Source organism: Oryza brachyantha, chromosome 2 (genome assembly GCF_000231095.2).
Source record: "Oryza brachyantha chromosome 2, ObraRS2, whole genome shotgun sequence".
In the NCBI taxonomy this organism is placed as follows: Eukaryota; Viridiplantae; Streptophyta; class Magnoliopsida; order Poales; family Poaceae; genus Oryza; species Oryza brachyantha.
The window spans coordinates 7,486,500-7,627,840 of record NC_023164.2 but is presented as its reverse complement, the minus strand read 5'-3'; the positions used below and the strand labels follow the sequence as shown (position 1 = coordinate 7,627,840).

At 40.1% G+C, this 141,341-nt stretch overlaps 11 protein-coding genes and 3 non-coding genes across 19 annotated transcripts in view; 4 read left to right on the top strand and 10 right to left on the bottom strand.

Moving 5' to 3' along the window:
• Positions 1–4,843, bottom strand: part of LOC102701416 (protein phosphatase 2C and cyclic nucleotide-binding/kinase domain-containing protein) — an 8,487-nt gene extending 3,644 nt beyond the window's left edge. The window contains exons 1-7 of the mRNA XM_006647100.3: positions 4,608–4,843; positions 2,449–2,513; positions 1,244–2,329; positions 822–953; positions 511–735; positions 291–416; positions 135–197 (exon numbers count right to left, since the gene is read on the bottom strand). Of these exons, the coding sequence (XP_006647163.1) occupies positions 135–197; positions 291–416; positions 511–735; positions 822–953; positions 1,244–2,314 (1,617 nt within the window). The 5' untranslated portion in view covers positions 2,315–2,329; positions 2,449–2,513; positions 4,608–4,843. The remainder of the gene's footprint in view (positions 1–134; positions 198–290; positions 417–510; positions 736–821; positions 954–1,243; positions 2,330–2,448; positions 2,514–4,607) is intronic.
• An 11,786-nt stretch (positions 4,844–16,629) lies between these two features.
• On the top strand, positions 16,630–19,051 carry LOC102713447 (probable lactoylglutathione lyase, chloroplastic). The gene is made up of 9 exons (XM_040520942.1): positions 16,630–16,861; positions 16,972–17,173; positions 17,296–17,420; positions 17,620–17,684; positions 17,767–17,979; positions 18,202–18,249; positions 18,338–18,445; positions 18,594–18,734; positions 18,837–19,051. The coding sequence occupies exons 1-9, from the start codon at positions 16,747–16,749 to the stop codon at positions 18,876–18,878; spliced, it is 1,059 nt and encodes a 352-aa protein (XP_040376876.1). The 5' UTR covers positions 16,630–16,746; the 3' UTR covers positions 18,879–19,051.
• Positions 19,052–19,669: 618 nt separating this feature from the next.
• Positions 19,670–28,342, bottom strand: LOC102701054 (casein kinase 1-like protein 3). 3 transcript variants are annotated; one of them, XM_040520685.1, is made up of 17 exons: positions 27,824–28,342; positions 27,672–27,712; positions 25,560–25,629; positions 25,321–25,469; positions 24,750–24,845; positions 24,603–24,673; positions 24,418–24,479; positions 24,172–24,235; positions 23,841–23,925; positions 23,617–23,743; positions 23,452–23,525; positions 23,174–23,228; positions 22,950–23,074; positions 22,529–22,733; positions 20,683–20,805; positions 20,328–20,489; positions 19,670–20,241 (listed from the first exon to the last, which is right to left on the bottom strand). In XM_040520685.1, the coding sequence occupies exons 1-14, from the start codon at positions 27,897–27,899 to the stop codon at positions 22,578–22,580; spliced, it is 1,251 nt and encodes a 416-aa protein (XP_040376619.1). In that variant the 5' UTR covers positions 27,900–28,342; the 3' UTR covers positions 19,670–20,241; positions 20,328–20,489; positions 20,683–20,805; positions 22,529–22,577. The 3 variants fall into 3 exon arrangements, with proteins under 3 accessions (XP_040376619.1, XP_040376620.1, XP_040376618.1); XM_040520686.1 differs by having other exon boundaries at positions 20,328–20,805; positions 22,480–22,733; XM_040520684.1 differs by having other exon boundaries at positions 20,328–20,805.
• Positions 28,343–36,762: 8,420 nt separating this feature from the next.
• On the bottom strand, positions 36,763–38,787 carry LOC102713168. Its single transcript, XM_015833069.2, has 2 exons — positions 38,476–38,787; positions 36,763–38,199 (listed from the first exon to the last, which is right to left on the bottom strand). Exons 1-2 carry the CDS (start codon positions 38,785–38,787, stop codon positions 36,763–36,765), a joined length of 1,749 nt encoding a protein of 582 aa, XP_015688555.2.
• Positions 38,788–49,809: 11,022 nt separating this feature from the next.
• LOC102700772 (probable xyloglucan endotransglucosylase/hydrolase protein 26) lies at positions 49,810–51,389 on the bottom strand. The gene is made up of 4 exons (XM_006647098.2): positions 51,218–51,389; positions 50,933–51,033; positions 50,420–50,613; positions 49,810–50,339 (listed from the first exon to the last, which is right to left on the bottom strand). The coding sequence occupies exons 1-4, from the start codon at positions 51,387–51,389 to the stop codon at positions 49,937–49,939; spliced, it is 870 nt and encodes a 289-aa protein (XP_006647161.2). The 3' UTR covers positions 49,810–49,936.
• Positions 51,390–55,000: 3,611 nt separating this feature from the next.
• Positions 55,001–56,239, bottom strand: LOC102700494 (probable xyloglucan endotransglucosylase/hydrolase protein 26). The gene is made up of 3 exons (XM_006647097.1): positions 55,979–56,239; positions 55,660–55,853; positions 55,001–55,403 (listed from the first exon to the last, which is right to left on the bottom strand). Exons 1-3 carry the CDS (start codon positions 56,237–56,239, stop codon positions 55,001–55,003), a joined length of 858 nt encoding a protein of 285 aa, XP_006647160.1.
• Positions 56,240–62,040: 5,801 nt separating this feature from the next.
• LOC102700117 (microfibrillar-associated protein 1-like) lies at positions 62,041–70,201 on the top strand. 4 transcript variants are annotated; one of them, XR_001549692.2, is made up of 4 exons: positions 62,041–62,165; positions 62,419–63,641; positions 64,038–64,218; positions 70,115–70,201. XR_001549692.2 is itself a non-coding variant. In XM_006647096.3 (3 exons), exons 2-3 carry the CDS (start codon positions 62,461–62,463, stop codon positions 64,159–64,161), a joined length of 1,305 nt encoding a protein of 434 aa, XP_006647159.1. In that variant the 5' UTR covers positions 62,041–62,165; positions 62,419–62,460; the 3' UTR covers positions 64,162–64,410. The 4 variants fall into 4 exon arrangements, 1 of the variants encoding a protein (XP_006647159.1); XR_001549691.2 differs by lacking the exon at positions 70,115–70,201 and adding an exon at positions 68,619–68,865; XR_001549690.2 differs by lacking the exon at positions 70,115–70,201 and adding an exon at positions 64,338–64,608.
• Positions 70,202–70,711: 510 nt separating this feature from the next.
• LOC121053474 (uncharacterized PE-PGRS family protein PE_PGRS54-like) lies at positions 70,712–75,099 on the bottom strand. Its single transcript, XM_040520415.1, has 3 exons — positions 74,796–75,099; positions 70,820–74,699; positions 70,712–70,715 (listed from the first exon to the last, which is right to left on the bottom strand). Exons 1-3 carry the CDS (start codon positions 75,097–75,099, stop codon positions 70,712–70,714), a joined length of 4,188 nt encoding a protein of 1,395 aa, XP_040376349.1.
• A 9-nt stretch (positions 75,100–75,108) lies between these two features.
• On the bottom strand, positions 75,109–75,852 carry LOC121053473 (acanthoscurrin-1-like). Its single transcript, XM_040520414.1, has 3 exons — positions 75,795–75,852; positions 75,549–75,686; positions 75,109–75,464 (listed from the first exon to the last, which is right to left on the bottom strand). The coding sequence occupies exons 1-3, from the start codon at positions 75,850–75,852 to the stop codon at positions 75,109–75,111; spliced, it is 552 nt and encodes a 183-aa protein (XP_040376348.1).
• An 18,665-nt stretch (positions 75,853–94,517) lies between these two features.
• Positions 94,518–94,609, bottom strand: LOC121053669. Its single transcript, XR_005811214.1, has one exon. It is a non-coding gene; the product is annotated as a small nucleolar RNA snoR14 (small nucleolar RNA).
• A 137-nt stretch (positions 94,610–94,746) lies between these two features.
• Positions 94,747–94,828, bottom strand: LOC121053667. The gene has a single exon (XR_005811212.1). It is a non-coding gene; the product is annotated as a small nucleolar RNA U61 (small nucleolar RNA).
• A 1,561-nt stretch (positions 94,829–96,389) lies between these two features.
• LOC102712613 (tobamovirus multiplication protein 2B-like) lies at positions 96,390–98,042 on the bottom strand. Its single transcript, XM_006648478.3, has 4 exons — positions 97,864–98,042; positions 97,703–97,768; positions 97,560–97,624; positions 96,390–97,401 (listed from the first exon to the last, which is right to left on the bottom strand). The coding sequence occupies exons 1-4, from the start codon at positions 97,972–97,974 to the stop codon at positions 97,272–97,274; spliced, it is 372 nt and encodes a 123-aa protein (XP_006648541.1). The 5' UTR covers positions 97,975–98,042; the 3' UTR covers positions 96,390–97,271.
• Positions 98,043–126,471: 28,429 nt separating this feature from the next.
• On the top strand, positions 126,472–134,612 carry LOC102712336 (ent-copalyl diphosphate synthase 1, chloroplastic). The gene is made up of 15 exons (XM_015833068.2): positions 126,472–126,665; positions 126,913–127,044; positions 129,413–129,504; positions 129,610–129,910; positions 130,383–130,566; positions 130,787–131,001; positions 131,120–131,240; positions 131,350–131,462; positions 131,568–131,794; positions 131,925–132,040; positions 132,158–132,256; positions 132,363–132,605; positions 133,365–133,491; positions 133,575–133,823; positions 134,138–134,612. The coding sequence occupies exons 1-15, from the start codon at positions 126,593–126,595 to the stop codon at positions 134,363–134,365; spliced, it is 2,520 nt and encodes an 839-aa protein (XP_015688554.2). The 5' UTR covers positions 126,472–126,592; the 3' UTR covers positions 134,366–134,612.
• A 4,473-nt stretch (positions 134,613–139,085) lies between these two features.
• On the top strand, positions 139,086–139,167 carry TRNAS-CGA. The gene has a single exon. It is a non-coding gene; the product is annotated as a tRNA-Ser (tRNA).
• The last annotated feature ends 2,174 nt before the right edge of the window (positions 139,168–141,341 follow it).

The following is a 141,341-nucleotide window of genomic DNA, read 5'->3' as shown; positions in this document are numbered from 1 at the left end:
AATGTTTATTGACTATTTTCAAACTAAGAAAAATGATGACAAGTACAGGAAATGGAGAGTAAGTTTTAGCACCCTATGCAAAAGCCAGCTTAATAGAACTTTAGCATTAAATACATGTAACTAAAACAGGATACCTGGACGGCTAGGACTTCGAACTCACCACTCCCAACTACATAAAAGCACTCGCCTTCTCCACCCTGCATCACACAGTCCATCATTAAATACTCTTAGAAGCCCAAAAAATTCATAAGAGTAGTGGTAAAATAAAATAAACATAGAAAGATACCAACCTTCTGCACAACTATATCCCCAGCTTTCACCTCGACTCTTTGCATACAATCAAGTAAAACATGGCACTGAGAGTCAGTGAGCTTTCTGAACAGGAAATGGTCATGCAGTATACGCTCAATATGTGCCTTCATATAATTTTTTCGAACACGTCAGCAATGGGACATCAAGAACACCTGAACTAATACAAAATTCGACAGTGATGAAATTGGTAGATCTTACTTGCTCTTCCCATGTCTTGCGATGAGATGGGGATGGAGGGACCCATAATTGACCATTTTCCAGGGAACTTTCAAGTGCTCTCAGCCGTGCACGCGACAGATCATGCCTGGAACGCTGGTTCTTGGGATTCAGACTTATTGTCGATGGTGATTCTGAGCCTACCAATTCTACTACTTGTTGGGAAGGTTGTAAAGATACTTTCATTACAGTTTGAGAAGATTCCACCTGGTGAAAAGAATAAGGATCATTCTGGGAACCAAATGAAACCAGTGTGGTCAAAACAACATAAGTAAAAGATGAAAAATCCATACATCAGTTAACCCGTTAATATGAACAACTATGATTGTAATGTCATCTGTACGAGTTTCATACTGTAGCCAGAGGCGATAGGATTCAGCAACAATGGCAGCGCATGCATCACGAGGATCCTTGTATTTAGCAATCTGCAAATTCAATACATAAAGTTGAATATAGTTACAAGATCAACACTACAATAATGTAAAAAGTAAATTAAACAAATTCTTTTAAGAGATCAAAAATCATCTGAAAATTAGTATCAACAAAACTATTTGACCTCTTTAATAGAGAAGTTGACTCATTTTTATAAACATCGTGGGGAAGTCTTATCCAACAAATTATTACAAGGGAAAAGGGAAATCAATGAATTAAAATGCATATAATATAAAGAGAAAGATGTGAATTGCATCTTAAGCAAAAGGTAGATGTAACATACCATGTCGACAACAGTTTGACTGGAAAGAAACTCAAAAACTCCATCACTAGCAAGAACAAAGAATGGATGGTTGGCATTTAGCTCCAGGGTAAATATCTCTGGATTAGCGACAACACCAATAGATTCAGCGACAGAATCTCCAATGCTACGAGTAAAAGCAGTTCCTGGATACATGCCATTTTGCACCCACAACCTTGGAGGATCACCATCATCACTTTCCTCAGTACCCCAACACTGTACATTTGGGTTCTTTAGTCCCTCTATTTGATCCAACGTCAGAACCCTAGCACCACACTCCTTGACTCTTTCAAGCTCGTCAGTCCTATAGGGAGTTTGATCAATGGACAGGTCAACAGCAACAATATCTTCACCTCTTTTTTCAGCAATAACAGCACGTGAATCACCCGTATTTGCAATGTAAATAGTTTTGCCCCTCACTAATACAGTGACTGCAGTAGTACCACTCATAGAATCATCCAAGCTATCTTCATGCAGCTGTGAATTTGTTGCCACAAAAGCAGAGTGAAGAGCCTGAACAGCATCAGTACGTAAACAGTTATCTCTGAGAAGGTTTTCGCATACTTTTCGCTTCACAAATTGTGAACACTGAGCTCCATATTCTCCATGGCCATCAAATACACCAAAGAAATGGTCGTCAGGATTTGTTCCAAATGGAGTATGTATACAAAAACTGTCTTGGTTTGGCTTGTCCAATGATTCTGGGTAGTAGCCTCTTTGAGACAAGTAGGAGTATCTCATATCATAGTTTCCTATTGGGACTCGAACTTTACGTGAACCTTCTGGCGGAAGAAACTGTGAAGATACCCTTGAGAGTCGATTGATACCAACATTTGAGTCCCTTGTAATGTTCATTTGATGCAATCCATCATCATCTTCATCTAGGTCATCAGAAGAAGCATCCGAAGCACTAGAATCTGTCTTTCCCCTATGCCGGCTGGATTTTCCCCTTGACTCTCTTGGGGAGTCAGGTGTTTGTCCAAAGCATCCACAGAAGCACAAACAGCCCTTATAATGTGGACATGAGCACACCTTAGAAGGTGAGCAGCCCATCAGATGTTAAACCAGCTGGGTAAGAGCAAACAGGCAAAGAGAACATGAAACTAAGAAATCTCCACCCTAGTTATGAACTATGCAGAATCTGAAGATCTTTAAGAGCAGCCACAACTTTTATTGATGACTCTTACTTCTTTATAAAGCATAAAGCCTCTTTCGCAATCCAACAAATGAAATGGAGGAACCTGCAAACCATCTTTAAAAAAAAAAGAAGAAGTCAGTTACAGATAGATGATAATTTACAACTGAACAACTGTCAGATGGAAGTTTTTTTAACCCACTCAAAAACTTCTTACAAGCAAAACTTTGAAGAGAAGCCAGGTGCAGTTACGACATTATGGATACAGTAAATAAAGGAGGCAAGGAGTGATTCCTTCATCCAATAGTCCTTTGACAACAGTAACAGCAACTTGCCTCTTTTTTTTGTGTGTGTGCATGACATAAGGCATAGAGGTGACACAGTATGTACCTGCTAGACTAGAGAATTTCAAAAGGACTGAAAGTGGCATGGTAAAAATGAATGCAATTATACTCTCAACTGAATGGAGGAAAAATTAATCAAAATTTAACAGAAAAGATAACTATTGAAGTTCTGAAACACGAAATTTTGAGTCCAAATATGCATCGCCATGAGATTTGATAAACTAAACACTGACCTACTCATTATTGACAGAAACTTAAATATGCCCAAGTTATAGAAATATTGTGCAAGTCTAGCTTTCATCCAAGACAAGATAACGCACAAAAGGAAAAGTACTAATGTCAGAAACAGGTCTAAATCACTGGCCACTAGAAGGACATGTGCACCACAAAACTACTGGACAAGTTCAAAACGACATACAGAAGAATTCTGACAGTGACAGCCCCAACCCAGGAACATCATTTACAATGTTATCACAAAACTCCTTAGAAGATGAAAGAATTAAATATTTAAAGGAACATAAAGAAGGGAATAATCACAGTTATGTGTGAAAGACAGACAAAAACATTTTTTACGAACGGAATCTTTATATTTGTGGAAATTAAAAAATGAAGAGAATCACCACACTACAAACTGTTAAATAAGAGATGAAGAGAATCATCACACTAAAAAATAGGACGAAAATTGTAATATACTATCTCCGTTCCATAATAACCTCATTTTTCGTTTTCCCGTGTCCAAAGTTTGACCATTCATGTTTACTTAATGACCTTATTTGAAAATTTTGTTAAAAACTTAAAAAAATTAGTCACACATATTATTCATGTTTTATCATCCAGTAAAAATAAAAATATTAATCGCAAAAAAATTAAAATTCAAATAAGACGAAAAGTCAAAATATTATATCAAAAAACTAAAAAATGATCTTATTTCAGGACTCGGGACGGGACGGAGGTAGTTAATCTTATGCTGTGAGATATGTGAGATAGATTTCTAGGAGAAAAATTTTCCAAAAAAAAATTATACATATTGTGAGCGTTTCTCCTTCTTGATGGCGATTTTCTTACTCCAATTAATCTACAAGCTAAAAAAAGAATGCTCTAGCTTCTAAATGGATAAAGTTGCATGTGTTTGCCCAGTTGAACCAGTCAGTCAGTTCCACAGCGAGGAAAAAGTTGGGGGCGAACTTTATCGTGAGGCAGTCGAATGGCCAGAAAAATGTGAGTGACGTGACAAAGCCTCAATCGACCATTTTCTTGAAACCCTAAATCCACGTAAGTATATATATATAAATAAAACCAATGCTGCTATTGACAAAATGCTACACAAAAGAAAACAAAATGGGGTTTTCAGGACACAAGAACCAGATGATCCGCCGTCCTCGGAGAGCCCTAACCTCTGCAAAGAGAATGGAAGAACCGTTCTTCTCCCAACCTCTGCACCTTGAGATGCAACTGGGGTACCCTACAGGCTACAGTTCATGGAAAGGGAGGAGCTTTACAGTCACGGGTGTGGGAGAAAGAACAAAAAAAAAAAAACAGTCTGAGAAAGATGAAATTCAGGTAACAGAGTTCCATGGTCTGAAGTATCAGGGCAGCTGCATGTAAACAAAAATCGTCGAGGAAGCAGTACTAAAAAAGAGCAGTACAATTTCGTTAATCAGAAAAAGAAAAAAAAAAGGAAGAAGAAAAGAATCAGGCAAAGTGAAGCCGCAAGAAACCAAGAACCTGACAGACACGCGCAGATTAGATAGAAGTAGAACACTACACTCCATTCCGCAGGCGGTTGATGAGCAACCAGAGTGGAGTGAAGAGGCCAGGGAGAAAAAAGGGAACAAATTAAGGGGAATAATTCCTGCAAAGAACTTACAGCACGCAGAGATCGCCAAGAACAGGGAAGAGGAGAAGCGGCGAGCTGCCTGCCACGCGGCCGGGCGGTGCGGTGCGGTGGATGGTGGCGGTAGTAGGGCAAGGAAGGAATCGGTGACGGGGAAGACGAAGGAGGAGGAGGAGGTGGTGGTGGTGGGAATCCCACGAGTCGCTGCTGCCTGCGGGGAATGGCGATGGGGGGCAGAGGAGGCGTCACCCGGCGACAACGCAACCGCACCCTCCCCTCCTCCTCCTCCCTCTAACAGTTAAATGAAGTATTTTTTTAATAAATATTTTTTATAAAATAATTTTAAAGTCACACATTTATTTTTTAAGATTTAAAGGTAATGGTTAATTAATTATTAGCTAATGCATCGTTTTGTTTTATATGTAGGGGAAGATGTTTCCAACCCCTCTCGCCGAATGCTAGGCTAGCGGTTGAAACAACCTTGTTCCGCTTCTAGGCTCCTAGCCTCCTAGGATGTAGATTTGATTTTCCTTTTTCGAGAGATTTGAAAGAAACAATTAGGTCATAAACTTTTAAGTTTATGTTTCAAATATAGGTATATATTGTTCTGTAAACACTCCATTAATATCACTGACTTTTGGACACATATGTGACCATTTATCTTATTTAAAAATATTATATAATTATTATTTATTTTATTATGATTTATTTTTATCATTAGAAGTACTTCAAGCTTGACTTATATTTGTACATATTTACATAAAATTTTTAAATAAGATGAATAGTCAAACATATATTAGAAATCCAATGGTGTCGAACGTTAAAATTCAAAAGGGAGAACTAAAGATAGATGAAAAAGATTTATTTTCCGCCATTTTAGCAATAAATTTAAATTTTCAATTACTTAGATTCCTTTTTCAAGTACCTCATTGGCTTAGCAATCATTCAAATGATTGAAATTGTGGGAACCAGCGCGAGAATGCTCTTTGTCATGGTATAAATTTTTAATTATATAAATACTTATATTTTTATGACTTATTCAACGTGAAATAATTTTAACCCATAGGAACAGAAAAGATAGAATAATAGGAATATGCACCATCATCAATCATAGAATTTCTTTCAAAATATTCGAGTGGTTAGAATTTTTTTATGTCTTCCGTGCAACTTGTAGGATAGGAGAGCTTCTTTTGGTTTTTATATACTTTATTCATACAAACTCAATGGCTTTATAGGAATTAAACATTAGAAATCCAAATCAACAGCATTGCCTCCGAACCGAATAGGTCTAAATTCAAATCAACAGCATTGCCTCCGAACCGAAAAGGCCCAAGCGGAGATATTATTACTCCCTCTATTTCATAATGTAAAATATTTGACACTTTTAATTATAACTTTTGATCATTCGTCTTATTCAAGAAATTATGAAAATATCATTTATTTTTCTTGTGACTTACTTTATTATCAAAAGAACTTTAAGCATGACTTATTATTTTTTTTATATTTGTACTAAATTTTTAAATAAGACGAATGGTCAATTGTAACTAAAAAGTCAAACATCTTTCATTAAGAAAGGGAGGTACGGAGGTAGTACTTTTGAGGTAATTTGTCCAATTACCTGACCATACTCGATAAACAGTTGTTTTAGAGACACACATCCTATACATGTGGTAAGTGTCATTGATATATGAGGCTCATTTTCTTCATGCCTAAATGTTAGTGATACCTACTAGCAAGTTCAATAGTATAGCCAACTACTAGCTCTAATTTATCTATAGTCAATCTAATCGTCAATTCATATAATAGTTACCTACAAAATATTAATATATGGTTCCACATGTCATACACATATTTTGTCTTGTAGCCTGGGTATAGCTGACTACAAATTAGTAGCCCACCTCTCTTCTCTCTTCCCTCTTATCTTTTTAAAATATGCTTATAGTTAGCTTATAACATGCTATTGTACCTGCTCTAAACGTGTATTACAGGTAGCGGAGGATCTTTTGGGTTCCTGCCCTAGGTGGGGTTGTATTTTTCTATGTGAAAAGTTGAATTGTATTTTTCTATGCTCACATCATATACTCTTGAAAATCTCGAGTGTGATTTTCGTGATAGTTGAATTAGTTGTGTAAACTTTAGAACTTCAAGAAATTTATGCTTCAACAAAATAATTTGTTGAGAGAAAATTCTAGTTTGAGCTTTCAAATGATACTTTCTATGTATTGAGTTTCTTCACGAGAAAAAATAACTAGTGTACTGTTGCATAGTTTTTATACTATAAAGGTTTTTACAAAACCACCTCTATGTTCAAATTTCATCGTGTTTTCGTCATCTTTATTTGCGGTGATTGATTGGGTTTTTTTGAAAAAAGTCAAACGATATATTTACAAATAAAAAATAATTTGTAAATAAACTTCTATATACGTACGTATTCTTTATGATTTAAAAGTCAATGCTGGAAAATAAACTTTGGTGAAAAACTCTCAAAATCAAGTCCAAATTTAAGGTTAAAAATTTAAATTTTGATATATAAGCACGAGTAAAAGCGAAAAGATGACCAAAACAGAAATAATAAAGTTAAGTTCCTTTGAACGTATTTCGTATAGATTTTATGGCATAAAAACATGTGGCACATATATGTGTCCAATATGTCGTGTAAATGTTGAAAATTAGAACTTTTTATGGCTACTGTATTTTACTCTTGTGGAGAATTAGAACTTTTTGTTGATTGGTACGTGCAACTAGCTCTGCCTTTCACAAATAACATGAGGTTACTGTGTAGCTTATGTTCCCTTTTTTTTGCAACATGCTCTTGTTGTCTGAGTGGTTCACTTATCAACTGCGACTAAAATTTGAAAGTTCATTTTGGTTCTTTCACATAGTGTGTGTATATATATATATGTTTCTCCATAAATTATTTTTTAACGTCAAGATTATCAGCCGTAGCTTAATTGATTAGAGCCTTGATCTTTACAAAGTTTGATCATCACAGTTGCAGAGTTGCTTACGGTTTCATGACCCCAAACTAATGAAAAATTAAAATCCCACTACTTTAAGAAATATATGTATATCCCTCCGTTAAGAAAATTTTTCGGATAGTCCGATTAAAGTTGGTTTCTTTTAGGACAAAGAGTACATACTTTTGTTGGCCTTACCTACATTGTGGATTCTCCATAAATCAATTAACTGGATATTCATTAATCATTATGTTGATTATTTAATTGGATGCTTGGGGGGTTTGAGCTTCCAAACATTGCAATATATACCTGTTACGTTTGCTAATCCTATCATCCAAATTTAGTTAAATGGCCACAGAGCAAGGAAAATTACAAACATAAAAATCCAAAAAGTGTAGAGGCTAGCCTAAAGCAGAAAGGCAGCTGCCATTGGCATGGCCCATAGGTGAAAAATCTGACAAGAAATACCTTGTCGGCACCTCCTACAAAGACCTCTCTCTCTCCTACTAGTTGGTGACCCGTTCACTCAATCCACAGTAACACAACACAGTGCTCTTCAAGGCAAAACCAAAATGTCACCGACCTATTGCACAGCTACGACTAGGATATATGCTTGCTACTAGGGCCGAGTTTGCTTATCCCTCGTTTTTCACGCGCACGTATCCCGAATTATTAAGCTGTGTATTTTTTAAAAGTTTTCTATAAGAAAGTTGTTTTAAAAATTATATTAATTTATTTTATACTTTTTTAATAATTAATTAATTATGTATTAATCTATTACTACGTTTTTCGTGCCAGGATAAGTTAACTTACTCCCACACAAACGAACGTGGCCTATGTCTAGAAAAACTTTTTTATTATATGTCCGACGTTTGATCGTCTATTTTATTTGAAAAATTATAAAGGATTAGACAAACTAGTAATCCACAAAGTATTATTTATATTTTATCATCTAATAACAATAAAAAAATTAATCGTAAAAAAATTTAAATAAGACAAAGAGTTATATAAGAAACTAAAAAGTACATTTATTTTGAAACCAAGGAGGGAGTATTAATTTTCTCAGTGGCTAACTGTTTAGGTATATAAATATAATCTTAATTCCACTACCAATATTCCTTAGCTAGCTGTTTGGTTCAGCTATCCTAACTGTAGCTCGTTGCAGTTTTCTTAATATAGATAGGCCGTGTTCGGTAAGGAAGTGGGATTTAACTTATTCGGTGTGGAAAACATAGTAATAGATTAGTATATGATTAATTAATTATTAAAAAATATAAAATAGATTAATATGATTTTTAAAATAATTTTCATATAGAAATTTTTATAAAAAGTACACCATTTAATAGTTCGGAAAGCGTGTACGTATAAAACAAGGAGTCTAAGTTAACTTATCGCCACGGGCGAACGCGGCCATAATATACCACATACTTATAACACAATTGGTCTGAGTTGTGATAGTTTTCTTCTACCAATATTATCTTCAGTAAAATTGATTTATGAGTTATATTAACAGTAGAAAATATTATTCCACCATATTAGTATAAATGTATTAGTACAAATATATACGATTCCTTGATTAGAAAAGAAGAACAATTATATGGGTACACCGTCCAAGCAGTTTGGAATTTTTGAAATATTTGATTATTCTTTAAATAACAATTTCTGAGTTACCCACTGTTCAGTAGACACCAATGTGAGAAAATCCTCGAGCAACAACCCTGATTGTATGCTATGATGTGATTTTTAAACAATGATTGATCATCATATAACTTAGTAACCATGTGATTAATTAATCAGAAAAAATCAGTGATTTCGAACTGAAATATATATAGCCCCCCCCCCAAAAAAAAACTACTTTGCCCAATTTCAAACAAAATAGTCCTTAAAATAAAATAACTTTCATGGCTCTATTTATTAGTCATTTTGGTGATAGAAAGATATGCCAACCTTACTCTCCATACTGATGTAATGATGTATGCTCCTATATATTTACTCATGTGTCTTTCCTTCCAAATCATAAAGCAGTCATTTATTTCACCAAATTAATCACATATATTAGTATGGATATATGGAGCCATGGAGTATATATTAATTTGAGCTCTTTAGTATCTAAAAGGAGTTAACCTTCATAGCTAAAACAGGTAGAGTCTCTCGGTCCGAAACTGAAAATCCTAAGGAGTGCTACAATAAGTGGTGAAATAGATCAGCCCCAAATTAAAAGAAATAGAATTGAGAAACCATGTACTTCCACTTGTCATGCATAAATATTTAACGTTTAGAACAAATAGTCAAACGTTTAATACTCTTACTATCAAGAAATTTTATATCAGAATGAGTTTATGAAGTATCATATTTTATGATATTTTCAAGGTAAATCTATATCTTATCTTTCTTTTAACAAAGCATTGAAGAATACTGATGGTTCAAGCTTCACGAAGTTGACTATATCTTATCTTAGACATCAAATATGTATGATGAAGAAAGCATGCATTAGTTTCTTAGGATATATACCTTCTATATATAGTTGAAACCACTAGCTATAAGACGACACGTCATCACAGCTATTATATTATTATATTTAAAGCTTATACAACATGCTATATCCTCTATAATTTATTATATTTTAAAAATTAATATGCCTTTCACAATAGTTATTATCCATGTATCCCACAATAAAGCGTGGAACATCATTTAGTTTTATACTCACTATTTACTAGAATCAAAGCATGGTATAAGGGTTGGGCATAAGTACTTAAAAAAATAGGTGAGGATGATTAAAGAAAATGTTACGATTGGTTGAGAATAGAATATATATAAGAAAATTAAAAGCAGTATGGTTGTGATTGGTTAGAGGTAAGTGAAGAAATAACTTTATTTTAAAATAAAGGATGAAAATAAAAATGACATTATTTTAGAACAGAGGAATAAGTGTAGTTTACCATGTGGGACCGACGTATTATTATTCCTATTATCCAGATCCGGATAATCTAATTAAGGCTCTCTCTCTATCTCTCTCTAATGATAGAAGGGTTGGCACGTACTGTAGCTAACTAGGTGGTCTCCTGACATGGTATATAGCCTTCTCATGGAATCATGGCTTAGCTGCCTGTTCATGCCCTGCCTGAAATGGCATGAGCCCAGCCCATGGTATGAGGAACACATAATTAAAACCACCGGAGGAAGAATGATCAGCTGCCATAGCAGATGCAGACTGTCCGAAAACATGCACATTAATAAAAACCCATTAATAAAAGTTTAGAGTTAATTTTATGATTTTTTCATCATAATTTATTTTTTAGCCTTATTTTTTATATTGCTAAAAACACATTAATAAAAGTTTGATTTATAAATATATTGTCTGAGTTTTTCTATGAAAGAGTTAAATCATCGCCCAGACACCAAGCCGGATTGCTGCAGTGTTGAGCGATGGGATAACGAAATAGAAGGAAGGGGCAGCCATACGTGTGTGTGCTGTTGCGCTAGGTAAATTAAACATAGAAAAATCTACCAATAAATTAAACATATCATAGTATTAAGATATATCTAATATAATTTTTTTCTACGCTAAAATAACATGTACGGAGTATCTTTCTAGTTTTGGGTGACAAGAAAGTACTCCCTCTGTCTAAAAAACCAACCTATTGGTTTTTTGTCAAGCGTTGACCATCCATCTTATTTGAAAAAAAATTGAAATTTTTAAAAAAATAGTCACATATAAAATACTATTCATGTTTTATCATCTAATAAAAATAAAATTATTAATCGTAAAAAAATTTTAATAAGACGAATAGTTAAACATTATATAAAAACTGATTTGTTTTGGGACGGAGGAGCATTAGTTTTTAATTAATATTTTGAGATGGCAGCAACAGCCGTCCGTGTATTGGCATTGGATGGACGTGTACGTATGGCCGGACTAGTTGTACGGTGACCTTTTCCTGTAGAAGAGATGAACCTAACTGGGCTGCCGCTAGCTGCCATCCCGTACCATTCTTCCATTTTTCGCCTCATCTGTTCGGTCCTGGAAAAGGGTAGTGTTCGGTTGCGAGAACTGGTAGCGTGTTTGAAACGTATTATTTGGATAATTCTCAAGAATTATGTCCATGTTTAGTTCCTAAAAATTTTACTCAAAACATCGCATCAAATCTTTAGACATCTAAATAGAGCATTAAACATAGATGAGACGAAAAACTAATTACACAGTTATGAGAGAAATCGTGAAATGAATCTTTTGAGTCTAATTAGTCCATGATTAGCTATAAGTGCTATAGTAACCCACATGCACTAATGGCAGATTAATTAGACTCAAAAGATTCGTCTCACGATTTCTAGGCGAGCCGTGAAATTTGTTTTTTCATTTGTGCCCGGAAACCCCTTCCGATATGCGTTCAAACGTCTGATGTGACACTAAAAATTTTCATTTCCCTAATTAAACACCCCCATATCTTACGAAGAATATTCAAATATTTAAAAAGCTGACTTAACCAATACTCCCTTTAGTTTTTTTTGACGCCGTTGACCTTTTGATTTACGTTTGACCCTTCGTCTTATTCAAAAATTCTATCAAAAAATACAAAACTATAAATCATAGGTAAAGTTAATTTAGTAATAAATCAAATCATAATAAAACAGTCAATAATTATATAATTTTTTTAATATGACGAAGGGTACGATCGGACAGAGTACCTATATGTAATTCTCACGGATGTGGTAAAAGAAAATTATAAAAAAAAACGATATTTTTAAAACTGTCGGAGTAATAATTTGTAGAAATAATCGGCTATATAAGCTTAAAAAAATTGATGCAAGATAGGGCCACTGGATCAATGATCCCTATACACAAAGGGGTTTAATTTTGCCTGTGTTTTTAGATAATTGCTTTTTGTTCCTGGAACCATGGAATGTAATATGGAAAACAAAAAGGAAATATGGGGAAAATCTCTTGGTTGGATATATGAGGAAGAGGTGGAAAAGCGACATGTCTAATCAGTTATCTGTAATCGGGATGTGTTTGATCAGTGTTATTTTCTGAAAAATTAGTACAGGGCCGGCAGCACTGATGCTATTTGTAAAATGGGTGCAATTAATTTATAGCTTGACAGACACTTCACTATCTTCTTGATGTGTGTACAAATAATGCATTTTGTCTGGGCGTAAGCCATAAGGATGATTGCTTAATTATTTTATCCAGATTATATATTTTGGGCGGCCAGAACTAGCTCGAAAGATAGCACATGGTGTGGCTGCGTTGATCGAAGAAAAACGCATAAGATTATTAAAATCAACGACAAGTACAGAATAAAGATTCGACAACATGGGAGAAAGATTGGGTGACATCCATATCTTGGAGGCTTTCACTGTATATAATTAATGCTCTGAAATTCTGCAAATGTACTTTTGGGAATATAGAACAGATTCAATAATCAATTTTGGACCAACAGGAGCTGAAGGAATATCCAGATCTAAGTATCTAACTTGTGCATGCGTTGGACTGAACTAGCCGAAGAAGGTAGCATTGAACCTTTTTTGGTGTTCAGTTTTATAAAATCTTATTTTTTATTCTAGGCATAAGTAACACAAATATCATGTTTTAGGGTTTGTTTCGATTAATACCCCTAGGTTTGAAGACATTTGACTCTACAAAATCATAAATTTGTTATCCTCCCATTGAATTCCCTTTATTTCTTTTTACTCAAGCTTAAGCTTGGTAAGAACATGTACCATGGCAGGCTATAAACATATTTTAAGGAGATAAAAGAGGAGAAAGAAGAGTAATAGGCTACTAATTTATAGCCAGCTGCAGCACAGACTCCAAGACACGATGTGTGTATGATAGGTGAGACATGGTAGTATATGTTTTGTATTTAGCTATTGTATGAATTGACTATTAGATTGGCTATAGATGAATTGTAGTCAGTAGTTGGCTATTGAACTTGCTCTCTAACAATGCCACTTTACTCAAGACCATGATGGTGCGTGCATTAATGGCTCTAGGGGACAATAATCCCTAACCACCGCACCACCACCAGGGAGAGAAGGACAAAGCCCAAAAGGCTTGTCTAAGACCACTTAGTGCTGGCTATATTGGGACATTAGGGCTATATGGATGACTTAATAATGATAAGTAAACCTATGGCTTAGCAAAGAGCTTAGAGATCAGCACCACAGTGGCTTCCTTAGTAGCAATGGTGGAGTTTAGATATTGCTGCAAACAACTCTGTTGTTGATCGAAGGGCTCGAGTTGTATAGACTAGTGTTGGCACACTAAATATTTTGTTTAACTTCTAGTTTCTTATGTCAATAACAATAAAAATGTGAGTGTTGGTGAAACCAGAGCCTAATTGAAGTCTTAAATGCTTTGCAAGAGAACTTATAGGTAAGGGCTAGTAAGGGGAGGAAGGAAGAGTTGAAAATGAAGTGTCATCATACAACTAGCTTGATATAACAGAGTTAATGAAGTAGTTGTCATTTTGTGCTGATTGTGTCCAAAAATCCTAGAAATTTTTTGAGACAAGTCCCTAATTATAGATTTTATATTAATCATACAACAGATCTGGTGTTATATGCAAGCACGTCTTCGTGGATTTCTGGCAAGAGCAACCACACAGGGCCCTCAATTTCTAGGAGCCTATAGGCTCAAGTATATATGTAGACATAGGTATATCATTGGACCAATAAGAAAATAGTATAGTACTACAAACTTTAGATGAGAGGGTGTGGGTATGAAGGCGTTGATTTGTTTACTTTTGCTACCTTGATTTTCCGTCCGTTGTTCCATCTACCCTAATCAAGGCACCTATGTTTTATATCTCGCTCTAGCTCTATGACTCTCTACTCGGCCAGTCGGTCTTAGTACCTCAACTGCGCTAAAAGATCAAGTCTCATATCTAAGTCTTGTAGGAAGTTTTGTTTATTAATGATAACATGTGTTGGACTAACTATTTGTATGAGATGGAGCGATAGGTTGAGTTCTGTCATCAAGATAAGGATATCGATGGATATCTTGACGAAAATGAGAAGTTATTGAATATGTAGAGAATGAAGTGGCTTCATATGGCAAGATGATGAAGGGCAAGCAATGCTCGCATGCGATGGACCATGCAGTAGAGTGAAGGGCAAGCAAAGGGCTTGGCATTAACGAAGCAATTCAGTGGTGAAGAACAAGTAGAGGCTTCACATCAATGAATCATGCAAGGCCATGTGAGGTCATGGATCATATGCATAAATCATTTGAAGAGTGCAAGATGGGCTATCAAAGATCAAGAAGATGTAAGGCATTGATCAAGCCAAAGGTATGTTTGATTGCGACTAATGTGTCTAATGAGTCGTAGTTGAATAGTTCCAGTGGTGAAATAACCTTGCTGTTAGCAACCACGAAAGAAGATGGCATAAGATATTTCTAGTAGTTTAGTCTTTTTATTTGCATTTGAGTATAGAAATGTCGTACTACTAAATGGGGTGCAACGGTGATGTGTTTGTTTATGTCTCGGTGCTCAAAGTGGTTTTAGTCATTGTTTTTTTGCTGGGTTAGGTAGTACTCTAGAGCGAGGAATTATGACCGTTTTTCTAGAGTGATATAAGGGAGTAGCCAATATTCCGGTGTTTGGTGTCGAATAGTTAGATCCGACCTTTCTAGTCTAACAGAAGAACTCCACTGGAGACTTCGATGCAATTTCTATGTTTGGCAGAGATAGCTAACTTGAGTCCCTAGTGTTTCTGACCGGATTCTCTTGTATTCGAATATGTGAGTAATAGCTAGTTTTTGACAGCTCGAGTATTTGAGCCCCTCCACCCTCTCCTTCCTTAATTGTTGAGTTAGGGCATGATTTGACCTATCCATAACCAAACTCCCAAATCTCCTACCTTAGTGGCACATCTTTGTGAGATTTATTTGTGGAGTGAAATGGGTGGATTAAAAGATTAAGAGGTTGGGAGCAGTGAACTTCATTCCATCCTTTGAGCACTTCATTTCATACCAAAAAAATCTTCGATTTTGTTACTGTAAAATAAATCCAAAAGGTTGTCAGTTTTTTTTTTCAAAAAAAATATTGTAAAACATGTCCATCAGTCCACAAAAAAATTCCAAATGGATACATGGCTTTTGTAGGGAGAAGTTAAGTAAATAAAACTTTGCAGAATACGTTGTTGTTTAGATCAAAATTGGATTTCATTTTTCGAGGAGATGATAAATTATATCCATACCTTTTCGTAACTTTTGGTGGACCGTGTGCTCTGTGGGTGGTGCTCCAAGAGCATACTCGCTCTGTCAAAAACACAATACCAATGTGGTATTAATGGAGAGGATAAAAATCAATAAAAGCGATATTGTTTAGTGGGTAGTTGAGAGATATTACAGGAATACAATTTATTGATTTATGGGTAGATGGAAAGGAATACAATTTTTTGATTTATGGGTAGATGGAAGGTAATATTATAGAAGATGTATTTCAAATACCTTACAAATAACAATATAGAAAATATACTTCATTACCTACTACTTTATAAATATCAATATATTTGTCTCCCACTCTCCATCACTTTATCTAGTTCCAATGCATTTATTTACTCTCTGACTCTACTACTTTTACATACTACAATACAAGATTATTTAAAGCTGATCTTATTTTGGGATAAACTATATGAACCATAGATGGTAATATATTTGGATAGGGAGTATATTATTTTAAGATTTCATTATTACTAATATAAAAGCCTCTAGTGGTGGTGGTGGCAGATTCTCTGTCACCACCACCTACTCCCATCGTATTTTTATAATTTACCCCTTAACTTCGTAATATTAAAATTCAATCAAATCTAGGTGAATAACCATATAAAATCAAATTGCTAGGGATATTTCATATATAAAAAAGATGGTCACATATTTCATAAAAAATATTTTTTTAATTTATTTTAAAAATAATATATTATGTTTTTATCTTTTACAAGACATGCACGGCTAGTAAAAGTTAAATTTATTTTAGAAGGGAAAGAAAGTGCCCGAGGATGTTCTTGGTGGGATTGCCACCTGGCTCAACGGTTACTTTTGGAGGCCAACTGCCAAAACGCCCATCGCGCGCGCCAAAAAGGAAAGGGAGAGGGGAAAAAAAATCTGGCGCGAATGGGAGTAGCAAGCAGCCAGGAATTAAGGATAGCACGACGAGCAGCAACACGAACCAACCGCCAACCAAACCGCGGGCGCCTGCACGGGCACGACGATGATGATGATGAGGGCTCTCCCCACCGCCGCCGGCCGCGGCTCCGCCGTCGCCGTCGCCTGCGCCTCGCCGGCCGTCCCCCGGCGGTCGCTGCTACTCTCCACCGCCGCCGCGGGTGAGTCGCTCCTTTCCAGCAATCCAGTTGAGTTGAATTGATCGCGCGCGGCCGTCGTCGGTTCGCTCGCGACCGCGCTGAACCTGTTTTTTGGATGGATGGATGGACAGCGCTGCAGGCAGAGCCGGTGAGGCTGAGCCGGAGCGCGGCCGGCGCCTCCGCGAAGCTCCGGGCCTCGCCGCCGGACGCCGCGCAGGCGGCGACGGCGGCGGCGTTCGCCAGCACGGAGGAGGCGTTCGCCTGGGCCAAGAACGACAACCGGCGTCTCCTCCACGTCGTCTACCGCGTCGGCGACCTCGACAGAACAATCAAGTATTCCATATACAGCAACACCACCATCCTCTGCCAGAGCTCTCCCTGAAAGAAAAAAAAAGGAAATCAAATCAACACGCAAATCTGAATCTGAATCTGAACCGATCCGCGCGCTGCTGCAGGTTCTACACGGAGTGCCTTGGGATGAAGCTGCTGCGGAAGCGCGACATCCCGGAGGAGAAGTACACCAACGCCTTCCTCGGCTACGGCCCGGAGGACTCCCACTTCGTCGTCGAGCTCACCTACAGTAAGCAAACGGGGCAGAAATATTTTCTAAGTCAGAGTTTATATATTTTCACCATACATGCAGCTCGAGCACCCGTAGCAAGCCTGAACTCAGCGACGCCCCTCTATGCTTCGTTCTATCGCACCGCACATGATGCCAAATTGTGCCATTGTTGCAAGCTCAGCACTGACACACGATGCTTGGCCTCGCAAACGCGCAGACTATGGAGTCGACAAGTACGACATTGGGGCTGGCTTCGGCCACTTCGGCATCGCCGTCGACGACGTAACTCCGGCCTCCTGACACCGGCGATAGATCACCTCCTTGGTCTGATGATTGATCTGACAAAGTGTGTTGGCCATGGCAGGTGGCGAAGACGGTGGAGCTGATAAGGGCGAAGGGAGGGAAGGTGACCAGGGAGCCTGGCCCCGTGAAGGGCGGCAAGACGGTGATCGCCTTCGTGGAGGACCCAGACGGCTACAAGTTTGAGATCCTCGAGAGGCCGGGGACTCCGGAGCCCCTGTGCCAGGTCATGCTCCGCGTCGGCGATCTCGACCGTGCCATAAGCTTCTACGAGAAGGTTTGAATGCGAAAAATGAAGAAACGTACTCGTCTTTTCGCTTCGCTCGTGAGCCAAAATTTAAATTTTAAACTTTAACTTTAAAGTTAATTTTGTGGTTTTAATTTATTTTTCAGTCTTTGTTTTAGATCGCTAAATACACTTGTATAAAAGATTTGTTCACAAATTATTCAGAGTTTACCGTGCTCTGAGTGTGATGGCAATGGATGATGATGCTTGCAGGCCTATGGCATGGAGCTGCTACGGAAGAGGGACAACCCTGAATACAAGGTGACCAAATCTTCTTCAAGAAGGGCTCAAATCCGGTGTCCATCCAGTCCAGTGTGGTGAGTGCTGACAGGCAAAAGTGTTTGTGCAGTACACGGTGGCGATGATGGGGTACGGCCCTGAGGACAAGAACGCCGTGCTGGAGCTGACATACAACTACGGCGTCGCTGAATATGACAAGGGAAATGCATACGCGCAGGTGCATGCATCCGCCCTCCCTCGCCATGGATTCCCTTTCTTCCATTTTCACCATTTCTGGATCTGAAGAAACTGAACATGCAAATTTTCGTTCTGGATCTGAACAACTGAACATGCAAATTTTCGTTGCGTCGTGTTGATGCACGCAGATAGCGATCGGAACCGACGATGTGTACAAGACGGCGGAGGTGGTGAAGCTGTCGGGAGGGCAGGTGGTGCGCGAGCCGGGGCCGCTGCCGGGGATCAGCACCAAGATCACGTCCATCCTGGACCCTGACGGCTGGAAATCGGTATCTAGAATAAAAAAATGCTTCAAATCAGTCAAAATCAAGTGCATTTTTTTTTCTGATGATCAGTTTAAAGATGGGGCTCATTTTGATCTTACCGTGCAGGTGTTTGTCGACAACATTGACTTTACCAGGGAACTGGAGTAAACATGTGCAGAAGCTGGGTTCCGCTTGTGTTTGTTCAATGACTCATGACCAGATAAATGATGAGTCTTTCTTTGTTACAATGACTGTACATGAGTCCAGACTCTAGAATTTTATGTCTGAAAAAAATAATAATAAACAGAGGCGGCATGAGGTTTTGACAAACAGAGCAAAAACTAGCTACTTCTCCGTTCCAAATGGGTGATTGCTTCGGCGTTTCGCATAAAGTATATTTACAAATAAAAAATTATTTATGAATAAAATTTTTATATACATATTATTAGTTATCTAAAAGTCAAAGTTAGAAAATAAACTCCAGTGAAAAAGCTTCAAAATCAACTCCAAATTTAAAATTGAAAATTCAAATTTTGGCTTATAAGCATAGGCAAAAGCAAATATCACATACAAGTTTGAAGCTTCATGTGAAATGACTACTGTTCAAAGCAATGAACAAATTGATGCATTCCAAATCCAAGAATTCAACAGAGCCTCCTACACTTACCAAGAGATTATCTCAATTTCAGCTCCCAGTTGGAACGAGCATAGCATCAAATTACTTGAACACACTTCAAGTGCTACGACTGCACACCATGGAGTAATAATGCCCAAGCAACTGAAGCCATCAAACGTGAAAACAGGACAAACAACGAATTAGTTATCGTAATGTGCACGTACATCCACACCACGGGGATCATTCGGATGAACCTGTTGCGTTAGCAACAAATAGTAAAGAACAAAACTTCAGACGCAGACAGTAGAGTAGCCAAAGGTCTGATTACTTCTAAATGGTAGTATAAGCAATCGATTCCATTCCATTTAGCTAAATGTGGAGCTCCAGGGGGAAACCTGCTCTTATTTGGATTTATATTCTTACAATAAAATATTGATTCTATACAAATTATGACATGAGACCTCTTCCATTACACATCACAAAGAAAGTAAAATTCAACTAGCACAACACACGCCAGCCAGGCTAAGTTGCCCCACCCCCCAAGTGCCAACAGTATAACATGGCACAACTGATAGCCAATTTACCTGTGTGAACAAAAACTTCCAGGCTTCTTGCCCCTATGGATTGAGTGGGCGTTCTGTATCATAATCACAGTAGAATTGCACTTCATAGTCTAAATGGGCATGATTTTGCTCTGCCATTTTTCACACGAAGCAGCCATTTCCTTACATATATTGCTATAACAACTCTAGTTAACATGAAGTGTGCCATGTTAACCAAATCATATCCTTCCAAAAGCTCCTCATGATCTTTCATAGGTGGGATATGACGCCAAACTCATTAGAGGCTAGAGCCCATCCAAGTTGAATAATATCTCATTTTTTGGTTGGCAGATTGTGAGCAGCAAACTGGCATCTGGGGAGGGAGAAAATATCAGTGAGATTCTATTGCAGTTATAGTACAATAGAACAAATACCAACTCCAGTCTCCAGTCAACTTACTACTGATGAGTCAGATGGAGATCCCACAATTAGATAATGAGTCGAAGATCCATATCGCGTCTGCGCTGATCCCTAATTAAGGCTAAAGCTGTCCCAATTAGCCTCCAAGATCTCTTTAAGCAATCAATATAGCATCGTTAAAATTTTAATTGGCAAAGAACCCTGAATCAATGAGCCCAGGCAAAACGTTACAATGCATTCACACATGTAGAACACAAAGGAGGGTACTGACATTCCTAAGCTTCCATATATTATCCACATAATATGGAAAAGCAAACTTCTTGACAACTGCACGCTAAAAGATGCTGAACAGTAACAGCACACCTAACCATTGTTTCTGTTAGGTAGTAATCACCTCAATCAATACAGAGGGCCCCTTAAAAGCCTGAGCACAATTTTCAGCAACGGCTTCATGCACCAAAACATTGAGGGCATACAGCTTTGCTCCAGATTCTCTCCCAATGTCATATACAGTGACCTACAAGTACAGCAGCAAATAGGTCACTTGGTTGCAAAGACACTGAAAATTAAAACTGCTAAATATGATACATACCAATGGGTATCTCTTGAAAAAGTAGCCACTTACATTTTTAAAGAAAAAACCATGTAGATATAACAATAACATAGGAGACAATATGAACTGCTCAAATGTCTAATGCCCCATGGCAGATCCACAAACAAACCAACCTAGACAGCTAGGCTATCTACTAAGCAGCACAACCATGGCACTGCACACCCATCATTAAAATCATCGGTTCATTGTATGTCATACCAAACCTAGAAACATTACTAGATATTTTTTCACAAAATACTGCAACCCAAGTGCAGCTGCTTTCATCCTTTTGTCTATAACTAGTTCAACACAGCAAAAGGTTAAAAGCAAACAATTCTCTGTTGACAAACTATCAGAAAATTCATTGTTCTTCAAGTACTCATTTATAAATGCAAACATAAAATTGAGTTCGACGGCAACAGATGCAACCCAACCAAGGGTGTTGTCATTGCCTGGCTGTCACACAACTAGATTTTCTTAAGTTAATAATCCATCAAGCTAAAAGCCATGCAAATTGTAGACCAAAGTCATCAAACCATGTCAATATATTACCTCAGAAAGATTTAATTCCAAATAGGAAATTTTCCAATAATACATACTCACAAATATAGATTTTTAGTATTATTAGGATTACAAATAAATAAGGGCTAAAAGGCAAGAATTGTTACAAACTAATAAAGCCTCATTAAACTCAAGATGTTACATTTGGGACTGTCCAAGTTTAGACATAATATGGGGTATATATTGGTTATCTTTACTCTAAGTTGACACTCACAAAATCAGTTATCTTTATTAAGTTGACAAAATTAGGGACAACACAACCCCTTAGGGGCTTACTGTAACACCTGAACTATTATTGCCAAATTAGGAACATGCTACAGCTGATATGCAACTAGGTATCATATATGTATTTTCTGTATTTGTTTTCACCTATTTTTTTCTTCCCAAAAACTTTGTTTGACACCACAATCAAGAAAGTGTGTAAAAGTAGAATTTGTCACAGAACCACATTATCCTGTAAATCACACTTGAAAACTTGCTCATAACTCATAAGAGCGTCTAGCAATGACAGCGACAAAATGGTGGGTTCCAACTCTGATAATGCAGCCATCCATGAGATCATTCATAGACCAATCACATGCTAGTATTTTTCAACCCTCACCACACGACCTTATGCATGCCCATCAATCAAAAAGGTCAATGTTCTTGTGCCCTATAAATTTTTAGTAATCTTCTCTTCCCACTTGGCTCCCTAGTTAATCCCTATAAATTTGGAAAAGGATGGGTTGCCAATTTGGGCTGTTAGGTTCTCAATCCCATGCAACCAAGGGCAGAATTTGGTTTTGGTATCATCCATGCAACTTGGACAGTTTGTGAGTAGCAACTAATGTTTGACATGACCACAAAATTTGGCAATCAACATACATTAATTGTCTGAAGAACATAAACTGCAAGTGTCGACAGTCTAGCAAACAAAATTTTAAAAGTTGAACTGATGAATAGCAACACAATATTCTGTTACCAGGACATCTACCCAGTAGGAAGGAGTATTTCCTTGGTAAAGCAACAATTTCTCAAGGTCAAACAGATGAAAATTACCCAATCCACACGATTGCCCATAACATCTACACGGAAGGTGCGGGCTCACCAATGGTGGTCTGCATGGACAAGTATGCTCTCAAGAACTGATCCAGATGCTAAAGGTGATTAGAAGGCCCTGGATTGTTAGCCCTGTGAGCAGTGGAATCAACGAGCCCCTGAGTTTTTGAGACTGTTATATTCTTCCTTGGAGCATCAGCATGGCCAAATGATGTGGATTGCAGCAAGACATTATCAGTGCTAGTACCAACTATCTGCAGGGAAATACAATAAGATTATAACCAAACAATGGACACCTAAAGATCCGTGTGTAAAGTTATATTCCTAGTATGTTAAAATAATGGACGCATGAAAGAGCTTATGATGACACTCTGAAATTCCAATTGTATTCAAATTAATATACAGCAAATTAAGTCTAATGTCATTTCAACTAGGAACATTCTCTCAGAAAAAAAGAAAGAAAAGCTTACCAATTTATCAGTATGCCGATTACTTGATCGATTGTTCTCAGCAGTAGATCTGAATTGCAATCTAATTGCTGGGCGTTGCTCTGCTTCAAGCTGACCAGAAGCTTCTGTTGGGCGTGAAACACTAACTGAAAGTAATAAGGTGACAACAATGACTAAGTTGCCAAAGCCACAGCATTAAAAGAATACTTTGCATGTGATACTAAGAATTGCATGCAAGCTGCTACCTTGGTGCTTCTCGATATTCATTGGAACTGCACGGCTACTTACACCTGGATCTTGCTGTCATTGGAAAGAGAGAGAGATCAGCAAAGGTGCTAAGATAGAGATCACAGATAGGAATTGATTAAAAGTGAAACATCAATCTGGGAGAAAGCACAGACATTCCGTTAAGTATAATTTTCTGACAATTGTTCAAATTCAAAAGTAAATTAAAAATATGAAATATCACAATTATGTGGCAAGAAGAAAAACCACAATCAATAAAAATTACTACAAAACATACTTGTTGAGTCTTTGCTTTTTGGGATTGTTTGCACTTCAACAATGTCCAGTCAAAAACATGGTCATACTGATAACCTGCACGTAGCCAAATTATCGAAAAAGTTATTAAGTGCATGTAACAGAAGACACAATGGGAGATGTACCACTAGTGTTTCTGATGCTATACCTTCACGGTCAGACAAATCTCTAAAGAGCCTTCTCAAAAAACCATAATCCGGCCGTTGATCAAATGTCAATGAATGGCAATAATTAAAATAAGAAGCAAATTCGACAGGATGGGATTTACATAAAAGCTGCAAAAAAAAAAAAAACTCCATAAGCAGTCATCATCAATGGAACAGAAAGGTGTGAATGCATCAAAACAAACTAAGACATGCAAACTGAAACAACCTCAATGGGTGTTGCAAGCTTTTTTTCACTTATTTTATCATATTTCTGCTTCTTTGTGGCAGCTTTTAAACCCTGCCAAGGAAGACTGGAAAAAGAAGATAAAAGTTAGAGAGAGAGAAAGAAAAGATCATTGAAGAAATATAAGCACGTGTCAGATTCAAGACTAGGTCAATCTTGTTTATTGATGTTAAGGGGATATAAGCATATAGCTACAGTTTTTTAATAATGATCATGCTGCACTTGCAGATTTATCTTACAATCATAAATGGTTCTGCCACAGTTAGAAGGAAATATATCGTTTGGATAGCTTATTAACACTGTAGAATTGTACCTTCCCCTGAGAAAATACAGAAGAACATATCCAATGGATTCCAAATCATCTCTTCGGCTTTGCTCTGGCATGCGATAGCAAAGATAAGTTTAGTGTGATTGATGTAAAAGGAAAGTAATAAAATAATATGTTCACTTTATTTAAGCAGGATTCCAGGGCAAATAATCAAACAGTACAGTTATCATGATGCACGATTCCAACATCAAAAGTTTGACATCACGTAAATAGAATTGTTATATTTCTCACCAATGCCAAGATGAGTGTTGCAACTTGCATATCGAGCTGTGCCAGTTAAGTTTTTATTTTCCCTGTAAAAACAGCAAGTGGGTTAACAACACTCACACAACACGTGACACCACAAAGTAGAGGGCTAAATAAATGTATAGTGAAAAATAACAAATGAAATCAGACGTGTAGAACTATTTGCTCACCTATAAGGTATATGGCGATTCGTAGTGGCATCACGGTACCTCTTTGCAAGGCCAAAGTCAATAATATAAACCTGAGTTTGATGGCAAAACAGTTACAACAAATAATTCACAGCAACATACATGTACAGACAGCCACTTGTTACATACCTGGTTAGCTTTACGACCAAGGCCCATGAGAAAGTTATCAGGCTTGATATCCCTGTGCAAATACCCCTTGGAATGCATGAACTCTACTCTTGTTATCTGCACAATTAAATGAGAAATCAGAACAGCCAATATTGTGGGTCCAAACAGCACAAGGTATCAATTAATGGATCATTAAAAAAGGGTTCTGCAGGTTGTACAGGTAAGTCCATAGAAATCAGTGTATACTTTCAGGCAAATTTTTTAAGGTGCTGATAAGAGTGCAAGAAATAGCACAAAACATGAAAGGAAAACTACCAGGTAATCAAATGTACATTACAAGCAAGATGGAATCCTGGTAAAGGTACATTGTATACCTGAAGCTACATTATTAACAGTACAATAAGAAATTGTTCTAAAACCCATCTGCCACCTTATGCTATAGTTTCTAAATTATGGATGTTCATTGTGTTAAGTAAAAGCAGTATCAACAAGCAATAGCCAGAATTTAACAGAAGGGAAACTAGCAGCATCCATAGTTACATCTCCAGATGCAAACACAACAACAAAAGATTGAAGCCAGTTCTCTCATTACCATCTGATCCGCCAACATCAAGACCGTCTTTAGTGAGAATCTTCTACCACAGTAAACAAATAGATCCTCAAGGCTTGGCCCCAGTAAATCAATAACAAGCACGTTGTCCTCACCATCAATGCCACACCATTTTATGTTTGCAATGCCAGCTACATGAATTCACGTGTATGAAGGATTACCACAGTTAGCTTTGGTACAAAAATTGATAAAATGAAACCATTTACAGATGAAGCACATACTTCCTCCCTGAAGAGCATTATACAGCTTGGCCTCATAAAGCAACTGGGGATGATTTGTTTTGCTGCTTTCCTGAATATAACCAGTTGCATCATAAATCAGCAGAATAGAAGAGATAAAAAGTCTGAATGCCGTAAGTCGAGGTTGTTGCAATGAAAATGGCAATAAAGCTATTTCAAATAGTGAAGATATATCAGAGGTCATACAAGATAAATATGTGAATCTCCATCTAATTTGATACAGTGTAAATAGTACATGAAATTAAGAAAGAGAAGAACCTAAAGCAAAAGAAAAAACTACACGACTAAAGTATAATAAACATTTTTTACAAGACCTCTGTGACAAGTTAAATCTAAAACAAAACAAAATGACATTTTTAAATTTTATTTGACTTATTACTAAAACAGAAATAAATCGGAATTCTCAAATACTTGAAAGTAGAACTAAACATCTTAAAAGAAATTTCCAATAAACTGAATGCTGAACATAGAATTGTCTAGCATCTTAAACTAGGACAGAATTATATATACGTTCAGAAGAGAAAGTAAAACATTTTTCCAATTTAAAAATAAAATATTTGGTGAAGTAAATATTGAACATTCGCATTTCAATTGAATTCCAATTTTAGAATATGAATTATGTATTTTTATTAATTCTCTGTGACAAATCAAATACACAATTAAGACACTAAATAGGTGTTCTCAAGTCTGTTTAAGCACCAAATGAGGCATCACAACTTCCCACAAGATTCTTGCAATAGATAGACCAACCTTATAAGAAGCACAATCAACAAGTAAAGGGGGTTGTAACCAACTCAAGCTATCAAAAGTTGCAGAAATCATGCAGTTCAATAGTCTATATAGTTGCTTAAGGAGTGCTACCTAGACATGACAGATATATGGACATGCTGTTGTTGATTTTATATTGTTTATAGTTGCATTCAAAACTGTATAGTTCATTGTTTGTTTATTTTGCCTTTCATTCTTGTGTTGTTTGCTCGGTCGCACATGGCAATTGCACTACACTTACAAAAGAATCAATATGATTCGTTCCTGCAATAGATGATGACAACACCTACTTGTAACACTAAACTTTCCTCCTCTGCACTTGCATACTTCAAAGCAGCACACCAAACACCTAGCTACTCACAATTTAGAAATGAACCCCCACAAATGAACGTGGATAGTAGGTGCAAAAGATAAATCAAGACCTTTTAGTACGCATTCTTTCAGCTTTTCCTCAATGAGCCCAAAATGGACACATAGCACAGTTATGTGATTGTGAGAAACCATACTTGGATCCATGATATCCACTTAAAATTTGGTATGAGCGGGCAGGGGCAGAGCTAGAGGGGTGAAGAAGTCCAGTTCCCCTCAAGACAATTTCTTTTCTTTCGGACCTAGTGCCTAATTATGTGATTAATTTAAAGCTACGCATATGGTTTATTGCCCTCCCCCCCCCCCTCCCTGGTTTGAAGCTATAGTGGACCATAATGACCAGAGAAAAAGGATAAATACAACACTATCTATCACCCAAACATGAGATCATTAGTTGAAAGTTAGCTTTAGCATCTCTCATCCAAACAAAGCATTATAGCATTCCGCATTGGGAGATACATTCACTACCTCGTGTTGGGGAGGGGGGCAAATTTATAGTTGCGGAGGCATGTCCACCATTACACCATTATATAATGCATTTACTGCTTCGCGGGAAATGCCGTTCACAGTCAGAGCGGGTCACCCTCTAGCTTCTAGCTAGCATTCTAAGTTTTATTATCGTTGTTGTTTGGCCCCAGCCCGTCCTAATCCTGACTACACCACTGACTACAGGACACACTATTTCGCTCCTCACTCAAAATGTATATCATTTCGTATAAACCAGTCATTACCAAACAGAAAGGACTAGTACACAATTCTAAGTCACCAACATAAACAAATTAAGTTTTTAACCTAACAGTTAGTCGGGCCTTTATAACACGCATATGCACAGCACACTGCAAGCTACACTATCAAAAAGGTACAACCTTGCAAAGCACAAAACCAAATTCCCCCAACAAACAAATTGAAGCAATCTAGCATAACATGACGAATGAGGAGGAGGAGGAGAAAGCTCACGATCTTGACGGCGACTATCTCGTACGTGTCGACGTGCGTGGCTGCAAACGAGGAGAGAAAAGAAAACCACATCAGATCCGAGAAACCGAATGAACGAAGAGGGAAAAAAATTCGCGCAAAAGCATGATGTAATAATCGATAAGAGATCGAACCGAGGTAGATCTCCCCGAAGGAGCCGCTCCCGATCTTGCGGCCCAGCTTGTACTTGCCGCCGACGATCCGATCCATGCCCTCCTCCTTGCCGGCTCTCCCCCCACCTTCACCCTCTCCCGCTGAGCCGCCGACGTCGGCGAGAGGAAAGCTAGGGTTTCTGGACCGACGAGACGGGGGAGGGAGGGAGATCGAAGGGAGGCAAGAGGGGGGACGGGTGCTGCAGCGAAGCCGGCTAGAGACTGTGGACGACGTCGCCCGTCGCGGAGCCCAGCTTCCGGACCGGCGGCGCGGCCATCACAGTAGCGCCAGGAGGGCGGCCGCGGCGGCGGAGGAGGAGGCGGGATCTGGGGAGCCGGACGAGGTTGTGGGGATGTGGGGGGGAGTCGAGAGGAGGGCGGCCGCGGCGGCGGAGGAGGAGGGAGACGGCGGGCGGCGGCAGGGGAGTGGATTAGATTGGTTTTGCTGCTTGCTTTGCTGGTGCTACCTTTTCCACTCTCACAGTCACAGCGTTGCGACAGTGGTTTTCCTCCTGAATTTATATATATTTTTTCCTTTTTGTTGCTCTGTTCTTCTTCAATGTTCCAACGTGTTTCTTTCCTAAAACATCCACGCCTACGGGGCCATATGAGCCCACCCCGTTTCTACCCATTTTAAGACATAAACATTCTTTTTATCTGGAATGCTAGAGAATTACTGGACAAAGTCATCCGCGTTTTCTAATACTCTCTTCGTTTCACGCTATAAGATTTTCTAGCCTTGTCTAGATTCTTATAGATGTTAATAAATTTAGACATATATAAATTATATACATATTTATTAATTGATGAATTTAGTTAAGGCTAAAAACTCTTACAAAATGAAATGGTGAAGTAATAAAGAATGGATAACTGCACTAGAAACACAAGTTTTATATTAAAACTAGACAGATGTAGAAATGGAACATAATTGAAGGTTGTTGTTTAGCTATGATTTGGGTATAGGTTTTATTGGACTCGGGAAGGGATATCCAAGAAGTTGGTCATTGAATCTGAGGAGATTGAGCTCCGTACAAATGACAAACCCTACATGGATACTACTGCTAGGAAGCAAAGAGAGGGATGGTACCCAAATCTAAACACCCCTAATCAAAGAAGAACTAGAATGACAGTGAAATGACTAATATCTTCATGGGTCGATTGCATGAGGTTGAGGAGGAGGAAACCAAAAGCAAATGAACAATCGTGGGTGCCATGAGCCACCAAACCCGTGTTAAGGAGATTGACTCTAACCACAATAGGTAGCGTTGACCACCACTACCGCCGCCACTAAAACCTCCAACGTGAAGGCTCTCCCGGGCTGCCAGTGGGGGAGGGGAGTAGCCGGTGCTACCATGGAACACCAAACACCATAACCTAGGATATAGACTTACCGGAGCAATCAAAGAGAGGAGGAGTTGATGATGCCATGCAGGGACACCAAGACTACACCATGGAAAGCCACGACCTCCTAGGCCATCCAATAGGTGAAGCCATTAAACGAAAGGTGGAGAAAGCCATAGCTACCTCAAAGAGACACCTTTACCACCTAATCCTACTACAAGTTTTTGGCTCCCACAACTCCACCTCACCAACCACTTTTTCCATCTACTTCGGCATCCATGGAGACTTACCGACAAAAAAACAACTTAGGAAGAACCCAACCTATAGGAAGGACCTGGCAACTAAAGGAACCAAACTTAGCTATGACAAACAAAAGAGAAGGTGGTTGGACCCTCCTCCAACCCTCGCTAGAGGTAAACTACGAAATCGGAAAGGGGAAGAAGGGTTAGGAGGTGAAGGGATTAGAGTTTACTATAGCAGGTTGGGAAGAGAAAGGTGCACACACTCGACAGGTCATGCCCCTAGCCTTTAGTAGTGTTAAACCAACCGTTCAATTTTTTTCTCCTATAGGAACTTTACGGGACATGGGTAAAGGGGGAGAGAATGGATGAGTGCACTTTTAGTAAAAAAAAATACTTCTACTTCTATAGCATTAAGTTGAATCAAACCTAATTAGGCAATTGGTGTTATTTTAGTTTTGTTTTTAGGAAAAGTAACATAGTGCTTATATGTTTTATCGTTTAGATTTTTTATTGATGTTTTACATCAAATGCCCGATCCATTGGGCAAAATTAGACATGTTTCACTTCCTCATTCTTACTATATTGTTTGTCTCTACAACTAAATATAAATGCAACATTGGCATCACTACAACGACATAAAATTACACATGTCGCACACAAACTATAGGGATGGCAGTTGGACCCGCGGGTGTGGGTACCCACGGGTCTCGTACCCGATGGGTATAGACATGGGTAAGAAATCTCACCCGCGGGTACACGCGGGTCGGGTATCGCAAATATGCAGGTCGAGTGCGGGTATAAGTCTTTACTTGTGGGTACCCGATCAATCCTACAGAAATATAAATATCCTACCTTCATGCAACATGTAAAGTAGTCCATTCCATAGAAAATCCTAAAGCATATGTTGAATCTATGTGCGTTGTTCATCTTCAGTATGAACTATGAATAATAATAATAGTGTTGTGGCTTGTGAATTCCAAACTTCTGACAATATGCATGTGCATGGCGCAAAAAAACATGGTGGACAATAATATGCATGTGAGATGTGACACTGTTATTTGATTTAATTAGTTGATATACATCATTGCTAGTTGATATGGTAGAAATATATACTAGATTTGAATTATTCTTGCCATTGTGATCACTATGATGTAATATTTATCAAAACCCGATGAGTACCCGAAACCTGGTGGGTATGAAACTATACCCGTGGGTATACTCGCGGGTGGGTAAAAGTCAGGGTCGTGGGTATGCACGTGGGCGGGTAAACCCTTTACCCGCACCTTACCCGACTCGCTGCCATCCCTAACAAACTCCATGAGGTGCATGAAGTGGATCCCCATAGCCAAGACTAGGAGGCCATCCTCCATGTTTGTTGCGATAGTATCCATCACATGGATGAGTACTCTCTAGAAGAGTGGAGTATCTAGTCGTGGCCTTGAGTGCTACCATGGTAGCTTGGTCGATGCTCCAAACTTGAGCTTTCATCTTGTCATGGAGAAGAGTAAGCAACTCCTGCACTTGGTTGACATAGACGCAAAGACCACCATGCATAGCTCCTTATCATACGTTTGGGACCTCTCGATCGAGCCAAGCAGCAATAGGTAGATCCAATGATATGGCCTCATGCGGAGCGATCAAATGCAAATTGGGGACCAACAGCCTCAAGCAGAGCAATGCGAGCAAAATTCAGTGGCTATTGTTGTTGCCACAGACATCATGGCAATTAGTAACAGTGAAGGTTGTTGATTGGAAGGTGGGGAATAAGGAGGCACTAGAAGGTAGCGGTGGTGACAAGGTCAAGGAATAGCAAGGCGACAAGTTCAAAGAAGAATGTCAGTTTTGCAGGGAAAGAATGCAAGATTTTTTGCATTCTTGTATGTCTCGAAAGTTGAACCATGATATTTCATTTGCGAGAAGAGAAATATTTCAAGGGGTATTTGATTGTGTTGCACATTTTAAGTGTTTGGTTTATGAATCTTTTTGATGTTTTAGTTGTTTAAACTCAATATTATGAACATGTCTCAATATTTGACTGTATTTCATTTTTTATTTATTTTCCAATGTTGCACTTTACTTCTCAAAATGGTTCATCCTTATTTGTAAGGTGGCTTTGTTTCCCACTAGCTTCTCATATATGTCCCCGACCATTTAAATTACTAAACATTTTGTTTCATAATTTTTTACACCAAATTTGGCTTATCTTTGGCAGTCAAGAATGTCTGGTGTATTATCGATGGTCAATTAAAATATTTTAACTATTCGATTTTTGGTCCTTGATCAAGCGCTTGACGCCTAGTCACATCATGTTATAGCATCTCTTTTCCTATTTAAGAAGCTAGCTTCTATCACACTCGATAACTATTAATCTAAAAGTAAGGTATTAGTTACTTGCACTGACTGCAGCACCATTTTACTTAACCACTCACTATTCTATAAAATATGTTACTTGCTTACTACATTAATACGGAGTTTCAACTATTAGTTGCATGTAATTTGTACATGAGTATTAAGTAGTAGCATCATAAATAAAAGAGGTGTCGACGTTTGATGTCGGCAATGAACTTATAGAGTGGCTACCAAGCTCGGAATTCGATGGTTAAGATGAAGAGAGAGACAATTTAACCAGGTTTAGGCTCTCGACGTGGCGAGATAATACCTTACTCTTGCTTGGCAATTGTATTTCTCAGATGGATTTCCGTTGCCCTCAAGGGGGCACCCCGTACCTCTTATATAGTGGGGGAAGGGTTACAGATATGATATAATCCTAATCTAGTAAGTTTAAGACCTATCCTAATTTGGTTACGGTCCGGGTCCGAAGTACATGGTATGCAATCCGGTACATACCGGACTCCTAGCCGACATCGTACAGATATATTCTCCTTCCTATTCGGTACCCCGTTGACCATACGTATTTGTATAGTCTCCGGATACCCCCGGTATAGGTATCCCACAGCAGCCCCCGGAGTCGTCCATAGCAGCGTAGGTCATCCGTGCAGATCATTGACCATTAAGTGTATCCTCGCGCTATATGCTTGACACTATCCGAGTGCTTTTCAGGCGCTCCTCGAGTGCTTCCCGAGTGATCCCAAGTACTCTGTGATGATTGTAGAGGCTGTGGATGGCTCCAAATAGAAGAAAGGAATGGGGATGCACCTATTAGGTGTAGCCCTCGACTCTATGCTTAAATGCGTAACAATTAAACATAGAGTCTTCTCGAGACTGTATAAAAAAGGCTTAGGTGCATCGGAGATGCACCTAATAGGTGTAGCCCCCGACTCTATGCTTAAATGCATAATAATTATACATAGAGTCTTCTATGGACTGTTACCCAATAGATGTTTCTCGGAGTTTCGAGTTTTCCGACTCGAGCAACACTGTTCTGAGTGCTTCCGGACCCGAGTGGTTTGGAAATGAGTTTGTGCCGTGTTTCCCCCAGACATGCAACGCTTAGCTATGTTCTGCCCATGGGATAGGTTGCGCCAACTGGCTCAACCGTTACAGCCGAGTAGTTAATACCGAGTTAATTCAGGTTTACTCAAAGTTTAGGCACAGGCTAAAGAGCGCAATTAAGTGCCATGGGCGATATCGACTGACGCCTGCCCGAGTACGGCCATGAGCCCATAACATAGGCGTTCCATCGATTCCCAATTTGAAAGAAATTACGAATTTCATATTACTGTTATAAAACTTGTAACATTCCTTAAAATGCAGCATGGTATCCGTTACGCCAGCACCGAAAATTTCGGTCCGCTCTGTCCGCGAAGGAACATAACAATACTTAGCCTGGTAACGGAATTTTATAGCCGTTAGGCCCAGCAACAGCCTATTTAAGCTTCCCGTTACTCTGCCCGTTCATCTTCTTCTTCGCCGCGCTCACCACTCTAGCCCCAATTTGCTCCAGCGATCTCGCGCTTACCGAAACCCTAGCCTCCGCGCTTAGAGCTCTAGCCTCTTCTCCGCCCACCGCACCCACGCTTCCCCTCCGTCCCACCGAAGAGAACCCTAAATGGCTTCCCCGACGGACTCAGGGAAGATGTTGCCGCTGCACACATGGCAGTCCTCCATCATCTCAGACCAGAGCCTTTCCGACCTCTCCGGAGCAGGCTTGATTCAGAGCAAGGAGGTGGTAGGGTACCGCAGTGCTTACGGTGAGGAATTTCCCACCCCGACTCGCGGGAAGTAGTTGTATTCGAGCATTTTTTGAGCGGGGTTTTGGGCTTCCAGTGTCTTCGTTCTTCTGGGGTCTATTGGACTTTTATGGAATCGAGCTTCACCATCTAAATCCCAACTCCATTCTTCAGATCGCAGTCTTTGTATACACTTGCGAAACCTTCCTTGGAATCCCCCTCACTTCAACTTGTTTCGCTATTTGTTCACTGTTAAGCCCCAACCGAACCGGAATCATCCTTCAGTGGTGGGTGGCGCCGGCATTCAGCTCCGTGAGGAGAGCAAGAGCTTGGCTGTCTCTGCCTATGAAAACCTCCCTGAAGGGCTGGCACGCGATGTGGTTTTATTGTTCTAACCTCGCTGACTCCCTTCCCTCTTTCGTTGGCCATGCTCCTGTTGCTCGAGAAGCTTGGTCGTCGCTCCCGACAACCGAAGAAATGCCACAGGTGAACTCGTTGCTTAACCTAGTGGAGAACTTGAAGTCTACTGGCTTAACCGGGGTCTGGGTAACCCGACACTTCATTCGGCGTCGGATCCAGCCTTTGAAGGACCGGGTCCTGTTTGCCTTTGATTATACCGGGAGTGAGGACCCGACTCGGGAGTCGGCGAAAGTGCTACGGTGGGAAACCATCCAATCCAGGACTCGACGGATGTTTGCACCAAACACCAACATTCCCACTGTTCCTATCGACTTTCCTTCGCTATTCCATGCTAGGAACGCTCCTCCCCCGGTGAGTTCTTCGTCTCTTTGGGGTGTTTTGCTCTTTTCCTCAATCCGTCATGATTCGGCTTATGTCCCTTTTGCAGGACCGTCACCAATTTTTGTCCTACCCCCCGAGCCAGGGCATGCCCGAGCTCAAAAGGGGAGCAGTAGCCTCGGCAGATGAGTTAGTCACCAAACATTTGGCTTTTGATCCCGACGCGGAGGCTACCGGGGCACTAGAAGCCAAAGACGTCGTGGCCTCAACACGCTCATCGAGCCCGCCTCCCTTGAGGCGCCTAAGGAGACCCGCCTTCAAGACAGGATCGAGGTAATATAGCTCAGCTTTCATGTTTTGATTCACTTGGACTCGTATGCTCGCTGAACTCGTATCGCCCGACCTCTTCAGGAAGTCGAGCGACGTCGACCCGGTCGCGCCACCTGGACCCAAGGACGCTCAGCCCCCGGGTCCATCGGCGGCCATGGTTCCTACGGCCCCAAGCCCGGCTCCTCCTTCGGCAGCTGACCTCACGACAAGGCCGTCTGCCGAAACGGTCCTGGCGATCATCCCGGCCACCGCTACGGTGCCGATTATGGAGTCGGATGCACCCGTGGTGCTTCCGCCCATAGGTACCGCGGAGCCAAGTGCCAGGACGATCGTTCCTCTAGTCATGGCCACATCCGCGGCAACGCTTCCACTGAAGGCCCAAGAGAGCCGCACCGAGCGGGCCAAGATTGACCCTTCGGACGACTCTAAGGACATCGCCAAGATCGAGCGATATATCGAGAAGTCGGTGAAGCTCATGAAGGTACACTCTTTCACCGCCTCCTTGCATGCGCGACCCCTTTCACTCCTATCGTGTCATATAGGGAATCGAAGCACGCTCGAAGGTGAAGTCGGAGGCCCTTCGATCGTTGGATCCCCAGTCAGGAATCATGGACGCCTTGCGGCAGGATCGTGATGAAATCCTGGAGCGGGCGAAGGCCATGGAGAGCCGCCTGCAAGGTGAGATAGCTGACCTTCGCGTGGAGCTGGTGTCGAGTACCGCTCGGGTCAAAGGTGCGACGATCGATCTTTGGTCATTGTTTCTTCTTCGTGGCTGAAGGTGGTCTTCTTTTGCCAGATCAAGACGCTGCATTGGGGGAGTTCAGGAAGGCGAACACCGGGCTACAAGCCGAATGCGCCAAGCTACTGGCAGCGAAGGCCGAGCTACAAGCCGAGCGCTCCCAGCTGTCGGCTTCAAAGGTCGTGCTGGAAGCCGAATGCGCTCGGCTCAAGAAGGCCAAGGACGCTGCCATCGCCGAGCTCGTAGGTAAGGTTTGCCTTACCCTGTCCCTCGTTATCCCTTCCGGGCATTTCCTGACTTGTGTGCTTACTAGTAGAGGCACAATCCCGGGCAAAGTCCGTGGTGGAGGCCGCTGAGGCTAGGACTCAGGAAGCTGAGCTGGCTCGGGATCGGCTCGTCACGGTCGCCCTTAATGCGCTCGGGGCGACGGCACTGTTGGTGCAGGGCTCCTCGTCGGTCAGTGTAGATGGGGTGGTCCAGCAGCTGGAGAAGATGCCCGCGGCCCACAACGCCGAGTTACGGGAGACGGCGAAGCTGGCGGCTAGCCATGCTCTTGCCATCGTAAAGTCGTTGTATCCCCGGGTGGAGGTTGATGCCATCTGCGATGGACTTGCTGCCGATTGCGACGAGGAGACGGCTATGAAGTACATCAACGAGTCGGAGAAGGCTGCTGAGTCGGTCGCGGATGACCTTGGCCTGTAAAGTAGGGGAACTTGTAGTAGTCAACCATATTCTAGGTGAACTATTGTGATGTGATTTTAATTAATCTATTTGCTTTAGAGTCTTCTACTGTGGTGTATTTCGTTGTCACGTGACGAGTTATCCTTTTGGCATGCGCCTGTCCCAACAGCCCCCGAGTGGACTTAGCCAGCGCGGAGCTTAGCGTAGTGTTACTTGGTTTGGTGAGGAGCGAGGTGTGGCTGAGCGGATGTGCTACTGCATCCGGACTTTGCTTGACCGACAGTTAAAGGGCTCATTGGCATTTTATTAAAACAGAACCCGAAGGTAGAGTACATTGCAACCCCCGACTGGTCTTTTGAGTGGTAGGCACTCGGCGAGGGCAGTCAAAGGGTAAAAAGAAAAATACAAGAGATTGACTATGTGTGAAAGGGACGTAGCTGTTCGATGTTCCATGGAATCTCTAGCAGCCTTCCGTCTTCCATCCTTAGTCAGTACGAGCCGGGCCGAGTGACCTCAGCTATGACGTAGGGCCCTTCCCAGATTGGAGAGAGCTTGTGTCGATCTTTTGTAGTCTGTACTTTGCGTAAGACCAGGTCGCCGACTAGAAACGCCCTACCGCGAACATTCCTGTTGTGGAATCGGTGGAGTCCCTGCAGATAGCGCGCCGACTGGATAGTTGCGATATCCCTGGCTTCTTCCAGCCTGTTGAGGTCGTCTTCCCTAGCCGTGTCTGCCGTGGACTCGTTGTAGTTCCGTATGCGAAATGATTCGTGGTCGATTTCGGTGGGCAGGACTGCCTCTACTCCGTACACAAGGAAGAAGGGCGATTGTCCCCGTACTCCGACTGACGGAGGTGTGGAGTGCCCAAAGTGCTAGCGGCAGCATTTGCACCCATCGTCCGGCGTAGGGATGTAGTCGGTCGAAGACCCTGGTTTTGATTCCTTGAAGGATCATGCCGTTAGCTCTTTTGACCTGCCCGTTGCTCTTCGGGTGTGCTACGGAGGTGTAGCAGATCTTGATCCCACGCTCCTCGCAAAAATCATGGAAAACTCCAGAGATGAATTGCCTACCGTTGTCCGTAATGATACGGTTCGGAATGCCGAAGTGGTAGATAATGTTCTGTATGAAGTCTTTCGCATGCGCTGAGTCGATTGTGGCGACCGGTTTTGCTTCTATCCACTTAGTGAATTTGTCGATGGCGACGAACAGGTGGGTGAACCCTCCTGGTGCCCGCTTGAAGCGCCCGACAATGTCGAGTCCCCAGACGGCGAACGGCCAGGAGATCGGGATAGTTTGCAGTTCCTGTGCCGGCACGTGTGTCTGTCTTGCGAAGAATTGACACCTTTCGCACTTTCTAACCAACTCTTGCACGTCTGTTACGACGGTTGGCCAGAAGAACCCTTGTCTGTAGGCCTTTCCAACTATCATCTTGGCCGAGGCGTGGTTGCCACAGAGGCCCGAGTGGACCGACTGGAGTATTCGTTTGCCCTCGTCAGGGAGCACGCAGCGCATGAGGATGCCCGATGCGCTTCGCCGAAGGAGCTCTCCGTCTGACACGATATAGCAGTAGCTTCGTCGGCTGACACGTTTGGCTTCTGCCTTATCAGTCGGGAGGACTTCCTCCGTGAGGAAATTGATGAACGGAGTTCTCCAGTCGTCAGTGATGACTGCAACCGTGCGATCGTCGGAGTTTGGTGGTTGGCCATTGTCTCCTGCGTCTCCTGCTTCACTTGGGGTTGGTTTGGGTTTGTCTTTTTTCTCGACTGTGGGCTTTGTGAGGTGTTTGACGAATATGTCGGTTGGCACCTGTAGCCATTTTGAGCCGAGATTGGCTAATTCGTCGGCGGCTTCGTTTTTGTGCCGCAAGATGTGAACCAGCTCAAGTCCCTCGAACTTGTATTCAAGTTTGCGCACCTCCTGTCGGTAGGCTTGCATGTTTTCGTCAGCGCAGGTCCACTCGTTCATGACCTGGTTGACGACTAGCTGGGAATCTCCTCGAACAAGTAGCTGCCTAATTCCAAGGGATATAGCCAACCGTAGCCCGTGAAGGAGTGCTTCGTACTCGGCGACGTTGTGCGATGCCGGGAAGTGGATATAGAGCACGTATTTGAATTTTTCGTCGTTGGGCGATATAAGTACTACTCCGGCCCTGTCCCCCTACATGCGTAAAGAACCGTCGAAGTACATTGTCTAGTGGGGCAGCTCTTTTGGCGTGGTTTCCAGTTGCACATCGGTCCACTCGGCCACGAAGTCGGCGAGTGCCTATGACTTTATCGTGGTGCGTGGCTTGAAGGTGATGTCGTATGACATCATCTCCAGTGCCCACTTCGCGATGCGGTCTTGCACTTCCTTGTTGTGTATAATATCGTCGAGTGGGTAGGATGTGATGACTGAAACCTGATGGGCTTGGAAGTAATGAACGAGCTTCCTTACCGTTATCAGGACGCCGTAGAGAAGTTTCTGGACCTGGGGGTACTTTAACTTGGATTCTCCAAGTACTTCGCTGACGAAGTAGACCGATCGCTGCACCAGCTGAGCGTGTCCGTTTTCTTCCCGCTCGACCACGAGGACTGTGCTGACGACCTGTTCTGTGGCCGAGACGTAGAGCAGGAGCGGCTCGTTTGGGCTAGGTGAATCCAGCACGGGAGGAGAGGTCAAGTATTTCTTGAAGTCCTCAAAAGCTTCTTGCGCTTCCGGGGTCCATGTGAAGTGGTCGGTCTTCTTCAGTAGCTTGAAGAAGGGCATCCCTCGGAGGCCGAGTCATGATACGAATTGGTTGAGGGCCGCCATGCATCCGACCAATTTCTGGACATGTCGGAGCTCGCTGGGAGGTTTCATGTTGAGTATGGCTTGGACTTTTTCCGGGTTTGGCTCGATGCCTCGTCGGGACACGACGAAACCAAACACACACTTTTCAGGATTTACTTTCATCCTGTAGCGTCGGAGGTTGTTGAAGGTTTCCTCTAGGTCATCTAGTAGGTCATTCTTTTTCCTCGACTTTACAACAATGTCGTCGACATATGCTTCCACGTTTCGCCCGATCTGGTCGTGGAGGCAACCTTGGATGGTCCGCTGGTAGGTTGCTCTTGCGTTTTTTAGACCGAACGACATTGTGATATAGCAGTACGCGCCGAATAGTGTGATGAAGGAGGTCTTCATCTGATTGGCCTGTCTTAGGCTGATCTGATGGTAGCCCGAGTAGCAATCGAGGAAGCTGAGCAATGCGCAGCCAGCCGTCGAGTCTACGACTTGGTCGATGCGCGGTAGACCAAACGGATCCTTAGGGCATGCCTTGTTAAGGTTCGTGTAATCCACACACATTCACCATTTGTTGTTCTTCTTTTTGACCAAGACGGGGTTGGCCAACCAGTCGGGGTATTTGACTTCTTTAATGACGCCAGCCGCGAGCAGTTTGGTCAACTCCTCCTTAATCACGTCTTTCATTTCTTGTGCGAAGCGGCGAAGGCGCTGCTTAACTGGCCTAGCGTCATCTTTTACATTCAAGGAGTGCTCAATCACTTCCCTAGGGACTCCTGGCATATCAGACGGTTTCCAAGCAAAAATATCTTTATTATTTTGGAGGAAAGTGACGAGCGCGAGTTCCTATTTGGAATCTAATTGAGTTCCGGTGAAAGTAAATTTAGACGGGTCGGCGGGGTCGAAGGCGATCTGCTTCTTCTCGTTGGAGGTGATCTTTGCCGCCTTTTTAGATGGTAGATCATCATCCTTCGTCTTGCGAGTTGAGGCTTCGCGTATCTGCCCCCGACCGGCTTGTTCTTTAGCCTGTTGCGCAATTTCGCAGCTCTCCGCCTCGCAGCTTAAGGCCTGCGTGATGTCGCTGCGCAGGGTGATGACGCCATGTGGTCCGGGCATCTTAACCATGAGGTAGGTGTAGTGCGGGACCGCCATGAACTTCGCTAGCGCGGGCCTGCCGATGATGGCATGATACGCCGTCTCGAAGTCAGCGACTTCAAAGCAGATGTTCTCGGTCCGGTAGTTGTCCTTTGTCCCAAAGGTGACCGGAAGAGTGATCTGCCCGAGTGGCGTTGCCGATAGCCCGGGAATGACCCCCATGAAAGGGTGCACTGCTTGGGCGTAGCTCTGTCCTCGGGATCTTCATGTCGTCGAGCATCTTGGCAAAGAGGATGTTGAGGGCGCTCCCTCCGTCGGTGAGGACACGCTTTAGCTTGACGCCTTTGACGACAGGGGCTAACACCAGTGGGTACCGCCCCGGGTGAGCCACTCGGTCAGGATGATCCGAGCGGTCAAAAGTGATCGGAACCTCTGACCACCGTAGGTATTGGGGGACATCCACCGTTGTGGTGTTGATCTCCCTTGATGCGAGCTTCTGCTTCCTCTTGGACTCGTATGCGAGCGGTCCACCAAAGATGTGGTTTAGCTCGGCTTGCGGATCTTGGAAGTCGGCGTCGTCTTTCTTATCAGTGGCCTTCGTCTTGCTTGGCCCGGCGGCCCCCGACTGGCCTTTGGCTAACTATTCTGTGTAGTGACGCTTCACAAAGCAATCTTTGGCCAGGTGAGAGGACTTCAAATGGTAGGGGCACTTGCTGTTCATGACTTTGTCATAATCAGACATCTTTAGGCGCTGGATCGGTTGTCTGTCTGCGACAGCGACCAGCTCCTTGGGCTTGCGCTTCCGCGAGTCCGAGTCCTTCTTATGCTCCTTCTCCTTTCCTTTGCCCGACGGCTGTCCTTTCTCTTCGTGATTATCTCCCCATGATGCGGACACCGCATCGGCGGCAGCTGCGTAAGAGTTAGCCATGTCGAAATGATCTTTGATGGTGGTCGGCTCCTTCCTGGTAAATTTTGCGATGAATGGTTCGTCGCGCACCCCTTTTCGGAATGCGGCGATGACCACGTCATCTTTTATGTCGGGGATGGAATTGCGGACCTCTGAGAATCGTTTGATGTAGGCCCGCAGGGATTCGCCTCTCCTTTGTTGGACTTGATACAAGTCATACTTTGTCCTCGGCCTTTCGTACGTGCCCTAGAAATTCGTGATGAACCGGTCGCAAAGCTCTGCCCATGAGTCGATGGACCGTTTGGGGAGCCCCGACAGCCAATGTCCAGCTGAATCGTCCAAGGCTACCGGTAGGTAGTTGGCCATGGCTTTGGTATCACCTCCTGCTGTCCGAATGGCCATGGTGTATACCGTGAGCCATGCTTTCGGGTCGGTGGAGCTGTCGTGTTTCTTGATGCCAGTGGGCTTGAAACCAGTCGGCCCAAGTTAACTGACTTAAGTTCTTGGTGAAGACCGGGACACCATCTATCATATCGGTATCTGAGCTCTCGGGTGACTGATGCTTAGAAACCTAGCTATGACTTCGGTTGTCTTGGTCATATCGATGGTCCTCCCGGCGGGTGTGGCGTTGATGTTCGAGCTTGCGGCGGAGGTCAGCAGAGTCTTCCTGATTAAGGCGCCGTTTCTCAGCCCTGAGCTCCTGGCGTTGCCGGTCTAGTCGGCGAATCTCGTCGTCGATACGGCATTGCCTCTCGACGGAGTCTCTCCTCCGCGCTGAGTCAGGGGAGTGTCGGCGCGCTTTGCTTTCGCTATGTAGCCTGGAACCAGTCGGCTGCCGGGAGACGTTCGCCCGAGACCTAGGAGATCTGGACGACTGGGCCTCCGGACGGGCGACTAGGGTACCTGACGTGTGCTGGAGGGAGTGCTGGATTGCAGCAATTGTCACCATGCCTTTGACCTTGTTTATGGTTTCCACCACAGGAAGGTCTGGCTGTGGGAGCTGCTGGATGATATCGCCAAGTAGGTCAGCGGCCGCGCGGACGTTCTGCTGGGGCGTCTTGAAGACGTCGTGTCCATCGACCTGGGTCTAGAGGAGATTCCGTTGCATCTTGCGGGATTGGATCCGTAGCGCGACGTGAGAGTGCGTCGCTTGTCGTTTCTTTTCTTCCCGCTCCTGGCGTTCCTTCTCTTCCTTGAGTCAGTGCTCTTCTGCTAGTCGGGCCGCCTCCTCCTCTTGCCGCCTGGCTGCAGAAGAAGGCGACGCCGGCTTGCTAGCGGCAAAGATCTCCCGGGGCAGCACGAAGCTCCCGGTGCTTCTCCAAGACTCGGATGTGTTGACCAGAGGAGTCGGCACGGCCTCGGGATTGATTTCCACCTCCATCGGAGTTGCGCCCTGACTTGCTTGTTGGTCCGAGCTAGGGGAAAGCATCTCGGTGTTGTGCGACCCAGGTTGGATCTGAGTCTGACTTGATGCCTCTTTGTCAGGCTCGAACCTGCAGACTTCCTCGTTGGAGTCGGAGGAGCTCGAGTCGGTGTATGACAACGCACCGAACTGGTCGGTCTGAAGCTTGATGCCGCCGAACTTGAAGGTCAAGCCCGGCGGGAACTTCCTCTTCATGATGTTCGAGTTGAAGTTCATCGAACTTCGCTGAAAAAAGCTTTAGATCGAAAAAAGAAAGATAGTTCATTGCCAACATCAAACGTCGATAGTTGGCATGCTTCTGTGCTCTACAAAAACAACGAAGCATGAATCACAAAGCACTCCTATTAATTATTTTGTTGAAGGTATTAATTAATAGATGCGGGGCTAAGAGTGCAAGCGGGGCAACCTTTAATGCTAATTAACCCGTTCAGTTGTCTCATCTCCACTAAGCCACCAACATATTTATCCCAATCCACCATAGTTACACATAGTAATGGCCTGCTTGTCACCTTTGCTCCGGTAGTGCCACATCCCTTCTTGCATTGCTTCGAACTCCGGAGAATGAGCAGGCGTTAGAAGTTAGCTGCTCATGATTGCTTGATCCACCTCTTGCTACTAGGATATTCTATTACCTAGGTGAAGACTTGTCACGCCTAGAAATTTACACCAATTTTTGAACAATAGCATGTATTAAATCTTGGCCCAGGAATCAACCCGAGTACACACTATGACAAATTAATACACAGTTCCATGACTTAAAAACAAATAAAAACAATTATCTATCAAAATGCAGCGAAAAAAGGAAATAAGACTAGAACTATCTAATCTTCAGCTTGGCGATGGCAGCTCCACACCACAGGCATTCTTGACGGTGGACTGAACCTCACTTCAACCTTCGAAACTACCTCCTTCTGACAAAGGCTCTGGCTCTTGCTCTGGTAGGGAAAAATTAAGCAAGGCTGAGTACAAACCACGGTACTCAACAAGTAACACCCAAAAGAGGAAGAATAATGAATGCAATTGGATATCAAGGGTAGGTTTAAGGTTAATTTGTACAAAGCAGCATTTATTTAGCAAAGCAGTAAATAGACTGAATAAGAAGTGAATAAAAAGTAAAGTAAAGTACTTGAAAATAACCATTCACTATTCAACGTTACACCACGTTGCAACAGGCCCAAACCGCTGTCGAACGTTACACCACGTAGTGACAGGGTCAACCCTCTGCCCAACGTTACATCACGTTGCGGCAAACCCAAACCGCTGCCTAATGTTACACCACGTTGCGCAGGGTCAAACCAGTTCCAAGTTCATTAATTTATTAAAGGTTTGACTAATCCCACTGAATCTGTCAGTTCACCCCATAGCCGTGGGCACAGCTATTCGAATAGTTTTACTCTGATCAGAGGTGTAGAACTTTACCCACAAGATATAGTTCCACTACACTTGAACGTGCGCCGGTGTATCACCACGATACCACGGAAAGAAATCTGGGATAGGACCCGTCACATAACCCTCTCTATTCAATCGCACTGCACTTCAGGTTTCACCCCCTTCTTTACATCAAGTCAGTCAGTCCCCTCTTATGCCTTGGTGAAACCTGAAGTGCGGTGTGATAGGGAGGGTTATGTGACGGGTCCTATCATAGTCTCCTTTTCGGTATGCCATGGTGGCATGTCGACGCACGTTCAAGTGCAGTGGAGCTGTGTCTTGTGGGTACAGTAGTACACCTCTGATCAGATTTACTGTGATTAGATGAACCTTAATAACTTGGGTAAACTGGCTTTTACTTAGGACTACTGCAACGTGGTGTAACGTTGAGTAGTGGTTGGGCTTGTTGCAACATGGTGTAGCGTTAAACAGTGTGGAGAAGCTTTATTTAAATGTTTTATTTAAGTGTTTCATTCATTTATATAAATATTGTTATTCTACTTTTAATCTCTGTTTTACTCAATCACTGCTTTCGTGCAACTAACCCTAGCATATCCTTATGTTTACCTGCATTTATCTATTACTCCCTTTCTGTGCTGCTTGTTGAGTACGTGGTTATACTCAGCCTTACGTATTTCCCCCTTCATAGGTAGATTACTGTTCAGATGGAGGCGATTATGAGGTTTGAGGCTTGTCCACCATCGAGGTGATGCCTATGGTGTGGAGCTGTCATCGCAAAGCTGAAGATTAGATGATTCTAGTCTTATTTCCTTTTTCCGTTGTATTTCGATTGATGATTGTTTTTATTTGTTTTTAAGTCATGTAACTGTATATTAATTTTTCATAGTGTGTACTCGGGCTGATTCCTGTACCAAGATTTAATACATACTATTGTTTAGAAATTGGTGTAAATTTTTGGGCGTGAAGACATGACAAAATATATATTATCCAGCATGAGAGGCAACCAACATGCAGGAATGAAGAACCTCAAGTACAGGTGCTTCCGTAGAGCATGTAGATGATAGCTTTGTTTCGACCACTTCCATCTGCAAAACAAATAAGAAAATGGAATGATGGAATGTCGAGGAACGCTTTGTCACAGCTATCTTACAATAAGCTCATCGGCGTAGGATGGACGCCATCAAACATTTACTATTATTAGGAAGAATAGTAGTGTTCCAGTTATAGTGAGCGAGTGACAACTTGACTATTTTGCGAACGTCGATGGGCGAGAAAGAGATGGATTTTGACGAGCTGGTTTGGTCTCGATAAATTTTTGGTCTAGATGGCAAACAAAACCTATAATGACTAAGACACTGCATGGAGAGAATTCCTTATATGCCACTGAAAATTAGTTTGTTTTCTTATATGCCACTTAAAAATGGCTCTTCCCTTGTATGCTACTACCATGTGTGGAGTGTTAAATCTAAAGCAAAAGGATGCTTTTGCCCTGTTGAGTTGCTAGGTGACCATATGTTAGCAATATGATTGCTAAGTTGTATATAGCATTTCATTAATAATATAAATATTGAATACAACATATAATTTTTTTGCAGTCACATGATTTTTAACCACTACCATCATATATGTATTTTCTTCAGACACATAAAACAGGTAGTTTTCCAACACAAACCACAACACGTAGTAAGATCTCTAAAATATTACATGGTCATGTCATATATGTATTAGCACAGAGTGAAATATTCTCATTGTAATTCTGCTATACAATAAAATGTGTACTACTCTAGTTAATTAGCATTTTGGTACGATGGTCACTATGTATTGGGATGTATGGTGATGTATTTTTTATGAATTCTGATGTGCTGTGATAGAGTGTTGATGCACTCTTAGGGGCAGATCCAATGTTATATGAGTGGTGTCAGCTGACACCGCATTTTGCCTTAGTCCACATAACCCCTTCTGTCTTACCACATATGACACTAGCAGTCTTAATAGTTTGACACCACTGATCAATCGAAATCAGCATGTTGTTTGCTTTATTGCTTAAGTTCATTGACAATTTAATTGCCTAGCTAGCCTATGGACAACACTGAGCAGACTGACACAAAAACTAATGCTACCACTTGCCTTTTCTCCATACTAGAGTAGTACTACCTCCGTCCTACTCAGATTTTACTTTTGGCTCTCTTTCTTTAGCTTATAAATATTTCACTTTGGTACCTTATGCAAATCATGTAAATGATTATATTTGAAACAGAATGAGTATCTAGTAATTTTAATATAGTGTTTTGCAATTTAATTTTTCCAATTGGACATGTACAATGAGTGGATGGATATCTTAGAACTAATATTAGAAAGCAAATTACTTGATACTAGAGATGAGGACACCGGTATGGAATCAAATGCATCAAACATCGATGATAATTAATCATACGACATCTAGATTTTTTTTAAAAAAATAATACAAACACATACGCTCATGATACTTGCACACTCATCTATATGACCACACACAACATTTTTTTACTTTTCATACATATTATTAGTCTAATAAAATATATGTTGTGAATCAGTGACACCATCGACCAAAAATCCTCGATCCGCCCCTGTGCACTCTTTGTGTCATTTGAACCTATATGACATAATCATGTAATAGTTTAGAGACATCAATATTACTATATGTTGAGACTTCTGTTGAAAACTATATGTTTTATATGTTTGAGGAAAATACATATCCGATGGTAGCGGCTAAAAATCATATGACTACAAAAAATAATTTATATGGTGTATTAAGTATATATGGTATTAATAAAATGTTATATACATATACATATAAATCTACTTCTCTACCAACTTATAGCATCCATATTGCTTACATATGGTTGCCTAGCAACTCAGAAGGAAAAAAACATCCTTTTGCTCTAGAGTTAACGATCAACACAAGGTAGTAATATGAAGGGTGTGCAAATTTAAGTCAGCGACATGTAAGGAAAGAGTCAATTTTGAGTGGCATATAAGGAAACCGACCAATTTTAAGTGGCATATAAGAAATTCTATCTATACAATATACATTTAAACTCCAAAGTCACTACAACTAGCACCCCCTTCTTCCATCGAGCGACTAGCCAGCATGGCGCAAATGACCTTCTCTCTACATTGCATGGGTCATGGTCGTACATCCATCATAGGCAACACAGGCTCCACAAAAACTGGACGGTTGAAGGCCAACTCAGTAGAATTTCCATGTAGGGTCTGTCTAACATATTACTTAATACCCCTAATAGAGTAACTAATGTGAGTGCTTTTGGGATTTGTTCTTCTTTGATTTCGTAGAGAAAAGAAGCAGTCTCCTAGACAAAAACACTAATTAGAGAAGAGATTGAAGAACCTCAACTTATCTAGATTCTTGCAAGCTGGATACTCAAAAGTTATTTCTTAAATTTCATAATGTTATAATAATAAATGGGATGAATAATTATTACCATCAGATTAAGACATAAAAATGTAGTAGATTGTAGTATTGATGCATGCCACTTGGTTTGGGTAGATGAAGACTGAAAATACACTTCACTCATCGATTGCATACTCTAGCCAATGAATAGGACTAAGAGAAAGAGAGAGGAGGGAGGGAGGGGAAAGAAGTGTTGGATGAGCATTTTGGGTACTACGTAAGATATTAAACACTGGATAATGAAACAAGAGGTGTGTAAATAACATCGACATAATCTTCTTTTATTGCTTATGAGGGATATGGAAAGAGTTATGATGAGGTTCTACTCAGAGGGAAAGGAGCAAGCCTAAGTATCATCATACTAACCATTAAACACACATATAGAGACTCTTCCATATCATGAAAAGTTATTCCAATCCCCCAGTTAGTATTCGTCACTTCCATCCCTTAAGGTGAGATAGAATATGGTGATATAATTTTCTCATTCCTATATGGTACTTAACCTTGTGTGTGTTGTCTTTCTCTCGCTTATTAACACCCTAAGATGATGCGCATGGGGTGAGTTCCCGTTGAAAGTGCATCTAGCCCCTAAACGAAGTTTTGGATGATTAATGACAATGCTAGCCAAGCATGTGTGCGCTAATGAGCTATGATTGCAGAGAAGTTTAAAGGATCAATTCGATTGAAGGATTACGCGACTTACTTGATGCATGTGTGACCCGGAGCGACCGTTCTATGAAGACGAAAGAGATCGAAGGAGATTTTATCTTTTGTTTTGAGTCATAGGAACTCCGTACTATTAAGAGGGGTCACCAGAAGCTAAGCATGCATCCAAGTGTGGTCAGAGTTGAGTCAAAGTCGAGGGGAGTCTCGGTGCTGTTTTTCCAAGCAGCAGGGACCGGACGGTCCGGCCCCCTGGCCGGACAGTCCGGTGGCAGGACGGTCCGGACCTTGGTCCGGCCCCTGCTCTGACTGAGTGAGTTAAGTGTCGGCTGGACGGTCCGGCCCCCTAGCCAGACAGTTCGGTTAGGTTACTTTTCCAACGGCTAAATGATGTCTACCAGCCTATAAAAGGGGCTCTTGAGATATAACTGTTGGTGAGGCTTTCTGTTCAAGTTTTTTGGTTGCTAGGACAAGTTTAGCACCTCTCAAGCCTCCCCACAAACGAAAACACCTCCTAGAGAGATTAATCGTTGGATCATGTCTTAGAGAGAGTGTTAAGATTAGTGAGTGATAGAGTGTTCATTCTCGGGCGTTGATGGATGCATGTGGAGTCAAGGTGGCCTATTACTCTTGGAGATTGATCTCCTAGACGGATAGGCGTCGCCCACGAGCTTCCGATTCGTGTGGATCGCCCGGGAGCAAGTTGTGAAAGTTGGTGCCTAACCTCCGCAAGGAAATAGGTAAGATTGATAGTGGATTCTTGTGCTTTCTCATAGAAGGCTGCATGGTAGAGCGGATTGCAATCTAGGGCTGGGCAAGCCGCCTTGATCTTGACCTTGGTGGTCGATTGAAGGGGTTGCTAGTCCTTAGATGTGAATCCGGAGACCCGTGTTGGCCTTGTGGGAGGAAGCCAAGAGAGGGAAAGGATCGAGAGAGATCCCGCTCGTTGGAGCACCTCAACGGAGAGTAGGATCGAAAGATCCGAACTTCGGGATAAATTTCTCGTGTCTTTGTTCTTATGATTTCATGTTCTGTTTGTTCCTGCGATCTTTCTGCTGTTTTATTCCACACACCATCACATCACATTCCCAGGAGCATCACCGAAAAAGTAGATTGTCAAGTCTGCAGTTTTCACTGACCAGACAGTCCGGTATTCTAACCAGGACGGTCCGGTCAGAGCTCTCGGCCCAACCCGAGAGTGCCGACCGGACGGTCCGGCCCCTGTACTGATCGCTGCGATTTGAAAGAATTTTCAGGACACCTATTCACCCCCTCTCTAGGCTGTCTCTCAGGGACTTCACCCTAATGTATCAACTATGAGATTTTTGATGCCTTACTCTCGTTGAACTATTTGCTTCCTCCCGTCCTCTCATCGGTATCCCTACTGTATGCATTGGTGCATCCACATCATTACCTTTTGTCATGTCAGTGTTGACTTGATGAATAGAAGCACATTCAGTTCACAAACAACTTAGTGGGTATTAGCTTATAGCGTAAAACACAACATTGTTAATGATGTCAGTTGGTTCTCCTTGTGCATACCCACCACTGATTGCAACTCATAACCTTACTAGCAATTTTTACCATTGTGAAAAAAGTAAAGTGGGGGGAGGGGTGAACTTGGGGCTTCGAGGATTAGAGCCATTAGGTATCAAGGGCAAAGAGACAAGGGATTGGGTGAGCGAAATGGGAGGGAGTAACATGTGCTATCCAGTGATCGAGAGAGAATGGTGGAGGATAGTGGGAAAAAGTAATAGATTGATACATGGGACAATATAAGCATATCGTTAATATTTTGATAAAATGTGACAATATTTAGAGTGACAATATTATACAACCATGCCAATAAAAATTCCCCGAGGAAATTATTAAGTTTCAATCAATATTACATAGATTTTTTTTTGAAAAATCAACAACACATCATATATTCATTTTTTATGACACATAATAATCAGGTTAACTCCTTTTTCTCAGTGGAACAAAATAATTTCTCCAAAAATACAAAGATAAAAACAATACAATTGTGGAATGGCATGTAACTGCTTTTGTACGTGTAATTCTGTATGGTACAACATATGTATGCAAATATACAAGTATAGGCTTGTCAAGGGAAAATGCAAGATAAGAAAGAATCATAGAATATATCTTAAAATCCATAAAAAAAACATCATCATAGTCGTTGCGCAAGGTTTTTTGGTAGAAGGTTCAATTAGTACTGTGGTAAGCCACACTCAAGTGGTGCAGAACCTTTGTACCTCTTGGAATCAACACAATAGTTGTAGATCCTGTAGTCATCCTGCACCTTCCGCATTTGTGCAAGCTCCGAGTCGCTTAATTGGCATGTTGACGACCCACTACTATAAGCTGATGCACATTGGGTAGCACAGTCTGTAGAGGTTGAGCACGCGCATACGTTGACATTGAGGCCACGGTAGTTAGCAACAAAAGGCGCCTTAGACCAATCGGCCTTCACACGGCCACCCTGCGTGGCCCAATCCTCCGCGGCCCATATGCTCGAGTACCCATACATTGGCCGCTTTGTCGGGAACGCCACGCCATTGCTCTTCTCGTAGTTGCGGAACACTCGGATGGGTGTACTGTCGATGTACCACCTGCATCAATGCCGCGACCATTTAAGTTACATGCACCCACGAAGATCGACGAGGAGAAAGGTCTAAGCTCGTGTACGCACACAATCATGCAGGGGGTCCAGGAGATGGTGTAGTTGTGGTAGCCGTCCGTGGGGTCGAACCACGGCTTGAACTGCATCTCCTTGTCGCCGACGCCGTTGGCGTACACGTTGGTGTGGATGGTGTAGGGCTGCCCGGTCTCGTTGCCCAGGAACTCGAAGTCGATCTCGTCGTGCTTGTCTCCAACCGACGATGTCTGAAATACATCTCATCTCATCTCATGTAATTAAATTATCTGAGTTCTTTGTTGTAGTCGGATATAAATAGTTTGATGCAGAGACCGGAATAAATTCTATAATCGACAATAATATGTCATTGTCTAAAAATATAGTATTCCATCCGTTCCACGTTATAAGACTTTTATTTGTAGAATTTATACATATATACAAAATATATAAAGTGATAAAGTTCTATAATACGGATCTGAGGGAGTATAATTTACAAAGGAAACAAATTGTTGATTTCGATCGATATGAAGAGCAGATCGATGAATTAAGGACGTGCATGTAACGTACGTAGTATGTGGTGACGGTGCCGGCCGAGTTGCCCGGGACAAGCTGGATGAGAGTGGACACGCTCCCGAAGATGAACTGCTTCTTTGTCCGCAGCATGCAGCCTGCCCATATACATATATACTACTTCATACATTAAGAACTAATTATCACCAACCCAACATATAATCCTGCCATGCAACCGGTTCTCCTTCACGCAGAATTGATTGCAATCTAGTCTCTAGAATTAACCGCGAAGATAATGTTCATCAGAATCCAGAACAAAATTAGAGTAGTGTAAGTGCGTGCCTGAGTAGTTGCTGACGAGGGAGAGCGAGAGGCCGCTGCCGTCGTCGGTGAACCTGGCGTTCTGGGGCTCCCAAGGGATGTCGCACTCGTCCCGGAAGTTTGCTCCGGCGAGCCCGATCACCGCCGCCGCCGCTGCCACGAAAACCAGCAGATGCAACTTGGGCCTCCCCATCGTCCTGCTCCTCCTCCCTCCTGCCGTTGCAAGCTCGAGCAGAAGTTTCAGACAAATTCCCACAAGCTCACAGATTCAGAGAGAGTTGAGCAGGTAGGACGAAGAATTCAGAGGGGCTTATATACACACTGCTTAGTGCTAACCAACCCTGAAACTCTCTCTCTATGCTACGCGTGCACGCTGATCATTTTTCAGTCAAAATCAGCTGAAGTATTTGGCTCGCATGATGGTATATATTATACTGTATACTAACTCTCTTAACTCTTCAGGAAGTAGTTGTTGCCAGCTGCAGTATGCTTTGTGTGTAATCTTGGCTGTGGTTTACAAGTCGTCTTGATTTTATTCCTCTTAAAATTAGTCAGCATCTGATTTTGACATGGTTAGTGCTCTGCATGCACACAGACGCGCACACACGCGCCAGCTGCTGCAGATTGTTTCCAATTGGCACTTTGCCCATTGGTGTACATGAGGCAGCTGGAGTTGTTGGCTGTCTCGGTCAAGGCCATATATAAACCTGAGATTACAGGCCTACATGTTAGTATTTTTTAGTTAGTTTGGAGGCGTCATCCTCGGTAAAGATTAATCGTACTAACTGCATAGTTGCCGGTCATTGTCATCAGACGTCGTGTCTTATGAACGGACGAATGTTGCCCCTGTTTTATAAGTGCCACATACGGAGTATATATGGTGTAGTAAGGGCATCCCGATGTGTATCAAAAATGGTTCTTATAGCTCTATAAAGACTACTTTACTATTGTGAAATGAGACATTAGAAAATAAAAAGGATGAACTGTCATTAGTTTTAAGGACTACCCATATGTATTAAAATATATTATTTTTCTTCTCTTTCTTCAATCTTGTAAGAGAGCTAAGACTATTGGGTGTGATTTGTAGGTCCTACTTTGGGCCTGTTTGGGGAGCTTTAAATTCTGAGAAGCAGCTGCTTGGTAGCCAGCTTCTGAGAATCTGGAAAAGCTCCTAAACCCAACTTCTCCAGATTCTGGATTCTTAGTTAATTTTCTAGAATCTGTAACTATAGATTCTCAAAAGTTGTGAACCGTTTAGGGCAGCTTCTGGCAGAAGCAGCTTCTGGGAAAAGCTGCAGCTAGGAGAAACTTCCCCAAACATGCCCCTTATGTCCATGCTATCTCTATATATTGTGTAAATTGAAATAGCACCACATATGTGGATCCCATCTATATGGACCAAGTAGTCTATATACATTGGTGATGCTCTAAGTACTACTAAGATCTTTGTTGGGAGATGTGCTTATTGGTCAAACTTGTTAATTTGGGCGATATAATTGTCACAAATAGCATTTTCAACTATACTCCGGTTAAAAATATTTATCATTTAGGATAAGATTTGGTTAAACTTTCAAAATTCCGACGAGCAATTTTATATTAGATAATAAATTTATAAAATCTAATAAATTTATTATATTTGTAATAGTAGTTTTCAAGGAGAATGTATATATATAGTTTAGCTACGGTGAGTTGCAACTCAAGGGTCAAGGTCAAAAACATATCAAATCACCTCTAAATTTTGATTGATATGGCTCACTAGATTCTTCATATCAAAATCTCGTAACACGCAATTTTTTTTTTCCATTTTTGGAGATTTTTACGTATTTTTTTGAGATTTTTAAAAGTACCGTACTATATTAATAAAATAATCAATGTGTTATGTATCATTAAAAATCTCAAACAAATACTTAAAAATCTGTAAAAATGAAAAAATTTTGCGTGCTACAAGATTTTGATACAAAGAATCTAGGAAGCCATATAAATCAAAATTTAGAGGTGATTTGATATGTTTTTGGACCCCGCCACGGAGCAGCCCGTGAGTTGCAACTCAAAATATATATATATATATATATATATATATATATATATATATATATATATATATATATATATATATATCATTTGTCTTGTATTTAAACTAAGCAATTAAAAAACTATTGATGCTTTGAATTTTTGAAATTTGACAAAAATCTTTATAAATGACAAATATTTTAGATTGAATGGAGCGCTTCTCTAAGCTCTGTCAAATAATGCCATCTGTAATGTACATCGTGGGTCTTAGTTAGGTAGCAGATAGCCAAATGCCATACATGTCATACACCGTCGAGAAAAATATGATAGCATAATCCTCTAAGCACAGGAGCGGAATTTCTATTATTATTTTAATAGATGACACGGTTAATTTTTAAGTATATATTTAACCATTTATCTTATTAAATTAAAAGAACTTACTTAATTATTATTTATTTTGTGTGATTGGATTTATTACTAATGCATTTTAATTATAACTTACATTTTTACATATTTACGTAATAAATTCAATCATAAAGAAATAAATGATAATTACACAAGTTGAATAAGTCGAATGATTAAACATCTGCCAAAAAATTAAAATGTCACCAATATTTTAGGTAACAATAGAAAGCCTCCGAAATATGTGCATGCACTGACACGCAAAGACAAAATATGATAACTTATTTCTAAACAAAATTTTAAAAACTTATTTCAGAATGTCTTGTTATTTTATGATCCTTTTCATTTTGGAATTCTAAAAATAATTCCTCTACACCCCAGCTTTTGGATTTTGCTTATGCTTAATAGCTAAAATTTAAATTTTAAACCTTCAATTTGGAGTTGATTTTGATGTTTTTTATCGTAGTTTATTTTTCAGCATTGACTTTTAGATCACTGTGTATAAAAATTTTATTCGCAAATTACCTTTTGTTTGCAAATTTACCGTTTGGCTTTTCCTTCCAAATGTTGACCCTCTAATATCTTAAAATGGACTATCTTAGTACTATGCTAACATTGTTACGCAACATATCATGGGATGGCAAGGATTTCATCGTACTGTGACAGGTTATTGTCAACACCATGAATAATGGCTACAGCATCTACCACATGTAATGGCAGCAGTGTCCTACGCCATTTTGTATTTATGTAGGAGTATTTGTCTTATTCAAAATTTTTATACTTTAAGTAATAATTCAAATCATAATTAATAAAATAGTTAATAATTATATAAATTTTCTAGATAAGGTAAATGGTTATAGTAAATCTAAAAATCAATAACATTGAATAAAAAAGCAGAGGGAGTACTTATATTTCACCTTGAATAGCGTGGCTAGAAGACCGCACGTTTTAAAACAAGGTTTTGGAAGGGTTATTTTAAATGTAAAATAAAGGTTCGACTATAAAATGTTCAATGTGATCTAGAGGGTAGCTCATATAACCTCCAACATATATAGTGAATGTTCTATTGATATGTAAACTGTATTGTAGACAAACGTTATAGTATTTATATATACACACACCATGGTATGGACATATACATGTTTAAAAAATATAATTTAATGACAAACATCATACAAAAAAAAAGACAAAAAATAGCCCGAATCAGAAACTCTTACAAAGAGCTCGATCAGAGAAACTCTTATTGGATTCAGATAACCACCGATCAGGCACAAAACTTTCATATCAAAATAAATAAAAAACTATAGGGAAAATTTTGACATCCTCTCAGAGATCGATGATATATTTCAAGCGCATAGTAATTAATTAATTAAGTCGCAGCTGCAATTCCCTTCAGTACTGTGGCAGGCTGCACTCAGGCGCCATCTGTCCGTTGAACCGCTGGTAGTCGACGCAGTAGTCGTAGATCCTGAAGTTGTCCTGCACCCACTGCATCTTCCCCACCTCGTCGCCGGCGAGCTGCTGGCCGCCGCAGCTCGCCTGGCCAAATGCCGCGGCGCAGCCGTAGACGCAGCCGCCGCCGTAGCACTCGCAGACGTCGAGGCCGATGCCGTGGTAGCGGGCGACGAACGGCGCCCTGCTCCAGTCGGTCTTGACGCGGCCCTTCTGCGTGGCCCAGTCCTCCGCCGCCCATATGCTCGAGTATGCGTACATCGGCCGCCGCGTCGGGAACGCCACGCCGTTGCTGCTCTCGTAGTTGCGGAACACCCGGATCGGTGTCCCGTCGATGTACCACCTGCATATAATATAATGTTAAGTTACGATCAATGGCTCGCGAGGAGCGAAAATTGTGTTTATATTTATAGAGATTTGCTTATCTTGAGGTATCAGTATTTCACGGTACGAAATCGTTTCTGATCGTTTGATATAACAATGCTCGTCCTACTCAGCTATATCCAACAGTGAGCAACGAGTTAGTACTCGAGATTTTTTTTGTTAGTCTGGAGCAAATCTAATATTTATATGGGGTGTGTGCTTAATTTGCTGCTTACACGATCCTGCATGGGGTCCAGGAGATGGTGTAGTTGTGGTAGCCGTTGGTGGGGTCGAACCACGGCTTGAACTGCATCTCCTTGTCGCCGACGCCGTTGGCGTACACGTTGGTGTGGATGGTGTAGGGCTGCCCGGTCTCGTTGCCCAGGAACTCGAAGTCGATCTCGTCGTGCTTGTCTCCCAGCGACGATGTCTGCCATCGATCGATCACAGTTTTACTCAATCATCAACCAAATGAATGATCGACACATCAATGGCGTATGTATGTATGTGATGTGATAATGTGATGTGATAATGTGATGTATGGTATGTACGTACGTAGAAGGTGGTGACGGTGCCGGCGGAGTTGCCGGCGACGAGCTGGACGGAGGTGGAGACGGCGCCGTAGACGAACTGGCGCTTGGAGCGGATCATGGAGCCGGAGGAGTTGCTGACGAGGGCCAGCGAGAGGCTGTTGCCGTTGTCCGACGACCAGCAGTTCTGCGGCTCCCACGTCGCGTCGCACTCCTCGTTGAAGTTGCCGCCGGACGCCACGCCCACCGCCGCCGCCGCCACCAGCAGCATCGCCATCGCCGCCATGGCTACAACTACTGTGCTAGCTAGCTAGCTAGAGAGCTTTCTTTCTCTCCCTCGCTGAGAGAGATCGATCGATGCGATGTTGACGATCGAAGTACATAGATTTGGGATACATATATATAACGGATTGAAACAACTAATCAGTTTCCAGGTTACGATGTTAAACTGATCGTTAATTAATTAATTGCTCTCGAGTGGTCATGCATGCACGTATATAGGTAACTAAGGATCGATGGAGGCGTGTGGGAATTAATGATGGGTGAAAATGGGTTCAGGGCTCGAGAGGGAAGCAAAGCTAGCTGTTAACTGGGATCCATCTGTACGTGTAGCTGCGAGCCGCAAAGAGAGATTGAAACCGACGCTTTTTGTTTGTACTCGTGCTTATAAGCCAAAATTTAAATTTTCTAACTTAATATAAATTTGTTTTATCATAATTTAATTTTCTGATTATTTGTAAATCGTCAGCATATAAAATTTTATATTCGCAAATTACTTTTTCTTCGTAAATATACTCGTTTGGCTTTTTTCGAATAAAAAGCCAAACGTGGAGTTGCACTTTGGCAACGTGCCTGACATCTATCCTAGCTAGTATTCTTTCTGGGCATACTTGCGCTGGACGTCTTGGCATCATGGCATGCTGCGCACCCTGGCTGGCCGGCCGGCATGATTTGTTCGAACGGTTGGGGACATCTGGCGACCGGCAAGAATCATTTCGATCGAACGTTCGGGGAGCGGACATGGAAGTCGATCAAGTCCCTCCTAGATTTGGGACAAGTTCAAATGTTCCTGAATTGATTACTATATGCTGTATGATTTCTCTTTTGACCAACTAGGATACTCCATTTGTTTCAAACTTAACAAGCCTAGGACATGCTGACATATCGGAGTACTACAAATTTTAAAACATTTAATTAGGAAATGTCTAAATTATAGTACTAAGATATATCCCATCCAATCTTAGCTTCGTTTATTTTGGGGATTCGTATTACAAGTATATATCTCATCTACTTTTAGATTGGTTTATTTTAGGACGAATAGTGAATGGTGGATCTAGCAATCGCGGCTAGAGGGGAATGGTGGATCTAGCAAACGCGGCTAGAGGGGTTCTTGACGAACTAGACATAGCTTTAGCTCCTTTCTGGGATTTTTGATATTTAAGGGTGGTTTGGTGGGACCCATAGACCTAACAGGGGATAGTAGGGCTCGAGCACCCACTGCACCTATAATAGATCCGTCCCTACGAATGAGAGTGTATAGTAGCTGAGCAAACTTTATATTTTTTAACATGAAAAACAAATACATATATAACTTCATTAAAATAACCTACAAATTTCATTTACCAACTCATTAATAATGTTTGATCTCAGCAACTGTATTTGTCCAAAGCACATTGAAAAAGTCACTTCTATACAAGAATAGTGTATTCCATCATTTAGAAAATACCTAATCTCACCAAACTAATAATCAAATTAAAGATAATCCTCAGCCACAGTCACCTATGTTACTGATGTGGTTGAAGAGCAATCTAAATAAATTTTACATAGAAGAGATGACACCATCTTGAATCAAGAAATGGTTGGAAAAAGTTCACTCTATGTTCCTCTACCATAGGTCCAGGTTCATTCAGGTCATTCAACTACAAAATTGGCACTACTAGAAAAAAAATGATTTTTACAAGCAGGCAAAAGAGCTTTTCACAAGCGGGTGCAACACCAGCATGCAAACAGGTGTACGTGAAAATCAAGATTTCGCAAGCGGGCTTGCAACCATATGTGAAAAATTCATTTTTTGTTTGCATAGGGGCAAGTTAAGATGCCTGTCTGCAATGGTTTCTTTGACAAAAAAAAAGACTATAAATGCAAAAAAAAAAATCTGAATCCAGATCCACCACTCCCAAGGTCTTTGGTGGTGGACCCGTAGTGCAACCGGATCCGATGCTCCCAAGATTGTCGGCGGGGATCGGTTTGCAGTAGATGCAGCCGACGACAGAGGAAGTTGGGGGAGAGCCATGGTAATTGGATGTGTCGCTGTTGATGCTGCTGACGGTGGAGGAAGTTCGGGGAGAGGTACAACGACCAGATCCACAATCCCAAGGTCACCGGCGATGGATCCGCCACTGGCCACCGAGGCCGCTGATGGCAGAGGAAGTTAGGGAGAGAAGCAGGGTGGCTAGATTGTCGCTACTAAAGTTACTGGCAGTGAATCAACTGCGGTAGAGGCCACCTATGGCGGAGGAGGTTGGGGGAGAGGCAGGTTGACTGGATCCACCGCTCTCGAGGTCGTCGATGGATGATCACCATTACCGAGGCTACTATTGGTGGAGGAAGATGGGGGACAGGCAGGATGACTGGATCCACCGCTGTCAATGCTCGTCGAACCCGATGACACGTGTCTCCTCCTCCTGGATCAAGCTATCGCCGCTACCTAGACCACATCCTCCTCAGCACTGACCGCTATCTCTACCGGTCGTGGATGAGTGGGTGAGTTTGAGGGAGGAGAGGAATGAGTAGAGGGAGAGAAGTCGTGGACATTACAGAGAGGAGGAAGGAAAATGAGGGAGAGAAACGATGTGTGGCTTGCCTAGTGAGCAAACAAGCATCTTAAACGTTTCGCTTGCGAAAAATGAACTATTTTCATAGACGGACCTAGACTGGACACTTCGCAAACCATTTTACATATGGCCCTTTTTCTAGTCCACCTATAAAAATAAAGGGAGTGTTTGCAAAAATTATTTTTTTGGCGGTGTGGGTATAGAGTGACTTTAGATGATGTTGTGTCTCCATGAGTTGGTCTTCATCCTATATGGTGTTGGCGTGTATTTTGTATACCATTTGAAGTAGAAATAAAAATTAAACATTAAAACAAATATGTGGGGCTCACATGCCAGTTACACAAAAAGGATGGAAATACAATAAGACCTTACGTATCAATGGATCCCACTCCCTCCCCTCCCCTCACTCCTCATCTTTCTGGGCTTCTAGCCACCACAAACTCTAGCATGTCCCTCGTCCACCATCACCACCCACAACAATGGGTCGAACGTTGCCCCATGGAGGACCACATATGCTTGCCAACGACTTTGGGGGTAAGGGTGACCATGCATGGCCCTCTCTCTCTACCCAAAGACATCTCTAACCGACGATGGTGAAATGGTCACAACCACACGTGGTAACTCCAAGATGAGGGTGATTGCAATAGATCAAGTGGATGTTAGGCATTGGCTAGCAGGCAACGACAAAAACATACGAGACTTGTGTACGGAAGGGTTGAGTTGGGTCTGGACATTAAGCACACGCTAGTTTGGCTTACCGGGGAGGTTTGCATGGTGGATTTGCTCTAGGGAGGGCCGTCAATGACCATGTTTCCATTAGCCACTTCTAGGAAGAGAGGAGGCATCGATGTCTCTATCACAGTGACATCGTTGACAACTTGGATTTGGTTTGGAGGGGTGGCCATTTGGTCGTGTTGGACAATGTTCTAGATCCAAATGACCATGGAGACAATGACCTTGGCACAATGACACACACCCTAGGTGCATAAAAGAGTGGCCTGGAATTTTGACATTTTGGTCCTTTTGAAAAACTTATTTTACAAATAGACCCATGAAAAAACTTATTGCACAAATGGATCTTTTTGACCGCGCCAATGTCATTGGCGTCGTCGTTGCATAGGACGGCGCCAATGACATTAGCGCCGTCCTCCTGACACACGAGCCTAACATCATCATTTGGAGGACGGCGTCAATGACATTGGCGCCATGCGCCAATGTCGTTGGTGCGGTAAAAAATGTCTATTTATGCAATAAGTTTTTTCATAGGTCTATTTGTAAAATAAGTTTTTCAAAAGTACCAAAATGTGAAAATTGCAAAAAGAGTGACAATGCCCAAAAAGAAGGTGTTTGGGAAGATCCATCCTCACCCGCACCACACGTTAGCTCACAAGATCAAGGGGAAGTATAGGATTGAAATAAAAGACCAATCCTATGGAGGGGGTGGATGTTAGGAAAAACCAAACGACCAATTTTTTAGCAGAAATAAATGAACCATCAAACTTGATGGACTAATCTATCGATAGTGGTCGTGCCTCTTGCCGTCGGCTTGACCATCTGAAGAAAAGGACACAAATTGACAAACTATTTCAAGTGGATCAACTTTATTTCATTAAGATGTGTTTACTACAAAGCACTTTTCTCCTTCAAAACTAAACCCTAGCTTCTTTCTTCCAGAGGTTAGACAATACTTTCTTCGCGATTTTTCTGGTGCTTGCACACATGACTTCCATGCCCATTACAAAACCCTCCCACAAGGTGTCCATACACCATATGCTAGTATGCCACGTTGTGTCTAATGTCGTCATGTAACATCCTTGACCGTTCTAAAGCTCGACTCCTTCTGAGCTTAGTCATGGTCCTACCATTAATTGATGTTGATCTCAAATATGTAGACTGTACTCTAGCTTGTCACACGACATTCTAACCATGCTAGACCTTGGCTCTTACCTTAAGCGTAGTCCCGCTCCCTAATATTGACCAAAGTTTGACCTCAAGTTACTTGCACACAAATAGACAATCCATTCTTTTCAAGGCGCAGGTATTGTAGCCTGATCCACATTAATCAACACGTGCACCATCATTAACACATATTTCAAAACTAATTTTTATTAAATAAATCATTTGCAGACAAATTTTTATTCCAAAATATTAATCATAGCAATGATCTTACTGGAAGCAGGTTGGCTGCAAATGCCTAAAGCACATCGTCGTCTTGTCTAGCTCAAGTGTCTCCACCTTGGGCCATCTTTCCCAAGCCACCGACCGTTGTCCCTACCCCATGGACCTTGACTCCATGGATCCTAACAGCCCCACCGGTTTTCACTCTATGCAGAGGGTGGAAAGGAAGGAGGCTAGGACAACAATCGTGGTCGTTCCTCCTCTCGCTGCTTCCTCGCATCACCACTGGCATGCCGTCCCCGATCTTCCCTGTGGTTGCGACGATGTGTGGAGAGAGAGGGGAGATGACGGAGGAAGAGAGGAGGTAGATCAAGGTGTGGGGACACATGGGTCCCCTTTTCCCAATAGAGATATGATCCCCACATATTTTTAATTGTTTTTTATTGGTTGAAAGTACCATATAAATGTCGCACTGACGCCACACAAGAAGAAGACCAAGTCAACACGCGCTGTATGGGCATTATGTAGAATGAAATCGCCGTCCTAGTAATCACCAAAGAGACTACATTTATACTAATGATTTTGATAAGAGAAAATCTAAAAAATGTCATTGATAAACGTTTAAGTCTAAGAAATGCCATTGACAAGTGCAAGTTCTAGCAAATGTCATCGTACAAATGAATTTGTCTAAGAAATGCCACCGCCGTTAGGGTTCCGTCCATTTTTACCGTTAAATACACTGTTCACATATAGAACTTAACGGAGAAATGCTGACGGAACCCTAACGGCGGTGCTATTTCTTAGATAAATTCGTTTGTATGATGTATTTTATAGAACTCGTATTCATCGATGATATTTCTTAGAATTAAGTATTTGTTAGTGGTATTTGCTAGATTTTCTCTTTTGGTAATTAGAGACACACTCCGTACCGGATTTTGCAGTTAAGGGACGTGCATCGAACTCGGCTCGTATTTGAGGGCCCATATGCTTATTTATACTCTCACGTTGTTACTTGAACCGGCCGCAGTCGATTGGGCCTGGGCCTGGGCCTGGGCCTGGGCCTGGGCCTGGGCCTGGGCTACATGTTTTGTTTATAGAAAATCTTACCGACGACGGCCCGGCGTAACTGGACTCTCCCTCCGAGGCTTCGTCTCCTCTCCTCTCCCTCGCGAGTTCGCCCGCCGCGCCGCCTCGCCTCGCCTCGCCTCGCCTGCGCCGGCGTCCTACTGAGTACTGCCTCCGCCGCATCGTCGCCGCCCGGTGAGCACCCGCGCGCACATCCTTCCTACCCAATCCTTCCTGCCCAATCCGCGTCTAACCCTAGCTTTTCTCTTCTGTCTTCTCTGTTTTTTTATCGAATCCGCGCAAACCCTAGTTTCTCTTCTGGATCTGGAGGTCTTTTCTCCTTCCTTTGGCTTAGCCTTAGCACGAATACCTGCAGTTTGTTTCGAGAGAAATTTCGTGGGGTGTGGGTTTGAACTGAATCCGGTGTTGGATTTTTGTGTGTTTGCAGCGTTTTGAGCGGGAGGGAAATAGGTGAGGAGGCGCGGTAGCCATGTCGGTGGCGGCCGGGGTCAGCGATGCCGCCATCGCGGTGCGCGACAAGCTCCGCGGGAAGATTGGCCAGACCAAGGTGAAGCGGTACTGGCCCGGGAAGGCGCCTGAGTGGGCTGACGCCGGCGAGGACGACGCCGATCTCCAGACGACTAAGGTTTCCCTTGACAAGGCGTTCCCCAAGGATGAGGATGGCGGCGCGCCTGCCAAGGCGGATGACCGCCGCCTTCGCCGCCTCGCGCAGACCCGTGAGGAGAACAAGGAGGAGCTGAGGGCGGATCACCGTCGCATACGGCAAGCCGAGATTGTGTCTACCGTGGATGAGGAGAATGAGAGGCAGGAAGCTGAGCTGGAAGAGGAGGATGAGGAGGCCCAGGAGGAGAGGAGGAGGAGGATAAGGGAGCGGCAACTCTTGAGGGAGCAGGAGGAGTTGCTTCCTCAGGAGGAGGAGGAGCCGATTGAGGAGGAGGAGGAAGAGGAGGAATCTGAATATGAGACTGACTCGGAGGATGAACAGATGGGCATGGCGATGGTGAAGCCTGTCTTCATACCAAAGTCACAGCGGGACACTATCGCTGAGCGTGAGCGGCTGGAGGAGGAGGAGCGGCAGCTTGAGGAGCTAGTCAAGAAGAGGCTGGAGGCTAGGAAAATTGAGACTAGGCAGATTGTCGTTGAAGAAATTAGGAAGGAGGAACACATCGAGAAGACACTGAACGAGGAGGCTAACATTGAGGATGTTGATACAGATGATGAGTTGAATGAAGCGGAGGAGTATGAGTCATGGAAGAATCGAGAAATTGCAAGAATTAAGAGGGACAGGGAGGAGAGAGATGCAAGGTTGAAGGAGAAGGAGGAGATCGAGAAGGTCAGGAATATGACTGAGGAGGAGCGTCGGGAATGGGAGCGCAAGAATCCTAAGCCACTTCGTCAGAGCAAGCAGAAGTGGAAGTTTATGCAGAAGTATTATCACAAGGGTGCCTTCTTCCAGGAAGGTGCTGATGATGTTAGTCAATCAGCTGGTAAGGATGATATTTACGGCCGCGACTTCTCCGCACCAACTGGTGAAGATAAGATGGACAAGAGCATCTTGCCCAAGGTTATGCAAGTTAAGCACTTTGGACGGAGTGGCAGAACGAAGTGGACACATCTTGTCAATGAGGACACTACAGACTGGAATGCACCGTATGTACTCTTAATCTCCTATCTTGTTACATTTTTGTTTTAAACCTGATATTGATCATTCAGCCTGTTAAATCTTCTTCACATTGCCTTTTAAAGAAAAAAACGCTGCTGAAATTTATTGTTGTTTTTCCCAAGTAAACAATTAATATCTATTGGCTAAAGAGAAAAAAAATGATCGTTTGTATACTTCCAATGAGAAGGCCACCTATCCTGTTTTAAGATTTTGAAACTACTTTCGACATATAATAGTGATCAAGTTTTGCCCTTATAATGTGGTTGGTAGCTAAAGCACTATGTTTTTTTAATTGAGTTTTTTTTCCCTAAGATCACTGGGGGTACACCTTATTTGTTTCAGCAAGTAAACATTACCCTGATTTACTTCTTATGAATGTTCAGGTGGTCTACAAATGGACCCTTGCGAGCGAAATACAATGCGAAAATGGCAGGCATGAATGCTCCTATTGCCAAACCAAAGGGAAGTAAGAAGATGAAAGATTGGGACACAAAACAGGATGATTAAATGAACACTAGATGATGGCTGGTACTACTCTCTTACTATCATAGGGATAAACGAAAGGTAGCTGCAAAACATGTTCATGCAGATATATTCTTTCTCTTTTGCTGCACAATACATGTTTCTACTATGCCATCGATTGTTCTACAGTTTACATCAGCTACCATTTCTTTTTTCTGCAGAGTATGTAACCATCTATGGCTAGCTGCTTGTCATGTACTGTCCTGCTATGCTTAATCAGAGACGAATTGTGTATATATTTTTTGCTGTACCTTTGACATATTGGTATGCTTTGAACATGTCAATGCTTCAAGTTGTGGATCTTTCAGATCTGCATTTCAATTGTTTATCATTTTCTGTCAAAGTTCCATCCCATTCACACCCTTATTAACAACATCATTACATTGTTGGACAGTGATATATATGCCAGCCTCAGTGATATATGCTTGTTGGGTGGTCAGAGTGGTCAGTATTTACATGCATGCCTTTTTGTTGAGTGCCTTTTGTTCTCTGTGTTTTCCAATCCATGAAAACAGTAACCTGCTTCAGTTGTGGTGTAATTGATCAATTCTGGTATGGCTTGATGTGATAGCATGGTAGTTTGCATAGTGGTCAAACTCAAGGAAAATGCTTTGATGGTTTTATATTATGGAATGTGGTAATGAGTGTCTTATTTTATTTAATTTCATCATTACTGTACAAAACCAAAACTTCAGGCCGCATTCGGCATATGTTAACTTACCCTCATATTCCCTCGTTTTCCGCGCACACGCTTCCCGAACTGTTAAATGCTGTATTTTTTGTGAAAATTTTCCATAGGAAAGTTGCTTTAAAAAATCATATTAATCCATTTTATATATTTTTTATAATTAATAATTAATTAATTATGTACTAATCTATTACTATGTTTTCCACGCCGGATAACAAACACCCATATTACTCCTCCCGAACGCGGCCTCAGTATAACAAGTTATCTTGACATGTGTCAATGTTCTCTATTGTTCTGAAGGAAACCATTTAGTGTGTTGGTTGTGATTGACAGTATGTGGAACCATTCCCCTCTACTGCATCATGTTTTAGTTGCAATGGTTTGTTGACAGGGGTTAGGATTCAGGAAAGGGTTTGTGGAGTATACAGAGTTGAGGAGGGGAAGGCACAGGAGCTATGGGAGCTTACCAGAGCTAGGTTACATGGCATTTGGATGGTTGGCAGCTAGTCACATCCTTGTTAAATTATTGGGAGATTTGTCTAGTTTAGAGCTATTAAAAAAGCTCGAAGCTCCTGATGCGCTCGAGCTTGGCTCGTCTTAGACTCGGTTTGAGCTCTTAATGAGCTGAGCCCGAGGCAAATCCAATGCTCGTGAGCTTTGTTGAGGCAAGCTTGAGTTTCTCACGAGCTTAGCTAGATTTGTAGTTTTTTATTTTTAATTTGATGAGATAGCAGATTAAGGCCGCGTTCGGCCAAGAGGGTCTTAGTTAACTTATGTATGGCACGAAAAATATAGTAATAGATTAGTACATGATTAATTAATTATAAATTATTAAAAAAAATAAAATAGATTAATATGATTTTTTTAAACAACTTTCCTATAAAATTTTTTTGCAAAAAATATACCGTTTAGCACTTCGGGAAGCGTGCGCGTGGAAAACGAGGCGGATAAGTTAACTTATAGGGGGGGGGGCAAGAACGCGGCCTAAGTATAATTAGCATTTTTAATGACAAACTAATATACGTTGGCATTATATATTAATCTAAAGTGTTCCTTACCTTTTTTCCCTCCATCCAAAAATATAGCTACCTAGTATTGGATGAGACATCACATAAGCCTTGTTCTTTTGTGTTTTAAGTAACCAGCACGAAAAACTAGCAATAAATTAGTTTATGATTATTTTTTAGCTATAAAAAACTTAAATGGATTGATATGTTTTTTGAAATCAACTTTCCTATAACAATTTTTCACAAAAAACACACCATTTACCAGTTCGGGAAGCTTGCGCTTGGAAAACGAGAAAATCTGGGTTAGTAATTGGGAGAAAGAACGGGGCCATAGTACAACGAATCTGGACAAAAGGTTTGTCTAGATTCATAGTACTAGGTAGGCCGTGTTTGTTTCATCTGGTTACTAACTTGGATTCCCTCGTTTTTTCGTGCCCACGCTTTTCGAACTGCTAAATGGTGTATTTTTGTGAAAAATTCCTATAAGAAGTTTTAAAAATTCTATATTGATATAATTTTCAAGTTTTCTATAGTTAATAATTAATTAATGAAGTGCTAATTTGCTGCTACGTTTTTCTTGCCGGTTACAAACTTACTGAAGAACACGGCCGTAATATCATGTCCAATACTAGGTAGCAACATTTTGGGATGGAGTATTTAGGGGGTGTTTGGTTCCACCTGACTTTTTTTAGTCCGTCACATCGAATGTTTAGACACTAATTAGAAGTATTAAATATAGACTATTAATAAAACACACCTCATACTCTAGACTATTTCGCGAGACGAATCTATTGAACCTAATTAGTCCATGATTAGTGAATGTGATGCTATAGTAAACATTTGCTAATCATGGATTAATTAGGCTTAAAAAATTTGTCTAATGAAATAGCATTTATTTATACAATTAGTTTTGTTATCAGTCTATATTTGATACTCCTAATTAACATCCAAACATCCGATGTGACAAGAGACTACAAAAAAGTCAATGGATCCAAACAACCCCTTAATATGGAGAAAATTGCTATTTTACCATCTTCAAAACTTGGCTTCGCTGTAATGCTACCTCTAATTTTGGCTTCGCTAAAATGTCATTCTTAAACTAGTGCAACATGCTGAAATGCTATATCTCCCATTTCTTCTCTAAAAATTCATTTAGGCACTGTTTTTAGTAGTGAAATGACATTTTTGCCCTGACCCATTGATTGAAAAAATAACTCAATTCATCTTGCAAAACTGACTCCGGAGGAAACCCAAAACCCTAACGTAAACTTTATAATTATGGTGTGCTACTATTAGAATGTCAATCAAGTGAACTACTCAAATTTTATTAGAGCTACTGAAATAATAATTGAGTAGTGTATTAGTCAATATATGGCTGAACTCCATCTATATATATTTTTTTCATATGTATTTTGGTTTGCAATAAATATATGGCTTTACTCAGCCACCTTATTTGATACTATGTGCTATTCTCAAGTACATTTTTTGTTTTAAAAAATATTTCTCTAATCACCCACACCATTATTGGTTGGACTAGTTGATTGCCTAACACCCCTAGGGACAATTTGGTAAGCTCACCAGGGAATAGAGAGCAAAAGCATTTTGTTTGGCATGAATGAATGAAAATGGTATTTTAGCGTGTTACACTAGTTTGAGAATGTTATTTTAGCGAATTCAAAACTAGGAATGACATTCTTGCGAAACCCCATTTTGAGAATGGCAAAATAGCAATTTTTATATGATTGGACTTAAAATTATTCTCTTGTTCAAGAAATATAATAGAATATACTTTATCGTGTACTTGAGCCAAGCTCGCGAGCCTAACCGAACTTGAGCTGATCCTGCTTCCGAGCTCGGATGTTTGATAGGCTTGATTCGAGCTCGGCTCGTTGACAGCCCTAGTGTAGTGACATTTCCAGTGAGGTCTTTAATAGGTGGTGCTATTGATCGGCTTGATTCGTCTACTTTCACCATTTTTTTTCCCTTTGTAGTACTTTTTTTTCATCATTTTCTTTTTTAAAGTGGAAATAAGCTACCATCTTCAATCGAGGAAATGAGAAGAAACCACCTATTGGTACATCTATGCTAAAGAAGTGATATTATTTCAAGTTTGTTTATATCATCTAAGAAGAAAAGATTTCTCTATAAAAATGGAGCTACATTGTATCATTTTTGTTAAGTTTTATTAGTCTTTAGACATGATTTTGAATTTTTCTTCTGTAAGTATTTTCAGTTTCACAATCGCCAATGTGCTCTGTTTGTGAATCTGCTGAAGGCATAAGTAATGTTTGGTCCATCTTCTGCTTGCCCAACTTGTTGCACCTTCGTCACTGTCACCATCAGTCCATCATGTACATAGGGTCCTTAGATCACAAGTATGCTGCAAAGTAATGTCTGAAAAGAAAAATCTATATCCTCAGAAAATCAGTAATGCTGCTCAAGCTAAATGCAGATAGTGAAGCTCACGTTTCTAAGTATCTGTGTAGCTCTTACATCTTAAGACTACATTGCAATTTATTCCATACTATGATATATTTGAGTGAATTATTAAGGAAGATTTCTTTCCAGTGGACACTGTTGTGAAAGAAAAAATTGTTTAGGCTCCACTTGCACTATGGGGCTCTTGTGGTATTCCTTTATGAGTTATCAAACCTTGTTTGTAGATATTTATATTCTTCTTTAGATAAAGTGTATATTATCTTAGCTTAAGTTCTCAGTAATATTACTCTTTTGTTTATCTCTGCCAGATCTACCTCCTGTTTTTGGTGCCTCATGGAATCATCTACTTTAGCAAAGTATAACTGATGGTAATAGTACTGTTGTAAATGTTCTATCATGTGGCAAAGGTTTGGTTTTAAGATTTTTTTTCAGACAAGTTCAAGATCTGCACAAAATATGGTTTTTTGAGATGTTGCTTGTTAAGGTTGTTGGAAGATGGTTGATTTGTGATGGCGGTATTCTAGGCAAATGCAATGCAACATGTATTTTCAGGCGTATTTGTCATGGTTATATTTGATTGGCTGTTTGTTTTGACCTTTGCTATACCTTTGTTAGAATGGCTTTGGTATGATATGATATTCCACTTCGAAATGTCAGACCTACCTTTGTTTGAAATATCAATGGTTAATCTAGTTATGAACTTTTAATACGTCGTGGTAATGCGTTGAATAGGTCAAGCTTTTCATTCAATGGCCAATGGATTCAACTGTCAGTACTATAAAGCAAAGAATGGAAATCATTGTATAATCTGCGAAGTGGCAATTCATGAACTACACGAGCTATGTTTTTGTTGTGCGGGAAGCTGGTGCTAAGTGGTAGAAGAGGCAGGAACAGTTTGATGAATTGCATTTTCCCAACCATGCAAGTTTCATGTTTTGTTGCTCGAACGTTTTTTTGCCTTGGAGTTGGCTCTTGTTGAACATATGCTCTATTGCTTGGGATGACAAATTTTACTTGTTGATCTTTTTATTCCTGGGGTTGTGGTAAGCAAGTGTTTTGTTCTGTACTTTCATTTACATTCAAGATTCAGGATGAGTAGCCTCATTAGCCTGACGGTGTGAACTAATTTTGTCTACATTCAGTTGCACCGCGAAAGATGAATTTTCACAGATGACCCGGTGTGGTTACTGCACGCAGCTTAACTTGTCTGTATTTGCGTTATTGGTTAGTCAGGATTCAGGGGAGAGCATCTGATCCAACCAGCATTGGGTGCCGACTGCCGACACACCTGCTGGTTAGATTACTGGCCAATTAAATCTCTCTTTCTGTGCATTTGGTTTTGTAATGTGGGTGTCAGCGTTGACAAAGTCAGTTCAATTAGCTAACCTAAGTAGATTCTGTAATGTAATAATAATGATAATTATACCAGATGCAGAAATGCATGGATACACAGCCCAAGTGATGCTTTTGCCGCCATCCACATGGGAGGCGACTTGACCTCCAGAGTGTTAGTAAGGCTGGCCATTCTCGGTTGCCGTGACACTGATTAATTCGTTCTATTTTTCATGATATCACACGCTCCGACTCTCACAGCTAGATTACATACTCTGATACATATAGATCTCCCATGCTTGATTTCTCTGTCACTTCCTTTTATTTCTGAAATTTATGTTATCACATTAATTAATTTCGATTTGCTAGGTCACCTCGATCGAATCGTGATCGTGCAATGATGGTACTAGCTGCATTACTTACAGTTAAGCTACTGCTACTTCTGCATTAACAATTGAATTGATTAATCCAGGTGCAGATCGATAGATCATCTTCAAGGTTTATTTCTCGGATGGCCGGGAGTCAACTCGAAATTAAAGGCTCCATGGCGGCAAGATGCTGATCTCCATGACCATGCGAGTACGTGCGCGGAGAACCGTGCATGTAACAGAAGCTGAGCAAAACTGCAATGTCAACGCAAATGGGAGTGGAACACAATTTTATCACTGACATAAACATGTATTCTAAGCAGTGTAATAACTGGTAAGAGCTGACCTTGGATTAATCTAACTGATGCAGAAGCACTGCTCCCATGATCTGGATCCATATGCTGCTGTGCATCGAGGCGATCGAGTCCTACCTTAGCTCTTTGCTGCTACTTGCTGTGTATGTATGAGCTATAAATAGAGGGCATTGTGCTGTCCATGCTTCTCAAGAGCCTTTTGGAGCTAGTGAGAGGCACTCGTCTCCTGTGCTGTGGTAGCTGCCTACGGCAAGGCGTTCTCCCGCCATGAGAACGCTCGTAGTGCTTCTCCCCTTCCTCCTTGTCGTAGCCCTCGGTGTTCGTGTAGCCCTAGCTGATGGGAATGGTAATGATGAGAAGGGAGACAATGGGAATGGTAATGTAGCCCTAGCTGATGGGAATGGTAATGATGAGAAGGGAGACAATGGAAATGGTAATGATGAGAAGGGAGACAATGGCAACAATGGTGTTGGGCCGGTGAAGAATTCGCATTGCCCTAAGCCCGGGAAAGGCCCGGACCCACACGGCGATGGCAAAGGGCCAGAGAAGAAGGATGATTGTGAAGGTGACGGAGAGCCGTCTCCGGCACCGTCTAATGATTCATCACCATCTCCCTCTAGCCCTCCACCATCCAACTCACCACCGTCCTCTAGCCCTCCATCATACAACCAACCACCACCACCATCTCCATCATCCTCTCCACCCAAAACATCACCGCCGCCATCACACGCTCCACCTACAATCTCACCACCTTCATCTAGCCCTCCACCCACCACATCACCACCTTTCTCTAGCCCTCCACCCTCCATCTCACCACCATCCTCTAGCCCTCCGTCATACAACCAACCACCACCACCGTCCCCATCATCCTCTCCACCCAAAACTTCACCGCCACCATCACACGCTCCACCTACAATCTCACCACCTTCATCTAGCCCTCGACCCACCACATCACCACCTTCCTCTAGCCCTCCACTATCCATCTCACCACCGTCCTCTAGCCCTCCGTCATACAACCAACCACCACCACCATCTCTATCATCCTCTCCATCCAAAACTTCACCGCCGCCATCACACGCTCCACCTACAATCTCACCACCATCATCTAGCCCTTCACCCACCACATCACCATCTTCCTCTAACCCTCCACCATCCATCTCACCACCGTCCTCTAGCCCTCCATCATACAACCAACCACCACCACCGTCTCCATCATCCTCTCCACCCAAAACTTCACCACCGCCATCACACGCTCCACCTACAATCTCATCACCATCATCTAGCCCTCCACCCACGACATCACCACCTTCCTCTAGCCCTCCACCATCCATCTCACCACCGTCCTCTAGCCCTCCATCATACAACCAACCACCACCACCATCTCCATCATCCTCTCCACCCAAAACTTCACCGCCACCATCACACGCTCCACCTACAATCTCACCACCTTCATCTAGCCCTCCACCAACCACATCACCACCTTCCTCTAGCCCTCCACCATCCATCTCACCACCGTCCTCTAGCCCTCCGTCATACAACCAACCACCACCATCGTCTCCATCATCCTCTCCACCCAAAACTTCACCCCCGCCATCACACGCTCCACCTACAATCTCACCACCATCATCTAACCCTCCACCCACGACATCACCACCTTCCTCTAGCCCTCCACCATCCATCTCACCACCGTCCTCTAGCCCTCCATCATACAACCAACCACCACCACCATCTCCATCATCCTCTCCACCCAAAACTTCACCGCCACCATCACACGCTCCACCTACAATCTCACCACCTTCATCTAGCCCTCCACCAACCACATCACCACCTTCCTCTAGCCCTCCACCATCCATCTCACCACCGTCCTCTAGCCCTCCGTCATACAACCAACCACCACCACCGTCTCCATCATCCTCTCCACCCAAAACTTCACCACCGCCATCACACGCTCCACCTACAATCTCACCACCTTCATCTAACCCTCCACCCACCACATCACCCCCTTCCTCTAGCCCTCCACCATCCATCTCACCACCGTCCTTTAGCCCTCCGTCATACAACCAACCACCACCACCGTCTCCATCATCCTCTCCACCTAAAACTTCACCGCCGCCATCACACGCTCCACCTACAATCTCACCACCTTCATCTAGCCCTCCACCCACCACAACACCACCTTCATCTAGCCCTCCACCCACCACATCACCACCTTCCTCTAGCCCTCCACCATCCATCTCACCATCGTCCTCTAGCCCTCCATCATACAACCAATCACCACCACCATCTCCATCATCCTCTCCACCCAAAACTTCACCGCCACCATCACACGCTCCACCTACAATCTCACCACCTTCATCTAGCCCTCCACCAACCACATCACCACCTTCCTCTAGCCCTCCACCATCGATCTCACCACCATCCTCTAGCCCTCCGTCATACAACCAACCCCCACCACCGTCTCCATCATCCTCTCCACCCAAAACTTCACCGCCGCCATCACACGCTCCACCTACAATCTCACCACCTTCATCTAGCCCTCCCCCCACCACATCACCACCTTCCTCTAGCCCTCCACCGTCCATCTCACCACCGTCCTCTAGCCCTCCGCCATACAACCAACCACCACCACCGTCTCCATCATCCTCTCCACCCAAAACTTCACCGCCGCCATCACACGCTCCACCTACAATCTCACCACCTTCATCTAGCCCTCCACCAACCACATCACCACCTTTCTCTAGCCCTCCACCATCCATCTCACCACCGTCCTCTAGCCCTCCATCATACAACCAACCACCACCACCGTCTCCATCATCCTCTCCACCCAAAACTTCACCGCCACCATCACACGCTCCACCTACAATCTCACCACCTTCATCTAGCCCTCCAACAACTACATCACCACCTTCCTCTAGCCCTCCACCATCCATCTCACCACCGTCCTCTAGCCCTCCATCATACAACCAACCACCACCACCATCTCCGTCATCCTCTCCACCCAAAACTTCACCGCCACCATCACACGCTCCACCTACAATCTCACCACCTTCATCTAGCCCTCCACCAACCACATCACCACCTTCCTCTAGCCCTCCACCATCCATCTCACCACCGTCCTCTAGCCCTCCGTCATACAACCAACCACCACCACCGTCTCCATCATCCTCTCCACCCAAAACTTCACCACCGCCATCACACGCTCCACCTACAATCTCACCACCTTCATCTAACCCTCCACCCACCACATCACCCCCTTCCTCTAGCCCTCCACCATCCATCTCACCACCGTCCTTTAGCCCTCCGTCATACAACCAACCACCACCACCGTCTCCATCATCCTCTCCACCTAAAACTTCACCGCCGCCATCACACGCTCCACCTACAATCTCACCACCTTCATCTAGCCCTCCACCCACCACAACACCACCTTCATCTAGCCCTCCACCCACCACATCACCACCTTCCTCTAGCCCTCCACCATCCATCTCACCATCATCCTCTAGCCCTCCATCATACAACCAATCACCACCACCATCTCCATCATCCTCTCCACCCAAAACTTCACCGCCACCATCACACGCTCCACCTACAATCTCACCACCTTCATCTAGCCCTCCACCAACCACATCACCACCTTTCTCTAGCCCTCCACCATCGATCTCACCACCATCCTCTAGCCCTCCGTCATACAACCAACCCCCACCACCGTCTCCATCATCCTCTCCACCCAAAACTTCACCGCCGCCATCACACGCTCCACCTACAATCTCACCACCTTCATCTAGCCCTCCCCCCACCACATCACCACCTTCCTCTAGCCCTCCACCGTCCATCTCACCACCGTCCTCTAGCCCTCCGCCATACAACCAACCACCACCACCGTCTCCATCATCCTCTCCACCCAAAACTTCACCGCCGCCATCACACGCTCCACCTACAATCTCACCACCTTCATCTAGCCCTCCACCAACCACATCACCACCTTTCTCTAGCCCTCCACCATCCATCTCACCACCGTCCTCTAGCCCTCCATCATACAACCAACCACCACCACCGTCTCCATCATCCTCTCCACCCAAAACTTCACCGCCACCATCACACGCTCCACCTACAATCTCACCACCTTCATCTAGCCCTCCAACAACTACATCACCACCTTCCTCTAGCCCTCCACCATCCATCTCACCACCGTCCTCTAGCCCTCCATCATACAACCAACCACCACCACCATCTCCGTCATCCTCTCCACCCAAAACTTCACCGCCACCATCACACGCTCCACCTACAATCTCACCACCTTCATCTAGCCCTCCACCAACCACATCACCACCTTCCTCTAGCCCTCCACCATCCATCTCACCACCGTCCTCTAGCCCTCCGTCATACAACCAACCACCACCACCGTCTCCATCATCCTCTCCACCCAAAACCTCACCGCCGCCGTCACATGCTCCACCCACCACATCACCACCTTCCTCTAGCCCTTCCCCATCCATCTCACCACCGTCCTCTAGCCCTCCATCATATAACCAACCACCACCACCATCTCCATCATTCTCTCCACCCAAAACTTCACCGCCCCCATCATATTCTCCACCTACAACCTCACCACCTTCATCTAGCCCTCCACCAACCATATCACCACCTTCCTCTAGCCCTCCGTCATACAACCAACCACCACCACCATCTCCATCATCCTCTGCACCCAAAACTTCACCGCCGCCATCACACGCTCCACCTACAATCTCACCACCTTCATCTAGCCCTCCAACCATACCTCCTTCCTACAACCAACCATCACCGCCTCCATCAAGTACCCCACTGTCACCTCCGCCTAGTCCTCCAACATATAACCAATCATCGTCACCACCTCCATCTAGCTCTCCACCAACCAGATCACCGCCTTTGTCTAGTCCCCCAACAGTAACTCCATCATACAACCAACCACCACCGCCATCTCCATCAAAAACCCCATCCACCGCCTCACCACCTACGTGGAGTCCTCCCTCCTCGCCACCTTCATCTAATCCCCCAACAATAGCTCCATCATATAACCAGTCACAACCACCAACAAAACCATCAAGCCCTCCTCCCACCACCTCATCACCTCCATCAAGCCCTCCACCCCCGACTTCACCACCTTCATCTAGTCCTCCAACAGTAGCCCCATCATATAATCAGTCGCCGCCTCCATCTTCATACAACTCTCCACCCACCATCTCACCACCTCCATTGAGCTCTCCACCCACCACCTTATCACCACCATCAAGCCCTCCACCAACATCCTCACCATCTCCATCATCCTCTCCACCTCCATCGAGTACTCCACCCACCACATCATCGCCTCCGTCTAGTCCCCCAACTGTAACCCCATCTTACAACCAACCACCATCACCACCTCCATCGAGCCCTTCACCGTCTACCTTAGCACCTTCGTCTAGTCCCAAGGCAACACCTCCACCCTATCAACCTTGGCGTTGGTCAGCACCACCATTCAATCTTCCTTCTTGGACACCACCAGGATACATGCAGATCCCTAACTATCATGACACATTGTATTGGCAAATTGGGCGATTTGCAGTGCTAATGCACAAACTGGTGAAGAACAAGGATATCACACTTGTGGATGTGCTTTCAGTGAGTATGCAGCCTGCAGGCAGCGGCAACAACTATTTCCTAGTGCTCAAAGCTGCAGATGAGTACAAGAAAGTTGGCAAGTACCATGCGCTGGTATGGGGTATTCCCAAGTCCACATCACAACCATGGAAAGTATTGTCCTTCCAATATGTAGGAAACTGATGATCTCTTGGTGTCATACAAAAATGGAGATTATGAATGCTAGTGTTCTAGCATGTGTGGCGGTGATCTAGAACAAAATCATAGAACTTCGAACTTTGTATGGTTCAGTAATATGCATGTTTTCAGATTAGCTAGTTTAGCAATGAGGGGTTTGCTATTCTACTATGTTTTGATTTCAATTTTCAATGATAATTTCTATTGTTTGCTTATTCAAAAGTGGCTCAAAATTATGTGACTTATCTATCATACTCTCTCTCTCACACACACACCACTATAGTAGTACGTGTCTATGCACTCAAGCGTGTGTGCATTGGTTTGTGTATACCTAATAGTCTTTAGTATAATACTACCTCTGTTTCAAAATATAAGACATTCCAACGTTACCTAGATTCATATGAATGCTAATGAATCTAGAACCAGAAGATGGGATTCTAAAAAAATTAATGATGTGTTTTATGAGGAAGTTGCTCATAGGGAGGGGGATGATTTTGTGGCCTGAAACTGTACGAAGACAAGGTTTTTCAGCAAGGTCAGCTTATCATATGCAATCCACACTCAATGTTGACTTTGCCGCATCTTTGTCTTCAAGTTTTCGGTCCCACAGGGGATGGCAAAAATTGTGGGCAGCTGATATACAAAATAGAATGAAGGTACATACTTGGCGAGTCATTCAGAATGCGCTCGCACTGGGCTCTGAGCTTCAAAAAAAGGAAAATTAAATAAGGAGTAAGTTGTCTATTTTGTAATAGCGAAGAAAATGCTTTGCACAGATTTTGGACTTGCCCATTTTTATTTGGGTGTGGCGCGGTGTAGAGGAGAAGTTGAATTATGAATTTCCAGTACCAGGAGAGGAATGCAATAACTAGAGATTATTAGCCTTTTGGATCTTGGACAGTGTCACGCCCAGAAATTTACACCAATTTCTGAACAATAGCATGCATTAATCTTGATCCAGAAATCCACCCGAGTACACACTATGACAAATTAATACACAATTCCACGACTTAAAAACAAATAAAAACAATTATCTATCGAAATGCAGCGGAAAAAGAAAACAAAACTAAAACCATCTAATCTTCAGCTTTAGCTGGCGATGATTGCTCCACACCACAGGCATTCTCGATGGCAGACTGAACCTCACTTCAACCTTGGGAACAACCTTCTTCTGACTTCTGACTCAGGCTCTGGCACTTGTTTTAGTGGGGAAAAAAATTAAGTAAGGCTAAGCACAAACCACCGTAGTCAACAAGTAACACCCAAGAGAGGGAGAATAATGAATGCAATAGGGTATCAAGGATAGGCTAAGGTTAACTTGCACAAAACAGCAGTAATTTAGCAAAACAGGTGATAAAATAGACTGAATAAAAAGTAAGTAAACATTTAAAATAATCATCCACTGTCCAACGTTACACCATGTTGCAACAGGCCCAAACCACTGTCCAGCGTTACACCACACTACAACAGGGTCAACCCTCTGTCCAACGTTAAACCACGCTGCAACAGACCCAAACCACTGCCAACGTTACACCACATTGCGCAGGGTCAAACCAATTCCAAGATTAATCAAGTTATTTAAAAGGTTCACTAATCCCAGTGAATCTATCAGTTCGCCCAATAATCGCGGGCACGGCTATTCGAATAGTTTTACTCTGCAGAGGTGTACAACTTTACCCACAAGACATGGCTCCCAAGCATGTTACCATGCCCCAACATATCACCACGATACCTCAGTACGGAAACCATGATAAGACCTTTCACCTAACCCTCCCTAGACAATCGCACCGCACTTCAGGTTTCATCCCCTCCTTTACACCAAGTCGGGCAATCCCCTCTTGTGCCTTGGTGAATCCGGAAGCAGCAGAGGCTTTCGTTACACCACGATTGTCCATCCATACTCCATCACGCTCACCCTTGCCTTGGTACGTCGAATAGGGACATGCTAGATTACGAGTCTCACCGTTGCCCATTCTAGCTTGTGGTTAGTACGTATAAGACTTTCAGGGATTCCTGAGAATCGGTCCTTAATTGCCATGGGCACGACTCTCAAAACCATGCACCCATAGCCCACAATAAGTAATATTTTAGTTATATTAACCCACATCAGGAAATTAACCATGATCACAACCATTAAGGTTTATCAAGTCTAACAAATAATTAAATAAGAATTGGTGAGCTAGATGAACTAAGCATGGCTAAGCATTGCATAAGCCTATTTCTAGTCAAAATTAACCCTGGGATTACAATAATAAGTGGGAATCAACGGATATAAAGGTAAAAACCCAATAGGTAAATAAAGTAAATACATTTGAATACTGAATGTAAAAGCCGGGGATTTTATAATCATAGGTTCAATATGATCAAAGAAGGGTGCCACTTGCCTTGCTTAGACCCACGAGGAACTTCGGCGATGATTTCGAGAACGAACGGCGCTGCGACGGGGTCAAAACCTACGATAAACAAAGCAAAACAAGCAAAAACAGGCTATAAAACTACTGTAACAAAGAAAGAAACTATTTTTAATGGATTCTTGGCATTTTTCTGGATTTAATGAAACCTGACTAGACCTAAACGGAGACTAGATGAATTAGCTATAAATTTTAGAAAATTAATTATGTTTTTAAACTAAACAGAAAACCTTAATGAATTATTACGCAATTAATTTGAGGAATGATGTCAGCGAGGAGAGAGTGGCGGCTGACAGTCCGGGCCCACTGGGCGGTGACTCAAGGGCACGTTGGTGCACTGTGGACTAGGTCCACGCGTTGGCTCAAGGGGGAGAAGCGTTGCTGACAGGATGGGCCCACCGGGCAGTGACTCAAGGGAGGGGAGAGACTACCACTTGGGCCCAGGGGGAGAGGGAAGACAAAAAGAGGAAAGCGGGGTGAGAGACCGACAAATAGGGCCCACGACTGGGTGAGAGAGTGAGAGAGGAGACTGACGCGCTGGACCCGCGAGGAGAGAGGAGGCTGGCGTGCGGGCAAGGCATGGCAGTGAGAGAGAACAGAGAAGAAGAGAGCGGGGTCTCGGCTCGGCCGATGGTGGCCAGCGGCGCCTGGCGACGACGTCGGCCGATGACGGCGGCGGTGCACGGTCACAACGGTAGCGGAGACGACGGCGTACGACGACAGCCAATGACGGCGCGACGTCGGCGACGGTGGGAATGGCGAGGCGTAGGGAGGCGATGGCGGCGCGTGGCGGCCAAGACGGTAACGACGCGTGGTGGCAGCGGCGACCATGGGGAAAAGGGGCGGCGGCCCGAAGCGGCGTCTGTGGCGCGGGCGCGGTGGCGCGAGCCGAGGAGGGAGGAGAGAGGGAAGGGAGGTGGCAACAACGGCTAGGGAGAGAGATGCACCGACCTGGGCCGAACGGTGGTAGAGCGGCGCGAGGGCGATGCGGCAGAGAGGAGAGAAGGGAGGGGGACGGTGGCGGTGGCAATCGGCAAGGCTCGCGCGCGTGGCGATGATCAAGGCGATGCCAGTCGAGGGAGAGGAGTGGACGGGTAGGAAGGAAGTGACGACGGCGATGACGCGCATGCGCGACGGCCGGCACGAAGGCAGCGCGGCGTGTGACCGGCGCGTGAGGGGGAGAAGAGGGACGACAGCGAAGCGGCACCGGGGAAAGGAGGCGCGCGCGCCAAAAGGAAGAAGGAGAGGGGAGAGGGCGGCGATGGCCGGAGAGTGGTGGAGGTGTCGGCGCGACGACGGCGCGGCGGCAACGCCGAGCGGCGACCGGCGACGGAACGACGACGGCACACGCGCGCTCACAGCGGCGCGCGGTAGCAGCCGAGATGGAGAAGAAAAGGAGGGGCAAGAGAAAGGAGAGCAAGAGCTCACCGGGGATGGTGCGATGGTGACGACGATGTGGAGCGGCGGCGACCCGAGGGCGACGCGGTGGTGACGACGATGACATGAGAGGGGCGACGTCCAGTAGATGGGAGAGAGACGTGCGTCCGAGGCGCGTCGAATCGGTGGGGTGGCGGAGAGAGGCAGAGGGCGGCGGCGCAAAGGGGGAGCAGCGGCGGTGCTCCCGGGATTTTAAAGGGGGAGGCTAGCGCGGCGGCGTCGCGCTTAGGGCGGACCGGTGGTTAGCGCGGTGGCCGGGATGCGGCGCCGGGAAGTGCGGGAGGCGGTTGGCGGCGCGCACGGGAAATGGGGCGGCGCCGGGAGAAGCGGGATGGTGGTTAGCGCGGCGCGATGGGCGCGGTCAGGTGCAGGGATGGCCGTTGGCGCGGGTCGGACGGCGCGCGACAGCTCGAGGGATCATGCGGTAGTTGACCGCGGCGGTGTGGCGAAGCCGGGGTGGCGGTTGGCGGTGGGCGCGCGGGATTGGCAGACGCGGCGCAAGGAGCGGAACGGGGCGGCAGCCATGGCGAGGGCAAGACCAACGCGGTGGCGAGGCGTTGGCGCAGCGCGGCAGAGCGGTGACTCGACGGAATGGGAAGGGGGAGACAACGCGAGAGGCAGCGCGGCCGATGACGGTTGCACCAGAGAGAGGGGGAAGGGGAAGTCGGTGGCCGACAGCAGATGGCCGCAGCAACGTCGAGGCTGGCGCACTGCATGGCTGTCGCGCGCACGAGCGGGCAGTCGGAGGAGGAAGACGGACCCGACAGGTGGGGTCCACCTATCGGTGTCTCGAGAGAGGAGGGAGGAGGAGAGGACTTCGGGCATGGGGTTGGCTGGGCCCTAGCTTGGCTTGGCCCAGGTGGGAAAGGGAGAGAGAGGAAGGGGGGAGCGGGCCGAGCTAGGCCGGCCCAGGGAAAAAAGAGGGAGCAGGAGTACACATGCCGAGCGGAGGGAGGTGATGGGGCTTCGAGCGCGGGTTGGATCGCGGCTCGGGAAATTGCGAATAGAACACATATTCGCAAAACAAATCCAAAACGTACACGAATCAGAGATTCACACAACGAATCAGATCCGAAACGCGAAACCATGAACTGTTAGCGAAACAACGGACAAAGTTAGCGACCCGTTAAATCGAGATCTAACGACTCGCTAAACTGGAAACTAAACGACTCTAACGTTAAAACCAATCTACGTGTACGAAATTGAACTCCGCACTATAGATCAATCTCACGCTAGCTAATTAGATTAGAAAATCTAAGCAATTACACGGTAGATCAATAATAGATTGATTCGCATGAGTAAAATGTATGCGAACCTGATATTTGGTGGACAAATTAGCGACGGATTGCTGCTACTCCTTGCCGTTCGGCTAGAAAACCTAAATAATTAAACGGTACATGAATTTAGATTGATTTGCAAGAATAAAATATATGCGAACCTGAGATTCGGAGGAAAGAAACCGGTGGACGGCTGCACTGCCGCTCGACAGGAGGCGGCAAGAGGTGCACGGGAGAGGGAGACGGGGAAAAGAGGTGAGGCTCCAGGGGGTATTTATAGAGGAGAGCTAGAGATAAATCTAGTTATCCATCTCCTATTAAAAAGAAAAAGATAAGGTGCCAAAGGGATAAGAAATTGAAGTTCTAATTAATTGGAATTGATTTACCGCGAGGAGGAGTTGGGGCTGCACAGCTGTGGAGGGGCAGTTGCGGTGGAGTACGACAGGGGGAGGTGAGGTGGAGAGATCGCACCAGGGGGGAGAGGGGGAGGTGAGTTCGGGCAGGAGGAGAAAAAAAGGAAAAGAGAAAAAGAAAAGGGAAAAAGGAGAAAGAAAGAAGGGAAAAAGAAAAAAGGAAAGGGAAGGAGGGAAAAAAAGGAATTGCCTCCAATTTTGTTGATTTTTATTAAGTTTATTAGAGCAAATTTTATTGACTGTAATTCAAATTTAAATCATGTTAATCATTTAAAATGCTTTCGGGACATTTTAGAACATTTCGAAAAGCTTTCAGTTAATTAAATTAATTTATTACACTGGGTTTTCTCCTGAACTTTAATTAACAAATTATTTTTAATGTATTATTTAATTAATTTTTAGCTAGGGTAAAACTCAGGGCGTGACAGACAGGATGGTGGATCAAGAGGACCAAATTATTGAAGGAATGATTGTCACATTTTATAATTTGTGGGCAGCAAGAAATGATGACAGCCATGTTGAGACTCCCCAAGACCCATCTAAAGCGGTTGCGGGAATTATATTCCATTTGGAGGAATGGTCGAGCCTCAAGGAGCAGAAAATTGTTTTTGTTCATTGTCCAACAGCGGTGGACAAAACCTCCGATGGGTTGGGTGAAACTCAAAACAGACGGTGCCTTCATGTCACAGGAAAAGGAAGGGGCTACATGAGTAGTGATGAGAAATGATAGAGGGGAGTTTATGGCTGGAGAAGCTCACTTTTTTTTACATGTTAATGATGCCACAATGGTGGAAGTTCTGGCTTGCCGAAGGGCGATTGCAGTAGCAAAGGAGATGGGAGCTACCAACCTTATAATAGAAACTGATTCTCAAGTAGTGGTGAATATGCTGAAGCAGAAGGATTTTAATCGATCGATCTATGGCGTGCTAATTCAGGAAATAAAGGCCGATTTGAGTGATTTTCTGAGGTTGAAAACAATCTGGAAACGACGTTCCGCGAACATGGTCCGAACATGGTGGCACATCGGCTAGCGAAAGAAGGAATTACTAATAAGTTTTCTTATAATATTGATTCTCAAGTAGTGGTGAATATGCTGAAGCAAAAGGATTTTAATCGATCGATTCTATGGCGTGCTAATTCACAAAATAAAGGCCGGTTTGAGTGATTTTCTGAGGTTGAAAACAATCTGGAAGCGATGTTCGGCGAACATGGTGGCACATCGGCTAGCGAAAGAAGGAATTATTAATAAGTTTTCTTGTAATTGGGTGTCTGATGCCCCTGAGTTTTTAGTCTTCTTGAGGATTGTAAACCATTTAGATGAATAAATTGCTAGGGATGTTTACCCAAAAAAAATCGTGTAAAACATAACCAATCTTAAAAGAAGACGCATGCGCAGACAATGCTAGTAACGCATCCACCTCAGCTTGACAGTCAGATGAACAGTTTCAGTATTCCATTCCAGGTAAAACTACATAATTGCATGCACAAACAATGCTGACTTGAAAGTAGCAATTCGAACTGAGCTGTATAGACAATATACAAATGGGCATGATAACAGTGGTAAAATTTTCCTGTTCTATAGATTTCAACAACCAAAAAAGGCCGAGTACATTTTCCTAGCACCAAGAAATGATAAAAGGGAGTCATTGCCATCTAAACAGTAATTTATGTCTCTGCAACCCACCCCCTAAAAACAGTACAGTGATAACCCTTTTAAGCCATCATAGTTCAACTGTCGATGATCAAAACTGACTTTTCCCATTTCTGAAGACCATGTTAGAGCTACACCTTGCTTTCTAGGGGCACGGAAATGAAAGTCTGTGTAACTCATCAATCATCATCTTTCTTTGGCTTCCGATACGTTTCCTCGATGTGCCGTGCCATGAAAACATATGTGTTGAATAGCTTCTTGATGTTTGGAACATTGTAGTTCTGAGCTACATAGACGCCACATCCCATTCCCACCATGAATGTGAAGCTGCCCCTGAATAACCCCATTGCGACAAAGCCTGCAAACAAACAATAAATGGTTATGAATATATAAATATATATCATTCTAATGGAGCATGTGAATGCAGAAGATGATTTAAAATGGTGGTGGCCATAGAACAAGAAAATCCTTATTAGTCAGATGATACTGCTGCCAAAATGGTTATTAAAGTCAATAAAATTGTCAAGATAATATGTAAGCTGTGTAAACTAGTAGATGATCAATATCTCAAAATAGATTTACATACACTTTACCAAATTTGAAGCTCGGTAGTCGGTAACACAGATTTAAGCCTCAACAAGACTCGGAAGCTATCTGTGTAAGTGCAATGTTTACTTACAATGTTCGGTTACTTAACTATCCATCTATCCATTAGGCACTCATGGGAAACCAAAGAATACAGTTCCAAGGTCAGCCGTGTTGTGGCAGGTTAGGCAAATACATGCCCAACCTCTCATGTGAGCAAACTCAAGCTCATGAACAAGACAACCAGTAATAAATGTTAAAATTATATAGGTCAGCTTTAAGTAATTACAATGACTAAAAGTTTGAGAGTTTCAGGATGCAACACATAAAAAAAATACCTCTATCCCATAATATAAGGAAGTAAAATTAAGAAAGTACTAACAATACAAGTCATGTCAAAAAAATATGTAAGTTGAGGGAAAAAAAAGTAGTACAAAAAGTTAATTGATGTGAAATAAAGTGGTACAAAAGTTGGTAAGGGGAAAATAAAACAGTACAAAAGTTGATAGGTGGAGAATAAAGTATTGTCTCAGGATCATAAAATTCCTAAAATTGTGGAACAAATTTGAATGACAAAATACCCGTATTATGGGACAGTGAGTAATTAATTTTAGTGAATCAAGCATGCTTTACATTTCTAGAAGCATTGGCAATCTAAAAGTGCTTATCCATGTCACATGAGATTCATGATTCTGAGCACTGTTAAAGCATATTAGTAAATACATAAATCCAATCCTTTCCCGGTTTTACAATCACACTGTGGGGAAGTCAAAATTCTTTGAAGCAATCGAACCATCCAAATACTCTCATAGGAATTTTTTTCTCCAGTGGATTATATTCACACTATAATTATCAGGACTAAAGTACATAGTTTACTTTGTGAAATGCTTCCAGGAATCACCGTAAAATATAAGCAACCACACAAAAAGGTAGAGCAACAAGACATAATCTAGAAGTCATGTGAAAACTATTTTTTCTGCTATAAAACAGAGACGAAAGGTGAAAGTATGGTCTTAGAGAATCTTAGAGAATTGCCAACACTGCAGTTTTGACCCAACAAAGAGAAACATAGGCAACATTATGCATAACATTGTTAACCATAAATGTAACAAAAAGTCTAAAAATAGGAAAACATCTGGAAAAATAACAGTGAACAGTATGTGAAACTCTGGCAATCTGGCATGTGAAATTATAAACAAGAGTGATACAAATTTAAATTCATAGGGTATAAAAGAACGACAGGGTAATCCTAGCCCACTATAATTTGATTCTATGAATGAATGGACAAATGAAACAAATGTCAAATAATCACCATCTTTTTTTTCTATTAATGGGCAAGCCAATAGCCAAATGCCAAGATAAGGCATTTTAATTCTTCTCCAGGTGAGTAAACTGAACAGCAGGGCTAATTTAATTGTAATTTTCTTTAGTCACAAAATATTGGGTTGTTGAACTCTGCAATCAAATCCAGACATTTTAAGTCATTGTAATAGCTAGAGTTCAAAAGAAAAAACCACAAATGACTGAAAAAAAGACCACATTACATGCTTTAAGAACACAAAGGTGAATAAATCATACAGTTTATGCTGATCCAGAAAAAGCTTAATACTCCGTAACAATAATGTTTCTGCTTATTACAGCCTGGTATCATCACATTCTACTAGCAGATTTTGATATTTACTGGTTGCAGGCATAGACAACATGACAATAAAAGTATGTTCATTTTGTATGAAAAGCGTGCTGCTTAATACTAGTCTAAAATTTGCAAAAAAAAAGTACTGTAACTGATCCTACTGATAAAAGAATTTCTAAAAGTTCAGTTGTAACTGCCTATCCGTGTATTTGTGCATAGATGTCCTCTACAATACACTGATCCTCTCGATAGTACTCACACCAATTACTTCCAGTCAAACAACAATTCATGCCTACTTGAAGAGCAAAAGAAAACCAAAAGCAATTGTCATATGAGATCTCGGAAGCCCCCATTAGCCCAGTACCAATGTACCAGTGCAAAGAAGAACCTCTGCTTTTGAAAAAAAAAGGAATGACGTGTGCTGATGCTAATTCTGGCATGTCCTAAGTTGTAATTGCATTTGTTTCTCCCCCTAACAGCGGAATCTTCTCAAGCTACTCGATTCTTTTCATGCATTATCATCAACAAATTCAATACGATTACCACTACAAACAATTAGTAATTCTTATCTGCAGCAGCTCTACAAGAGTAAGGAGGAAAAAGAAAAAAAAAACCCTTCTCCATCCACGATCCCAACACGCGGTCCAAACACCCACCAATTCTAAAATCGGAATAATTCAGGAGAATGACACCTACGTTAGAGAGGAGGGGAACAGCTGGGTCCATACCCTAGATCTGGACGGCGGCGGGGAAGTGGGCTGGCGAGGACTAGGAGACTTTCCCCCGGCGCTGCAAGGGAAGGGGGGGGATCGAGGGGAGAACGGACGGCGCCGGGATAAGCGGGGCGGCGAAGAGCGAGGAGCAGTGGTGCTGCTTCTCCGTCGACGGCCGGCTCGTCGGGCGGCGGACCAGAACCAACCGCGCCGCGCGTCGCCGACGGGGGGGATCGGAAGGAGAGGAGAGAAGGCGACGGCGCAAAATACGACCAGCCGGTTTTGCTTCGGGACCCGGTTTCATCTCTGGGCTTATGGGCCGGGCCGGGCCGAACACGACCCCACCTCTTTAAGAGTAGATACATACTCTCTCCGTTTCATAGCGTAAAATGTTTGATTTTTTTACTTATGATGTTTGATCATTTGTCTTATTCAAAAAATATGAAAATATCATTTATTTTGTTTGTGACTTACTTTATTATCAAAAAAGACTTTAAACACGACTTGTTATTTTTTATTTTTATACTAAATTTTTGAATAAAACGAATGGTCGAACGTTACAACCAAAAAAGTCAAACATCTTACATTATGAAACGTTATGAAACGGAGGTAGTAGCACGGAAAACCCACCTCTTTAAGAGTAGATAAAATTTTTGAATTTTTGTATTTATTAATAATTACAAATTTAATTTTGCATTTCGACAAAACACAATTCTAACATCCTGCCGCCCTCTGCCCTCTGGTAGAGCGGAAAACATAGGTGGCAGACGGCGGGCCAACGGGAGGGGACAGGATGACGGGGAGGTCTAATGTAGGCTCACATGCACGCGGAGTATACATATATATATAACTTTATATATATATATATATATATATATATATATATATATATATATATATTGTATGTCTAAAGTTTTGTATGCCACAAATATGTGTATATATATGTATATATATATATAATATACATATATGTATATAAATATTATATATACACAAAATATTATAGATATAAACTTAAATATGGAAAAATCTTTAGACATAGAATATATATATATATATATATAAACTTTATACACATAAAATAAAAAAATATTTTATGTACACAAAATAAAAACTTTAAACATACAAACATTTTATAAATCTACATAGATACAAATATTATATATACACAAAATATTATCTTTACTACTATAAAACCCTCTAGTGGTGGTGGCACCTACTTTCATTGTATTTTTACAATTTATCCTCTTAACTTCGTAATATTAAAAATCAATCAAATCTAGATGGATATCCACATAAAAATCAAATTAATATGAATATTTTCTATATAAAAAAGATGGTCATATATTTCATGAAAAAAATTTCTATTTATTCTAGGAATAACATAATATATTTTTATCCTTTGCAAATCACAGGCATTCCGCTAGCAAACCAAATTAACCCTAAACTTAATATAGAAAAATCTTTATACATATAAATTTATACATACAAATTTTATACATATAAAATAAAAAACTTTTAAAATATTAATTTTACAATTAATACTACTAAATCCGTATCCAAAATTAGAAAATGTTTGGTCGGGAAAAACACTTATACCGATGCCTACCGTATCGGGATCATGTGGAAGTGGGCACTCCAGCCAACCTATGCACGTGTACGGCGAGCATGAGTGCATGACCTCTTGTCTGAGCGTGTTCTCTAGCGGTGACGGCGAGCACACGCACGTGAATTAGACTTTCTGGAACAGAACAGCCCACTCAGACGCGTCTTTGTTTTTATCCTTCGTACATAATAAGTTTTTTAATAGATAAGTAGTAGGAACTTTCTGGAACAAAACAGCCCACTCAGACGCGCCTTTGTTTTTATCCTTCGTATATAATAAGTTTTTTAATAGATATGTAGTAGGAACGCTATCTATAAACTTGGGATTTATTGTTCGGACCGATGTAACTTGTGAGTGTGTTGGTGGCACGGACATCTTGTGTATCGTTAGATTAGGGTACTAAGAAGGAAATATGGGATTGCTAGGGTTAAAAGCATAGGTTGGGTAAGTGGCCTATTTAATGACGGATCCAAAAAATTTCTAAGCCTGGACAAGCCTAACTACAGATAATTAATTGCGATGCTTATTTACTATTGGGTCAGTGTTTAATTACTATAGTAAGCAGCCATAGTGTACCGTATATATGCATGCGGCCATCGACAAAGCCCGAACACCTACCATGTCCGTTGGGCCATAGCTTAGCCACTAAGCCTATTTTTAGTGGGTGGTGGTTATCATGTAGCGATGGTTAAGCAGTGAAATAATGAGGTGCCTCTCCCTCGGTCGCAAAAAAGACTTCACCTTTCCCCATCTTACACATACAATATACAACGCAAAGACAAGTGCTTTCTAGCTTATTAAATCTTGTTGTATTTGTGCTCTATTTACTCTAAGAGACAAAGTTTTCATACAATAAATAAAGTTCACATGATGAAGTCCTTTCGGGAAGGAGGGAGTAGTTTAGAATCTAGCAGCCTAACAAGCACTATAGCAGCCTCTATTTTGCACTAAGTTTAAAATTTGGAATTTGAAGCTTGAATGTGCATTTTGTAGCTAACTCTTGTTCATTGTTTGGTTGAATATTCTTTTATTTAATCATTAGGAACTAGATATCAATTATATTATCACTTAGAGAAAAACTAGCGAACGATATTTCATCGGTTAACAGTATGGTTAATGAAGTTCCCACCTCTTTCTATTTAGATTTGACTTGTGCATGTGTCATTGCTCATTGAGGTATGCGGAGACATGCTAGTATGTGGATGGTATGTAAAGATAGGCTGCAAAATGGTGCTCAAATGAAACATGGAGATTGGTGCAAGATTTGCACCATGAGGAGTGCTATGCATTTTTTTAATTTTATTACCTAGATTTAATGTGGAAAATATGTCTCTTGTTTAGCTATTACATACTTTTATTATGAAACAATAATGATTCTTTTACAAATGTGAATCATATGTGATGATACAACAATAAAGGTGTTAAGTACCATGCTACCTTCAGGTATCATCAAGGCATCAACAGATATGGAGTTAGCATACAATATGGTACCAATAGGTATTGATAGAGATTTTGGACCATACCTATAGGTATCATGGAGAAGGTATCAAGTACCACATAGGTGTTGGATGTACTGTGGAGTGCATGGGGCCCAGGTGCCAAATAATGGGCTTAGAGATTTATATTATGGGTCTACATAAGTAACTTGTAAACCAAGAAAGGGGAATAAGTAATGTTATCTCTCACTCTAAAACCAAAGCAGTTGTTACTCGGTTGTTATAGAAAACTAGGATATGCTTGTTGCCAGCCCGATGAGCTTATAAAAGGGAGACGACTAACCCTAAAGTGGGGTTACACACTTTTCCATACATTGTATTGTGTATCCAAATGATCTAATATACACACTAGAGTACGGTATTACCTCACACTGCGGTCCTGAACCATCATAAAATCCTATATGTCACCATCTTTTCCACGATCTAGAGCACTCCATAAGCATTGTTGTCGATTCGTAGAATAGACAATTGGCACACCAAGTAGGGGGCACTAGATTGTTTTAGTTGATCATATGGCTTCTTCTCGTGTAACCATAATCACTTGGCCATGGTTTCCCATGGGGACGGCTGTGAAGTTTGGTTCATTGGAGTTCATCACCAGGGCAAGCAGCCACCTCAGCCTCATCCTAGTCGGTGTCAAGTTAGGTGCTGGCAAAAGTCACTTCACCATTGGATTAGAATTCAAGATTAGAGCGATAAATTTCATGGTCAACACCACTAGCCAACTTCGGTTAGCGACGTATGTTGGGTTCCCAAGCACGACAATGGAGAAGAAAGTTGTGGAGCGGTGCTTTGCCAGGAGGTAGGGTGACGAGGGCATCAATGTTTTAGATACACATGACATTTCTCAAGTTGTTATGCAAGTTCCAATCACTACAGCTCGTGCACACCAATTGAATTTATAGGTAAGGTCATTCCTAAGTATTTCTTTATGCAATGTTGATTAGATTTATTTGTACTTAGCAATATAATTATGATTAGGAAACATGGACAGAACCATGAAGTGCATGGAGTGAAGACAGGGGAGAGGACAAAACTAACATGGGCATCTAAGTCAAGATGGAGGCTCAAGTTATCTCAATTTTAGGTCCATCTCAATATCAAGGAGCAGGTCACACTAAATCGGTTACCAAGTCACATACGTACTTCGGTTTTGACATTGTACATATGTACGGAAATTTAATGAGATCACCTTTCCGAGGATCTAGTCTAATGTAAAAGTTCCTTCTAAATCAATAGGATGCTATGCAATGTCTTTTGGGTTGTGGCCTTCTATCATGTTGGATTTCAATAGAGACGTGTCTAGGTGTCCTTGGGTTGACCATAAACCTTTTATATTCATGTTTAATTAGATTATTCTATCGTTGCAGTTTTGTCGTTGGTTCGGTTTCTAGAAACCCAACTTGTGAGATTCATCTATATTTGCAATATATTCAGATTGTTTCTTCTATTATCTTCCTTGTATACTGTATTCGCTTGCAAGAGATAGCCTTTTTGGTGAAGTCAACAACATTTCGACACAATTGATAACCAATAGAGCGGTGGTGTAATGATTGCGAAGGGTTCGATCGTTTAGTCTGAGCCTTTGAATCATCAACGTCAAATCTCCATAATTGACCTATGCATACCTTTCTGTAGATCAGAACCTAGTTTTTTTCTTAGTTGGTATCAGAGTGTCAGATTGCTTGTTAAGTATATTTATCTTGATCTTTCTTTTGTTAAGTTTCCTTTACCTAGAGCTCAGAAAACAACAAAAATATTACTTTTCACTATGCAAATCTGTTTGTACCTTAGCAAGTTTAATCTTAGTTTCACTTTGTTGAGTGTGTGTCCTAGGTTAAGTCATGTCGTTGGTTTAGTTCTAGTTGTTAACTTGAGCGAGGGCCTTCCTTGTGAGATCAAGTTCTACTTCATTTTGTTTTCTAGCCACCTTGTGTTAATAACCCGCTTCGCAAGCATATAGATTGGTTGCAAACGTCCTTATGTTAAGCACCCTACATCATAGTCTCCTTGTCAGCCACGGTTACTCCTTTATACAAAGTTTGCTCTAGCCAGACATTGAAATTGGCGTTGTGAAACCCTGATTCATGCCACCTTCAGTAAAACAACCATAACTTTCACATAAGAGTTGGAATCAGGCAAATAAACCATCTACAGATATCTATAGAAAATTTACGTCTGATTCCCCCCACTTTGTTAGGTTCGCCCAAATTTCATTGCAAAATTCCCTTTGAAAGATGGAGTTTTCAAATCTTAAAAAATTCATGCCAATAGATACAACGAATGTCTCCTTGGCTCATAGTCATCCTACACATACATTTATTTATAAATTAGAATATTAACCTTGAAAGTAGGCAATTGTAGCTCATAATTCTTCATGCACGCATGAAAAGAAAAACAAGATAACCATTTCGTTCATCAACAAGATTCAACAGCTACTTACCTTTGTGTTATAAAAAATAAATTGGATGGTTCACTAACAAGATTTTGAAATAAAACTTACCCGTTGTGAATTGGCACATTTGGAACATTTATTTGATTCCGAAGATTTATATCTTCAATCCATGTATATCAAGGACATTCTATGTGCATGGCTTTTCTAAAGTGCTCGGTAAGGCAAGTTATTTTTCTAAATGGGATTAAGAGAATTAGGATCTAGTATGTAAAGTTTTCTTGTAATAAAGGTTCCACATTGTTCTCTTGGTATGAGAATCTGCAAAAGGTTATCAATTCAAATAGATAAAAACATACATAAATAGGAGAAAAGTATATCAATATTGTTGATTTGCATCTTACAATGTTGTAGTCAGTTTTGGACCAGCTACAAACTATATTTGCTAGTCGTATAATATCAAGATTTTGACGAAAGTTTGGGTGTCACCCAAATCCAATACTATTATGTAGGATATAAACAATAATGGTTTTAAAACATATGAAAAAAAGGGATGAATATAAGTTATTATAAAAATGTAACCCAAAATTGCAAGTACAACATTGGTTTTTTTCATCATTTGGATGTCATCGTACGTAAACTTTCATACGACCATGTTGAAGCAATCGCGGTTACTCCTTTATACAAACTTTGCGCACATACTTTCCTAGGAATCAATAATAAAATATTAAAATAATCGGTGTAAATTTATGTAGATCCATATTTTACAATACTGACTTACTCCAATGATTTAGCACAACTTTGTCCTTTGATGCAGTTTGGAAATACCGTCTTTCAACTAATGTAAACCCATCATAGAGATAACAGACAGAAGTGAATCATATAACAGACAGAAGTGAATCATATTTTTCTTCTCTAGATAGAGTCTGATATGAGAGGCAATTTTCTTTCGACTATCCAACATTATGACATCATCTCAATTTACTTTGGTTTCATAGTCTTAACCATCGTTGGACGTCACTCTAACCTCATTTGTTTTCCAACATAATAGTATGCTCAGTAGCTTATCTATGAAATGTTCAATATCTCCTCATGTAGTAATAAAGTTACATTTACTAACAAAAAATACAAAGTAAATGTGTTATACTCTTTTGTTTGCTTAAAAAAAAGAATTTCACATACGCAATAGAAAGAGAAAGTGTATATCCTATCCAGTATTCCATATACTTAAGCATTAATAGACCACATGAAAACTGCATTATAATAAAAAATTTCACTACAACAATAATACATTTAACATAAAGCATATATCTTGATATAAAATTTAAATAGAGTATGTTTTACATTATACCTATCCTATTGCAATTTTTAAAAAGTTCGGTGATCCGCTAAGTTGTAATATGAAGATTTAGCCATACATAGGTACCAAGGTGTATCCATCAAGCAATAATGCTTAACTGATAGTCTATTCTTTTGTGTTGTTTAATTATTGTTAGTAGTGGTGGACCTAAACAAATTATTATTAGAAAAATTGGAGCATAAATAAATTATTATTAAGAAAATTGAAGCAATGTCATAGTCACAGAATGTGGCAGAGGTGTCAACAACTCAACACTGTAAAAATGCCAACGCAAAAGAATCCATTACTTATTTTTGAGCGTTCATAACCAATACATCCGACGTTTTTATTTAGTGGTATAAATCTATTAATAAAGTCTGGGTCAAAAATAATCTATTAATAAAGTCAAGTCTATATAAATGCCAATTTATATCCTATTAAATATAAAGAGCTAGAAAGTAACAGTTTATGCTTAAGAGAGTTTGCCACTATCATTAAGATGATTTTTAGGTGCATCAACATTTTTTTTTTGATTTCAATAGTGCCGTCAGGTTTAAGCATGTTGAAAATACACATCGGCTCAAATTGACTCCTCATTAGTAAATGTACATAGTTTAAAGATAATCTCTCTCATTACATTTTACATTTTGAAGTATTAAATGTTAACAGTATTTGATTAGATGCTGGCATTTATCTTGATTGGAAGATATGGTTGATCAAAAGTTAACACCCAACTTTTCGCCTACGCGATTAAATAAATTTCTTTTAAAAAGACAAAAATATTAACAAAACCCCGCGTTAAAGGTAATAATGGATGGACAATTGGATCGTTTCACAACCTGTTTAACACGAAAATTTTAGTTCAAGGATCCATAAAATTTTTGTTCAATCCAACCGCAATGCACCATATCACCTTAAGATACATATTTTCAGTTTACAGTTTAGTAAAAGGTATAAAAAAATTTTTAGTACCTCAGGATATTTTTCATGGATGATAAAAAAACCCTTAAATTTTAGACCAGTAGGGATGCTTAGCTTTTTTGCGTTACTGATTCAAAATTCGTTCAAATTTCATCGCTCGAAATTTGGGCCCAAAAAACTCATCGAATTTCAAACGAAAATAATTGAATCCGGTAAAGCTGTCTCGTATGAAGCTTGCAGTTGGATCCCAAAATGGCAAAAATCGATGTCTTGTTAGTGCCGTAAAAAACTTCCATGAGAAGCAGTAAGCCCGAATTTGTGATATTTGATTTGCTTCATCTTCATATTGCGATAATAAATTTGAGTTCTCGTCTCCCGTATTGCATTGTCTGTTCGCAAACATGCTTGCACCGCAGGATAATAAATCCGTCAAACAAAAGCACAAACACCACATAGATAAATATTTTGCAAACAAATTAACAGAAAATCAGGAAAAAGGAAGAGACTGGTGGGCTGGATTCGAACAGCGATCAGAGCCTGTCGGGATGTATGATGGGTCATCACTTGCATGACATATCAGGGGATTGACAGACTTTCATACATGGATCATCACCTCGCATGACCCAATCCACTCCAGCAAACAGATTATGCACAAGAGATCTTTTCACAAAAAAAAGGTACAACCACAAGAAAAACAAAGCAGGATTTAGAGATCCAGATTCAATCGAATCTGGCGCAAGAACACAGGTATGGGGGAGCTCAGAACTTCTTAGAGGATTTGTGTCACCGACACCGGCGCATCCGCCTCCGGCACACGGTTTTCTTTCCTCATCGCCCCACCCGCTCAATCTATCACACAAACAGCAGCAGCAGCAGCAGCAACAGATTGATAAAAAAAAATCCCAGTGAAGAAATCCCAGAAACCAACAACCGGCTGAAGAACAATCAAGAAGATCAGAATCAGATTTGTTGGACGAACGATTCTAGTAAGAAAACAACAGTCGAAGGGAGAGAAGGAACGCCGTCGATGCAACGCCGGCGGCGGCGGAGGGTGACGCGGCGTCGCTGCGGCCGTGGCGTTTTATAGAGGAGGAGGAGGCGGCGGCTGGAAACCCTAACGAAGAGCCCAAGCCCAACAAACGATGGCCCAGAAAAGCCCAGCTGTCAACTCCTGCCAACAGATAAAAAGGAAACCACTCAAACGCGAAAATCGTTTCATGTTTTGTTGTTGCCCCCGGTAAAGTTTGGGGAAAATCGCCAAAACACTGTCAGCGTTCTCCAGAACATTATCAGTAAATAAGAACTCAGCGTTCTCCAGAACATTATCAGTAAATAAGAACTCTCCAAAACATCACTTATTAAAGTAAACAGGGTAGTCATGCTAAAACGTCAAAATTCACACATTAGAACGTTTTAAAAGAAAACTGTCATTAAACGTGACCATTCTATCCCTAAGCCTTGTATTAGCCATATATTATTCTAGAAATTAATAAAAAATATTTATTTTCGAATAAATAATAGTAAAAAATATGAATAATTGTTTTTTCGCACAAAAAATGCCATGACGTCTTCAAAAAGTCATATATTATTCCAGAAATTAATAAAAAAATACTAAAAAGATTTATTTTTGAATAAATAATCATAGAAAATATGAATGATTGTTTTTCGCGCAAAAAAATCATGGCGTATTAAAAAAATTCCAGAATTTTTCAGAACAAAAAAAAATTTGCTATATAATCCCAGGATACACTTTAAAAATAAATATCATTCATTGATTCTATAAAATTCTTTGACAATCATATATCGAAATTTTTTGGCATGGTTCCCATAATCCCAGGATACACTTCAAATCTGCCTAACAGATGCAAAGTGAACGAGCCCATAAATTCTGGAATTTTTTGAAGACGTCATGGTATTTTTTGCAGGAAAAAACAATAATTCATATTTTCTACGATTATTTATTCAAAAATAAATATTTTTTATTAATTTTTGGAATAATATATGGCTAATAAAGGCTTAGGGGTAGAATGGTCACTTTTAATGGCTGTTTTCATTTAAAACGTTCCAATGTGTGAATTTTGATGTTTTGGCATGACTACCTTACTAGTGGTGTTTTGAAGAGTTTTTATTTACTAATGGTGTTAGTTTTGGAGAGTGCTGACTTTACGAGTGGTGTTTTGGCAATATTCCCGTAAAATTTGATGCAAATTATGAAACTAAATTTCTACGTTCGAACAAACGGTCAGCGTCGAGTCCTTTCTAGTTTTGAACTATACAAAGGCGTTTTACAGGTAAATATAATTTGATGTGACTCATACATCCATCTTTCGACTTAAAGAAGAGAGATATGTGGTATAAGAAATAGGCTATTAAGTTTGTCTAAATGAATTGTGAATACATCCGTATCCTTAAAATACTGAAAGAACTGTCATTACACCCATCACCTAATAGTGATTCAAATAAGCTTTTGTTGCCGCAAAGCAGAGATTGGAAGGGACAAAGCCGTTTCTATGTGTGTATATACTGAAAGTAACCAATGGACTTCACAGCCAACACCGAGGGATTACAGAGCCAGCTGGAACAGCAGATGATGTGGCTCAAGCCATCAAGACGAAAAAAACATATTACACCGATGAAGAGTTGTAGTGACTTGAGAAAGCCAATGCAAACATAGAAACACAGCCATTTGAATCAAACAAGATCTTTAAACACTGGTTGGGAGCAAACGGAGCCAACACCTGACCAGTGGTAAGGATTCAGTTTATTCCTGTTCGTCAGTACTACTACAAGATAGCAAAGACACCTATGGGAATTGGGAAGGGAAGTCATGTAAAGAAAAGAGTCATCTGTTTGTTAGAAATTACTAATGGGATTGAAAAGTAGCAAACCGGTTATGAGTTCTTCGAGAGCCAAAGAATAATAGTTACAGAAGGTAGGCTGACATATCTAAAAAACAATTCATCTTTTGCTTGGCAGGGTAGACACTAGACAATAATCTCTGAACTGTGTACTGTACATAGGCCTGTAATAATCACTTCTTTAGTCTGTAGATGATTGCAGTAAGCAATACCCAATGCTAAAGATGAAAGTTTCCAGTGTGTTTGTCACTTTTGTCCTCAATCAAATTACCTTTTTGAAGAAGCATATACCAGCAAAACTAAGTAGCAGTGTAGTTTATACTACTAGTATCCACAAACAAGAAAAGGGATAGTCTCAACGAAAATATATGCCTTCCCTAGGAGAATACAGTTTGGTTAATGTATCCCCTTTGGTAAGTGTATCATTCAACCCTGAGTTTGTTCTCAGTATTCTTCTCAGCTTTCTCTAACCGAGAGGCAGGTAAGATAGATCTCAGTTGGTTGTTCTCCATGTTTGACAAGAGCTGTGCAACAGTCTTGATTTGAGAAGCACTGCAAAGTTTGAAACAGAATGTTAGCAGGGATGATATAAATACAAGGAGAAAACTTTGCCCATGCCGTCAGTCAAAAATCTATAGGGCACATAACAAATACTAATCAGCAATTAACACCTTATTGTGTTTGCAAATTAAATGAATTGAGAAGGTCACCTTTGGAAACTAGCTTCCATGTAAGCATCCAAGGAAGAAACCACATGAGGTAGCTGATGCAAGACCTAAATAAAGAGAGAAACGTTAAATGGCCACTTCAACGGAAGCAGTTTCCTATCCAAATTATTCATCATTTTCCTTACTTGCCCTGTGTTCTTAGCAAGTGATGCCTTTGCCAACAGTTTCTTGGGAAGTTTTGCCAGGTGAGCCTGTGACCAAAAAAAAAAAAAATAGAAATCCTCTATTAAGTAATCCTAGAGAAGAAATCGAATCCTAGAGAAGAAGAAGGAGGGGGCAAGACGACCTGGGCAGGGGAGGACTCCTCCATGAGGTGGAGGAGGTTGGAGGTGGAGTGCAGCGCCTGCGCCATCTGCTCCGCCACCGCGGCCTGCGCCTGCGCCCCGCCGCCGGCCATCTCTGGCGGTCCGGCTGCGTCGGTGGTCTGGATCCACACAGGGAAGGGAGAAGGAAATACGCAACGAGAGTGAGAGAAGAAACTTGTAGGCCCTTGCTTTCAACTGGGCTTCCATGTTCGCCTCTCATGCCACGGGCCTATGGGCCTCGATTCCTCCATCACAAACCGATTCATTCTCTGCCTCCAGTGCTCTTTTCATTTTTGTTTCTTCACGCCGTTGATTTTTGGTCAGCATTTGAAATTTTGTTTTTTTAATGTTTATTTGATAATTAAGTATTTTTTTTGTTATGATTTGATTTATAACTAAATGCACTTTAATAATGACTTATAGTTTAGGATTATTTTCACAAAATTTTTCAATAAGACCAGCTATCAAACGTAGGTTTAAAGTTAATAATGTCAAATAAAAAAAAATGGAGAGAGTTCTTGAAAGCGGATCCATTCCCCCACCCTATATCAGGTAAACACCATCGCTTCCACAAAAGTTATAAGAAAAAAAGTGATTTGTTAAAGAATTGTTTCTTTTATCTTTGAGGATGTGTACTCATCGTACACATAGATACGATTATACTACATCAGATTTTAATGGAATTAAGTGACGCATGTCAAATCAATAAGCATATTCCTATTTTATTCGTCCAAACAACACCCCAAGATTGAATCTTCTTAAAAATGGTCAAATCCAAAAAAAAGACAGTGCAAAAAAAAATCTGTATTAAAACTTTTTTAGATTTATCTGGATTAGGAATGGCAATGGTTCTCCGTTAGAGGATTCCCCGCGGGGAATTCTCCTATTAGGAGGTGGGGATGGTATAAATTATATACCCATGAAGAATTAAATGGAAACAAAAGAGTCCCCGTCGAGTCTACGGGTTCGGACATGGTTAACCATCCGTCGTACCCGCTACCACTGAGACACAAAAATATGTATGCGCACATAGCCTGGCCTATATGGCCCATAAAATTCAGGCTAAGTATATAAGCAAAAATAAAACCCTAGCCGCCTATCCACTCATCTGACTCATCCCTCGCCGTCTCTCTCTCCAGTCTCCACTCAGTAGCTGCTGTCGCAGGCCCCTGGACGCCACTGCCGGCCCGTGGACGCCGACGCCGCCGCCCCAGCACCGTGGACGCCGCTGCCTGCTGGCCCCATGGACGCGACCGCCCACTGGCCCCGATTGTAGCCACCACCCGCCTGGTCCGTGGACGCCGCCGCCCGCCGGTCCCGTGCACGCCACCGGGCACCGGTCCCGTGCAGAGTGCAGATGCCACCGCCGGCCTCGTGGAGGACGTCTCCCGCTGGCCCCGTTCACGCCGCCGCGTGCTGGCCCCGTGGACGCCTCTGGTGGGTTGAACTTCTATAGCTGGAATTGCTATCTTGTTGATTGGTTGCTGTTTTGTTGCTGGCTTGTTCACGGGGATGGAGGCTTAATGGGAAAAAATTCCCAGCACGGGTATGGTGATGGGGAAAGATGTTTCCCCGTTGCATTTTACGGGGATGGGGAAAATTCTCCTCCACGGGGACGGGTCTGGTGGTGTAACCCTGTTAACGTCAGATTTTGGCAAATAGTCGTTAATGGTTGAGGACCGAATCGTATAAGAAGGCTCGAATTTAATTTGGCGCATTGCCCCAAAACCTTCGGCGTGCTTGAGCTTTCGGCGCGAGGTTTGTCAGCTTTGCAATGTAAGTTCTGGTTCATCAAAATCCGTCGATCAACGAAGACAGAACTGTCTCGGTTAAGTCCGATCTTCTGCTTGGTTGGTCGGTGGGTTGAATTCTATTACTGCTTTGATCTAGGTTAGCTTGAAGTACTATTAGTGCTCATTCAAGTCTCTATGAATTCCTTTTTTCAATCTGCTAATGTTGTTTCAGTTGGTCTGGTTCTTTCTCGATTCGGTCCGATCAATCTGGTTTGCTGGATCCGTGTTGTCAGATTGGATAAGGGGACTCATAGAGGCTTATCGCTGGAGTTTCAACCAGTATTATCTTAAGTAGTCCATTGATTGGTTGGTTAAACTCACTGATCTTCATGTTTCTATGGTTATATCGTGTTAGACTGCATACTTTCTCGGTTAGGCCCGATCTAGGTATGTTTGGTATGATTTTTCTATAGAAGTCTATCCGATTGGCTGAGTTTAATACATTGGTTGGTGGGTTACGCTGCTTTGCTATCTCGTTATTTGCATGCTATAATATTTCACTGATACCATGTATGATTGTGCCCAGATCTGTACTGTCTTGATTAGATTTGATCTTCTAGGTCTAGTATAAGTATGCGTGTTGTTAGTAGTGATTGTTTTATGTTAATAATTAGCATACCATCCTAGTTCATATTAAATTCTGTATCTAGTCTCGTATTGGCTGTCAATCTCATGCGCAATAGGTGTTGCAATGGTCCGATCGGCCAATTAATCTTAAGACTGTCTTGGTTCGGTCTAATCTTTTAAGAATAATTGGTTGATTGGTTGTGTAGTGTTTATCCTGCTTCTGACTTAGTCGATTGGGCATACTTACGACTGTCATCATGAAATTTTTGTAAAACCGATCGTTTAGTCTATTGGCTAGGGTCCTGAAACGGTGTCGGCTGTCTGGCCGATAGCGATTTCGATTATATCTTGTCAGTTACAAGACCAAACTGACTGGCACACCCAGTATTTCTAAGAGTTAGGTTCTGCACTGGAATGGTCTAAGATTGATTCCCAGGCCTACGTCTGTGACTGTTGATTATTATTTTCAGCGTCAACAAACCCCCGAAGGGGAATTCCCTGTTACCATCCCTAATCTAGATTCATTAATTGACCCATGTATATGGTTTATATATGTGTTTACATTTATTATCATTTATATGGATTTAGGTAACATTAGAAAATCTTATATCATGAAATGAAAATCTTATATTGTGAAATGGAGTAAGTACGAACCTATTTAATCAATAAGACAAATAAATTGCACATATTTAATTAGATAAACATTATTCAGACCATAAACGCACTAAAAATCCTGTTTCAATATAAAATGTATGTTCATGTGACTAATTTAATTTCTATTCCTTTTGTTTCGTGTTGTAACATATTTTGGCCCCACCTAGATATATAGATTCATCCATAAATCAATGAATATTCCAAAAAAATAATGATAGTGACAGTAAATCTGCCATCCAATAACTATATTATATATTGTCATACCAACTAATTCTATATGTGTATAAAATATTTCAAATGGTCTTGTATATTGGTTCTATTTTTTATCTCTAAATTACAAGTTCCAAACAAATACTAATATGAGTGTAATTTATATTTTTTTAGCAAAGTACGGGTATTTAGCTAGTGTTTTATTTATGTGTATAGATTCATTGGTATCTATATGAATTGGGAGAGTCAAGACATCTTATAATGTAAAAGTGGGAGGTAATATTATTTATGTAAGCATGTCCTCAATATGTAATTTACAGCCAACACCTTTATTACAACTGATCATACTGAACTATCACTTTGTAAAATTTTTATAAATGTTTACATAAATCTTAAAAATCAAAATTTACAATGACATTGGTAATAAAATCTGTATACCACATGCATTCAAACATGACAACATGCATGTGGTATAGGAAATATGGTAGGAATTTTCATTTCACAAGTTTATGTAATCATAGTAAATTATTTATTATCATGGTAATATTTATTTATGATAGATCCAAATAAATATATTTGTATTGTACATAGAAACATTGCCTTTTTTAGCATATTCTGTTTTGTACTGTCTATATCCCAAATGTTTGACGTCGTTGACTTTTTCATCTTTGACTATTCGTCTTATTTAAAAAATTTATATAATTATTAATCATTTTATATCATTTTATTTATTGTTAAATATACTTTTATGCATATATATAGCTTTACATATTTGAAAAAAAAATTAAATAAAACGAAGAGTCAAACGTATATAAAAAAGTCAACGACGTTAAATATTTAGAGACGGAGGGAGTATTACAATTATTTCTCAAGAAGCCCCTGAACGTTTTATACGTTTCCACGACATATTCTTCATACATTCTTCTACACACTAGATAGATATACAAGATGGTTTTTCTCGAATGCGTGACATCATCTGCTAGTAAAATATGAAATTTGAACAAATTTTGTTTCATTTAAAGTCCGCAGAGTTCTTTTATGGTTCGCCTCGCTAGTTTTTGCTCACAGCTTAGTACACTCTTTCTTTCTTGTTGCCAATCTATTTTATCCAATCAAGCTAATATATCTATCTATTGGGTCATCCCGGATCACGCTCACCCAAATAAATATGAATAAATATGAAGAGATGTATATATTTCGGGCTGGTTCTGGCGTTGGCGAGTTTAATCAGCACAGTAAAAAAGTCATTAGCACGTTATTAATTAAGCATTAACTTTTTTAAACTTAAAAATAGATTAATCTGATTTTTTTCAGCAAATTTCATATATATTTTCTTGCAAAAATATACTCTCCCCGTTCCAAAATATAAGACGCAACCACTTTATTGCTATGTTCCAAAATATAAGGCGCGTACTAATTACATTGCTACATGCATTGGTAAAACAATAAACTAAAACAAAAATAGCTAGCATACATTGGCTGGTTTCTACTAATTAAATGTATGATTACATATTTCTTGGTCTTTGTATATAACATGGTTGTGCCTTATATTTTGAAACAAAGGGAGTACCATTTAGGAAGCGTGCACATGAAAAATCTCTCACATTTCACTTGCGAACGAGCCCTTCGACGCTGTTGGTGTTGCTACAAGCCAGGATATGGAACAAATCCTTGTAATTAGAGTAGTGTCTGAGTATATATACCGTTAAACAGTGATACTCCTATGTTTTACCATGTCATATGCGTTTGTATAGGCTATTTGCAAAGACTAACGATAAATTTTTTGCTCACTTAGTTACTTCCGCAATTAACTTTTAAATCTTAATCAATCACTCTCTCTCTCTAAGCACTTGATTGGTTTTGTGACAATTGGAAGGACTGTAATAATAGGAATTAGTGCATAAGCCGTTATATTATGGTATAAAATTTTTAAACTAAAAATATTTATATGTTAGAATGGAAGGAGAACTTACTTACTTCAACAATTAACTTTTAAATCTTAATCAATCACTCTCTCTCTCGAAGCACTTGATTGGTTTTGTGACAACTGGAAGGACTGTAATAATAGGAATTAGTGCATAAGCCGTTATATTATGGTATAAAATTTTTAAACTAAAATATTTATATGTTAGAATGGAAGGAGAACTTAGTTACTTCAGCAATTAACTTTTAAATCTTAATCAATCACTCTCTCTCTCGAAGCACTTGATTGGTTTTGTGACAATTGGAAGGACTGTAATAATAGGAATTAGTGCATAAGCCGTTATATTATGGTATAAAATTTTTAAACTAAAATATTTATATGTTAGAATGGAAGGAGAACTTAGTTACTTCAGCAATTAACTTTTAAATCTTAATCAATCACTCTCTCTCTCGAAGCACTTGATTGGTTTTGTGACAATTGGAAGGACTGTAATAATAGGAATTAGTGCATAAGCCGTTATATTATGGTATAAAATTTTTAAACTAAAAATATTTATATGTTAGAATGGAAGGAGAACTTAGTTACTTCAGCAATTAACTTTTAAATCTTAATCAATCACTCTCTCTCTCTCGAAGCACTTGATTGGTTTTGTGACAATTGGAAGGACTGTAATAATAGGAATTAGTGCAAAAGCCGTTATATTTGGTATAAAATTTTTAAACTAAAAATATTTATATGTTAGAATGGAAGGAGAACTTGTTAACCAAAAACCTTACGATTAATTCTAGATCCGCGTTCGTTTGAAACGTTGGTAAGTTCGTTTGAAACATTGGTAAAATAACTTTCCCGTATGGAAAACGTAGTAATATATTAGTACATGATTAATTAATTATTAATTATTAAAGAATATAAAGTAGATTAATATGATTTTTAAAATAATTTTTCTATAGAAAATTTTTACAAAAAATACCCGTTTAGCAGTTCGGGAAGCGTACGCGCGGAAAACGAGGAAGATAAAGTTATCTAACATAGGGGACGAACGCAGCCTAGGTCTATTAATTGAAGAGGCCTGGTGAAATGTGCACAGAACGTTGGACTTCTTGATAAACAAGACCTCGCCAATGGCTATTATTTTCAAACTGCCATAATTTCCAATTTCCACCTTGAGATATGGTGATGACTTCTAATGCGAACTTTCAGCGAATCATGTTGATTTCTAACATAGCCAAAGCCAACATGCTGCACATTTTGTGGCTTTATTGATCTGATATGCCCTCTATGCATCCACATTCCCTCCATAACCCTAGAATACACGTTATCATTCTTTCTCTTAGGTTTGCATCTGTATCTTTTCGTTTTTCTTATCCTTACATGATAAAATTTAAATTTTTTAACTTTAAATTTAGAGTTAATTTTGAGGTTTTTCACGAAAGTTTATTTTCTAGCCATATCTTTTAGATCGCTAATAGTATATATATAACAGTTTTATTCATAACATTTTTTTATTTATAAATACGTCATCCTAATAAATACGTCATCCTTCTCGCTCCGTTCGCGCATATGTCGGCAACTTTTGTTAGGAGCATGTGATTCATCGGTCAATGACTCATGTTTCTGTGTCAGCTAGCTGACCCAGCATTCAAACATATTTTCTGGATTTGTCGATCGATCTTGTATGCCTCTGATGCACAATGCAATGCATCCCCCGTTCCCTGAAACTGCATCGCCCTTCCTTTTCTTTTGCTCACATCTTTTTTTTTTCTCTTGCATATGTGCGTTATCTTGGTAGCTTACTTTTCAACATGGATCACATCTAAGATAGATTTTATCTTTATCTCAGTGCCTGATCATGCGGATATATAAAAGCAACTTTGACAAAAACTGAATAAAGACAAAATTTCTATTGACATTCGAATGATCATCATGGCAGCGTTTACCATTTAGGTTATGACCACAAGCGGAGAATTGGATTTTAAAATTTAATTTTGGAGTTGATTTTTGTTCTTTTTATCGCATTTGGTTTTCTGGAATTCGTTTCAAGAAATCAATGAGGTTAATTTTAATATTGACTGCAGTTTTTTTTTTGTTGTACTAATATTCGGCATGGACACACAAAATAAATTGTATGGATGGTGGGAAGATTTGCGGAACATTTAACTTTTTGTCACTCTTACAAATAACATATAACAGATTTGCCACCCGCTGTCTATAACATGTGGGTCCTCATGTATCTATGACATATGTGTCCAGTGGCAAATACGTTAACACCGTTTGTAAGAATGGCAAAAAGTTAATTATTCCAAAGATTTGCACTAGTTATATTTTTGCCCTTCACTTTCTTCGATATTACTACCTCCGTTTCGTAACCCGTTTCGTAACGTAAGATGTTTAACTTTTTTAGTTGCAACGTTTGATCATTCGTCTTATTTTAAAATTTGGTACAAATATAAAAAATGACAAGTTATGTTTAAAGTTCTTTTGATAATAAAATAAGTTACAAGCAAAATAAATAATATTTTCATAATTTTTTAAATAAGACAAATGATTAAACATTACGAGCAAAAAAGTCAAACATCTTCCATTATAAAACGGAGGGAGTACTATGTTTTGTTTTATAAGTTCCATTTCCAAACTTCGTTTCAATTGTTATTAATTTATTTACACTAATTTTTATTAGCTTCTCCTAACCCGTACCCCATCATGATTAGCATGGAAATCATATAGTATTATACCCCTCATACAACAAGTTTCTGCTAATGCAGACTGCAGATCGAGCTAGCAGCGTCACCCAGTCCGGACAACAAAGTACATAATTTTTTAACATATGTTACGACGAAATACAGTGAAAATACCGGTGATGGAGCTCGAGCTGTCATCCACACTGCCCAGGAGGTGGCTCTGCTAGTAAGCACTAAAGGCTACAACATCTGTATTTCGGGAACGTTACCGTAACCCAGAAGGGTCATTTATTTATTTTGTAACGAACTTTTGTAGTAAAAATAAATAATAACTCCGGCAATTACATGCAGGGCTGCCTTTTTGTCGTAATGGGCTCATCACTGTGGGTACGGAGCGGTGATAGCAACGGCATTTGAAGTCCAGATTCATTCTTTCTCGTGTACACGCCATTTAAACTGCTAAATGGTGTATTTCTTTTATATGAAAAATTCATGTAATAAAGTTGTTTTAAAATTTTTTTATCAATATAATTCTCTAGTTAGCTATAGTTGATAATTAATTAATAAAGTGTTAATCCACTACTATGTTTTCTACCCTGGTTATGAAACTACTCAAAAACATGGTCTTAGTCTTCTAAAATTCTTGTCATGATTGAGACCGAGTTAACCAAGAACAAATTCTTCGATCTTCAGCTTTGGATGACCGAAATTCCTACCGAAGACAAGGACCGAAATCGTCAGTCCACCCCCACCGCTAAGGGGGTGTCCTAACTTTTCTTCCTAGTAATTTACATGTACTAATTTTTAAATATAGTAGTCTAATTAATCACAATGCATACCATCCTGAGCAACATCAGGGCAACAAGGCAACATGCATGCATGTAAGTGGCTAAAAAAACCTAGCTAGCTAGTAGTAGCTAGAACATTTGATGAACAAAGGGATGCATATATGCATTGATATCAATCAAACACCCCATGTTTCCCTGGTCATGCAAACAGTTGGTCACACCCAGGACTGTGCCCCCTTTTGTTGGCAGCAAGGACGACAGGAGACAATGGAAGGGATGGAGGAGCTGAGCACATATGCAGGGATTCGACTAGCTCAAAAGCTGCATCTCCATCCTCCAATCTCGAGCAGTACCTGAAAAAAAAAACGCATGGCTTCAGCTATGGTGACATTGCGACACCCAGGATTGGATGCGATTGATGCTGCTGCCGCGATCATCTGATGTACTGTAGGTGTGGTTCCTGTGCGCCACACCACACGACACATGTCGATCGATCGCGAGGCAGGCACCGATAGCGCAAAATGGTTGGTCGATAGCCCTGTCCTAGGCCGCGTTCGGAGGCATGGCGTAACTTAATTTATGTACTGGACACGAAAAATATAGTAATAAATTTAGATTAGCGTATATATATATAGACATAGCCAAAATGTATTATAATATGAAACGAACAGAGTATTGGTCAAGTTGTATGATTTGGTTGGGAGGATTGTTTATTATGCAGCAACAAACACTGTTAGGTTCCTCCATTTCTAACTTTGATGATCAGCAAGGTTGGCTGTGTTCTTTTCGGCTTATTTACCGGATCAATTAAATAGATTATGTACGATCTTTTATTTGAAAATTTATTTATTTTAAATGCTTTCTTCTACTCGGCTACTTATTTTAAGCAATTTATTAACCTATTTAATTTATGTCAATTTTATTTGTTTGCGTACATCTTACCTGTTCACTTGACAACTATACCAAACAGACACTTATCTTAGGCTCTGTTTAGTTCCTAAAAACTTTTTTTAAAAACATCACATCGAATATTTAGATACCTAAATGACGTATTTAATATACATGAATATCAAAACTAATTACACGGTTATGAAGGAAATCGTTAGACGAATCTTTTGAGCCTACTTAGGACATGATTAGGCATAAGTGTTACAGTAACCAACATGTGTTATTGATGGAATAGTTAGACTCAAAAGATTCGTCTCATGGTTTTCAGGCGGAATCTGAAATTTGTTTTTTCATTCGTATCCGAAAACCCCTTTCGACATTCGGTCAAACGTTTGATGTGATGTTTTTGCCAAAAAATTTTGGCAACTAAACGCTGCCTTAGTTTATTTTTATCGGACATATTCCAATTTGAAAGGTCTTCAGGGTTGACCAAATCATTGTTTTCTAATAATTAAGCTATAGTCTTGCTAGTCATAAAACTAACAGGCAGTGTAAAAAGATATACATTGAAATTTGATTATATAATCTTAACTAGAATTGGTTAAAATGTTCCAGGCTTGACCTTTCCAAATCAAATTTCAATTGATTATGTAGGCTGCACTCATTCTCAGCTTTTCCTCGGCTTTTATGCACATATTTTTACAAACTACTTAACGGTGTATATTTTTAAAAAAATTTCTGTATAAAAGTTCATCATATTACTTTTAAAATAGATTTTTAACTTTGTAGTAACTAACTTTATTATTTATACTATTACATTAAAAAACAGATAATATTTTATCTTTCATCTACAGTTGGAGAAGAACACATCCGTAAAACTCAATGAACACCATCACCTCCCTCTCGTTTGCCTACTTTATCGCAAAGTAGATTATGTACGCATTACTCTTTTTTACATTATAAAATGATTTATCCTTCTATAGAATTATATAATACTAAACAATCTAGAAATATATATATATATAATATTTATTGATATATTGATTAATCTAGATTAAATCAAAACATCTTGCAATATATGGAACGGACGGAGCAAATATTCGTTGTACACAATGAATTAAAGGAAGGTCTTCCAATGCCTTGCTTTAATTATGGATGGTTTGATGCAGTCTTCCAGATGAGTGTGACACTGTCGAAAGTACTTCCATGAATAACTATCATTTTTTATTACTTTAAATTGACTATGAAATATTTGAAATGCCATGGACAATTGTTTATTTAACATAAAATTCATTCAGCACGCATGCACCATATATAGCTCTCTCCGGGGAAACTAAAAATAGAAAAAAAATGCGCAACCGGGTTCACACAATTCCATAAACTTAAGACTGTTTGAAACCTCTGAATATTTTGGAATTTTGAATTATAATTAACAGCTGTTTGATGGTTAACCGTTGAAAATTTCTTTAAAAATAGCAAGCATGAGTGGAATTTTTATATAGGATTTTTTTTCAAGAAACACTATTTATTCGCTTAGGATTTAGGAAATGTGACAGTAAAAGAAAATCCAAAATCCACATAGCAAAAGAACATGGGGGCTAATTAAGTACTCGAAGTTTTACAAACTATAAAGCTGTGGTCTTAATGTCTTACGGAGTATTACCTTGACCATAAAGACGTTATGGTTTTTATAATATTTATACTAAATAAAGATTGATTAGACGCAACAGCATAAAGCGCAGGCACTGGCCGATTGACGCAACCGTTCGTTCATCTCCATTATTATGCTGCAAAAGGAAGAATCAAAAGCTAGCTGGAAAAAGAAAATTAAAGAAGATGCATGAAAGCTCACCGAGAGTCAGAGAAGAGGTGAGGGATGGAGAAGGCCATGCATCCTTGTGCCCGTGTTGTTGGGGGCTCAAATGTACGGATGATTTTTTTTATCCACGTCGAATCTGATTCCGTAGAAGCAAAGTTCTCTTTCTTTTTATTTTTAATATTCTAGCTGAACAACACAGATATGACAAACAGAAAGTGATATATAATCATGTTACTGAATGGGACAAGATACAAGCTTGATACGAGTAATCGGCCGGTTTAATGTTATTCCTAATTAAGCTAAGTACTCTCTCGTTCCAGGGTCTATCTATATCTATATATATATTTGTATTTATATATGTATATGGATAGATGAGTATACTATGTATGTATATTGTATATATAGCTAGATTAATTAACAATCATAAGTAGCGTAACAGAGATGTAATGGTAATTTGTAAAAGCGAGAAGCAAAGAAACGATATATGATAAATTAACTGATTGTGTGGTTCATCAGTGCGTAACGTGCCACGACGTACTCCGGCCTTCGATCGAGCTCTCCATCCATCGCCGTCATCGCAAACGAATGCATCGCCTTTGAGGACGACGAGGATTCCTCACGCACATTAACTTAACTTCTTATGTCACTGTAACATATATAATGCGATACAATTCTACGTTAGTTATCTCTAATCTCATCCGACTAGTTTGGTTTGTATAATCGGACTACCTATATATATATATATATAGTAATGCTAAGTCAAACAATTTAGATTTTGACTAATAATAGTAAAAGACATAAGAATGATCAACTTCCTTTTATCTAAATTGATTTATTCTCATAAACATTATTCATTAAAGCAGTATCACAAAGACCGTATCGACGGTGATCCTACATGCACCTTCCCGGGGTCCAAGGACCCCGGGTAAATTATCCAATTTTTACTAAATTATATCATATTAATTAGTATATAAATATAAAAATTAGATAATTAGTACGTGTTGGACCCCCGATAATTTTTATTCCGGATTCGCCACTTGTATCGAGATGTAAAGGCAGGGTTGACTGAGAGCCTAGGGAGGAGAGGCGACCGTGTATGGCCTCGGCCGAGATGGGATCTAGCCAAATTTATATTATATATGCTCAGGTGATTTGATTTTTATATCTAGTCTTTCTTTAAAAAAAGATAATCAATCAACTTACGAAACAATAGATGATGAGAATCTATTAACTAAGGTTATTAGCTTGTTACTTTGTTAGTATTTTTTGCCCTAGCCAAAATTTAAATTAAAAAAAATAATATTAGATTTGATCTTAGATGTTCTTATTGAAGTTTTTTTCAACATTGCCTTCTAAATCACTAACAGCACACATAAAAAAGTTTTAATTATAAATTATTTTTTGTTGTGTTGGTTCATTTTATCATTCATTTTGTTTATTTTAGTTCTCAATCTTTTCTCAACGTTATTTATCAAAAATTAGAACTTGGTTTATTGATGTTTATTTGTGTCACCTTGGAGGATAAATAATTATACAATATTTATTACCAGCGAATAATATCTTAGCCTGAATTGTCTATGCATGGCACTGAGTTCTCCTAGCACACTCGAATAGAACCGGTCCAATCTAAATGCAGCTATATTTTGAAACGGATGGAGCATCCCTTTTCAACTAACTCACTCCATTCATCTTGTGTGTTTTCGAGTAAAAACGTCTATCTTCTCAATTCAACTGATACACCCTCTCTACTCGAAGAAGACCTCATGGACGCAATGGATTTGGGCAGAGCATCGGAATGCAACCTTTGGAGCCACTTTTGTCGGATTTCATAACAGTAGCTACTACCACAGTGTATAATGTATTCACACAGCTTTCTGGTACAATACTATTGGCTCATAGATGAACCACTTGCTACAAAATTCCCGGCACTCTTTTCACATTGCTGAGCCAAGCCATACTGCTCTACTCGATCCAGAGTACGCACTAGTAGAAAATGGGCACAAATTTCTCTGGTCCCCAGAGTGTCGTCTCAATCTCAATCTCAACATCCAGAGGGCACAATTCTTCCAAATTGAAGTACATGGTTGCCAATCCAGGTCAGATTATTGGAGGATTTCCACAAGTATCTATGTGGGGCTTCTAGCTTTTTGCCCGTCTTTATAGTGTGGCCTGTTTAGTTCCCAAATTTTTTGTCCCAAAAACATCATATCGAATCTTTGGACATATAAATGGAGCATTAAATATAGATGAAATAAAAAACTAATTGCACGGTTATGAAAGAAATCATGAAACAAATCTTTTGAGCCATAACTGCTATAGTAACCTACATGTGCTAATGACAGATTAATTAGACTCAAAAGATACGTCTCGCTATTGCCTAGCAAAATCTGAAATTTATTTTATAATTAGACTATGTTTAATACTTCACCGTTCATACCGATGTAACATGTACCTCAAAAAAAATTGGAAACTAAACATGCCCCGAGATTTTAATATGTCTCAGAAGAACATGTACATGTGAGGCGCTCACTTGTAACAGTGAAAAAAATTTAAATTTCCCCATGGCTCCTAGTACAAGACAGAAGTTGCCAACAAAGGCTCCCATTTTTCCGATTATGCTAATTATGCTTATAAGTCAGATTTTAAATTTTAAAACTTGAATTAGAGTTGACTTTAAGTTTTTCATCATAGTTTATTTTTTGGTCTATAAATTTAAATTATTAAGGACATGTATATAAAATTTTTACCTATAAACTATTTTTGAATTGTTAATAAGCAGTTCCGCTTAATTTAAGTAAAACAGTGAGGACCAAAGTTGAAAAACTCCACAACGACAAAAACATGTGCTGACTATGCCATCAATGCACTGAAGATCGTGCATGCCACTCTTTTCTATGCTACACGACCCCAACTTAGTAATGGATGAAACATATTCTAGTACTATAAATTTAAATATATCTTTGTCCAAATTCATTGTTATAGGATATATCACATTAAATACTGATTTATTGTTTTGCACAAACCTTCCGGGGCTCTGCCGCCAAATCATAGCATTATTCCATCTTCCATCTGTTGTTGGAGAATATGGAATCATCGTGGCTGCCTGTACGCGTATGTTTTCCAAATTATTAAAAAGAACTTTTAAATAAATTTCTATATAGAAATTAATTATCTTATATTTTAAATTAGATTCTTAACTTTTTATAGCAATTAATTTTATTATTTATAACATAAAATAACTTTCATATAGATTAGATCAGATGATTTTCATATTCATGTAACAAAAGAACGACCATATCGCAATTAGTGTTAGTTTTGCATTCAGGAATTTACCGCTCTCGTCCCTCAGGCTACTTCTCCCAAGTTGCATTGAAGGCTCAGGGGTTGTCCCAGCTAGGTAGAAAAACATTCAACAAAGAGATTGAGGGAAAAGAAAAAAAAACAGAGAAAAGAAAAGATCGATCGATCAGTCACATCAGCATTCATCCGTACGTGCTGATTAACCCTGAATCAACAAATTAAACAAGTGGAGAAAGAGATCTTAGCAGGAAACACGACTAGCTAGCTACGGCGGCTGTTGCCATCGCGGCCATGCTGGACCGATAGAAAAGCAAACTAAAGAAGAAGAAAGCGAGAGGAAGGAGGCCGGGCGTGATCGATGAAACGGAAGGATTATGTGGTGCCGACACCCACCGATCTCTTAATTAGCTCGCTCGATCGCCGGTGATGGAGCGAGCGGCTCTTCCTGATGCAACACGCACGGAGCGAGTACGACGGTTAATTGGTCGATCAGATTGAACAGCTGCTGGCGTCTCACTGTACATCTCTCGTTCGATTAATGATCACACTTTTCTTTCTTCTTCTCCTCCTCCTTTTGCTTTTGCTTAATTTCGCCGGTCGGGAGGGACCACTCGATTTGTTCTCCTTAATTTCTCTTTTCTTGTACATTATAGCATCTCTAAGATATATCTAAAATTAATCTTTAAAACTAAATTATGGACTAAAAAATATATCTCCATCAGGTTACCAAATACATTTCTAATATTTACTTACTTATCTGTATCCTAAATTTAGGGTAAAAATATGGGTTCCTAACAGCATCCCCAACCGCTTTTCTATCTATCAGATTCTCTATCATAAGAATAGAGGATAAAGGATAAAGGTGGAGCTTCAACGTAATATCTATCGCATCCTTTATTTTTAGATGTCATCTGTATTAAGAGAGAAACTCTATATTCGATACTCTCTTCATCCTCCAAAGAGATATGGAGGATGTCATATATAGATGATCTGCTACAATACAAAGAGATATAAAGGATAGAAACTCTTTTAGATGATCATCCAAATAAAAATATGCATGACAAAATTTAGATAAGCTATTGAGATGCTCTAATACAAATTTTTTATTTTTAGATTTTTGTTGAAGAAGTGTGTAATTTTTATGTCTAATATAAGATAAACCTAATATAAGTGTTTGAATAGCAAAATATTGATATTCTCTTAGAGATACTCTTAATGCTCCGACATTTTAAGGCTGCGAGTGTGCATGCACTCATGTTTGCTAGTCTTTGTTGCATGATTATTCTTACACAGGAAAGGAACCACATGCATATAATATGCAACTGTTACTCGGTCACATCGATCCACGGCCACTTTTCTAACAATATATACTCACCCACTTATCCATATCTTCTGTTTTAATGAGAGACATATTGTTTTTTTTAAAACGATCAAATCGTGAAAATCATATAGTTGAGCTTTTAATTTGATGAAAGCATATATAGAATTTATTAACCTTGAATTATTAAATGATTAACAATAATTTTAAGACAACTAACAGCTAACAAATCATAAATCATTTTATTAGTTTATTATTAAATTTTAATTCCTAAATTTGGAGTTGTTAAATAGTATATTAGTAAGATAGACTTCGGCCAAGTTTAACTTGGTACGTAGTTATAAAGTCAAGATTCGGACTTAACAATTAAATTGTGAAAAAAAACTGTAATTGAGATTTTGGTTTAGTATGACTTGGTATTTATTAGAACTAATAATCATGTATAACCAGATACTTATTAATTTTGAAATTTCGAGTTATTAGACAATCAGAAATCTATTACTGAGATTTTAAACCAAGTACAATTCTATATCTTTTGGAAATTTTAAATCATAGGAAAACTATGCTTAAGATTCCAAATGAATATTTTGTTTTCAAATTTCAATTTTTTTATGGACAATGTCAGCTGTAGGTTTCATAGATGGACACTAATGGTTCCAACTTTTTGATTATCACGAAAATTGTTAGTTTTCTTTTTATAAATATGGGTATTTTTATTTAGTTTTTTTTATTTTTACGATTAATGTGAGGTGTTTCTAGGGGTGCCTTCCATTACTTATATATCAAGATTTAAAAAAAGATAAAACGGTTGTTGCATTATGCATTCAGGTACAGAACATGTTTGTCAAAGTATACGTGTCTACCAATTGAAAATTGTACAAAACTATAATGATTGTATGTGTAACTTTCAGTATGTGTGTACATTCATAACTTGTTAAAAACACAGACAATATATCTGTTTTTTTGATTCACATATCATTATTATATTTCCACAAACAACTCCATCTGTAAAACATACATAACACATCTGCATTTTTTCCCATATCTTTAATTTGTGAAGATGGCACATCCTACATCATATCATACATCACAGTCGCACGTGGCAAATAATATTTCCAGACACAAATAAACGGATGGTAGCCTACAATCCCACGTACATATATATATATGGAATCCTTGGATATAATGCACTAACTCTTTCACTTCGAGGACCAGATAGAAGAAGGCCGCGTTCAGCATGGGGGTATAAATATAAGTTAACTTATCCTTGACACGGAAAACGTAATAATAGATTGGTATATGATTAATTAATTATTAATTATTAAAAAATATATAATAGATTAATATGATTTTTTAAAACAACTTTCCTATAGAATTTTTTTTCAAAAAATACACCGTTTAGCAGTTCGGCAAGCGTGCGCGTGAAAAACGAGAGGGATAAGTTAACCTAAAATGGGGCAACAAACGTGGCCGAAGAGGGAGTGCTAGCTAAGCTAGCTTGTGTTTCATATACAATCAATCACAAGATTATTATTCCCAAAGAGGGCCCCAACTAAAGGAAATGTTTAAAGGGGAGCTGGATGGATCGAGCTGAAGAGATATGTCTTCTCCAAAGGCCAGGAGAACAAAGTGGCAAATGTTATGGGTTCTGATCAAAAGCTGTAAACTGTCGATCGATAGAGCTAGCTTAGCTTAGGGCATATATCTTTTGATCCTCATTACGTGTGTGATGTGCAGACTCTCAAATCTTGTCTCTCTTCACCTAAAGTCAGCCTCCCTTAAGGATTTGCTAAAGGTGAGTAGGGAGATATGTTTGTACCATCGAGAATGTGATCAGTGGGCCAATATATCCTAAAGTTGGCTACCATGGGTGTGACATTAATTTGATTAATTAATTTGTTTAGTGACTATGGAATTCAACCCGACCTTTCCATCTCAGACCTGGTGATATATTTGATACATTTTTCTTCTTATAATCAAGGGGATATTATATGATTTATGTGGCTACCTAAGGGCACCTACAAATGACTCTTGTTATCGTCTCTATCGCTGCATGCTCGTTAATGTAGAAGAGAGACGATAAGAGAGAGAAAATGAGTTGTTTTGCATGAGTCAGCAAAACTTTGACTCTTGACGCAAATAAAACACGAGAAAATTTTTTTAAAAAATCTGATTTATATGTGCATTAACTCTAGTCAGATAACACAAAGATATTGTGTCCAAAAGGGACATATCTAGCCTTTGGTCCTCGGCTTAGATGCCACACCAATATGCAAACTCAAAAGCAAAGCAATGTGTGCCACACATTAATTACTTGGATCTACCAGGATCTAGCTTGTATTCGGGCTAGGACATTGCGTATAGTCGAGTTTTTGGAGCTAACACAAGCTCTACTACATGCCTCCAGATTTTTTTTTATATCCACACATATGTAGCCTTTAATGAGAATAAAAAAACAGATGAAAAAGGGGCAGCAAAGCCATTTGTCTGAGCGTGTGAGACAAGAGAACGGAATAGACTCAAATTCCGTCAATGTTATCAATTACGTAAGTATATACTATGAAATATTTGGAACACGTACATGATGATATTAATGGAGGTAGTGTCACGCATATATATATATATATATATATATATATATATATATATATATATATATATACGCGCGCATAATTAACAAACGATTACAAGCGTATGTATAAATGTAGTTGGTAGTTTTGCTCACCTAATAAGTAAACATGCATGGATATTCTCTGATAAAAAAAACAAGCAAAATTACAGATCAAGAAAGCGAGAGCAACTTGCATGTTTCTTCTCCTATATATCTTACAATTAAGCAGCCAGGTTGGGGTTAATTATTTTGGTTCTCGATCGATCATGATCTCCACCGTGATACACGATCGAGATGAAGTCAGTAATATAACGAACTGAATCTTCCCGCCGACCGTGCGTGATTCCCTAGCTTTTGCCAAGTTAGAACTTGGTACACATGCTAATTGGGTGCATATATAATTTTGTTCATAAGTTAGGAGTAGCTAGCTAGCTAGTAAATTAGTATCATTTTTAATTTAATTCCTACCTAATGCCCGTTGCCCTTTTTTTTTAATTATCACAGTTGAGCTTAAGTCAAGCCTTTCTACTACTGCCTCCGTTTTATAATGTAAGATGTTTGGGTTTTTTTAGTTGCAACGTTTAACCATTAGTCTTATTTAAAAATTTAGCACAAATATAAAAAATGGCAAGTCGTACTTAAAGTTTTTTTATAATAAAGTAAGTCACAAGCAAAATAAATGATATTTTCATAATTTTTTAAATAAGACGAATGGTCAAACATTGCAAGCAAAAAAGTCAAGGGGCTGACTCCGGTGCATTTTACTAGTAGTAGAATTTAATCCATACCGTCGATCTATTTTTATCGGACGGCTGTGCCAATAATATTAGGTGTCGTAGAAATTTAAGGGGTAATATCATCCTTTTTATTGTGATCTTTATTGCAAAAAAACAAAAAATATAAAATATTACTAATCAACTAATTAACTAAGTATAAAAATACTTTTTTCTACTGGTAGTATAATACTTCCAGTAAAATACACCAAAAAGTTGCCCAAAATACAAACATCTTATACCATGAAACAGCAGAGGGAGCAGTAATTAATATTTTGCCTTCCTATCATAGCTTGTGTGGTCGTTCACTAGAGTAGAAACCCTATTTGCAGGCGATCAGAACTAACATATGCATGTGGTTGGACTACCCGACTATAGCTCTTTTCGCCTGGGATAATGGGCCTTTTCGCAGGTGAGCTGACTTAAGCAACTGCCCACGTTAATCAATATTCTCAGGCATTGGTTAATCGATATTCGCAGGCATTAGTTTTTCATCTTTTTAAATGTTTCCTCTAGTAGTAAATATTGCACATATCATTAAAGAAATTTCAATTTATGATAAGTGCTACATGTACGTATAATTAAACTTATTAATATGAAGGGAGAAAACTTTGCACTATAACTAGAGAGGATAATTATATATGAGCATCGACCATCCTTGCATGTACATAGTGGCATCAACTTTTTTCTCTGCCTGCATGTTGTGCTTGTATGTATTCGGTATGCTCCTTCGGTATCTTGTCCTTCGACGTCACTTATTTCGAATTGTATTACAAGCTTTGGTCTCGGCAACTTTAGCTTCTTCGATAACCTACCTTTCCTTAGATATGCATGGTGGTCCGAATCTTGGGATGGTGAAGTAGGGTCCTTGGGTGGGGATGACTCCTTGGATGGGGTTGGAGGACACGATGAGGGTTGTCGACTTGCCGGTGAAGATTGTAGATCGGCTAGGGGTGAAGGAAGGGGTGGGATGGATGACTTGGTGGTGGTGATGGCAGCCTAGTTAGAGATGTCAAAGCTGGGGCAACAACGCTCTTTGGTTGGTGTCATCCTATATACAAATGATAATTTATGTATTAAATTATATTTAACTAAATAGAATATAACATATTTAGCTTGTGGTCCCCCAAGGATTCGAAAAGACATACGGGGATAATATCATGACACTGCTAGAGTATCAACTAGTTGTCTATATCTCCAAGTAGTTCAATACCCTTTGGCGTTGATGTCGAGCTCTAGCTGTGCATGCTCGGAATTCATCTTAGCCACTTGAAACCTAGCGTACTTTTTCAGAATTTGAGTTGAATGGAAGGTATGCTCCGGTAACGCTAGGTTTGTGGACAACTCCCTGGCCTTCTAGCCCTAGTGATGAGATATTACAATAATTTCTAATTTGAAAAGTCTCTAATATATAAAAAGTTGGTGTAAGTAGACATAGGGTTCGTCCTAGCCATCCAATCCTATGAAGATGATTTTAGTCATCAAATTTAAAAAATAATAAATAATGAAGTATGAGTAAAAATCAGTCGGTGCGCCGTATGATATTATGATAGATAGTGTTTGCATGTGATTCTGGTGTATAGTCATCTATAGCTTTGTATAGATAATTAGGAATCTAATATGCTCCATCGTCTCTTGTTCAATCTAGTATATACAGTTAGATCGGGATCCAGCTTCACCAGACAGCTAGACGTATCAAACATGCATGTCTCGTAACTCAAAAACATTAATTTTGCTCGCACAAAAAAGAAACATATTAGTTTATTTCTAATTGTGAATTATATTTAAATAAATGACTAGAGGGATAACATGGAGACATCTCAAGTCCTAATTATTATTGTTTTTCATTTCCGGATTCAATCGGGAGGGAATATGTGTAGGACTGTGGCCGGGCTAATTAAATTAGTCCAAGTTGTACACGAGATGTGCATATAGGCGGATACAGCTAGACACATACTATACTCGTGTCTACCTCTAAATTTCGTCTTATTATCATGTTCTTACATCAGTTAATTAAAACCATGAATCTATTAATTATTTGGAATATATATGCTAGCTGGTTTATGCATGGGACCATATATGCATGCTTTAATTTGGACTTAATATCAACCCAATCATGCATTCATCTGACTTAATTAAGAGTCGTTGCTGCATTGTGAGTCCTAGGATTTGAGTTGTCTTATATATGGCCTAGTCATGTATAACATATAGAAGACCTAGGTCGTTACTACGATATTGTCTGGTATGATGGTTTGCCATTCTACGAACTACTATATCCGTTTTATATCGTAAGATTTTTTTAGTTACGACAAGATTTATTTATTGATCACCGTATGTTGTTTATATATATGTCTAAATTTATTAGCATCAATATTAATTTAGGTAATGCTAAAAAGTGTTATATTGTGAAATTGAGGTTGTACTTTTTAAAAATCAAAGTCGTTAATTGTACCAGCCCTATTTATAAAGAAAATGGTTGGATGACACACAAAAGGTGTTGTGTGGTGAACGAAAGGGATCATATATAGACTAATGATACTAATACACTTATATATAGGTTTAGATGCCTCACCAAACTTAACCCAACCATGTCTATAAATGACCTTATTTACAGATATGGTGTGTTAAACGTCCGCATGTAAAAATCTTAACAACAAGCAGACGTTTAAGGCATTCTTCTCTGGAAATTATTTTTTTTAAGGAAAAAAACATATATGCCTAACTTTTTTCCACCTGATATCGTTTAAGGGTCCAAATGTTTGTTACAAGATCTTAAATCCATTTATACAAAATTTTAAACCTATGTTTGACCTCGGTTGGAGACATGCTCTATAGATCAAAGAATCAAAAGTTGTAGAGATCGATAATCTGCCATTTTGTATATATAATTGATGACATTTTTGTTTCAAATCATTTTGACTGCCTCAAAAATAGTACAAGTTTCTGAGGGGTTAAATCCAAATAATAGCATCTTCAGACTAGCGAACAAGTTCTTGATAGTGAGATGGTCGAGGACGTGTAGAGAGAGAGAGAGAGAGAGAGAGGTCTCGCGAATCCTATATATAAACCGTATGCACATATATTTAATGCAGAAATTCGTGGTATTTGTGACATTGGGTGTACACGTGTGTATGGATGCCTACCAAAATTTGAAATGTTGTTTTTTCTATTTTTGTTTTAACGCTTAAAAATTTAAAACATGGAAAGTCATTTTCTACAGTCGGACGTGTGGTTTTGTTTTTATGCTTAAAACATCAAAAATGTGGAAATTCATTTCTATAGGTGGACATGTTGAAATAACCATCCGTGAAAAAAATAAATCAATTTTCACATATGGCATTCAAAGTTGCTTAGTCCTATGTACTCCCTTGTCTAGGAAAAGCAATTTTAACCGTCTGTAAAGATAGTTTTCTTAACAGTGTTAAGCAAGCATCTGCATACATACTCTAGAACATTAATTACAACAGTGTATCTAAGAAAACATTAGGACAGTGAAGAGTTTTGCTAATCGACGTCATACACATCGATTTTTATTGATACTAGTATATGTTAAAAAGTTGTAAATATTTTTCTTGTTTAAATCCAACTGTTAATTTGTAATTTGCATCATCTGTTCATGTAATCTCTGTAATAATTGGTTGTAAATTTTATAAATTAAAGTGCAGGATGAATATTGAATGAATTCCATTATCAAAAATACGTTTAACAAACATGGAAACTACAGAAGATCGATGAGCTTGGGGAGCTCTCGATCGATCGCGTGATACACGATTAATTCATCCCTTGGAGAGATGGTTATTGAATATGGATGATTGGTGCTATACTGCAGAGGAATCTCTTTCTGTAGGTGATTCCCTTGTCATCAGTTTGGATTTGTACGCATGCATGGATATATAATAGTGTTATATTTAGACTGGACAAGCTAGTACATATATATGTATATTGGTATGATTTTTATATACTTCCTCGTATATATGCAACAGGGCTGAGAATTTTAAGTCAAGTCCTATATAATATTTCGTTTTGTGATCCTTCTGTGCTTGTTCTAATTAATCGAGCTAGAACTAAGACATTAACGCCCTTATTTTTTCACTTGTTCGTATGTTTATAAGCCTAAATTTAAATTTTTTTTCTTAAATTTGAAATTGATTTTGGAATGTTTTCATCTAGTTTATTTTTTAGCATTTGCTCATTAAAAATATATATATATATATATAATTTTTATTTATAAATTATTTTTTGTTTATAAATATCTCATTTGACTTTTCGTTGGAGAAAGGCAAACAATGACGGCCTAAGTAAACATGAGTGAGGTGTTCATCACTTCAGTCATAATAGTTAATCATGTCAAATTACATATGAATGCACTAGCTTATCTCTATACTACGAAAGCATCCACGTGTCAGTGGCCAGCTCTCGGGAAATGAGAGCATGCAGCCCGGCTAGGCAGTCATGCCCTGCCCTGGCGAGAGATAAAAATATCTACTATGCATACAGCTAAATGAGTTTCTCCGTGCAGTAAACATCCTCCTTGCACGTCAAATGGCCAAAAGGCCAAACACGCCCAAGCTCAGGTTTTAATAATTTTGCAAAAGAGTATATGATTCCAGCGATTTTATGTATACTCTAATTTTGCAGACGGTATATTTTAATATTGTTTTTATTTTATTCTCTTAACTTTCCATCATTTAAACAACATATAAATATGAACATTTTTCTATACTTCAGGAAGTACCATGAGATACTACTATTTTCTATGTAAAATTATGATAAAATTGCTCTATAAATATAGATACTATAAAAGTGTCTGGGCTATAAAACACTTAAATTTTGTAAACATATAAATATACTCCTTTCAATCAAAAATAATTATCGTTTAGGATAAGATTTGAAGAAACCTCTAAAATTCCCACCATCGATTATTTCCTAAATGTTTAGTTGAGATACAAGACAAATGATACACATCGATTTTTCTCGAAAAGAATTATCATAATATCATAAAATTATTAGGTTTTATAAATTTATTTTAACATAAACTTGCTTATCAAAATTTTAGAAATTTGAGCAAATCTTGTTCTAAAATGAAAAATATTTTGAAGTAGGGAGAGTATATTGTAAATATGGATATTAAAAAGTACGAATTAAGTATATTATATTCTCTTGAAATAATAAGGTATCAAAGTAATCAATATTTAAGTTGAGCCAACCCATACATTATATTGAACATCATTTGCTAATAAACAATAGGCCTAAAACGTATGCAGATAAAGCACGGCAACGCCGCGCATTGTTTCTAGTGTTCACGAAAAACAACAACACATCAGTTCATTTCTATTATTTTCAGTATCCAACTCTGATATATTCCACTAAAGAAGTGATTCTCATATGGACCAGATGGAGAGTTGAGATTAAGTCTTAATTTTAGTTCCGGGTGTAGCTAGTTAATTAGGAATATTCGTTTTTTAGCTAGTGCATGTTACTTATGCAAAGGCCAGAAGTGGGCTCAGTTTATTTTATAATCTTGCTATTATTGACTGAATTCACTAAAACACCTATTATCTTAAAAATAGTACTTGGGTTGGCTGAAGGCCCCGATCGGTATTAATTGTTGTAGATTCAGATAATCTCATCTGGCACAACTTTTTGTGTTTGTTAAACTGGTTTTATTTATTACGTAGTTCAATTTGTGCAAACATCAATTTTTATTAGGCCCTAATTTTCCTGATTCTAGATTTTCATTTTTCACGTTTTCCAATCTTTTAAACATAAAATTTTCTATATAAAATTTTCTTGGAATATTTTTCTAGAACAAAATTTTAATTTTGTGGGAGTTAATTCATTCATCTATATCTTCAGATAGCTATAAAAAATCAAACAATTCATCAACCTTAATGTTAAAAAAATTATTACTAGCTGAGAAGAACATGAAAATTATACATAACTAAAAGAAATTACAATGATTTTCATAGTAATTACACATACGACATGAGGGGCATTCTCATACTCCTGTGAAGTTTGTCCTCGCTAGCACGGTGCATAGGTGTGTATATATTATCTTCTTTAAGTGAAGTATTCTTTATTTTTGGAAAAATGAGTCAACTTATTAATTGTGGTGCTTATTATCTGGGAATATGTTAGCTTCACTCATGCTTTTAGATCTAATAGTAAATGTAAGGCAAAAGGTCTATTTTATATCCCTAAAATTTGGTAGCTCTTTGATACAACTTTTTTTTCAAAATCAGCGTTATCGATCCCTGGAGGCCAAACACAAACTTATGGGTATATAACTTTAGGTCATTGGCTTGACTTTTGGTTGAGAATTATTTCTGATACATTTTAAGGATTCTGATTATAAACACATTCCAAGTATTCCGTAGTAATCTATTCTTGAAAGACCAAATATGCAATATATTTATACAGAATTAATCATACTTAATAATTAAGTTATTTTTTTTCATATGCTCCCTTGTCATCGATCTTTGAGAAGGGTTTGTATGTTTATCCAAAGAAATGATATTCTTGTCATTGACTAATTTCATTAGGTACTAGCACATTGCCCATGTGTTACAATATGATTTATTTTTAAAAAAATATTATAAAACGTTATTAACATTTTTTTATGTGTTATATTTTAATTGTTAGATATATTTGTTATTGACATATTGATCTATTAATCTTACGGTTTTTTTTCTTCTTATAATAAGTTGAGTTAGCGGGAACGGTTAATATATAAAAGTCACCATTATTTTTCTATTAAAAATAGAGTATAGATTAAAAAACAAAAAGTTGGTGGTGGTGGTGGTGGCAACGTTTATAGTATTATAGATATCAAAACCACAAGCCTATCTGGGATTAAATTCCGATGCATTTTGCATGTGTGCGCTCTCCTATACCTATCTGAGCCAGCGGAACGTACGACGTTGGGATCGATAGAAAATGGCCTCTAGTACGAGATAGGCTAATTGTTTTATCCTTTTTTGCTTTTGGTAATTTTTATTTGAAAATCTTCTTTGAATACAATTAAATTCGAGCAAAATTTTGTAATAGAAAGTTTCAACTCAATCTTTTTTAAGAAAGAATAAGCTTTTAACTCAAATTCCAAACTCCAATAAAAATTTAAAAATGCATATCTACTCAAAATTTGAAACCTTCTGCTCAAATTCTGAAACATGTACTACTGAGTATTGTAAAAATCAGCCTAAAATTTAAAACGTCAAATATTTTAACTCAAATATTAAAAATCTACACTCAAATATTCATCTATTATTTTATTATATAAAGTGTTAACTTAAAGTTGACAATCTAGTCTAATCTAGGAAGTGGATTAATCGGGCAAAGGACACAATTAATTAAATAGACAACATGGAAGAGAAAACTCGAAAAGGTAAAAACACCAGCTCACTCCTTGCCTTATTTTATTACGTTTACTATGCATATCATCACATTTTGATTTTGTTGTAACATTTCCCCTTTTCTCTCATTGGTTTAACCAGTCGTAGGCTTTATTGTAGGTAGTATTAATTCCAATCTACATATGTGCTAATAATATCAACAAAGTAGGTTGGAATTTTGATCAAAATAGTATTGCCTTCATTTCAATTGCGAACTAATTAGCAACAACTGTACTGATTTCCACTGCATATTGAGAATTGAATTAAGAACAAATGTCTGATTTCAGACCTTTTTTTTGCTAGATTTTCTATTTTCAATGTACCGTTGTTACTTTGGGATTCATTTTCTTTCTTGGTGTTATACAACATTGTTTATTTAATCTTTGAGCGTTTTTCTCAAAATTTTAATATAAATATACTGGTAAGAAAGAATCTTTGACGATCTATGGATGGTTAAGGCAGATGGTGGTGGCCATTGTGCATAAAGCAATAGTAAGGGGCAAGTTGTATGGAATAGGTATCCTAAAGCTTGGTTTGTCACGTCTATGAGGAGTGCCTACAAGTGGATGAAATAACACTATAACACACTATCCAACCGTTTAGGATAAGAGCACAAATACTTCACCTGTGATATTAGATCCTTGAAGAAAAAATTCCATTAGGACAAACTCTATTTGTTATGACAAACATTACTTTTGTTTATCTTATTTATTTATAATTCTCTATAGCTATAACCCGCTAACACAAAAGCTCAACATGTAAATATGTCACATCATCATCCACTAGCTAGCAATTATTACATCTTAAACTCATGCAAACAGACCACCTCATCTGAAATTTATTACATTATATGGATTAACATGCAAACATGCGAAATCACTATACCCATATTATTTTCATAATATTTAAACATATATACATCTATCATCTCTATAATATTTAACATATCATTCTATATAGTTCAACCTATCAGCGCTAAAGATGAACATGAAAGCATGGTACATTATTACCCACTCGCAATTATTACCTCTCAAATCTCATGCAAACATGCCATCATCTACAATTTATTAGATTATATAGATTAATTACCATGCAAGCATGTCAAATAATTATATATGCTCACACTATTTTTTGTAGTGTCTCAACGTATCTGTACATCCACCATCTGTACCATATTTAACATAGACTCATTTATGCAAACCACAGCTAGCAAAGCGCATGACATCATCTATTATATATTATATATAATACAACTGTACGTACTATGTAGCAGAACCATATATATAACAACATATATATCTTATTGTACATAATTTTCGTCTCTTTTGAGGATATCCGTCTTGTAATTTTTGAGTGTATGATCAGCTAGCTAGCTAACAAACTCTTGTCGATCTCTGGAGGTATTATGCAGGGGCATCTCGGTGATATGGGCTAAGGAATGTCCCTCTCTGACCACCCGCTGATTCGCAGTTTAACTTAAAAAGCTCACAAAACCCCGTTTTAATTAAAGTTTGTCCACTACCCCAGCTTTCTCCCCACAAGAATCATTCCCCTTCCTATATGTATACCTATACGTATGGAGTATATATATACTGTATACGTATGTATATATATAGGTACAACACATGTATATATAGGTAAAAAAAAAGTGAGTAGAGGTAGATTTGCATTTTTGCATGCATGCAGTACAGTAGTAACAGTACAGTGTGGGGGGTTACGTAGGTAGGTAGTCGTAGATGAAATTATAACATACGAAGTTATCCATTTAAGGGCGCTAATAATGGCGGGAGAGATGGAGCTCTATCGCTAGGTGTACATGTGGTGTGGCTATAAATAGTAACCACACGCGCGGGTGCGATTGGGTTGGGGCACAGCTATAGCTCAACTACATACGCGCGCTTAACTCGGTCTCGTCCGATCCATCCTTCCCTCCCTCTCCATCCATCGATCCATTCGCCGCCTCGGTGTCCTCCTTCCTCGCGCCGCGCCGGAGACGATGATGATGCATCCGCCGCTGGCGGCGCCCGGCGTCTCGCCGGCCCGGTGGTCGTTTCGCGCTCCGGCCAAAGGTGATCGCCTCCTCGTCTCGTCGACGATGTCACGTTTTCGGTTTGTGCGCACATTTCGGATGTTGCTTTCACGTATACGTGCGTGCGTTGCCGTCGGCGTCGGGGGGAGATCGATCCCCGATAGATCCCCGGCGTCGTCGCGCGCGCGCGCTACTCATGACGTCCCATCGACCTCGATCATCGCTTTCTTCTTCTTCTTCTCGCTCGCCGGCCGTCACACCCGCCCGTGTCTCTGTGCTGTGCACAGGTCGCCATCGTCCACGCGTCTGGCGCGTCGACCGCGACGGCGACGGCGGGGACGACGTCGGCTCCGGCGCCGCGTGGAGGGCGCGGGCGGCCACCGGCGTCTCCAGCTCCAGCTCCAGCGCAACAGCCAAAGGTACGTACGTGCACGCCGGCGACGCCACGCCGCCATGCCTCTCGCTCGCTCACTGACGCCTCGACGCTTTCCACTCTTGTCGTTTTTCTCGCCACACTGCTTTCCCAACACGACGGCCTCTGCACTTGCACACGCTTTATTCTTTTTTTACTGCAACACTGCTACTTACTACTACCACACTTTAGTTTCAGAGGTTCTCTTTTCTTTTCATGAACATGGTTTCAGTCTTTCAGAGCTGAGCTCACTGATCATGATGATCAGGAGATGGATGGATGGATGAATCTTTTGGTTTTTGAGGTGTTAATTTAGTGCTAAAAAATATATATATATATATAAATGAGATTTTGATTTGGATTGAGGTTTGAGAGGGAATAAAGCTACCTGGTTAATTACATGTTTTGCTAAAGTTACTTTGAGGATAAAGTTGATAGGTTTTTTCATTGGAGGATTTAATTTTTCATGGAAATATTACCTCTTATAGGGGGGGTAAGTTAGTGGCTGAGAAACATGTGTAGAAGGGAGTGACCATGTCGGCACCTAAAACGACGCGGATTTATCCGTAATGACTGATGGTTAATTTAGATGGCATCGGTCTATAATTAATCTCATGTCATCACCATCGGATTCACTGTATCCTACCAATATAAACTGGCATCTTATATATCGTGCAAGAAATTAAATTTAGAGAAAACTATTCCTTATTTACAGGATAGAAGTATTAATTAATTAGGCTTCATGTTTAATATTGCTTATAAAATTTATACCTAATAGCTTTTGGTTTAATTTATATTATACCACAACAATCTTATGTGATATCCACATAAAAGAACCATGCATGGCTTTACTTGTATATGATAAATAAAACTGGATGAAAACATGCATGCTGCTACTTTATATCCAATTTAATTAATTCAGTTTTTGGAAGTTCATCTCCAAACCACATCTCATAAAATCCATGTGCTCTAGACAAATCTGATACAAATTAAACAGAACAAGCAAGATTAAAAAAAATTACTTTTGTGACTAGTGTTGTAGCTTATGCAGGGTATCCATCCATAGTGTTCATGCAAATACATTCATAGGACGATGTCACAATCAATATAATTGGCATATCACTTACAACGTCTTTACAGTAGCTGTCAAATGTTGTTGACCGGCAGGGGTAGAGATTATTATATAGTGAAATTATTTGCTTCTTGAGCGAAAATTATCGCTGAATTTTAATTACGGAATCTTAAGATTGTCTGTATCTAGCAAAAAAGAGATTTATTGATGTGTGTTTGTTCGGGAGCCGGGACCTTGTTATCTTTGTAAGGCATGTTCCCTTTCGACAAATGGCCAGCAGATCGATCAATTTGGTTAGCGAATAAAACGGCTCAAAAGATTCGGCTGGCTGGGGCTAGGACATGACTTTGTGTCGTAGATTTGCCACCTCAGACTAGCACTGCAGAGCCAGGTCTAGATTTTGGGGGTCAGTGTCATGAAACGGTCAAAGGTGTGATTGTTTACCAAACGGCATATTTGACAAAAATAATTTATCAATAAAATCATCATATACATATTCTTAGCGATATGCGATATAAAAGTCAAGACTTGAAAACAAACTTCGGTGAAAGACTTTAAAATCAACTTCAAATCTGTGGTTAAAAATTTAAATTCAAACTTTAAGTATAAATTATCTCTCGGACGGATATTATTTAGCTTTTTGCCACGACACTTCAATTTTTTATTCCGTGCTGAAATTTCCAAAAATTAGGTCTTTCGATCATCCTCACGTTAGTTTGATTTTTCTATTTAGTAAAGTCATTTAAATTTAGCCTGCATTTCTTCATTTTTTTCTCTTTTTTTCAAATTTTAGAAATTTTCAGTCAGATAGCTTGCATTCTCTGACTCATCTTCAGCGCAGGAGAGCTCAATCAGTGATATATTAGAACCTAAAACTGCTTTTAATTGATTTAAGCAATTTGGGATGTAGTATGGATTTGCAAAAAAAAAGTTTAGATTTAGTAAAATAAACTCAAATGTTCTTTTTGAAATTCCATATGTCCCCATCATGTCACTACAAAAATTGCTTAAGATAAAAATAACCTGGTTAAGTGTGCAATTTGGCACAATATGAAAAGCACCAATTTAAAAAAATATATATTTAAAACATTGTTGGAAGACTTTTCTAAGAAAGCTCTTCGACTTTGTATTATTTAATTCATTCGTCCCATGATCTATCAATTATCACAAAACCTAAAGTTGTGGATGCAATTATTTAGATAATAAAAATGTGGATACATGCATAACTTCTCCTACGAGTAACGTGTTTTAATGTACCCCATCCTCTTCTACTAATCACTCACTAACCATGCATCACCAGCAGGGCTTCAAACCAACCTGATCGAGCACGAGAGCAGGATCACAAAATGGCCCGACGAATCACGCGACCTCGACGACTACCAGCAAATCAACGATGCGAGTTCATCAAATTCGAATCTTTCGCATCAATTTTGACCTAACAGCATTTGATTTGTTCTTCGTTTTAATAGATATATTTGCTGTTCGTTCTCTTGGGGACAGGCGGCGGAGCTGCGGGCGGCGGTGGAGCAGGTGAGGTCGGCGCTGGCGTCGATGGAGGACGGCGCGATCACCGCGTCGGCGTACGACACGGCGTGGGTGGCGCTGGTGCCGCGGCTGGAGGGCGGCGGCGGCGAGGGGCCGGAGTTCCCGGGCGCCGTGCGGTGGATCGTGGGCAGGCAGCTCGCCGACGGGTCGTGGGGCGACGGCGTGGTGTTCTCGGCGTACGACCGCGTGATCAACACCCTCGCCTGCGTCGTCGCCCTCACCAAATGGTCCCTCCACCAACACAGCTGCAACCGAGGTAGTGCCTACTAGTAACTACAGATTTAATCTATGTTAATTAATTACAGCCTTTGCTATAGCTTCTTCAGATTATCTATAGTTATTTGTTACTGTCTCCGTTAATAAATCTAAGACATATATATAACCAGAGCAATTTTAACGTACGTGAGAAAATACCTCTCCGAACCAAATTTTACATTTAAAATTTTCATACTTAAATATAACTGAAGGTGTGAAATTTTACACTAAAAATATAGTAGGTTATAGTATTTTAGAATTTTCTTAAAAATAACAAAGTGGCTTATATAACTAATATGCAATGATCAATAGATAAATCTAAATATTGCTAAAAAGTCTTACAATATAAAATGTCAGGACAGCAAGAGTATTGGTTAATTCGCAGGTGATTAGTTACGGTCTCCAAAGTGAGGCGAGATGATCGATGATGTTTTCTGATTTTTTTTTTTGGGGGGGGGGGGGGGGTTGTTCAGGACTTGATTTTCTGAAGCAGAACATGTGGAGGTTAGCAGAGGAAGAGCCGGAGACGATGCCGATTGGGTTTGAGATTGCGTTCCCTTCTCTTGTGGAGGCAGCTCGGAGCTTGGACATCGACTTCCCGTATGATCACCCTTCTCTCAACGCCATATATGCTAACAGAGACCTTAAGCTCAAGAGGTATAAGATGCGGTGATTGGCCATGCACATTCATAGTTGGTGCAGTGATCAGAAGTTATTTAGTTTATCTTAAAAGATCAATTTTATCAATATCAGAATATATCATATCTTTTAGTGTATGTATGCACCAGAATTTTGGTACCTAAAAGTATATTCTAAACGATGGTTACGGCTAGTAACAGCTTGCAATTTGTTGGTGTTTTGTTGCCACAATATGTAGGATTCCAAAGGACATGATGCACATAGTTCCAACATCAATCCTGCATAGCCTCGAAGGGATGCCAGGGCTGGACTGGCAGAGGCTTCTGAAGCTGCAATCCAGAGATGGATCCTTCCTGTTCTCCCCCTCGTCCACTGCCTACGCTCTCATGCAGACCGGCGACAGGAAATGCCTCGCCTACATCGACCGGATCGTCAAGAAATTCGACGGAGGAGGTAAGAGATCCGGTCATTCCTGAATCCTGATTTCACTGCACTGCAATTAGGTGTGGCAATGTTTGTTTGCCGGCTGATCTCAGATCATCTGGTTTCTGACAAAACAATTTTCTTTCAGTTCCCAACGTTTACCCTGTCGATCTCTTCGAGCACCTATGGGTGGTTGATCGGCTGGAGCGCCTTGGGATTTCGCGGTACTTCCAGCGAGAGATTGAGCACATCATGGACTATGTCAACAGGTTTTTGTTGCAGCTTTCCTGAATTGTTCTCTGTGGTGATGCTCAGTTCATTTAGGAACCTTATGAACAGATTTTATTCTTCTCTGAAACCTGTTTTGTCATTCTGTAGGCACTGGACTGAAGATGGCATTTGCTGGGCTAGGAACTCCAATGTAAAAGATGTGGATGACACAGCTATGGCTTTCCGCCTACTACGGCTCCATGGATACAATGTCTCACCAAGTATGGAGCTTTTTTTTTTTCTTCTTTCTTTTAATCAAGATACTAATCACCAGGATCATATTTACCTTTCTTGAATCACCAAATAATTCCTGTTCTTTTATCCAGGTGTGTTCAAGAATTTTGAGAAGGATGGGGAGTTCTTTTGTTTTGTGGGGCAGTCAACACAAGCAGTCACTGGGATGTACAACCTCAACAGAGCATCTCAGATAAGCTTTCCAGGGGAGGACATCTTGCAGCGTGCAAGGAGTTTCTCAAATGAGTTCCTGAGAGAAAGAGAAGCCCAGGGAACACTTCATGATAAATGGATCATTTCCAAGGACCTACCAGGAGAGGTAATCCAGTTCTTTTTTTTTTTTTTTTTGCTCACACCATAATTTCTTCAGAATGTTCTTAGCATATTTGTACTCCTGCAAATGTTTACTGGTTCATGGATACTGATAGAATTTTGCACTGGATCAATAGGTACAATACACATTAGACTTTCCCTGGTATGCGAGCTTGCCACGTGTCGAGGCGAGAACATACCTAGACCAGTATGGTGGTAACAATGATGTCTGGATTGGAAAGACACTCTACAGGTTTGTTAAAGTTTTCACAGCTTCTTTGAACTTCAAACTATTGATCAATATGTTTATTTTCAAACATACATGATGATAGGTAAAATTTACCTTCAATTGTTGGGTGTCCTTTGGCAGGATGCCTCTGGTGAATAACAACACATATCTTGAGCTGGCAAAACTGGATTTCAACCGATGTCAGGCTATACATCAGCAGGAGTTGCATGGTCTACAAAAGTATATATATTAAATCCACATAACTCTCATTCTGTTTCATCACACATTTTCCTCTGTGAAATGATCTCAAACAAGATAAGTTTTGTTTGGCACCATAAACATTTAGGTGGTTTGTTGAGAATGACCTCAAGGCTTTTGGGGTAGCATCTGAAGACGTTTTCAGAGCTTATTTCCTAGCTGCTGCTTGCATCTTTGAACCAAACCGTGCCACCGAGCGACTTGCATGGGCTAGAGTGTCAGTGCTGGCCAACACAATTTCTAGACACTTTCACAGCGATATGTCAAGCATGAAAAGGATGGAACGTTTTATGTGCAGCAGTCTCTATGAAGAAAATGGCAATGTATTATGGTGAGTATTGCAAAAACTGAAATTTCTTCAAATTATGATTTTGCACCATGCAGCATGATGATGGTTTTTATGGGTAGTTACTTCTTGGTGTTAGTCCTTTCCATGAGCAGGTTGGCAAGCTGAATTCAGTAGTAAATTGTTTCCATTTTGACAATTAAAACAGCAAGGGAATTATTTACAGTATATATACTCTTTTAAAGGAAAGGAAGGGAAGTATGGAAAAAGCAGGGGAAAAGAAAGTTACAACCCTTCAAGAGGGACTGGCTATAAATATCAATTAGATCGTGAACTCATTTGTTGAAAATTATTTATAAGAACAATCTATGATCATAAAGCTATAAAATATTGTTAACAACATATTATTAAAAAGAGATTTGCTCCGGTCCAACAAAAAGTATCTCGAGGTACCAAATCATTTCTCACCCTTGAATCTAGCTGAGTAGGATGTGCGCTGTTAGATTCAATGGTGCGAAACGATTTGGTACCGTGAGGTACCGGTATCTTGAGATACTTTTTGTTAGACTGTAAAATTGCTCTATTATAAAATGTCCAAAGAATATTTCAAACTTGGCATTCTCTCTGTCCAGTCTAATATTATTCTCATATTTAGTATAAAATAGAAGCAGGTTTGCCTTACGGTACACCACGTATTCACAATGTATCAATGTATTTAGAAAATTAATAGACACACTGCTATGCAATGTATAAAATCTAGTTAAACAAAAATTTCTCTGTAATCAACTTAAATTTTGCATTCAGGCTTGAAGGATATGCAAAAGATGAAATTCTTGCCAGAACACTTTGTCAACTTATTGATATGTTGTCTAAAGAGGCACCGCCAGTTCGAGAAGGTCCAAAATGTATTCATAATCTCATAAGATGTGCTGTAAGTAACATGCAGAACTGCAAACTTTCAGTTATTAATCTGCTTAGTTAGACTAATTCTAATATCTCTCTTTGCCCTTCTAGTGGATTGAATGGATGATGCAACATATCAACATGAAGAATGATGGATATGGTGAAGGAGGAGTTATGGATCCAGGGTCATGCATTGTTCATAACAAAGAAACATGTCTGCTTATTGCTCAAATCATCGAGATCTGTGCTGGACGAACTGGAGAGGCAGCATCTATGATAAGTAACACGGATGGTGCTTGGTTTATTCAACTTGCTTCCTCTATTTGCGACTCTCTTCACCACAAGATGTCACTTTCCCAGGTAAACCCTACATTCCATCGTATGTGGATTAGTGCCTCATTTTTAATAATAGTGTTGCAATATCTATGCAAAAGAATGTTTCATGAAAACTTTCCTTGATAGTGTAGCTTTTTTCATGTTTGGGCAAATTAACCACTAGGAATACGTGTAAAAAGATTTAAAAAATTAACAGTAGGAAAAATAGTTCTACCGAGACCTCTCCCAGAACTGTAAGAAAAAAATGTATCAGTTACCTCAGATATGGTTATGTTTAATATATATATATGCTTCAATGTCATTGTATTCAACTAATCAATTGACGACACAACTTATAGGATAGCAAGAAGAATGAGACAACGATAAATCAAATAGACAAGGAAATTGAGTTGGGTTTGCAAGAACTTGCTCAATATCTTCTTCCAAGAGCTGATGATAGAAGAACTAACAACAAAACCAAGCAGACCTTCTTGGACATTGTGAAAAGCTGTTATTATGCTGCTCATTGCTCGTCAGATATTCTTGATAGACATATGTCTGAAGTTATTTTTCAGCATGTTATTTGAAATAAAGTTGATCTAAATACAGCATTTGTAGGGTTGAATCAGATGTAAATATTTCTGTGTGGGAAAATCATGTAAAGAAAAATGAGAGAGAATAAGTATATAAACAATAGTTTATTGTTAAGAGATAGTACAATGTTTACATCATGTGAATGATGGTGTATTTCTATATGGTTCTAGATGTGGTACACATGCTTGTTTAGCAATGAATCAGGATATGCATCGAGCCCAAACAAGGGCATTTTGATCTTCTCTTTTTCTTTTTGAAACCAGGGTATTTTGATCCTCGGTTAATTGTGTGACGTGGCTTCAATGAGTCCAATTAAAGTTCATCTGGCTTTTCCTTGGCTACCATGTTTTACTGCTAAGTTTCTCTACTTACATAAGAGCTATATATATAAATACTCCCTCCATTTTATTTTACTTCTTACTTTGACTGCCTCTAGAGGATTGCAAATATGAAATATTGTCACTTCATGGTTCCCAAGACGGTGATTCCCATTTTGCGTTTCTGGGCCAAATGTTTTTTTTCTTTTTTGTAAAATAAGCAAGAAAAGATGATGGGGTGAGCATTCAAACTCTTATGTGCCCGTAATACACCTTGTTTATTTTGTAGGGTTGCATTGTCCTAAACTATTTCTAAATTTGCTATAGGTATAAAAAATAATTGTTGTCATGTTCATTTTACAGATCGAATTGTGGTTAGATCATATATGCTATTTAATTGTCATGTCGCTCGTAATTATTTCATATTTTTGAAGCTTAATGACATAGTCGTTTTCACCATGCATCATATTAAAATAAAAATGCATTTTGCCAAACCAAAACTTCTCAAAACAATTACACCAAACAAGATTACCAAAATCCACAATAATGGCGCAAGAAATACCAAACTGCGCCAAATATGACATTCTATTTTTCAGTTGTTGCTTTTTTTAAACAAATAATTTTGCATAGATCTCGATTACGAAATATCTAAAGTATGGATCTGGTCGTCATGAAGCTACTGCTCACCGATGAGCTAAGACAACCCCTTAGGATGGGTAAAAAGTTTATCTGGTTTTTCTAAGCTATTTAATAATATAGACGATAAAATTAATTACTAGAAAGTTAAAAATCTACTCTAACAAATACTCCCTCTAATTTGACACCGTTAACTTTTTGACACATATTTGACCCTTCGTTTTATTCAATTTTTTAAAAAATATGTAAAGCTATATATATACATAAAAACATATTTAACAATAAATGAAATGATATAAAAAATTAATAATTATGTAAACTTTTTAAATAAAATAAATAGTCAACGTGTACAAAAAAGTCAACGGCATCAAACATTTAGTGACGAAAGGAGTATAAGATAATGAACATTTAGAGATGAAGAGAGTATAAAGTCCATGTACCTAGCTAGTGCAACTAGGCCTGACATCTCCTTTGCTATGATCAAGTTGAGCCGGTTTACCTCTAATCTGTGAGATGATCATCGGCAAGCGCTCGAGCGAGTTATGCGCTATCTAAAAGGTACTATGGACTTGACTATTCTGGTTATCCCGTGGTGCTAGAGGAATATAGTGATTTAAATTGGATCTCAGATGTCGATGAGATCAAAGCCACTAGTGGATATGTCTTCACACTAGGTGGTGGTGCTATTTCATGGAGGTCCTGCAAACAGACCATTTTGATGAGGTCAACCATGAAAGTAGAGCTTATGACACTATATACTGCTACTATTGAGGCAGAATGGTTGAAATATCTACTAACGAATCTACCAATTGTTGAAAAACCTATGTCAGCTATCCTAATAAACTGTGACAATCAAACCGTGATCGTTAAGGTGAATAGTTCTAAAGATAATATGAAATCGTCTAGGCATGTGAAGAAACGATTGAAGTATGTCAGGAAATTGAGAAACTTCGGAGTTATAACGTTGGATTACATCCAAACAGCTAGAAATCTGACAGATCCCTTTACTAAGGGGCTATCACGGAATGTGATAGAACTTCCTTTAGGAGATGGGTATGAGACCCATATGAGTTATCTATGGTAGCAACCCAACCTATGTGATCGGAGATCCCGTGAATTAGGAGCTAGGAAGAACAAGCCATTAGTTAACTGGAGGAGAGTATTCTTAATTAATAAACCATCTCTAGGTGAAGATGCATGTACTCTCTTGCTACAAGGCAGGTTGGCAACGCCTTAATAAGTTCTGTTAGCTTTAATTAGCGAATATACTATCTTGTAGAGTAATCTTGAAAAAACACACCTCTATGAGCTTGACTAGTAGTCGCAATCTTTGAAGATTTTAGGTGAATCTTCTAGGAAGCTCATGAATAGACCATGGAGTATGACTTATAGACTCTACCCGTAGGGTAGGCTACTGGCAGCCTAGTATCAGTCAAGGCTCTAAGTGAACTTACTGGCACCAAACTTGCAATTCAAGGCATAGTCCATTGTTTAAGTTGTGAGTAAGTGTAGCTTGGGGTTCTAGGTGGATGTTCAACCTTAATCGGTCTTCATCGCAAAACTGGTATATAAACAATACATTGGGATAGGCAAATTAAATCTCTAAGGTTTTTGAGATTTGGTGGGGGATTGTTAGAATTAATGATTGGGCTAAGGCCCATGTGTAGAATAATTTCTAAAAAATCACAAAAGCCCACCTCATGTAAGCATGCATGTGAACCTTTAGTACCACCTTGCTAGTTCTATGAGAGTGAGACCTTCTTAGATAGGAGAGTGCTCTCTAGACTCTTAATCAAGAAAGAAACAGAGAAACACACGCATGCGCTCGCCTCGCCTCGCCTGGCTCGGGCACGGGTGGCGTGCGCGCACGACAAGCGCGTGAATGGTCGTCCGCCAAAATTGGCTACTCATGCTTACGCAGATGCGGCTTCCTTTTGCAGTTTTGTTTTGGCCGTATGAAATGGAAATTCCGGTGATTAGTTTTAGAAACTTATCAGATTCTTCCTTGAGCGAGATAGCGTAGAGTCCGGATAAGCAACGTACGTGAAAAACAATCTAGAGTTTGCCTTTCGTCTGTGCTGCGCCGCCATCGTCATCTACTCCATCCCCTCTGCCGACGTGCACGGTGATCGAGAGAGCATGTCTCCGGAACCGTCGCTCTCGTGGAGTCCTGCACCGGGAGAGGGCGAATAAGATTTTTAGGAAGCGCTCTGCGCGACTGCTCGTTGTTCATCAACGACGGCTCGTCTTCTCCGTCGGTCGATCGCGGCTCGCCATCGTCAACATTCCACACCGCGAGTCGTTCGTGCCGCTCTCAATCCTTCTCAGAACAACCCTCAGTATAGGTTAATTATGTTTAATCTAGTTCTGCATCTATTTAATCTATTCGTGTGTAGCTATTTCGCATACATGTTTAGATTTAGATCTGTTCATGTTGATTGATCCATGTGTTACCATCATTTCGCTTTACAATGTCATGATTTATTTATATGATAGATTAAATTATTATGTGCTTATGCATTCGACTCGACACTTAGGTCGACGAGCGCGATGACAAGCTCTCTTGCAATGATGGTGATCGCGCTCCTCCTCGTCTCCGGCGCCGGCGCAGGGAACAGGTGCTCCGGTGGCGACAGGCGCGTGGGCCCCGATCAGCGACGTGCGGGAGGACAACTTCTACCGGCAGGTGTCCAACTTCGCGCTGGTGATGCGGATCGATGCTGGTGTGCAGGACGGAGGAGCTGGCGCTGGTGGAGGTGGTTGCCGGGAGCGTGCAGGCCGCCGGCGCCGGCAACAACTACCGGCTCCTGCTGCGCGCGGCGGACGTACGGCGTGGGGCGGTACGATCGGTGTGGGGGGTGCCCAGGTCGACCTCGTTCAAGCGCGTCGCCGGCAACTAGCTAGCTCGAATATCGCTGCATATGCAACGAATTAACGATGTTAAATGTGCACGATTTTTGGCTGCTATATTTCTGGCGATTTTGTTAGCGGATCAATTATTGCACTAGTCATACTCTTTCCAGAAGAGTTCATCGTCCTGTTAGTAATTTTGTTTTCATTGCTTTTAATTTTTTTTGACGTATGATTATGATCACTTATAAAAATAAATATATATATGATAGATGCACACTCGCAAATATATAGTACTCAAGTTTAAAAATAATCAAACAATCACCATCATATATTATATTAAGGGAGTTTTCCTCTTTTTTCACTTCGTAGAAGATATTTCTCACTTTTCACATACATATATGCTTTTTATTACGAGTTCTTTTATGATCCAAGGCCCACCGGGACCATCCTAGATCCGTCCCTGCCGTCCAAATGTTGATTAATTTATTATTGTTTGCTAATACTCGTCCAATTATATCTAATGATGTCGCAACTTAGATTATTTATTTTATTTAAATACTAGGTAAAAATTATATATTTTGTTATGACTTTAAGAGTGACTTAAAGTTTTGCATGTAATTTTCCTAAATAATATTAGTGTTCAAATTTTGTGATCAAAGTAAACTGTGGGATGACCGGAGGAGGAGGGAATAGTATTTTAACAAACAAGAAACTTACATCCGAAATGAGATGAAGAGGACTTCGACTTTGGTGTATTCTCGCATCTTAAGCCCTTAATTAGTGCTTTTGTTATTATGTCAATCAAGATGTTACACGCGTGATTTTGCATTTATTCAATGCACACATAGCAAGCAGCGACCAGTAATTACTATATATACAAGACAAAGGAATAATAGCGTACGAGTCGGTCGATATGTCCGAGTGGTTAAGGAGGTAGACTCGAAATCTACTGGGCTCTGCCCGCGCAGGTTCGAATCCTGCTGTCGACGCTTTTTTTTTTCGTTTTTTTGTCATGGTTAACGATCTACTACTGTTTTTCTCGTTCTTTATTTTTTTAAAAAAATCTAATTGAGAAAAATAAAGATTATTTTAGCCTTAGACAACATTTCCACGTCATCCGAAACCATTCTAAATCTATTATAAGTTTGACAAAGTCAGAGATTTTATTATTAGTTTTTGAATAATGTTGGGTTTTAAATGTTACGGTTGCTTGAAAGTTTTTTTTTTAAAAAAAAAGGTCAAAGTTGGTACTGGACTAATTGGACTGAACAAATCCCTGGCTGAAATTAACGCTCTTGCAATTAGTCTTTCGAGTTAAATTGTCATAATAATGTTTTTCTTAATTCTGTATTTCAACACAGCGTCGTGCTTATACTAAGGCAACAAGTGTATTGGTAAATTGTTAGAAACAAAGGCACAAATGAGACACGAATTTAACGTGAAAAACTCTTGCGGGAAAAACCACGGGCGCTAACCGGCAATAATCACTATGAGGATATGATTACAATGCAGGGGAAACAATGAGAACTCTACTCTTCTCGTGCAAACTACAAGAGTATATATAAGGGGAAAATCTAAGAGTCCTACTGGATTAGGCGAAAGAATCCTATTAGAAAACTAATCCGACTCCTAGTAGGAAACAACTGGGAGAAACCTACTAGGAAACTAATCCGGATATAATTCCAGTTACAATTCGGATCACATATTTAACAATCTCCACCTTGAAACGAATCTAATCCGGATATAATTCCAGTTACAATTCGGATCACATATTTAACAATCTCCACCTTAAGACGAATTTCCTCTTGTAGCATCAAAAATCATCAATCACCAATATACACCTCACAGGTCAAATTGATTGCGCGCCAAATAGTCTCTTGGACTATACCGTAACACCAACCAAGCTTGAGCAAAGCTCAAACTTAGTGGCAGGAACTGACTTTGTCATCATGTCAGCTGGATTATCATGAGTACTTATCTTGCATACCTTAACATCACCATCAGCAATAACACCTCGAATAAAGTGATATCTGACATCAATGTGCTTAGTTCTCTCATGAAACATCTGATCCTTTGTAAGGCAAATTGCACTTTGACTGTCACAAAATATATTTATGCAAGACGTAATTCCACAAAGCTCAGTATACAAGCCTCTGAGCCAAATAGCTTCTTTGCAAGCTTCAGAAATAGCCATGTACTCTGCTTCAGTAGTAGATAAGGCAACAGTTGCTTGCAAACTTGCCTTCCAACTAACAGCACAGCCTCCAATAGTGAAAACATAACCTGTAAGCGATCTTCTCCTATCCAAATCTCTAGCAAAATCTGAATCCACATAACCAACAAGTCCATCTCTAGACGTTCCAAACTGCAAACGAGCATTAGAAGTACCACGCAGATATCTGAAAATCCATTGAACTGCTTTCCAATGCTCTTTGCCAGGATTAGCCATTATCTACTGACAACACTCAATGCATGTGATAAGTCAGGACGCGAACATACCATGGCATACATAAGTGAACCAACTGCTCTTGAATATGGAACTCCAGACATGTACTCAATATCAACTTCTGATTGTGGACAAAAATCTGAAGATAATCTGAAATGTGCAGCTAAAGGAGTGCTTACTGGTTTTGCATCATGCATATTGAAGCGACGAAGGACCTTTTCAATATAACCTTTCTGGCTAAGATACAACTTGCCAGACCGTCTTTCTCTGGTAATTTTCATACCGAGGATTTTCTTTGCTGCACCTAAATCCTTCATCTCAAACTCACTACTCAGTTGTGCCTTCAATTTTGCTATCTCTGATTTGTCTTTTGCAGCAATCAACATATCATCAACATAAAGAAGCAGATATATAATTGAACCATTAACCTCTTTAAGATAAACACAACTATCAAATTGTGATCTTTTGAAATTCTGAGAAAGCATGAAAGAGTCAAATCTCTTGTACCATTGCCGAGGTGATTGTTTCAACCCGTAAAGGGACTTATCCAACCTACAGACAAGGTTTTCTTTACCAGGAACAACAAAACCTTCCGGTTGCTCCATATAGATGTCTTCTTCTAACTCCCCATGTAAAAATGCAGTTTTCACATCTAATTGCTCTAGTTCATAATCATGTATTACAACGATACCAAGTAAAGTGCGAATTGAACTATGC

Bases quoted from the DNA above. Each gene is read 5' to 3' on its own strand.
- LOC102700494 (XM_006647097.1), bottom strand. From the start codon at position 56,239: ATGGCGGCGATGGCGATGCTGCTGGTGGCGGCGGCGGCGGTGGGCGTG. The intron at 55,854-55,978 runs GTACGTACATAC...GATCGATGGCAG, and splicing joins GCACCGTCACCACCTTCTAC to ACATCGTCGCTGGGAGACAA. The intron at 55,404-55,659 runs GTAAGCAGCAAA...TATTATATGCAG, and splicing joins TGGACCCCATGCAGGATCGT to GTGGTACATCGACGGGACAC.
- LOC102700117 (XM_006647096.3), top strand. From the start codon at position 62,461: ATGTCGGTGGCGGCCGGGGTCAGCGATGCCGCCATCGCGGTGCGCGAC. The intron at 63,642-64,037 runs GTATGTACTCTT...ATGAATGTTCAG, and splicing joins ACTACAGACTGGAATGCACC to GTGGTCTACAAATGGACCCT.
- LOC102712613 (XM_006648478.3), bottom strand. From the start codon at position 97,974: ATGGCCGGCGGCGGGGCGCAGGCGCAGGCCGCGGTGGCGGAGCAGATG. The intron at 97,769-97,863 runs GTCGTCTTGCCC...TTTTGGTCACAG, and splicing joins AGGAGTCCTCCCCTGCCCAG to GCTCACCTGGCAAAACTTCC. The intron at 97,625-97,702 runs GTAAGGAAAATG...CTCTTTATTTAG, and splicing joins TTGCTAAGAACACAGGGCAA to GTCTTGCATCAGCTACCTCA.
- LOC102713447 (XM_040520942.1), top strand. From the start codon at position 16,747: ATGATGATGATGAGGGCTCTCCCCACCGCCGCCGGCCGCGGCTCCGCC. The intron at 17,421-17,619 runs GTAAGCAAACGG...GCAAACGCGCAG, and splicing joins CGTCGTCGAGCTCACCTACA to ACTATGGAGTCGACAAGTAC. The intron at 17,685-17,766 runs GTAACTCCGGCC...TGGCCATGGCAG, and splicing joins TCGGCATCGCCGTCGACGAC to GTGGCGAAGACGGTGGAGCT.
- LOC121053473 (XM_040520414.1), bottom strand. From the start codon at position 75,852: ATGTATCCTGGTGGTGTCCAAGAAGGAAGATTGAATGGTGGTGCTGAC. The intron at 75,687-75,794 runs GTTGATAGGGTG...ATGGGGTTACAG, and splicing joins TGGTGCTGACCAACGCCAAG to TTGGGGGACTAGACGGAGGC. The intron at 75,465-75,548 runs GTGAGATGGTGG...GACTAGATGAAG, and splicing joins TGGAGAGCTCAATGGAGGTG to GTGGTGAAGTCGGGGGTGGA.
- LOC102700772 (XM_006647098.2), bottom strand. From the start codon at position 51,389: ATGGGGAGGCCCAAGTTGCATCTGCTGGTTTTCGTGGCAGCGGCGGCG. The intron at 51,034-51,217 runs GCACGCACTTAC...GTATATGGGCAG, and splicing joins CCTCGTCAGCAACTACTCAG to GCTGCATGCTGCGGACAAAG. The intron at 50,340-50,419 runs GTGCGTACACGA...GCATTGATGCAG, and splicing joins TGGACCCCCTGCATGATTGT to GTGGTACATCGACAGTACAC.
- LOC102712336 (XM_015833068.2), top strand. From the start codon at position 126,593: ATGATGATGCATCCGCCGCTGGCGGCGCCCGGCGTCTCGCCGGCCCGG. The intron at 131,241-131,349 runs GTTTTTGTTGCA...GTCATTCTGTAG, and splicing joins ATCATGGACTATGTCAACAG to GCACTGGACTGAAGATGGCA. The intron at 132,257-132,362 runs GTATATATATTA...ATAAACATTTAG, and splicing joins GAGTTGCATGGTCTACAAAA to GTGGTTTGTTGAGAATGACC.
- LOC102701054 (XM_040520686.1), bottom strand. From the start codon at position 27,899: ATGGATCGGATCGTCGGCGGCAAGTACAAGCTGGGCCGCAAGATCGGG. The intron at 24,480-24,602 runs GTGAGCAAATAG...CTGTTTTTACAG, and splicing joins AATCGCCATATACCTTATAG to GGAAAATAAAAACTTAACTG. The intron at 23,075-23,173 runs GTAGCAGCTTGC...TATTACTTTCAG, and splicing joins GAATATCGAGAAGCACCAAG to TTAGTGTTTCACGCCCAACA.
- LOC102713168 (XM_015833069.2), bottom strand. From the start codon at position 38,787: ATGCCCTTCTTCAAGCTACTGAAGAAGACCGACCACTTCACATGGACC. The intron at 38,200-38,475 runs GTAAGGAAGCTC...TTACGCATGTAG, and splicing joins TCTACGGCGTCCTGATAACG to GGGGACAGGGCCGGAGTAGT.
- LOC121053474 (XM_040520415.1), bottom strand. From the start codon at position 75,099: ATGGTTGGAGGGCTAGATGAAGGTGGTGAGATTGTAGGTGGAGCGTGT. The intron at 74,700-74,795 runs GTGGTGATGTGG...TGTATGACGGAG, and splicing joins TGGGGAAGGGCTAGAGGAAG to GGCTAGAGGACGGTGGTGAG.